At 39.6% G+C, this 144,179-nt stretch overlaps 3 protein-coding genes across 4 annotated transcripts; all 3 read right to left on the reverse strand.

The window, feature by feature from the left end:
• Positions 1-497: 497 nt before the first annotated feature.
• Positions 498-49,337, reverse strand: LOC121307080 (nucleus accumbens-associated protein 2-like). The gene is made up of 6 exons (XM_041239194.1): positions 49,192-49,337; positions 7,474-8,395; positions 5,785-5,961; positions 4,933-5,038; positions 1,792-1,889; positions 498-1,674 (listed from the first exon to the last, which is right to left on the reverse strand). The coding sequence occupies exons 2-6, from the start codon at positions 8,330-8,332 to the stop codon at positions 1,157-1,159; spliced, it is 1,758 nt and encodes a 585-aa protein (XP_041095128.1). The 5' UTR covers positions 8,333-8,395; positions 49,192-49,337; the 3' UTR covers positions 498-1,156.
• A 3,320-nt stretch (positions 49,338-52,657) lies between these two features.
• On the reverse strand, positions 52,658-54,954 carry LOC121307050 (transmembrane protein 250-like). The gene is made up of 3 exons (XM_041239135.1): positions 54,731-54,954; positions 54,372-54,451; positions 52,658-53,505 (listed from the first exon to the last, which is right to left on the reverse strand). Exon 3 carries the CDS (start codon positions 53,335-53,337, stop codon positions 52,918-52,920), a length of 420 nt encoding a protein of 139 aa, XP_041095069.1. The 5' UTR covers positions 53,338-53,505; positions 54,372-54,451; positions 54,731-54,954; the 3' UTR covers positions 52,658-52,917.
• A 68,740-nt stretch (positions 54,955-123,694) lies between these two features.
• LOC121307054 (LIM/homeobox protein Lhx3-like) lies at positions 123,695-142,656 on the reverse strand. Of its 2 annotated transcripts, none has more exons than XM_041239147.1 (6): positions 142,420-142,656; positions 132,605-132,774; positions 131,469-131,671; positions 127,821-127,972; positions 125,556-125,727; positions 123,695-125,290 (listed from the first exon to the last, which is right to left on the reverse strand). In XM_041239147.1, exons 1-6 carry the CDS (start codon positions 142,495-142,497, stop codon positions 124,872-124,874), a joined length of 1,194 nt encoding a protein of 397 aa, XP_041095081.1. In that variant the 5' UTR covers positions 142,498-142,656; the 3' UTR covers positions 123,695-124,871. The 2 variants fall into 2 exon arrangements, with proteins under 2 accessions (XP_041095081.1, XP_041095080.1); XM_041239146.1 differs by lacking the exon at positions 142,420-142,656 and adding an exon at positions 137,544-137,847 and having other exon boundaries at positions 132,605-132,776.
• Positions 142,657-144,179: the final 1,523 nt, after the last annotated feature.

A 144,179-nucleotide genomic window follows, 5' to 3' on the forward strand; every position in this document is an offset into this window, starting at 1 on the left:
TGTTTCAAGCTGTCTGTCATAGAATGGCTCTCGTAAACCTAGCAAAACTCAAGGATATCCAGCATATCTGGTGGTCTCTTTAGTTTTCTAAAATACATTATGGCTGCCAGTCACGCAAACAGGTGCCAGGGTCTGAAAAGCTGCTGGTCTCAGATAGGAAAGGGGTTCTGTCTCCTTTGTTACATTACCTGCCCAGTCATGCAGACAGCAGTGTGCAAAACCAGCTGAAGCTATTTTAACAGTCAATGGATCATCAAGGCAGCTTGCAGGCAAACTCCAGCATATTCAGAAGTTGGTTCCCCCTGATGTAAGATTGAATTAGAATTCTCAGTCCATGTTCCTCTCATCCAAGGAACTTCCCTTCTCTAGTGCAAATGTACACAACCAGCAGGCGTTTATATCAAATACAAAAAAGGCTTCTCTCAAAAGGGCAGATGAATGTGGTATTTGGCCAATTCTGCGGGTAATCGCTCAGCAAGCCCCCGCCCCAACCCCCCCCCCTCCCCTCCCTTTCCAGCAGTTTAAAGCCTGGAATCTACAATCCTTCATAAAGCAGTCTGAAATGTTGCAGCACAGCTTCAGACAACCGAAGCAATTTTGCAGGTTAGTGGCTTGATAATTGTATTCTCTATTAGTTATTCATGCAAGAATAGTGTGTGTGCGTGCGTGCGTGCATATGATGTGGGGTACAAGTGCTAGCAGCTGTTTTTGTGTGCAGACATTTGCAGGTGCATGAATTTATGCCTGTATGTAACAAGTTTAGGTACAAGTTTACTTAAGTCTCTCTCTTGGGTAGCTACAGCTATATTTTTATAGGTTCTTCTTTCCAGAACCATACTGATGCAGTTCATATACAAAAATGGCAGGCTTTCCATGTTTCCTTTTTTTTTATTTATTCGTTGTTATGTGTCAATAAAAATCCACCCATCCCTATAGTTTTATATAGAGTAGTTACTGTTGTTTTTAATTGTATGGCCCTCTCAACAAAAATGTGCGGTTGGAAATTCTGTTGACACAGTAAGGAAATGGTGTGTAATATTTGGGGTACTGTGGGGGAGAGAAAAGTAACATCATATGCCTGTGTGTGTGTGTGTGTGTGTGTGTGTAGGTGTAAGTATGCCTGTTGATTTTGTACAGGTTTCCCTTTGTCAGACACTCATTGCCCGTTTATCAGCAGTGGTTCTCCATTTTCCTCATGTTGTCTATCTGGCGTGTGTTGTCGGCCGCCGCTGCCTTCCGCAAGATTGAGGGGGGTCTGTGCCTGTGGACCCCCAGAGGCTTCAGCAAGCTCTACATCGTCCTCCTCCTCCCCCTCTCCCTCGGGCTCCTGCCCCTCTGGTTCGAAGGGTGGGTCGGGGCTTCCCTCCAGCTCTAGGCCGGGGCTGGGATGAGTACTTAATGGTTCTTTGCGCTCTGTGTAGATACGCTGCTCAAAGCTAAAACTAGCAGTGGTCAGCGGTTGGAAATCAGGCTCGAAAAGCAGGCCAGCAGCTCCCTGCCCTGGCACTACAGCACCGGGCACTCCACCCCGGTACACCTCCATCCCGTCCGGCAACATTGACTTGATCTTGGGAAGCCAGCGCTTCCGGACACGGCGTGCATTGGTGCACATGTCAGCCGCAATGACGTTCATCTCACTCTCCTTGAAATTTGGTGCAAAATTCTGACAGTACACTGGAAAGAGAGAACAAAAACAAAGCCAAATAGCTGTGATAGTAACATACACACCTCCTGCCAAGGATATAAACACACCCAGCACTAAGACACATGCATGTGTGTGTGCTCACTCACGTTTGACAGCGTTGAGGATTCGGCTGTCCAGCGGTTTCCGGCTTGGGTCACTGGTTGATGAGCGGATTCCTGTCCCACAGCTGTTAGCTAGAGTGTTCCTGCAAAAACATAATTTTAGACAGTAAAATGACCCAGCAGGAGGCAGCACTAAAGCTACTCAAATCAAACACATTCACAGGAGGTATGACTGAATGATGCTTCAGCTCATATGTAAAAGGGCTGTCTGATCTTTTCAATAGATCAAACAATGTTTACACTACCCTCTAAAGGTACTTGGAGAGATGAATAAAGGCAGAACATCCGGTGGTGAAATTTGTTAAGTGTTTTACATAACAGAAGGTCCCTGGTAGCTGACCGATCCGATAACTTTGTCATACTGGTGTTAAAGATCTCAGTGATTCAGCAACAGCATATCTACATAACCCATTCCATAGCCTCAATGCCCTCCGTGTGAAGAAGCGTCTCCTACCCTCCGTCTGAAGTCTGTCGCTACGAAACATTCAGTTCTTTCAAGCTTAATAGTCAATTCCCGTTTGCTGGACTCCTTGGGGTACTGTGTGATGAAAACGACACCGTACTCCAAATCAACACCCGGTAGTGCATTTTATCTCACTGTCTTGCTTACTAAATACCAAAGCAAAAAAACATTTCTTTACACAGAAACATTGGTTTCTGTTATGTTAGGACTGTCGGGACAGTAATAACATTTACCAAGATCACAGTATGATGAAATGTAGCAGCACAACATGGGGCTGTTCAGTGTGTCTTGAACAGCCAGCAAGGTGGTGACCAGGGCAACATAAACCTAAACAGCTCTGGTCTCGTGCAGCTGATCTACAAAAAGACAAAAAAAAAAAATCGAAATATTTTTATCGGAATAGGTCGTTGTGCCTTCAATGTCGCCATTTCTATTATTTTGTAAAGATTTTGTGTGAAAATGTTCATTTACTGCACCAAGATAGGCCTGTCTGCAGCGCAGCAGCAACATTCCAAAACACTTGCATTCAAGGCTATCTCCTAATATAGCCATCTACTGGAAATACACAAGTAGGTGTGTGTAACAGGAGTTTCCATCGCCTGATCTGATTACTGCATTATTTACCGTGCCCTGCTCATACAGTACCCACTGAAAAAATATTATTTTATTACTTAAGTTACAAAGACATCTTTCATATACGAGGCTACCACTATTGTGCAGCCCCTGTTGACTAATTTTACAATACAAATTGCCGCAAAGCGCTTCATATGAATAATAAAACATTTGACAAATATTAATGAAAAAGCAAGAAAAATCAATAAAAACAAAAGAAACACATAATACAGTAACACAAGGCAAATAATAATTTTAGCATAAAATGGCTACAGTATAAAAGTGTGTTTTTAATAATTGTTTTAAAAGCAGGGGCACGATGCTTCTCTTAAAGAGCAATGCAGACCATTCCAGAGGCTTGGGGCCCTATAACTGAATGCTCTACCAGCTGTGTTTTTTTTAAATGTGTGGGACAGTAAGCAACCTGGCATTCTGGATGTCTAGGAATATATGGTATTATTTTAAAATCCAATGGTGTGAGGCCATTTAATGCCTTAAAAGTTAAAAGCAACACCTTAAAATCAATCCAGAATCGGATCCTGAAGCCAGTGCAGAGATGCTAGTACAGGAGTAGTGTGATCTTGTCTTTTAGTCCTGGTTAAAATTCTAGCTGCACATTTTGTATTGCAGTCAAAATAAGGCTTATTTTCCAGTTCTGGAAAATACAAAAGCATGCATCAATCTCTCAGTATCTGAGTGGGAAAGAATACTTTTTAATTTGGCAATATTTCTTAAAAAAAAAAAAAAAAATACATTTTAGTAATATTCCTGATGTGTGTCTCAAAAGACTTGGGTCTCATTTCGTCTAAGTTCATAATAGAAGCCACCAAGGAGTAAATCACTCATATTACTTTGTTGCTTCCGAGATCCTATAATCACCACTTCTGTTTTTGTCAGAGTTAAGCATTAAAACGTTTTCAAAACTTCCTTTTTTTTATGTCAGCAAGACAGATGCTCAATATTTACAGCCGAGGTGTCACCCTGTTTCAGGGATTAATATACCTGTGTATCATCAGCATAAATGATTACACTATGTAACACAAGTTTTGTTCCTGGGTAGTAAGTGTTATTTCCTAATTGCTTATGCCTCAAAAGTATAGAACATGGCTATTATTCCTCACAAACTTTGCTTTTGTGACCAGGACAGTGATATTTCAAAATATCACTATTTCCAATATACTGTATACAGTATAATTGTAAATCTCACTTCTAAATCTTTTGTAGTCATCTTTGTATTACTTTAGTATAAATACATGTTAATTTGGATTCATATGTTGTTTTTTTCTGACTTTATGTGAACGAAAAGACACACATTTGCCCATTTTCCCATTGGAAATAGTGATATTTTGAAATATCGCTGTCCTGGTCACAAAAGCAAAGTTTGTGGGGAATAATAGCCCTGTTCTATACTTTTGAGGCATAAGCAATTAGGAAATAACACTTACTACCCAGGAAAAAAAAAAACAAAAAAAAAAAAAATGTTTTTGTTACACAGTGAAATTAATCGCATAGCTATGCACCCCACATTCCCCCTGTTGTAGGGCAGGACTGTGCACCCCACACTCCCACAGTGTAGAGCATGACGGTGCACCCCACACTCCCCCTGTCGTAGGGCAGGACTGTGCACCCCACATTCCCCCTGTCGTAGGGCAGGACTGTGCACCCCACACTCCCCCTGTCGTAGGGCAGGACTGTGCACCCCACACTCCCTCAGTGTAGGGCGGGACTGTGCACTCCACACTCCCCCTGTTGAAGGCATGACTGTGCACCCCACACTCCCCCTGTCGCAGGGCAGGTCTGTGCACCCCACACTCCCTCAGTGTAGGGCGGGACTGTGCACTCCACACTCCCCCTGTTGGAGGGCATGACTAAGCACCCCACACTTCCTCAGTGTAAGGCAGGACTGTGCACCCCACGCTCCCTCAGTGTAGGGCAGGACTGAGCACTCCCACTCCTTCAGTGTAAGGCATGACTGCACCCCACACTCTCCCTGTTGTAGGGCAGTGGCCCTGATGGCCTCATTGTGCAGGTAGACAGAACAACCACCTCACCTGTCAAAGAAGGTAGCTAGCAGGCGCCGCAGAAGCACCTTGTGCTTGATGCCGGCACATAGGTGACAGTTCATCAGCTGGCCTCGGGTAACGTACACCCCTGTACCTGAGAGAAGGAAACAGTCAGGCACAGATGCAATGCTTCCTCAGGTTTGAAACAATAACAGGTTACATAAATGATAACATCGGATAACAGAAAATGCAAGATGCAAAATATCTCGATTTTCTAAATATATTTAGGGTACTTTACATGTATAACAAATAAGGAGATTAGTCTGCAATACTGAAAGGCAGGAGCAGGCTGCATGCCCCATCAGGCACAGCTCGGATATATTTTCATTCCAGAAATTCCAGTCTAAACTACTTTTCCAAACTTCAAAATCATGTCATTGTTCTTCATTTTCATTTATGAGAAGCACACAATAATACATTATTGATCTTTTAAAGCAACATATTAATTTCATTTTAATTTAAACATCTGATAAATGTGCAGCAAGCCACAGTTGCTCAGCTGCTTAATGCAGTACACTTTCAATTGGTTTTTAGAACAGCTGAACACAGCCGTTGCTGTGGCTGAGCAGAGGTATCAAAAAGAAGCTGGATGTCAATCATATTCAATATCTTGGTAGGTGAATCAGAAAGACAAATACATGGCATCTAAAACAGAAGCAAATGATATCCAGGTGATTTTTTATGTATAATCAAATAATTATAGAGAAAGAATACAAAATGCTTAAATTGGATAGCTATTCCATCCAACTACCCTTTCTGTCATTAAGAGGGGTGTTTCAGATGCCTAAAAAACTGAAAAGCAGTTGAAAAACTTTAAACCTGATGTGGTGAGCTTGTTACCTGCTACGAGTTCCAGCTTCTCTCCTGGGTCCCCTTCAGAGTACAGTTTTGGGTGGCATCGATACCCAATCTGGCTGATGAGACTGGCAGGGAGTGCCACCAGGTCCCTTCGAAGGAGCAGACAGGAGCGGTTCTCCTGCGAGACAGGCATGGTGGAAACATCGGACTTCTCTTGGACTGAGAGAGAGAGAGAGAGAGAGAACTGTAATATCTGAGACAGACAGGTAGGTGTGTGTCTATATGTATGTATGTATGTAAGATTACAAATAATGTGCTCTTAAATCTAATGTGAACTTATTTTTATTTGACAAAACCATCCATCCATCCATTATCTGTAACTGCTTAATCCTATAGAGGGTTGCAGTGGGCCCGAGCCTAACCCAGCAGTCACAGGACACCCTGGACGGGACGTCAGTCCATTGCATGGCAACTAAGGGACAATTTAGAGAGGCCAATCCACCTAGCCAGCATGTCTTTGGACTGTGGGAGGAAACTGGAGTACCCGGAGGAAACCCATGCGAACACAGGGAGAACATGCAAACTCCACACCGACAGATCCCTGAGGCCACAATCGAACCCAGGCCGCTGGAGCTGTGAGGCAGCAGTGCTAACCACCACACCACCGTGCCGCCCTTATTTGACAAAACCTTTCATGTAATTTAAGAGATAATCACAGAAAGCTTTGTACCAAAGAGAACTGGGTCTATTTTCTTGCAGGCAGATTAACCTGGCTTTTCATAGATCTGCTGTCACTACATTAAAAATCACCACTTGTGGAAAACCCTAGCTGGGATACTGAGTTAATCAGCAATACCAGGCAGGGATTGGTTCATTTTTACTACACAACAGGAGGCTGTGTGGTGCAGTGGTTAAAGAAGAAGGGCTTATAAAACCAGGAGGACCCCGGTTCAAATCCCGGCTCAAATCCCAGCTCACTCTGACTCACTATGTGACCCTGAGCAAGTCACTGAACCTCCTTGTGCTCCGTCTTTCGGGTGGGACGTTGTTGTAAATGACTCTGCAGCTGATGCATAGTTCACACACCCTAGTCTCTGTAAGTCGTCTTGGATAAAGGTGTCTGCTAAATAAACAAATAACAACACTGCTACCACCACCACCACCACCAGCAACTACAGACTACAGTAGAGTATAAAACAAAGATAATTTGTCAAAGTGGCGTCTCAACTCTCTATCATACAGAAATCTAGAAAGCAACTTATAAAAAGATTTACATGACTGGACTTGACAACAATATCTCTAATAGTGTTTAGTCATCTAGAAACAACATCAAAAAACAATGACAGCCCCATTAGGTCACAAGTGATGGTTTTACCAACACACACAATATAAAGCAGATTTACAAAGAACAAAATATTACAGTTGTTATAATTAAAATTCTTAATATAACCATTCTATATGAAATACAATTTTTAAAGATGGTTTGGTACAAGAATGTCCAGTATATATTATTTTCGGGTCTAAAAGTTTGAGGTTCAGTCCTCTAGAAAAAAAAAATAAAAGGAGACCATTTTGAATGACTATTAAACCACTTACACAAGAAGCGTGTAAGAGGTAAAATACAGTGGGACCCATGGAAAATCTCCCCAGTACTCTGGAAATGCTTACAGGAAACAATGTATTAAAAAATAGTATTATTAACAAGGATCAAACTAAACAGTTTTGGCTTACTGGCATACGCGGCTGGTGTTCTCCCACAGCCCTGCCCATAAGGGTCCTCTGTGGTCCCATCATACACCTCGTCTTCAAACTCTTCCTCCTCATTCTGGTAGGACTTGGGGCTGTCGGTGGTGTGCAGGCTGGAGGCACCTGGGCTGGAGCGCTCTCCATTGGGCACAGGGTAGAGCTGGGCACTGGAGAAAACAGCCCCAAGACTAGCGCTACTGCCAGAGTAGTAGAGAGGAGCCCCCCGGGCGAGCCTGGCACCCAGCACAACCTGGTCCTGCTGTCCCCTCTTATGAGCCAGTGCTTGGAGAGCCAGAGGAGACTCCATGCCTTCTTGTTTGATGCGGTTGCGCAGGGAAAGAGGCAGCGTCGGGGACCAGCCTGTAGAAGTCAACATGGAGGCTGCAGCCTGTCCAAGGCTGTTATTGATGGGGCTTTGGGGGTCTGATCCTGGGTCTTCCGCAGCTGCAGTCTGGGAGTCACAGTGAGGGGAGCTGGCTTTAAACATGAGGTCCATGCCGCGCTCCATAATGTGATGGATCTGCAGATACCCGGCTGTGTACATGATGACAAGCTGTTCACTGGCTGCCATGGTCAGCTTGCCTGTATAGCAGAAGGACAGGATCTGCTGGAAGCAGGCTGGAGGCACTGTGGAGGGCAGCTCGAAGTGGCTCTTGGAGCTGCCGCTGAAGAGGTCGCGGAAGTACAGGCTGCTCGCAGCCAGGACCGCCCGGTGAGCTTTGAAGGCCTGGCCCTTGACCACAATGGACACGTCGCAGTACTGTCCAAGCAGCCTCTGTTCATTCAGGCAGCCCAGCACTGTGCTCCCAAAGTTGGGGATCTCCATGCGCAGCAGCTGGGACATGGTGCTGGGTAATGGGGGCAGTCTTCAGGGGTTCACTGGGGCAGCAGCTATCTGGGAACGCATCTGTTAGGGGAAAAAAAAATTGTAATGGTTCTGCAGGTTTTTAAAACCATAAGAGTGACAAACAGACTATTAATCCCTATACTCTGATAATATAAATAACCTGTGTGACAGATTGTCTTTAGCAGAACTTTTGGTTAACTTCTCTAGATATTGGTAAAACTGTAAGCACGACATCTGGACAGTTGGATGCAAGCTGAGATTACGATACAGTACACTAACGTGCTAAATACAGTAAGTACAGATGGAAAGGTGTGGCGCCACCACACTGTATACTGTATCTCACACTCCGATTACAGTCAATATGATGTCCTTACCAAGTTTCATCATAAAGGAAAATCAATCTGGCAGATACAGGTGTATGTGTGTTCAGATAGAAGAACATGCATGGGTAAGAGAAAGCCATTCAAGCTCGCCCAGTTCCTAGTAGCTGATTGATTTCTGTCAGGTGGGTCTTAAAGGATCCAAGTGATTCTGCTTCAACACCATGGCTAGGTCACCCATTCCATACCCTTGCAACTCTGTGTGAAGAAGTGTCTCCTTGCCTCTGTCCCAGGTCGGTTCTCCACTTAATTTGGACCACTTAATCTCCACTCTATCCTCTGGTCCTGGTTTCTGTACTGCACTTACTGGTTTAACTTTGTCAACTCCTTTTCAGATTTTAAAGACTGCAGTCATGTCCCCCCCCCCCCCAATAATTTATCTTTGTTCAAGGCTAAATAGACTCAATTCTTTCAGCCTATCATCGTAACTCATTCCTTTAGCCCTGGTTGGTCTTCTTTGGACTCTTTCCAGGGCCACAATGTCCCTTTGGTGCTGTGGTGACCAGGACTGGAAACAGTATTGCTAGTGCAGTCTCAGCAGTGCATTACACAACCTCAGCATATCCTGGGCCACATTAGTGAAAACATTAATTCCTGGGACAGTGTAGTCTTGTTAAGACTGCTATTAACTTTATATGCCACAAGGGGGCAGTCATGGCAAAGTTAACTCCTACTTCTCCACCATAAGATGGAGACTGCAGACCATACATTTTAAAACCTATAACCATTTTAATTTAGTTACTAGCCCAGAACTAAATGTAACTAGGACAACAAGATGGGAATTTTACCCCAAAAGTTCTCTTACCTGTGGAACTTCCAGAACAGAACTGGCCTATTCCCATGTTCTTATATTTTCCCCCATGTGTATCAAATCCTATGTAGACCCACTTGTGCAAGTTTCCTCATTTTAAGGTTAAGTTTTTCTACTTTGAAAAACATTTTTAATAATTCATCTTAAAAAAAAAAAAGAATAAAAAAAGCCTCAATGTTAAATAACATACTGAAGACTGAAAGCGTTTAAACATTAAGCAGAAAACAAAACAAAAAAATATAGATCCAGAATAAGAAATGCACAAATCGGCCTACATAGGATAATATACCGTACATGTGGTGGGAAAAACAAAGAAGGACACAGCAGCAGACTCAAGTTAATTTCTATAACTATAGCCCCTAATATCTGCAACTTCCATAGCGAATATTTTATTTTTGGCCGTCACCTGTAGGAAAAAAAATCCCATCTATAGACCCTTGCATTTTACTGCTACAATGTTAAGTCAAGTACAATAAAATCATGACATATGGCAGTTGGCATTGGTTTTCACAGTAAATGCATTTAGCATTAGGCAAGCACTGTAAACTGCAGGTTGGACGGTTCCACAGGTGAAGCGAGATTTCATGAAGTAGACTGGTTAGGGTTTGTCAAGAGCAGAACAAAGGGTACCGAATGAGTGTAGAAAAAAGAAAGAGCTCGAGCACAGCTAACTGCAAAATAGCTGGGCTCTGCCAGATCAGTAGGGGTTTATTTTATGGTTCTCCAAGTGTATGTTTCTTCCACTGCTTTGCATATGAATGACTGCCAACATCTCTCCCTCCCTGCACCACCTCCCCCTGGGTGTCAAGGCAGCTCAATACCTCAGTAAAGAATTCAGCTCTGCGGTTATCCCTTTGCATTCCTGAGCTCACAGAGGTTACTGCATGTAAAGTTTGACGATTAATCTATCTTTGCCTAAAATTAATAACAAGTTCATTAATATATGTACATTTAAGGTAATTTCCAGAAATTATGTAAATTGTAGCAAGTCATTTTCAAAAAAACATATTTTAAAGTTTCATGTTGACAGAAATAAGTTAAAATTTGGGTGGAGTCATTGCACTTCACCAATTTAACATAAGAAATTACAAAATGAGAAGGGGTCACTCAGCTCACCTATGCTTATCCGGTTCCTAGTAGCTGATAGATCTCAATTTTGTCAAGCTAGAACTTAAAAGGATCTCAATGATTCAGAATCAGCATGACTCAGTAACCTATTCAATACTCTCCCCCCACATTGCGTTAAGCAATGCCTCCTTCCCTCTGTCCTAAAAGTACCTCCACAAAACATTCACTCCTCCACACTGAACAAACGCCAACACATTCTCACTCCTCCACACTGAACACTCGCTAACACAATCTCACTCCTCCACACTCGCTAACACTCACTCAACCACACTGAGCATTTGCTAACACACTCACTACTCCACACTCGCTAACACACTCACTCCTCCACACTGAACACTCGCTAACACATTCTCACTCCTCCACACTGAACACTCGCTAACACATTCTCGCTCCTCCACACTCGCTAACACTCACTCAACCACACTGAGCACTCGCTAACACTCACTCCTCCATACTGAATACTCGCTAATACACTCACTCCTCCACACTCGGTAACCCACTCACTCCTCCACACTGAACACCCGCTAACACATTCTCGCTCCTCCACACTCGCTAACACTCACTCCTCCACACTGAACACCCGCTAACACATTCTCGCTCCTCCACACTCGCTAACACTCACTCCTCCACACTGAACACCTGCTAACACATTTTCGCTCCTGCAGCTAAATTCCTCTTGGTACTCTCCCCTCCCATCAAATAGTTGCTCCTTGGATATGCAAATGCGTGTCTATATCAGAAGGCACACATTCTGATTTTACTAAGCATGCACACAGTCTAAATGGAAAACAACACAAATGATTGTGTGGCACACCATACTTACCTTCTAATAAATCCATGCGTTTTAAAATACTGACAACGTCACCAAGAGAAACATTGTCTGAATTGGGTTTGCGTGGAGAGACATTAAGGCAGCCATGTTGTTGCAACATAACTTCTCATCTCAGACTATTATAATCTACTAAGACTCGGAGGGAAAAAAAATATATATATATATTCCATTCCGAGAGCGAGAGAGAGAGACTGATTTTGATTGAGATTATTTGAGCACTTCAGCCAATGAAAGATTTGAGCCCTTCAGCTAAATCAAAATCTTAAACAAAATAATCAAAATGGTTTAATAGATCAATTAAAAAAAAAAAAAAAATATATATATATATATATATATATATATATATATATATATATATATATATATATATATATATATATACGTATGTATATAAAAGGCAAAAGGCACTTCACAGAGCGTTTGAAAGGGACCAAGAACAAAAGTACACACAGAGGGTACTTGGGATTGCAAACACAAGTCAAAAAGGAAGTTAGAAAGGCCAAGAGAGAGATAAGCATTGCTAAGGGGGCTAAAAACAATTCCAAAAACGTTTTTCCAATATTATAACAACAGATCATTCCAAGAGGAGGTTAAATGTGTAAGAGAGATACAAATGGCAAAATCATAGACGAAAAGAAAAAAAAAATAGCAAATATATGAAATGACTACTTTTCACAAGCTTTTGAAATCCGGACAACATGCCCCAACATGTCAACCTGTTCCTATCCAGTTTTAAATAACTTTAGAATAACTGAGGCAGAAGTGTTAAAGGGACTAGGAGCTCTTAAAATAAACAAATCCAAAATGGAAAATTACCCATATGGTAACAGTATAGAGACATTCAACATGGTTTTAGGAAACGAAGATTGTGTCTAACTAACGTGCTTGATCTTTTTGAGGATGCAACATTGACAATGGATAAATTTCAAAGCATATGACATGGTTTTCCCACATAAAAGATTAATTCTCAAACTGAACGCAGTAGAGATTCAAGGAAATGAATGCACATGGATTAGGGAGTAGTTAACATGTAGAAAACAGAAAGTACTGATTAGAGGAGAAACCTCAAAATACAACGAGCTAACCAGTGGAGTACCACAGGGATCAGTATTAGGTCCTCAGCAATTCCTAATCTACATTAATGACTTAGATTCTGATACAGTAAGCAAACTTGTCAAATTTGCATACAACACAAAAACAGGAGTGGCGAATACTGTTGCAGCAGCAAAGGTCATTTAAAATGATCTAGACAACATTCAGAACTGGGCAGACACATGGCAAATTACATTTAATAGAGAAAAGTGTAAGGTAATGCACGCAGGCAATAAAAATGTGCATTACAAATACCATATGGAGACATTGAAATTGAAAAAGGAATCCATGAGAGAGATCTAGGAGTTTATGTTGACTCAGAAATATCTTCATCTAATGTGGGGAAGCGATAAAAAAGGCCAACAAGATGCTCAGATATATAATGAAAAGTGTTGAATTTAAATCAAGGGAAGTAATGTTAAAACTGTACAATGCATTAGTAAGACCTCATCTAGAATATTGTGTTCAGTTCTGGTCACCTCGCTACAAAAAGGATACTGCTGCTAGAGAAAGAGAACAAAGAAGAGCGACCAGAATTATTCTGGGTTTAAAAGACATGTCATATACAGACTGGATATATACTAAAAGAATGGAATCTATTCAGTCTTGAACAAAGAAGACTACGCGACAATCTGATTCAAGCATTTAAAATTCTAAATGGTATTGACATTGTTGACCCAAAAGACTTTTTTGACCTAATAAAAGAAATAAGGACCAGGGGTCACAAATGGACAGGGTTGGGGAAGATACTATGGTTTTAATATATTTATAACCTGTACTTCAGAACTGTGGCATTTTGGCTTATACTATGGTTATCATTATGGCATTAACTTACAGGTTCCACTGAAGAACAGCTCCGAGTCCTTAACCCAGATCCTTTTATACACATAGCCATTATGGTGTGTGTGTGTGTGTGTGTGTGTGTGTGTGTGTGTGTGTGTATATATATTATATATATATATATATATATATATATATATAATATATATATATATATGACACAGTGATTATTATTTCTAGAAAATAAAGATCGTCTCATGTAATCCTCAATTTCAAATTTAACTCGATACTGTTCTCGTTGCATCAGATAAAGTAATAAAAAGAATTGTACGCCAAGCCTTCTAAAAAATGTGCACTTTTTCACCAGGGGAGACAGCAGAGACACTGAGCAGTGTTATTGATTAGAATAAATAATTGCATATTTAAACCAGCTCCATCTTTGTACTATGATGTCCTGTTTTTTTGAGGGGGGTTTTTTGGAGAAGAAAAAAAAATTCTGAGTCAAACTAATCTGTTCGATGAATACTTCTTGAAAATTATGTTAACAGTTCATAAATTTAGTGTGTGTGTGTGTGTGTGTGTCTGTGTGCTATACTAACTGCCAGCATTCGCTGCGGGACATTCAGTGAAGAGTTTTCTCTTTTTAATTGAAATGATTGTTCCACTTGTTGTTTAATTGTTGTACGGTTGCTCTTAATTTAATGTACATGTCTCTTGTCTGCCCCACAGCTTCTTTGTGTGATCCTCATGTGTATTTCCTGCCCCCAGGGTGTTACACTTGCCTTTTCTTACCCTTTCCCCCGTTTGCGTCTTTATTCTCTGCTTAGTTCAGCGCTTATAAATGCTATTGTTAGTAATCACCGTTGCAGAGCAAATAAAAAAGCAACATATTGAAATTTCATTTGCTTGTCTCGTCCTTCTTTGCTGAACCTGTGCGCACCAACGCTGCAATATGCTTTTATTAAAGACAGTTATTTTATTTAATTTTTTATCCCTGTGACTTTATTCTCCCTCTGTCATTTTCTCTGATTTTGAACGCATTGACTGTGACTGCTCCAAGATATACAGTACTGTGCAAAAGTTTTAGGCGGGTGTGAAAAAATGCTGTAAAGAAAGAATGCTTTCAAAAATAGACATGTTAATAGATTATATTTATCAATTAACTAAATGCAGTGAGTGAACAGAAGAAAAATCTAAATCAAATCCATATTTGGTGTGACCACCCTTGCCTTCAAAACAGCATCAATTCTTCTAGGTACACTTGCACAAAGTCAGAGATTTTGTAGGCATATAGTCAGGTGTGTGATTAAACAATTATACCAAACAGGTGCTAATGATCATCAATTCAATACGTAGGTTGAAACACAATCATTAACTGAAACAGAAACAGCTGTGTAGGAGGAATAAAACTGGGTGAGGAACAGCCAAACTCAGCTAACAAGGTGAGATTGCTGAAGGCAGTTTACTGTCAAAAGTCATACACCATGGCAAGACTGAGCACAGCAACAAGACACAAGGTAGTTATACTGCATCAGCAAGGTCTCTTCCAGGCAGAAATGTCAAGGCAGACTGGGGTTTCCAGATGTGCTGTACAAGCTCTTTTGAAGAAGCACAAAGAAACGGGCAACGCTGAGGACCGTAGACGCAGTGGTCTGCCAAGGAAACTTACTGCAGCAGATAAAAGACACATAATGCTTACTTCCCTTCACAATTGGAAGATGTTCAGCAATGCCATCAGCTCAGAATTGGCAGAAAACAGTGGGACCCTGGTACACCCATCTACTGTCCAGAGAAGTCCTGTCAGAAGAAGCCTTCATGGAAGACTTGCAGCCAAAAAGCCATTCCTCCGAAGTGGAAACAAGGCCAAGCGACTCAACTATGCACAAAAACATAGGAACTGGGGTGCAGAAAAATGGCAGCAGGTGCTCTGGACTGATGAGTCAAAATTTGAAATATGTGGCTGTAGCAGAAGGCAGTTTGTTCGCCGAAGGGCTGGAGAGCGGTACACGAATGAATGGCTGCAGGCAACAGTGAAGCACGGTGGAGGTTCCTTGCAAGTTTGGGGCTGCATTTCTGCAAATGGAGTTGGGGATTTGGTCAGAATTAATGGTCTCCTCAATGCTGAGAAATACAGGCAGATACTTATCCATCATGCAATACCATCAGGGAGGCATCTGATTGGCCCCAAATTCTTGGGGGCAAATTCTTTATTCTGCAGCATGACAACGACCCCAAACATACAGCAAAAGTCATTAAGAACTATCGTCAGCGTAAAGAAGAACAAGGAGTCCTGGAATTGATGGTATTTGCCCCACAGAGCCCTGATCTCAACATCAAGTCTGTCTGGGATTACATGAAGAGAGAGAAGCAACTGAGGTTGCCTAAATCTACAGAAGAACTGTGGTTAGTTCTCCAAGATGTTTGGGCCAACCTACCTGCCAAGTTTCTTCAAAAACTGTGTGCAAGTATACCTAGAAGAATTGATGCTGTTTTGAAGGCAAAGGGTGGTCACACCAAATATTGATTTGATGTAGATTTTTCTTCTGTTCACTCACTTTGCATTTTGTTAATTGATAAATATAATCTATTAACATGTCTATTTTTGAAAGCATTCTTACTTTACAGCATTTTTTCACACCTACCTAAAACTTTTGCACAGTACTGTATGTCCAAATTTTCTGTGACAAACTCCTAGCCCTATTGATAGCCCAGCCTACCAAAGTATACAGAGAACACACAAACAATGTAGTGTAATAGTTGTCCACTGTACTCAGTAATTAACACATTCGGGGGTAACAGAGTTATCGGAACAGTTTATTTATGTATCTGCTATGAAAAAGAAGAAGAAAAAGTAGCGGCTGAAGTAGCGGCAACTACATTTTGCAGGAAAAAAATAGCTCTCTACTATAAAATAAAAGTAACTCCCTACAGCAAAGCTAGACAAAAAAGTAGTTTGCTACTATTAGCTCGCTACTCCACAACACTGCAAATGGAGATTAGATAAAGAGGCATTCAGAACAGAAAATAGGAGGCACTTTTTTTTTTTTTTTACACGCAGAATTGTGGGAGTCTGGAACCAACTCCCCAGTAATGTTGTTGAAGCTGAAACCCTGGGATCTTCAAGCTGCCTGATGAGATTCTGGGATCAAAACTGGGATCCTTCAAGAAGCTGCTTGACGAGATTCTGGGATCAATAAGCTACTAGCAACCAAACGAGCAAGATGGGCCGAAGGGCCTCCTTTCGTTTATAACCTTCCTTATGTTTTTGTTCTTAAGAGAAATCTAGAGGAAAGGAAAATTGATTTGGTGATTTGGGCCTTGCTGAAGGGATATCATTGTTTATATATTTGTTTTGTCTGCTTCACCCACAATTATTTTTGGTTTATTCCACAAGCTGTATAATAAGCATCTGCAATTATTTTCATCTTATCTTTGCCTGGACCTCTATCAGCATATAAGTCGCAACAAAATATATATAATATTACAGGCTATTTAAAAATCACAACATTTTCAGGAAGTGGTTGTTTAAGTGAGGTATTTCAAAATGACGTGCCTGCATTTCTGTACCATGAGATTCCGGCCCACTCTAAAAGCAGCAATGCATTTGTCCCAGATGGCTTTCCATAAAGATCACGATGCATGAATGCATTATCTGGTATGTTTACTTTTCACCAAGGTATTTTTGTCATTTGTAGCGAATACGAACCCAGCACTGCTATCCTCACTATGATGCAGTGTGACATCTATGCTGTGCTTAAAGTATTGCTTAACTTTGCCAAGTCCTTTTAAGATTTTAAACTTCAATCAAGTCCCCTTTACCTCTTCGTTATTCTAGGTTAAACAGATTCTGTTCTTTCAGCCTCTCTTCACAGCTCATTCCTGTAAGCCCTGGGTTTAGTCTGGTTTCTCTTTGTTGGACTCTCTCCAGGGCCACAATGTCTCTTTGGATACCGTATTGCTAGTGCAGTCTCAGCAGTGCAGTACTCAACCTCCGCATAACCTCCCTGGATTTGAACACCTTTTGGCTCTATACCCAAGTTTGCCTTTTTGATTGCTTCCCTGCACTGTCTGGCCCTCTTGGTAAGCCTGTTCCAGCTTCAACACATTTGGTATTTGGATCCTACATTTTTGTGACCAGTATGTAACTTTTTTTTTTACTGTGTGCCGTCTAAAATCTAGCCTTGTTTCGCAAGATTTGCTGCACATGCATTTTTTCCCCAATACTTGACATTTCAGCACCAGGATATCAATCGCCTGTTGAACTGCAGACCTTTCAAAATCTACCTAAATGGGCTCCCTCAACTTCCTGCCAAATTAATACTGTACACTTCCTTGGTTTTCATGTTAGTTATCAACAATTTAAAATGATTTTCTTCTTTTATATATATATATATATACACACACACACACACACACACACACACACACACACACACAGTACCAGTCAAAAGTTTGAGTACACCTGCTTAAAACCAGGTTTTTCATGATTATATATGCTTTTAACTGTACAAACTTGTCTATCAACACTTAATATTTCATTATATGATATGTGTACTTATATAAGCTGATAATCATAAGTGAATTGCATTAAAAAATGTAATTTTTAAATGAAAATGTAAATCTTGTCAATTTCAATTAAATGGTCACCCAAAACAAGGGGATTTCAGTCTGAAGCCCAAGTCAGTTGTCTGAAATGTATATAACAGGGTGTTAGAACACTGGCCTAAGTATAAAAGTGTCTTTGTTAGATATTCTCTGAGTTAACTAGAATGTTACCTAATTAACCTTTTGTCGCCAATTATTGTTAACAGGGGAGGGTCCACGATTACTATAAATATAGGCAGCATAGGCACAAGTTTGTCGTTCCTGAATGTAAGGGAGCAGAAAATGGCAAAATACGCTCAGTTAAGCAGAGAAAAAAAAAGAATGTAATTACTTTAAGAAATGAAGGTCAATCTTTAAGACAAATCACAAGAACTTTGCAAGTGTAACTGCTATGGCCAAGACCATCAAAAAATTTGAAGAAACTGGCACTCATGAGGACCGAACAAGGTCAGACAGGCCAAGGGTGACCTCAGAATCAGAGAACAAGCTAATTCGAGTCACAAGTCTGCGAAACCGGCGATTAACTGCCCCTAAAGTACAAGCTCATCTAAATGCTACTAGAAGTACAGATGTTTCAACATCAACTGTTCAGAGGAGATTGCGTGAAGCTGGCCTAACTGGAAGAATTTCTGTAAAGAAAACCATTGTTAAGAGTGCAGAATAAGAGGAAGAGACTTGCCTGGGCCTAAAAACATAGAAACTGGACATTTGAGGAGTGGAAGTCAGTCTTATGGATGACGAGTCAAAATGTGAAATATTTGGGTCCAACCGCCGAGTATTTGTAAGACGCAGAGAGGCTGAGCGCATGAGTTCTGCATGTGTGGTTCCCACTGACAAGCATGGAGGAGGCAGTGTCATGGTCTGGGGTTGCTGTGCTGGTGACAGAGTTGGTGATCTTCACCAAGTCCATGGCAAGCTCAACCAGCATGGCTATCATAGCATACTTCAGGGGCATGTCATTCCAACAGGATCACAGCTAGTTGGGCAGTCCTTCATTCTTCAGCAAGATAATGACCCGAAACACACCTGAAAGTTATGCAAGAACTATCTGGCAAAGAAGTAAAGTGAAGGACAACTCAATCTAATGACCTGGCCTGCCCAGTCTCCAAACCTCAATCCCATAGAACTTGTATGGGACGAACTGGACAGAAGAGTCAAAGCAAAGCTACCCACTAGTGCCCTACATATATATATGATGATACAGTTGTTCTTTAAATACTTGTATATGGCCTACCTCCATGACAGGACTGCATACTATAAAAATATATTTTTTTTATATAAATCTAATGCAGTTGTATTGCCAAAGCAGTGTTTGCAGACAGTTATTGGTAAGTTATCTGCAGATTTGCAGAATATCAGATTAAAGGAAATAGACAGTTGGTGTGAGCTGTATCATGCACTTTGCAAATCAGTGATGTGGTTTTAATACTCGCCACCACTGAAACACCTCTGTGCTAAACTTATTTCACATCTTACAGTGAGAGTGCATTATGTTTCTTGTGGTAGTAAAATGTGAAGTACTGTTTAGTCACCAACTGTGAGATGTTTTTTTTATTATTTAAAAGTACCGGCTATATTTTAAAAAAAACTTCCTACCTGATGACACAGGTAAACAGACTAAGAAAGCCAAATCATTCTCAAATCACCAGTAGTTTATGCAAGAGGCCTTGAATTTTAATAGTACCACACAGGTAGCTACTCAGTTCAGACTCCCCCAAATCCTGACTAGCATCGAGGGGAGTAGGGTTTAAGATCTTTCTAAATTAGCAAAGTATATCCGTCCAAAAACATTTCACATGTAGCCTACAAAAAACAGAAATAGCTGTGAAAATAAGCTGAAATCTGAATCTATTTAGCCTAGAACAAAAAAGAATTAAGGAGGACATGATTGAAGTCTTTAAAATATAAAGTGGACACAGCAAACATAAAACCTCCCTTTTGTCATACTATTTTGGTACTACCTTTAGGGTGATTTGGGTTTACAGGTAGTTTACTTTAGTCTCCTTCCAAACGCAATTAAAATATGGGAGGGTAAATTTAAATGCTTCTATTTGCGTTCCCATTTGGCTTGCGTGACTACTGCTATCGTGCAGCTCTCCTAAACCGAGTTTCCACAGAGCTTTTAGGTTGTGCTGAAAATCCACAAGTGCAGCCTGCCTCATTTGGCCACCAAAAGAATAAAATTAAAAAAACAGATGGAAACAAAAACCTAGGCATTTCACTACACAAACACACACAAAAACACATTCCATAAGAGAGCGATTTGCACTATCCGTTCATTATTTGCTGAAATGTTTTTTGACTACATATATACATACAGATTATATTTATATATATATATATATATATATATATATACACACACACACACACATCACACATACACACACACACACACTGTGAAGGACTGGTTAGGAAATGAACAATATGTGAAAGGAGAACATAAACTAACTGGGTGGTAAACAAAGAAATTAAATAATGTACTGTGTTTGAAATGAAAACTAAAGTTGGGTTAGTGAATACATAATAAATAAATAATTCCGGTTTAGCAGAGACCATACAGGGGGGTATTAGGACCCAGTAGAGGTTACTGGAGTCAGGACAAACTCCAGGTTAAATCAATTGACTAATTATGGGATTAATTCGTTATGTTTAAAAGGGTGTGAGTGTGTGTGTTTCAGTGTGGGTGATGGTAGGAGTTTGGTTGGAGAGTTGGAGAGAAAGGTGTTTGGATTGTGAATTGGTTTTGGTGACGAGGGCACAGGCTTAGCCTGCCTTGTTATCAGTTAGGAACGACAGCTGTGTAGCAAGGGCCCGATATCGGGCTAGGTTTTGTTTTGTTTATTTTCTTTTGTTGTAAATAATAAACGCACGCTACGGCATTTCAGGGCACTGTATGTCTAAAGTGTTTTTCTGGAGAAGAAAAACGTGTGACCAGAGTGCAAGCTGTCACAACATATTATACACATATAATAGAAACAAGGCTTCCTACAGAACTGCAGCTTCACCAATTCTGATCTTTATGGTAGACAAATCATTTAGTAGAGTACATTTTTAAAATAAAGAAAAATCTACCCTACTTGACCACAGTTCCCAATACATAATGTTCTTCTTCTTCTTCTTCTTCTTATTAATAATAATAATAATACATTTTGTTGTTGGGGATCCAGTATACTTTATTCTGTAAATCTTGCAGCAATCTGATGTTAAGCCCCATATTTGTCTTTTTGAATAATGGGTATTTTTCTGAAAACGGTCACTCAAGCCTGGTGCTAAGGTCTGTAGCCCACAGCAATAACGTAGCAATTTAACACATTTCAGGGAGCAAACGTGATTTATTTATTATCCTTCATAGGCACCCATGATAGACACTACTTAATGCTAGTGTACAATGAATTGCATCTTTTTGCTAAGGGACAAAAAAGTCTACGCTTAAAGCAAATAGCTATCTGATGACCAAAACACTAAGGCGTAAAGAATAATAATAAAAAAAAAAAACTGGTTTGCAAAGGGCGTTGTTATTTACTTATTTCAAAGGGCAACTTTGCAGTAGCTTCAGTATCTTTTTATAACCTTCTTTATAAAACAAGTAAACTATGAAGGGACTATAATTGCAAATGGCAGTCACTTTAAACGCTGAATAAATGGGGTCACGTAAAGAATACTGAATGAAGAGGTCTATAAACTCCTCATACTACATGCCTACGTTTTCTGTTTGGTCAAAGAAGCTCTCCAGCAGATCTCAGTAGTCAATAAAGAATTGCTGGCACTGCCTTTAGTTATAATAGAGAGGTTACATCACAAACAGATTGTCACAGTTAAAGTCTGGTGAACATAAGTTGTGCAACAGTTTCAAAAATGGCAAATAAAGAGCTCTGTGTGATATGCAAGATTAATATATTTAAAAAATTAAAAAAAAAAAAAAACACAGGATCAGCACAGCAAACTTGAGCCTCTATTTAAAATTTTTAGACAGCAAAAAGTAAACACACCAGATTATGTGTGTGCACACATAGTGATCTATACGGAAGGCCACCTGCGTTCAAAACGCATTGTTCTGCTTTAGAGAGAGTCAGAATCTCATGGGACAGAAAAAAGGCAACCACATCATTCTGAAATGCTTAACCAGTGCCCAACTTGCTGGAAATGTGTAAGATTTAATATATTTTTTGTTGCAACTTTGTTACGTGGAATGTAATAAACAAAAACCAAAACAGTGAATTTTTCCCCTTCATTTTACAATGCCATTTCCATGTTTGTTTTATATGAAGTGTTTTAAAAGTCAAATTTCACTTTTCGTTTGCTTGTTCAGCTACAAAGGCACAGGTAAACCTCATGTTACTACTTTATGAAAACGTGTCGATGGCCGCTGTTTACTGTGAAGAAACGGCAATGGCAAGGAATGAAAAAAAAGTGGCGTCAGCTTTATGTACCGTTTATTTCGGGAATAAACAAAACAACTTTTAACTTGATCAGCTATTTGCATCCTTTGTTTTGTAGTTAATTCACTGGGTAAAGTAAGCCCTACTCAACGTATTATTCTTTACTCCTGGGATATTCTTCTACTTTAACATGTTAAATATTGTAACGTCTTGCTGTAAAATAAAGGCACACAACACAGGGGCCAGGCAACTCTGCCTGTGTTCTGAGCAACATAATGGCTTTTATTACTTTTTGAAAATGAACGAATATCTAAACGAACATTTAAATGATGAGTGTTTGTCACGGCACTAGTTTCAAGTCGTACCAGGTTTTAGCGGCGCGCTTCCTATAGTGTAAGGAACGTACATTACATGTGCTACATCACATTCTCATGACGACGGGTAGACCATTTTGAGTTTCAAACTGCATGGAAACTACACCAGTGTTAACCCTAACATCACTTAAGTGCAGCACAGAAACCAGGACCAGGGGACATGTTGGAAAAGCAACGTTGATACACTTAGAACAGGGAAGGAGACACTACTTCACACAGAGAGTGGGGAGCGTATGGAATGAGCTACCTAGTCACGCTGTTGAGGCTGAATCACACGACAGATCAAAGGGCCAAATGACCTTCTCTTGTTAAAAACAATGTTTGGAGCAGTCCAGAACAAACTACTTGACACTGAAGCAACTGGAATAATTGTGGCAATGCCCTTGAGTTCAGTCCTTTATAGGTAGTCGCTGCAGTTTTCTCCCATTCTTTATTCTAACCAGAGTAACTACTAATACATGCTATTTATTGTGTCTAGCAAAAAGAAACCTTTTCAAGTTCAAATATTCTTGAAGAGCTTCACTACAATATTTTTTGAAAAATATGTATTTGTTATGACATCCATGCACACCTCCTTGGGGGCATGAGGTAAGGCTGTCGGCTGTTCACAGAATATTTTTTCAACCACATTGCTGTGGACTTGGCTTGTAGGCTGTGAAATAAATACAACAAACCCCCCCCCACACACACACACAAACACACACAACCTGCACTGCTGCACAGAACACGAGACAGTGCCCGGATCCTTTACCATTACCCTTGTACTCAATGCCATAAAAAGTCAATTTATAAAGCTGCAATGCTCTTTGCTGTTGCCATTGACTCGCTGCCTTTTATGGACGAGTCGCCAGGCCTGTTCTTGTATGTGAGTCAGCACATTTTCAGGGAGAGCAAGAGATGAATGAAGAAGGAACAAGGGAGAGAAACTGACCAGGAAAGCATAGTGAGCAAGAACGGGAGCGCACACATACAGTACATAATGAGGGCCCTGGCACAGAACCTCCTTCCTATAAAAAAACTTAACCTTTGAAGGGTAACCCTCCTTTGACAAGATCACTGAGACACAGCACAAAACTAGGAGCATATTTTGTTAACTTCGTCCGAGGGTTTCAGGGGTCTGTCTGAGGGGTGGAGGTCTATCATGACCTCACACCGGTAAGAAAGCCCAGCACTGGAACAGCTAAAACACGGATGCAATTTGTAAACATTACCTTAAAATGAGCAAAACTGCAGGCCAACAAAGACTTTGTCACACATGGAAAAATGTTAATTTCAATAAACATACCATACTGGTAGTTTCATTAACCGTGAAACAACTTCCAAAGTAAATTTTACATTTATGGGCCATCACTTTTGGGCAGAATTGCCATCTTAAAAGACCTTTGTCCTTTTCTTATGTTTGAATATCTTTATGTGTAACATAGGATACTGAAATACAAAAAATACCTTGGGATCGGTGTAGACACAAATCAAGCTGTATAAAGTTTGAAATTATTTATAAAATGATGTAAGTTTCTATCCAAAAGATTCCCATCTACAAGGTACAAAGTTACAGCAAGGACGGACACAACGGAGCTCATGACAATGACAGTGACGAGTGGCACGGAAGACCAGCGGAAGAAGGACATGCAATTGATACATACCTGGTTGAAAGCCAGGAAGCAGAAAGCACTGGTAAGGGGAATAACTTCTATTTGGAGCCATGTTCCCAGCGAGGGGCTGCACTGCTCGTTATTTGCTGTTCCCTTTCTATGATGTTTGTAATAACCCCTGCCTGTAACTTGAGAGGTCTTCAATTCTGGTTATTTGAAATTGCTTTAAACAATAACAGTAAAGTTTCAAAACATCTACGCTTATTCATAGCTTCTCGTAAATTGTATTTTTAACTTCCTGATTAAATTGTGGTGAAAGAATGTATTGTAGAGTACAGTTCTCTGTGTCCCTGAATATTTCTGAATAATGCAAATGCTAGGGTTTAAAGCCAAAAGTGTAAAGCACAAATGAAAGGAGATTACGATGAGGTTGTACAATGCACAGATGAGATCTGGTGAGAGTCCAACAAACAGCAACCCGACTAATCACAAGCGTTAACCCTTTCAGGACCAACCAGCATCTTATTTAGCAATGCATACCACATTATTTAGATAGGTTTTTTTTTTTTTTTTTTAAACTGGTTCTACACCAGTCAGTCAACAGGGGAAGCAGCAGAGTCGCATAATGGGCACGGGTTGTGTGTGCATCTCTCCAATTTTCCAATTCATGCTAAATCCAGAATACTAACCTTACAGCGTTACAGAACACCCTGTAAAGTTGACAAGAAACACATTCTGTTATCTTTGCTGTGTCCCATGATGTCTGTATATCAGTGTTATTTTTTTAAATAACTAGGCAATACAAATTTCAACATTTATAGGAGTGCTGGCTTTCTGTTCCCAGAATACACCACTCATTAAATCAGAATGCTGCAGGAGGAAGCATGATCTGGACACACAGGGATGTTTAGAAGAAAAACAGCTCGCTCTGTTGGCAATTGTTTCCAAATAAAAGTTACATTAGGTACCTACATTGTGTGTGTGTGTGTGTGTGTGTGGAGTGGACGGGGGACGGACAGGAATATGCTGCATAGAAATTCCTGCATATGGACAACACAGGATACAGCAAAGGTAAAGTAATATGCTTCTTCTAAACACTGCCAGGGTTCTGTAACCGTTAACAACACTGAGTGGAGAGGGTTAAATCCACGGCTTTGTCATTTCCAGTTAAGTTGGAGAAGCTGCCCTATAACTAGCTGTATCTAGCACCATGTGATCCTGCCAGGCACCCTGCCAAGGACTGACCAAGTCATTTACCAGAAATTTCACCAAGGAAAGTGGAAAAACAATAGCAAGTGGTGCTGCAAGAACACCCTGCCATGAAAGAAGAAGCGAGAGGCTTGCCTGGCCTGATCCAGAGAATTCCTCTTGTAAAATCCAGGGTCTCTAAAAGAAAATACACAGAGATATAGCCCTTTCCATTGAGGCCCACTGGATTTATTACATTATGGTGCTGTACACAGCCACCACCTCCTTGATAATAGATTGAAAGTCAGTGGAGACAATAAATACGCACACGCTAAACAAAATGCAAACCTACTCAGACATGCACTCACCAAACTAGACTTTAACACTAGTATTCAATTACCCGAGAGAGGAGAAGCTCTGGGATTAAATGGAGACAGCAAATCTCCAAGTAAACAAGAAAAAAGTTTGGGAGCATTTGGCCCATCAAGGTTCGTCCCGTCTAAGAACACCCTTTGCCCAGACTAGTGGGATCTCATTTAACACTAGAACCTGGTGTGCATACATACCTAGAACTACCACAGCGGTCTTTTTTACCTTCTATTAAAATGCATCTAAAACTACTGCAGCGTCGCACGCCACAAAACTGTTTCGTGTTAAATGTAGTCAAAACAGTGTGTTTATTTTAACATACCAAACACAGTGCTTACCTTTAATTATGATTTCCTCACTTGTATTTTCCCATAATTTCTTTGTAAATCAGACGTTTTGATGTTAGTTTGTTTTCCTTCAGGATATTGTCTGTGACACAGTTTTTGCAGCCTGCTTGTTACACGTAAGGTTTACCTGTACAACAGGAGCACTGACACAAGACCTGGGGGTGGTGTTGGATGAGGACTTATTATTGCAAATGCTGGGCTATAAACCAGAGTGGTTTTAGTAGCTCGGAGATTACTTTTGACATGCAGCAGCTGACTGGTTCGACTCAGCTAGCTATTTAGTGGTAAGGGCCTGCTGTGCAGTCCTGCAGTGTATTGGTCTATTCTTTTTAACTAGAAAATAAGTATTTAAAAAAAATAATATATATATATATATATATATATATATATATATATATATATATATAGGTAAAGTAATTTTTCTAATGGATTACCTCAACCACATTTTCTTGACTTTTCAGATTGGCCACCTCAAAAAGTTAATTTGTAACCCTGAAAATACTTTGATGAATCCCACTGCAAAAATGGCTTCCTGGAAAGTTGGATTGTAAAAAGTTTAAATGATTAAACTATGAATAATTGTAAAACATGTTTCTTTAACAGCTACAGCAAATTCAGCAATGGATTTCCTTCCGATTAAGATCAATTCTATTTACAGGACAATGTAATGTCTCATTGCACAACCAAGCCAATTGCCTCTTAACACCCAGGAACTCGAGAGCGGAATTCAACGAGCTACCAGCAGGACGAAGGCTCGTTCTGCAGGCATCTGCTTGAGCTCACCGGTGCTCCTGACCAGTGCACTGTAGCGAATTGAGGAGAAACTGTGCATGTCGGTTTTGCATTCCTATTACCGCTGGAGTAGCAATGCCAATGTGATACTCCCTCTGAAATTTCCAGTGAGAACTAGCAACAGCACAGCCAAGACCCAACCTGCTCTCCTCTGACTCACTCAGACTGCACACCATGCAGCCGTGCTTTTTACGACCCCCAGCACACAGGGACCCCTTCACTCATGGACACTGTTAATAAAGTCAACAGCCGATTTTAAAATAGGGAAGTCTGAGCAATCCTCTATTAAAGAAAACCCACTGGGGGATCACTAGATGTGTGCACAAAGTATTTCTTCCTTTAGAACTAGACTGATTGTTTGTGGAGCCGTCCTGTGGCATTATAAATGTATACCTGTGTTAAATCTGCTAATCCAGAAAGCAAAAGCTCACCATTGTTCTCTTTGACTGTCTCCAAACATAAATGGTTATTCACGCTGCAGTGCTTTTCATTCAGTTGTGTTTACATGGGAACCAATTGTTTTAAGGCAATGCAAGGTACATGAATGCAAGTCATACTGCTGTAAAATAAACCTGTCACAAATATGTAATGTTTTGACACCTATGTACCAACTTCTGAAAATACATGCTGGCAATAATTTAAATGGAATTCACGGGGTGTCCACTGGGCTGTGAGGATAGAGCAGAGGAAGCAAAAATAAGCTGTTCGCAAGACGGGCCGTGCGAATGATGCCAAGGATAGAGGCTCGATCCCGTAACTCGGCTCAGATGGACCAGATAGGGCTCCGCTTAAATTAGGATAGAAAGAGGTCCTGACCGATGAGCTCTCCTTTTGCTGAGGATGGAGCTTCGTTGAAGGTAGCATTCCAGAGGATCTGAAAACATATAAAAGTTGCTCTGCTCGGCAGAGGCGCCTCTCTGGGCGATAGGAATAGCCCAATCTTAGGGCTGAAAGGGGAATAGAAAAAGGATTCCTTGACTGATCTGGTGCTGCCTTCGCATGAGGTGAAGCTCGGTCCTCCAAAGCTGGGAATAAGCTACCGCAAGGGATATGCAACAGAAAAACTGGTTAGTTTGGGATTGAACACTGACAGCGTAAAGTGGGCCACATCCTTAGTAAGTAGTAAAATAGTGTGGTCGGGGGTTCCCTCTGATTCACTCTGCGAGAACCCCCTAGAGCGTGGACGAGGAATCATAGTGACCTGAGGTCAGGGGGAGTGAATCCGCATTTACCCTCCCAAAAGGATGAACCCCTGGCTCCCCGCAGAGACCCACACCGTGAAACAGACAATATAACTGCGCCAATGCACAACATAAATGAGTAGCTGAGAAGTGTCACGAAAAGAAAGGACACACAAGACAAACTAGAAGGGTTAGTTAGTGTTAGTCGTTATGCGATTACCTGCTGCTCAGTGGAGAGGAAAAAAAACCTTCTACTAGGGGAAAACCTCTGATGGTCCTGGCGGACAGGTAGCCCCCACTCCAGGCATGCTAGCCAGTCTTTGGTGAGCTGCTGTTATGTCTCTATCTGATGAACGGATCTAAGAGTTGACTGAGCAAGATGCATTGATAAATAGCAGGTCTGATGGAAGGAAGGGTTGTTTACGGGAAAAGGTACCTTGCCATGGAGGTGTAGGGGCATATTGGAGAGTCGACCTTTGACAGCTGGATGGAACGGCCTTGATGGAGGTGATCGGTTTTGGAGGTCCGGAGCCAAATGAGGACGTGCGAGTCCGGAAACCGAAGAAGGTCGCGAGAACTAATGTTAGATGTGGGAAAGCTGGAAATTGATGGGACTGTAAATTCTGTGCATCTTACGAAGCCGAAGAAAGCAGATAGGCACAGTACTCCCATAACGAGGTCCTCGAAGGGGGGAAAACAGCCTTTCCGAAGAGTCGTAAATATATGTCTGCTGAGATAGGTAGTCAAGGGGACATGACGTGCAGGGGGATTTGAGAATACCTTGAAGTGTTAAGGCAGACTGAGGGTATTGACAAGAGAGTTGGGGAGGGGACTGAATTTAAGCAATTTAAATATTGAATACTGGCGATAAATTATTTCACTGTAGAGGGAGTTACATGGAGAGTCTCTTGCGTGAACGATGGCAAGGCTACGATGTCGTCTTAATTGAAGAGGATAGGTTGGATGTGATTTTGTGCGCAGAACATTGAGAATGTTGTCCAAGCGGTGGTGTGTGATGATCTGGTAGATGGGGCTAGAGCAGCTGTGATGCAACGTCGGGCGGTTTGCTGGAGATTGGAAATATTTGAGGTCAGTCGAACAGGAGCAGATGGTGAGATGGAGTTTCCAGAGGGGATGGGGATGCTTTCAGTCGGTGAAAGCAAGGTATCTGTAGAGATACTATAGAATATGACTAAAAACTACTATAAATACACAATAAACCCTAAATAAAAGTTAATAATCATAAGATTTAAAAGAGCCTTTATAAATATAAAACCAATTCCTAATTTTCAATATCACAGAGCACACCACCCACTTCCTAAAATCAACATGAATTTATCCAAGTCTTTAGTCATTTTATAAAAACAAAAATCAAGTTTAATCGTGGACATTACTAGAGTCCTGAACACTGGACAGCACTCTGTGCGTTTCCATGCTCAACATGGCTCTTCCTACTTTTCAGGAGTCAGCTTGGCCTGCCCCAACAGAATATCTGCCAGTTGGCAACAATACTTATGTTGCTGTCTGTACTGCACCCGAAAGATGAAAACAATGGGAGAGAACTCCAAGGAGAAATCAATGAAGATTCTCTTCAGTGCAGCAAACAACGTCTGTAATCTACGGTAATAAAAGAAAATAATAAAACACTGCCTCTCTCAGTGCAGAAGGGGCAGTGATCTCGCACTTGAGGGTCCAGGATATTCAAAAAGGCATTGGTAGTAATGGTGGCATGGAGGATCCTCTACTGGAGATCCCCTGACCTCTTGGGGAGCGGCAGTTTATACAGGCATCGCCAGGCAGGTCTTATGCTCTCCTCCCCAGTGAGACGCTCTCTCCAAGGGGTGTCAGGGAGAGATTGCTGCTCTGGATAGTGTTAGACTTTTACACAGACTTCATACAACTGTTTTTTATCCACTGTGGAGAGAGAGACTAGACAGGCTGTTAAGGTTCAGTAGGTGGCCTGGTTTATCAGGGTCCTGAGTAACAGAAGGGGATACTAAAAGAGAAGGGAAATTAGTGTCATTGTCTGGCCAACAATGCTCAAGAAACAATTGATTTATTCTCTCTATTGCTGCAAGAGGGAGGGACTCTCTCAAATCTGAAAGAAAACTTGTTAAGACGCTTACAGATCTGAAATTTAGACAAGTAGATAGGATGTCTGCACTTATCCAGCTAAAATTAGTAAAATCAATAAAATCTCTCATCTTTCTTAAGCCTGCTCTAATTAGTAAATAAATAAAACTTTTAGAATTTAAAAGCTCTATTCTAAAACTGGGATTAAACACCAAGGGGTCTTCTAAAAACCAAAACCAATTAAAATCATTAAAATCCCTAGAAATCTTTAAGAACTGCCAAGCACTGAAAACACTCCTATAAAACCGAGGGAGCAGTTAGATCCAAACTTCGTATATGCAAAACAAACAAGTATCTGTCGTACCCAAGTCTCCCCACGCACTGCAGGATTGCTGCTGCAACCAGCATCCTGGGCAGTGGGGGGGTACAGGAACCGCTGGGAGACCTGCAGATGAAACGTTGCAATGTCAATGAGACCCTGCCCCCCTTCCTGTAAGTGCAGGTACAGAATCCCCTTCCTTACCCAGTGCATCCCATGCCAGAAGAACTCCAGCAGCAATTTCCGTATTTCATTAATAAGCATGGGCAGAGAATCGAGACAAGCTAATTTATTGCACAGCACGGAGGCTTCCAGGTTATTAATTACTAGAACTTTTCCTCTGAATGACAACTGTGGCAGGAGCCAGTGCAGGCTTGTAACCTAGCCCTCACCTCTATCATTCCCTCCCAATTTCTTTGGATATCTCCTCGCCCAGGAAGACCCCTAGGATCTTAGGACCCGTGTGGCTCCACTGTAGCCCTACCAGGAGGTCAGGGGGATGAGCATCACCCCAAGAGCCCACTAAATGGGCACTATTTTGATTCCAGTTAATCTTAGCAGAGGAGACTTTCTCAAACAGACGTTGACAGTCACACAGAATCTCCACATCCTGCCTACTGGACACAAACACTGTCAGGTCGTCTGCACAGCAGAGACCTTGACAGCCTGGGAAGGGTTGGCGGGGATCGGGATGCCAGACAACAACTGCCTAATCCTATATAGGAGGGATTCAACTGAAAGGAAGTAGAGCATACCAGACAGGGGACAGCCCTGCCTGATACCTCTCTGTACTGGAATGGGTTCACTCAGGCCACCATTAATCTTCAGTACACTGAAAATGTGACAGTACAACAACTGAACAAACTCTAAGAGCTCTAACACCTTAAACAAATACTGGTGATCGACCTTGTCAAAAGCTTTCTCCTGATCCACATAAATCAGACAAGATCTAAAGTCGAAAAGCTTGGAGGCTGCCAAAAGGTCTCAAATTAAGTAAATATTGTCAAAAATTGTCCTACCAGGAACACAATAAATTTGATCTGACTGGACCGCCGACTCCATGATTTTCTTCAAACAGTTCGCCAGGGCTTTCGACAGAATCTTATAATCGAGACAGAGGATGGACACTGGTCTCCAGTTCTTCAAGTAGCTCAGTTCTCCTCAGTTCTCCATCACCGCCTGCCGACAGCTCAGAGACAGCAACCCCTCCTTGATGCTCTCCAGCAGCACCATGTAGAGCTCCCACCCCAGCAGAGACCAGAACTCTTTGTAAAACTCCACGGTGATCCCATCTATACCCAGCGCTCTACCATTTTTGATTTACTGCATTACATCAGTGAGCTCTTTATATGTAACAGGGGTTCCAGGTCTTTTGCCTCCTCCTGTGGAATCTGTGGGAGATCACGCAGGAACAGCTGGATGTCTTGTGTGTTTCTCTCAGCTTCTGCTGCGAATAAGCTTTTATAAAAACTTGTAGCAAACCTACAGATCTCCACTGGGTCCTCCAGCACCTGACCAGCGGGAGTTTTCAAACAGTGAATCACCCTGCTCTTCGCCGCTTTCTTCTCCAACCCAAAGAAGAACTTTGTTGGCTTATCCACCTCTGTCAAACCCTGGAACCGGGCGCGGACCAGTGCTCCTTGTACCTTCACGACCAGTAGGTCAACCAATGACTGTTTTTTTAAATTTCAGGGCTTCTAACAGCCTGCTATTTGGTTGAGACCCAAGATCTTTATAATGCCCCAGAATCTCCACTTCCAGCTTCTCCATAGCGTTATTCAAGCTGCCTGTAGCATTCTCAGTGTACTGCTGACAAAAGATCTTTATTTGGATCTTGCCTATGTCCCACCACTGCCTCAGGGATTTAAAACATGATTTTATTTTTCTCCACTCAATCCAGAAATATTTAAAACAATCTTTAAAATACCCATCCAGTAATAATTTATTATTAAAAGTGCCAATTTTTACTATGCATTTTTACAGAAGGAAGGAATAAGGACAATGTAATGAGGCAATGGTCGGACAGGTCACTGGGGGAGATAAAACAGCCTTTAATCAAATTTAAATGATGTCTGGAAGTATAAAATCTATCCAGCCTCAATACAGAGAGACATGGGAGGTGGAGTTGAAACGCCAGCACAGGCGTGCAGGATTTATTAACACAAAGTAAATAAACAGGTCATGCAACGCCACCAACGATGGTGGCGCACAGAGGACACATACAGCAGGTGGTACAAAAACTACAACTACAAGGTGCCACACAGGGCAAGCACCAGCCTTATATATGAGGCGTCCCGCTCCAGGAATCGGCTACACTGCGTAACCCTCGCTATACACTACTTGGGATCACTATCCCCTAAACTGACCAACTTATGAGCCGGTATTCTTACGATGACGATTCTTACGGCCTTGGCTGGGCATTGCCTTCACAAGCACCGCTTGCAGTTTCAGGGATGCTTAGCTGTCGTTCCTACAGAGCGGACGCCCTGCTCCTGAGTGTATGCAGCTCCCCTCTGTACCATGGCGCTGCAGTCGCCCTGAGCCATCTCCACCGGATGTTTTTAAACTGACAGACATTCGGTCAAGACACGTTGCTGATAGAGGACCGGCACAGCCAATCATCCACTGGCCATCCTCACAACCAAACCTAGCAGGCAGCAATGTCTCAAACGACTGCCCTTCTGTAAACAACCAATTAGTCAAACAAATAAACTCCAAAATATAACACACAATAAACCCACTTCCCCATATAAATTACACCAACACTAATTTCGACATGTGCACAGCAATCGCCCTGCTACAGTCACCAACATGTTTTTGTCATAGATATCAGGCTTTGAAGGCGACGGCAATGTTGAATAATTCATGCCACAAAAGGGTTCATTTATACCAAGGAGTAGTGGTGTGATTTTGTCATGGTGGTCATGGAACCCGTGAATTTTGACAAAAACAATTTGAGAGAGATTTGCACTTCAGGTTAGACTGCTGGCAGTTTACCACTCCGGTTCACTAGCGCTCGCCGGGCTCACAGCGAACGAGGTTACAGAAACGTGGTTATCTGAGAGTGATGGGGACGAATATAATATTTGTGGGTATACACTGTATAGGAAAGACAGGCAGGACAGAAGAGGAGGAGGGGTAGCGCTATACATAAGAAACAGTCTTGAAGCCCAGGTGTTAAACCTGGGCAAAGAAAATAAAACCGAATCAATATGGGTCAGAATAACAGACAAAAATTCAAAAGGCATAATAATAGGAGCATGCTATAGACCGCCAGATTCAGACGGTGAGCACAATAATCTGTTATACAATGACATTAGAAATGTGTGTAGCAAAGGAGAAGCCATACTAATGGGGGATTTCAACTTCCCCCAAATAAAATGGGAAAACCCGGTGGGTAGCGCGAAGGATGAAATAGAAATGGTGGAAATGACAAATGACTGCTTCCTAACACAATTTGTGAAGGCACCCACTAGAGGGGAGGCATGCCTTGATTTAGTCTTTTCAAATAACGAAGATAGAATAACTAAAACAGAGGTCAGAGAACCACTGGCAAACTCAGACCACAACATGGTCTCATTTGAAGTGTCTTTTAAATCCACAAAAGTAAAGACTATAGCTAAGGTTTACAATTTTAGAAAAGCAAACTATGAAGGTATGAAACAGAGACTAACAGAAGTAGATTGGAGTAAAATAGAGAAAACACCCACAGAAGAAGGATGGTTGTTCTTCAAAAATGTAGTACTAGAGGCGCAAAACAATTATATCCCTAAAGTAGACAAATCTAAATGTAAAACTAAATTGCCAAAATGGTTTAATAGATCAATTAAAAAAAATATTCAGCGAAAAAAGGCACTTTACAGAGCATTAAAAAAGGACCAAAAAGAAAGTATGCAGAAAGAGTACACGGAACTGCAAACGCAAGTCAAAAAGGAAGTTAGAAAGGCCAAGAGAGAAATAGAAATGAACATTGCTAAGGGAGCTAAAACCAATTCCAAAATGTTTTTCCAATATTACAACAGCAAGAGAACATTCAAAGAGGAGATTAAATGTTTAAGAGATACAAATGGCAAAATCGTAGAGGAAGAAAAAAAAAATAGCAAATATGTTAAATGATTACTTTTCACAAGTTTTTACAAAGGAAGATACTGACAACATGCCCCACATGTCATCCAGTTCCTATCCAGTTTTAAATAACTTTAGCATAACTGAGGCAGAAGTGTTAAAGGGACTAGGAGCTCTTAAAATAAACAAATCCCCTGGGCCGGATGAGATCCTCCCAGTAGTACTCAAAGAAATGAAAGAAGTAATTTACAAACCGCTAACCAAGATCATGCAGCAGTCTCTTGACACAGGGGTGGTACCGACAGACTGGAAAATTGCAAACGTAATACCGATCCACAAAAAGGGAAACAAAACTGAACCAGGTAACTACAGACCAGTAAGCCTGACTTCTATTATATGCAAACTTATGGAAACTATAATAAGATCCAAAATGGAAAATTACCTATATGGTAACAGGGTCCTGGGAGACAGTCAACATGGTTTTAGGAAAGGGAGATCGTGCCTAACTAACTTGCTTGATTTTTTTGAGGATGCAACATCGATAATGGATAATTGCAAAGCATATGACATGGTTTATTTAGATTTCCAGAAAGCTTTTGACAAAGTCCCGCACAAAAGATTAATTCTCAAACTGAACGCAGTTGGGATTCAAGGAAACACATGTACATGGATTAGGGAGTGGTTAACATGTAGAAAACAGAAAGTACTGATTAGAGGAAAAACCTCAGAATGGAGTGTGGTAACCAGCGGTGTACCACAGGGATCAGTATTAGGTCCTCTGCTATTCCTAATCTACATTAATGATTTAGATTCTGGTATAGTAAGCAAACTTGTTAAATTTGCAGACGACACAAAAATAGGAGGAGTGGCAAACACTGTTGCAGCAGCAAAGGTCATTCAAAATGATCTAGACAAGATTCAGAACTGGGCAGACACATGGCAAATGACATTTAATAGAGAAAAGTGTAAGGTACTGCACGCAGGAAATAAAAATGTACATTATAAATATCATATGGGAGATACTGAAATTGGAGAAGGAATCTATGAAAAAGACCTAGGAGTTTTTGTTGACTCAGAAATGTCTTCATCTAGACAATGTGGGGAAGCTATAAAAAAGGCTAACAAGATGCTCGGATACATTGTGAAAAGTGTTGAATTTAAATCAAGGGAAGTAATGTTAAAACTGTACAATGCACTAGTAAGACCTCATCTTGAATATTGTGTGCAGTTCTGGTCACCTCGCTATAAAAAAGATATTGCTGCTCTAGAAAGAGTGCAAAGAAGAGCGACCAGAATTATTCCGGGCTTAAAAGGCATGTCATATGCAGACAGGCTAAAAGAATTGAATCTGTTCAGTCTTGAACAAAGAAGACTACGTGGCGACCTAATTCAAGCATTCCAAATTCTAAAAGGTATTGACAGTGTCGACCCAAGGGACTTTTTCAGCCTGAAAAAAGAAACAAGGACCAGGGGTCACAAATGGAGTTTAGAAAAAGGGGCATTCAGAACAGAAAATAGGAGACACTTTTTTACACAGAGAATTGTGAGGGTCTGGAATCAACTCCCCAGTAATGTTGTTGAAGCTGACACCCTGGGATCCTTCAAGAAGCTGCTTGATGAGATTTTGGGATCAATAAGCTACTAACAACCAAACGAGCAAGATGGGCCGAATGGCCTCCTCTCGTTTGTAAACTTTCTTATGTTCTTATGTTCTTATGTTCTTACCACCCCGGTTCACTAGCGCTCGCCGGGCTCGCAGCGAACGAGGTTACCACCCCGGTTCACTAGCGCTCGCCGGGCTCACAGCGAACGAGGTTACCACCCTGGTTCACTAGCGCTCGCAGAGAACGAGGTTACCACTCCGATTCACTAGCGCTCGCCGGGCTCACAGCGAACAAGGTTACCACCCCGGTTCACTAGCGCTCGCCGGGCTCACAGCTAACGAGGTTACCACCCCGGTTCACTAGCACTCGCTGAACTCAGCTCTGCTTTGGTTCTGGCTGTTCGCAGTCCTTCCCGCAGTGTTTTGTTGCCACCGTGGTCTCTGCTTGCAGTGCCACTGTGAAGACTTTCAGGGCTATGATAGTAGCCTTTCCTAAGCCTTAGGGCTGTGCTGGTTTGACTGAAGCTATATAGAGGGGCACCCCTATATATTGCTTCTGCAGTAACTGTGGGTCGCACAACAAACAGCAAACAAGTACCATACTGGGGTGCCACTGAACCGTACCGTACCATGGGTACCACCACTAAGTGTACCTCCGAACCATACCATAGTTACTGTACCGGGTGTACCACAAAACATTGTGCCACTGAACTGCAACAAGGGTATGGTACAGTACCAGACTAGTGCTCAGGCACTGTGCGGCTGCTGAACTGATCAGTTTATCTCTGTTTATATTACCATCTGCTCAGTTCACCACCATTCAGACTCGGATTCAAAATTGGTACTGTGGTACAAACAGCGATATCATCCCAGGTCCAGGACCAGCGGACCCGGTTCGAGTCTCATGCTGTTTTTATTTATTTACAGTACTTTTGCCTGCAGCATTGCTGTGTGTGGTGTCTGAGACAGCGACTTTGAGGGGGGCGCAGGGGACGTGTAACCCCCATTGAGCACTAATGTACCTACCTGGTGCTACAGGCACCGAATTGGTACCAAACAGTAACTGTACATTCTTACTGTACATTGCTGCTATTTGCATAATGCCTTTATCAAACCGCTTTTCTGCGAGTTTTGTGCGCGTTTCTCCAGCGTATGCATGAGTGCTTTACAGAGCGCTCTGCGTGCCTAGGAGCTGGCGTTCCTATCCAAGGACGTGGAGTCAGGTAGCACATCCCCTGTAACAGCAGAGCTTATGCCGTTGATCAAGAGGGCCACTGCGGTCTTGCAAGTGCCCTGGTCTACAGAGTGTCTGCTCGGTTCCATTACTGTACAGTGGTGTTGCTGCTTGAGTAGACAAAACGACCCTGTACTGTTCTGGTACAGTCCCAATTCTGACCTGCTACCAACCGGGGTGAGCAGCGGCCTTAGGGGCTAGCCTTATGGCATTCCAGTTGGTCTGCTATACTGCCTTGTGACAGCTTTGGTATTTGTACCCATGAGGTAATGTAACATTAGGTTATTATCATAACTCTGGTTCCCTGAAATAGAAACGTAGCCATTAACCTTCAAGGTCGCTGCGTCCTTGAGCTCTGTCTATTCAGGTTACAGGGTCTTTAGGAGATAAATACCTATGAGGTAATGGTTACATTTCTATTTCAGGGAACCAGGGTTATGATAATAACCCAACGTTAGCAAACGTCAAATAAAGGGGAATACTTTAATAAACGGTGAAAAAGTGGCAAAATTAAGTTCTAAGCAACTGGCAGAGCAATATCCCCCCAAGGAAAAAAAAAAATCAAAGCTGAGGGAGCAGTACAATGAAAAACAAACTTCAAATTAACCGAAGCCTTTTGTGCATAAACAGACCTCTGCATACCCATAATGCAAAGCCTAAATGCAGACTGATCTTTCTAATCTTTTAATGTACATCTTGTAATGCCAAAACCACAGCTGTGTTTAAATAGACATGAATGAAAAGGATATTGTAAAACTCTCAATCTACAACAAGAACATTTATTTAAAAAAAAAATTAAAATTTCAGTGTTTGCATTACATTAACACACCCCCCCCCCCCCCCCCACACACACACACACATCGAACAAGGTATGCATGTTAATTGAAAAGTAAGCATATTCCTGTTACAATTGTTTTTTAAAAAGGTACTGTTAAAATTAAAGAATCTATGTTTATTTTTTAACTAGAAGCGTGTGTTAAAAGAAAACACATTAGATACATGTCAAATACATTAAATATATGACTTTGCACAAATACTAAATTACATGAATAAATAAACTTAAGTTCAAATCTTTGTTGCCGTGTCTATTTTTAGCTGCAAAATCACATCCCTACCAACAATCAAATCTGACCAGGAGAATCATAGAATACAGCTGTGCACCTGCTATGAAGCCAATATCTCAAAATGTCATCATCCAGAACACAAAGACGCCACAAAAAAAAAAAAAAAAAAAAAACAACCTTTAAATAACTCTCAAGATTTATTAATAGGTTCAATTACAGCCTATCCCTCATGACGAGTTATTTGGCAACAAGATAAGAATGATGTTCATATAATGGCACACCTGGCATGTTTGAAGCCTGAGGCTGGAGGCTATGGCTCCCCAGCTGTGGCATTATGTGCCACTCCCTGAAAGCCCAGGACAGACAGGCATGGCGCGGCACTGCTGGGCATTTTCACAGCGTGGTACTGCTAGTCTGCACCCCGACACATAGGAGAAGTGTCAGCACCACACCGTAGGCTATGTACTCAAATATAATTTACATATATGAGCAAAAGTTTTGCATCACCCAGTAGAATATTAGGATGCAGACAAAAAAAACCCACTATAAAACATAATTTCATGCAATCTAAGAAACTACAAAATGGTATCTGAGCTTAGCAAAGAAACATACAATACATTGCTGACAGCAAGTAGCCTACTACTAGTGTTAAAAAATATATCCTTTTACAGTCAGTTATTTAGTAAAAATAGCAGTGAACTACATAAAAAAGGCAGGTAGGATGTCCTTGTATGAAATATGGGATTGATCAAGCACTTCATGGTGCCTGGACACCTCCTGGCACGTGTTGTCAACAGAAAAAAAAACTGCTCTGGATTCGGGTTGAGTGGCACCGTGGCACTAACGGTACTGTCCCGCGCTGACCTGTCCGACACCATATGAAAGCAACTGCAGCGACACAGGCAGCAAATAGCCTTGCATGCCGTGCCTTTATGCACACAATCAAGTTCTTTATGTGATTAAAAAACGCCCTTCCTGCAAGTAGAAATTAAACAGCTGTCTATTTCTCCATTATGAATTTCACGGAACTAGAAACAGTTGGTAACCAATGAGGTATGAAGAGATAGACAACTGTGCGTTTTAGGCTCTGAAGGGCACAGCTACTGACAATCAAGCATTCAGTTTTTATAATAAATCACAGTCGCAAAAACAGAAACTCTGTTTTTGTGTTACTGCACTGTGTTTTCACAGTGTTTGGGAACATTAACATGAGAAGCACAGTCAGCCTTTTCTAACACTACTGTAACCCCCCTCCCTCCTCTTGGCTCGGCTCTGCACGCTGACATGAAAGCAGTGCCATTCATCAACTCCTTTCTTAAAATGAAGCCCTTGTTTGAGCAGAAAAGGCTTCCTGGCAGTGAGTCCAAAACCAAGTACCTTGCACTTGCACAGGAAATGAAGAAATCACAAGGCATAGCTCAGGAATGAAGGCATTGTACTTAGTCACATACCAGACTTCATGAACAGCAGACAGGAACATATTAGTCAACTCACAGGTCATGTGGAATAGAGCAGAGTACAGACCAGTCACAGGTCGCTCTAATAATGCACACCTCAGCTATTCTTCTAAATATAGTTCCCATGGTATTGTACCAAATGGCTAGCCATTTACACACATACTGCACTCAGACTGAAGTGAGGGTCGTATTGTACTAACTGACTCGCCACTGACACACACACACACTGCACTGAGGGGGAAGCGAGGGACACACACAATAACAAACTGGAAACCAACTGGACAACAGGTCAAACTTTGAAATCTTCAAAGAAACGCTGGTTGGTATTGTTTAGCCCTAGACATAAAAGCTAAGACCTCACCACCCAACGTGTGAGTTCCCTTTAAAGTTTTAGTATGACCCTCAGAAGACTAACGTCAGATGAATATTGTCTGTCTCGCAGATCATTTTGTTATGCAAAGCATGCCTGCCTAGCACTAGGCAAATTGACAACCAGCTCTCCTGTTTGTGTTAGGGATCTGGCTTGGTGACACAATTTAAACGGTGGAGTTTATAGAAAGCGGTAGTGTGGCTTAGTGGTTAGATAGGAGGATTGAGAAAGCGTTTATAGCAGAGTGCTGGAAATGAAGTATAGCTTTGGAATCTTCTATCACTGTTGAGATTGTGATTTCACAATTATGCCTTAGAAACGACTGCAGTTGGTAATCAGTTATGATTATAATCAGTAATCTTATGAGAAAGGCAACTTTGCAGTTAGAAACGATGACACACACAATAGGGTGTTCAAATACGGGCCAGTATCTGCATGCCTAGGGATGCTTTCATTAATTTACATGTTTTGCATAAATGTGGCAAAGAGCTGAACATTCAGACTTTACCGAACACCCTGCCAAGAAACACATTAAATTACCTTTGCTGTGTCTCATGTTGGCCATATCGCAGCGATATATTTTTAAAACACATTGCAGACTCTTTTTACATTTTAATCACACAAATTGGTCATAAATCAACCGAGCAATGCAGCTCTCAATATTTACTCAGGAACGTTTGCCAGGAGAGAAAGAACATGTCTAGAAATCAGTGTATCCAGATCAGCTCCCCTGCAGCAATGCTGGCTTTCTGTTCCCTCAATACATCACTCACTTCAATGAGAGCGTCCGTTATAGAAAACATGGAATAGAGCAAAGGTAATGGAACCTGTTTCTTGTTGGCATTGCAGGGGGTTCTGTAACTCTTAAACAAGCCCTGCCTTTGTTTAAGAAATCCAATTGTATTTCAGAACAGATCTATGGTTCATTTGTTATCCCTGTACCCCACTGGGATAAGCCATACAATCTTTCTGAGCATTTAACTGTACTGGTGAGGTTCCCTGAATTGTATCAACCCCCTGTTTGCAGGTAATCTCTGGATAACCAAGGACAGGTGATGCAAACCTGGGTGATTCCACCGAGCTGTAAAATGATCAAATCATCTCCATTTCTGCTTTATAATGGGTGAGCGAGAGATTAACAGCATGCTTACTACTTGCTGGGCTTTGATACTACACTTCAGTTATTATACTACTTTAGAAAAAATTATGTGCTACTCTTTCAGTGTACTACATTCTATTTTAAAAACAATACAAAACACCATTGGAAACACACACAAATGAACACTGCATGGCAAACATACCAAGGTGTGCCTGCAATTGATTGACTAAAATAACAGCTATTGTACAAAATGTGTTAATTAGTCAACAGACATTTTAAAAATATTTTTGTGAAACAGATGTAGCATAAGCACAGACACAGTCAACAAATCAAAATACCAACTTAATCCTTGTGGTGGTCATTAAAACAAAACAAAATGATTATTTAAATGCACTCGTATTGTATATGCAAACTGGCCCCTTTCTCTGAAGAAATAACATGGTAACCCATTCCAGGTATTCACTCCTCCCAAGTCTGTGTCCACTGAATCTCTAGTACTGGTCTCTGTGCTAATCCAGGATTTAACACTCTGTTTAGTTTTCTAATATAAAAGACTCTGTAAAGATGTTACTAGCCCAATGCATTTTGAGTATTTCAAAATTATTTTGGATGCTGTCACCACAAGTCATCCGGCAGAAACTGGCGTCAAAGAAAATGTCAAACTGAATGCAATTGAGTGAGCCCTAGACAAATTCTGATGCAGAATAACGTGTTTAATGAAAGCATGGGAAATTAATTATTAAAGCTGGAATTGGAAAAATCTATTTTTCAACAAAGTCACATGTTTATTTTTCTTTTTCACATATCAGAAACAGAAAAGGGGCCCATTGTAACAGAGAGGGAATCCTTTTCTAAACTCGTTATGCTTTGGATCTAAACTGAATCAATATCCAGTTTACCAAAGGCCGACCCCTAGCTCTGTTTACAGCCAGTGTCAGCTTTCTTTATTTTCTTATTGTCATTTTAATTAACACTTTTGGGTAATTTTGTAGCCCATGCACCCCTTGCTGCTGACGAAAGATAAAAAAAAAAAAAAAAAAAATAAAAGGACTTTTTGGGTTGTATTGTTAGCATTATTTATATGTAATAATGCTTAGACAGTAATAAACCTGCTTATTAAACATTCAACAAAAATGTTACTTTTCCAACTAATGGATTTGCTTCTAAAATTGTGATGAGCTGAAAGAAATGATTAGCATGCTCAGAGATTTTCTGTTTACAGTTGAGAGGGGGGCAGAAGTTGCATACTTCTCTTGGTCAAAAGTATTTACGTTGCCATTATATTATATATAAAAAGAAATCATGGAATAGTTTTGTTTAACAAAATTTAAGCTAAATTTTTTACTCAAAGTAGCCACCTTTTTCAGATACAACAGCCGAACACACTCGTGGCATTCTTTCTACAATGGAAATCAAATATTGTTCGGAAAGTTCTTCCCTACATTGTTGCAGAAGTTCCCACAAATGTGTTGCACTTGTAGGTTGCTTTGCTTTCATCCTTCTGTCCAGTTCATCCCAAACCAGCTCGATGGGGTTTAAGTCTGGAGATTCCATGATTTGAAGCCTACCCTCTTGTTCTTTTTTTTCTAAGGTAGTTCTGACATAGCCTGGAGGTATGTTTTGGGTCATTATCTTGCTGTAGGATGAAACCCTGACCAACTAGGCGTATATCAGAGTATATCATGCTGTCGTAGCTGTTTTGGTTCAGGGTGCCACTCACTCTGTGCAAGTCGCCGACTCTGGATCCAGCAAAAGAGCCCCAGACCATCATGCTTCCTCCTCCATGTTTGAAGTTGGTGTCACACACCGAGGAACCATTCTTTCACCTACTTGATGGCGTACCAAAACCCTGCGTGATGAACCGAAGATTTCAAATTTTGATTCATCGGTCCATAAGACCTTCTTCCAGTCTTCAGTAGTCCACTGGCGGTGCTCATGGCCCAGGCAAGCCTCTTTCTCTTATTTTGCCATCTTAGCAATGGCCTTCTTACTGCCACTCGACCTGTCAAACCTGCAGCTCGAAGTCTTCTCTTCACAGTTGAAACCGAGACTTGCTTACTTCGACCAGAGTTAAGCTGTGTTTGAAGCTGTTGTCCTGTGAGCCGCCTATCACGCAAGCTGTTGACTCTCAGAAACTTGTCTTCTGATTCTGTTGTGGCTTTGGGTCTGCCAGACCTCTTCCTGTCAGAGTTTCCTCCAGTTTCCAAGTGCCTTTTGATGGTGTAGGAAACTGTACTCACTGACACCTTGGCTTTCTTTGCAATTTCTCTAAAGGAAAGACCTACATTTTTAAGGGTTATAATGGCCTGTCTGTCTTCCTTTCTTAATTGCCTTTTTCTCGCCATTATGATAGCAATACACTACTTCTTGCAGTACAATACTGTCCAAATAATGCTTAAGAGGGTTTAGTAACACAGTCTGTTCCAACATTGCTTTTATACAGACAGAGGGTTTGTAAGTAATCAACACAAGTTGGGACACCTGTAGGAATTGTTAGCATCAACTTTCAAGGCTTAATTTACTTCCATTGCTGCAGAACAGCTGTAAGTTGTTAACCCATTACTTGTTCCCTGAAAAAGGCCTTTTTGTATAACTCTGAAATGTTAACTATTTTTCAGCTTTTGGTAACCTAAACTTTTTTTTTTAACCTCTGACAGTTTACCGCTTACCTTTGTACCATTTCAGGTTATTCACTGGACTTGAACTGCTTAAATTTCAATGAAAACTGGAAAAATGGGGGTGTTCTAAAACTTTTGACTGGTAGTGTGTGTGTGTATGTATATAATATATATATATATATATATATATATAATATAGATATATAGTATATATAGCTTATATATATATATATATATATATATATGTCAATGGGAAACAGCCATGATCCCCAGTTATTAAGCAATTGTGTATTCAGAAGGCACCAAAAGGTCTAATGTCAGTAGTAAAAACTATCTTGACACAAGTTACTTGAACATTGCCTATGTCAAAAGGTTACAACCAGCTCTTCCAAATCCTTACTACAAATTTGACAGTCTCTAAATGTTTTTTTCATGGCTGCACTTACCAAAATGAAATGCTTGAATGAGAGGAGTGAATTCATCCCATCAGTGATTCCAAGTAGCTGACTGATCTCAAAACCTTGTCAGTTGGGTCTCAAAAGAACCCAGTTCTTCAGCATCATCATCATCCCCTCAACCCTCGGTTTTAATAATCTAAATATTTTAGCCTGCTGGAAGATTCAATAGTCTCACACACACACACACACACACACACACACACACACACACATATACACAGTGCCTTGCAAAAGTATTCAGACCCCTGACCAATTCTCTCATTACATTCAATTACAAATGGCACATTGAAATTTCGTTCTGTTCGATATTTTATCTTAAAACACTTAAACTCAAAATCAATTAAAGGTGACATTGGTTTTATGTTGGGAAATATTTAAGAAAAATAAAAAACTGAAATATCTTGCTTGCATAAGTATTCAACCCCCACACATTAATATTTGGTACAGCCACCTTTCGCTGCAATAACAGCTTTAAGTCTTTTGGGGTAAGTATGTACCAGCTTTGCACACAGTGTCGGAGTGATTTTGGCCCATTCTTCTTGGCAGATTTGCTCCAGGCTGTTCAGGTTGGTTGGACGACGCTTGTGGACCGCAATTTTCAAATAGTGCCACAGATTCTCAACAGGATTGAGATCAGGACTTTGTCTGGGCCACTGTAGGACATTCACCTTTTTGTTCTTGAGCCACTCCAATGTTGCTTTGGCCTTATGCTTGGGATCACTGTCCTGCTGAAAGGTGAATTTCCTCCAAAGCTTCAGTTTTTTAGCAGACTGAAGCAGATTCTCTTGCAGTATTTTCCTGTATTTTGCTCCATCCATTCTTCCTTCAATTGTAACAAGATGTCCAGTCCCTGCTGATGAGACGCATCCCCACAGCATGATGCTGCCACCACCATACTTCACTGTAGGGATGGTGTGTCTTGAGGCATGGGCTGTGTTAGATTTGCGCCACACAGCGCTTTGAGTTTTGGCCAAAAAGCTCTATCTTGGTCTCATCTGACCACAAAACCTTTTCCCACATTGCAGCTGGGTCACTCTCATGCTTTCTGGCAAACTCCAGATGCGCTTTCAGATGGTACTTTTTGAGCAATGGCTTCTTTCTTGCCACCCTCCCATACAGGCCAGTGTTATGCAGAGCTCTTCACATGGTTGACTGGTGCACCATTACTCCACTCCCAGCCACTGAACTCTGTAGCTCCTTCAAAGTGATTGTTGGCCTCTCCGTGGCTTCTCTCACAAGTCTCCTTCTTGTTTAAGCACTGAGTTTTGAGGGACGGCCTTTTCTTGGCAGTGCCTGGGTATGTGATGCAGCTTCCACTTCCTGATTATTGATCCAACTGTGCTCACTGGGATATCCAAACACTTGGATATTATTTTGTACCCTTTCCCTAATCTATGCATTTGTATTACTTTATCTCCAACTTCTGTAGAATGCTCTTTGGTCTTCATTTTCCTTCAGATTCACAGCCTTACCAATGATCCTTCAGCAGTGGGGTTTATATCCAGAAAATGTGACAGCAACTTTAATGGTTCACAGGTGGAGGCCAATGGTAAGGTAATTGTGTCATCGTTTGGGCAATTTCTTTCATCTGTGCAAACTGGGAGCTTCCACAGCACAGGGATTGAATACTTATGCAAAAGCGTTCCACAGGGATGCTGGCCCATGTTGACTCCAATGCTTCCCATAGTTGTGTCAAGTTGGCTGGTAGTGGATCTCTACTCCAAATAGCTCGTTCCATCTCATCCCACAGATGCTCAATTGGATTGAGATCTGGTGACTGGGCAGGCCACTGCAGTAAGCTGAATTCACTGTCATGTTCGTGGAACCATTCCTGGACAATTATAGCCTTGTGGCATGGGGCATGATCCTGCTGAAAAAATCCATTAGCAGATGGATACACTGCTGCCATGAAGGGATGCACCTGATTGGCAATGATGTTCAGATAACCTGTGGCATTCAAACATTGCTCCACTTTTATCAAGGGGCCCAATGTGTGCCATGAAAACACACCCCACACCATCACACCACCACCACCAGCCTGCAATGTTGACACGCGGCATCATTTACGCATGTGGTTTTCTCCATACACTAGTCCTCCCATCAGTGTGAAACAGCAGGAACTGGGATTCATCAGACCAGACAATGTTTTTCCAATCTTCCAGTGTCCAGTGTTTTCGTTGCTTAGCCCACTGCAACCGCAGTTTCTGGTGTTTTGCTGAAAGAAGTGGAACTCTGTTAGGTCGTCGGCTGCTATTACCCCGTTCGTGACAAGGTATGACAAGTTGTGCATTCTTTTATGGATCTTTCGGCACCAATGTTGTACTGGACTGTCAGTTGACTAACTGTAGCCCATCTGTTGCTCTGCACAATTTGTGTCAGTCTCCTTTGGCCTCTTTCATCAATGAGCCATTTTTGACCACTGGCCTGCCGTTGGCTGGATGTCTTTTGGGTGGTGGACCATCCTTGATACACACGGGAAACTGTTGAGCGTGAAAAACCCAACAGTGTTGCAGTTCTTGACACACTCAAACCAGCGCACCTGGCACCTACTACCATACCCCGTTCAAAGGCACTTAAATCTTTTGTCTTGCCCATTTACCCTCTGACTCAATTGTGTCAAGGCTTAAAAATCCTTCTTTAACCTGTCTCCCCTTCATCTACACTGACTGAAGTGGATTTAACAGGTTACCTCAATAAAGGATCATAGCTTTCACCTGGATTCACCTTGTCAGTCTATTTCATGGAAAGAGCAGGTGTTCCTAATGTTTTGTACACTCGGTATGTGTGTGTGTGCGTGTGTGTATATATATATATAATAAAATCATGATACTTACGTATGATGCATTGTAAGATCAAAAAAGTTATTTAATAATGAACCAATTTGTTAAATGACAAAAATGAAATAGAATAGGAAAAGTATGGATACATACCCACTATAAAACACGACTCATTCAAGAATCATTTGGTGAACAACTATGAGCTATATTGGGCTTTGGGTCTTGTATCAAGATACATATGATGCTTAGCTTTATTACGATATGACATATCATGCAAAGAAAGTGATGATGTATCGTCGATACACAATGAATTGTTGACACCTCTATACTTTTCTATAGGAAAACAGAAAAATGGTGTCATCATCCATGTGGAAGATCTTGCCCTTACCCCCCCCCCGCTGTCATCCAATGTGCAGCGTTCCACAGTGACAGTTCTCCAACACTGTGACTCATAGACCTCTAGTGGACCAATCTGCCGGAACTTTCTCTAACAAATTCCTGACTGCCATTACTTATCAGAAACACTTGAACCTGTGAATTCTGTGGCTTGTGTAAAGCTCAGTTCTGACCAGACTCAAAATGCTGCACAGAATAGTACCATGCCCTTGTGCCGTGCTCGTCCCACCCCCCGTGGAATTGTGCTGTATTATTAATAATAATAATAATAATAATAATAATAATACGAATAATAAGAATATTATTATAACAGAAAGCATTGGTCAGGAATACAATATTGGTCTAATAACGTTGATACTGTTTTGGTAGGAGGGAGTGTTTCATATCATAGGGAAGGGTGTTTGGTAGTCTTTAATGAACACCAGGAATGGACTTGACAGAAAGAATCATATTGTTTACTGACAGTAGACAATGGGTCTAAACAGTGCAGAACTTAATACTACAGCACAAATTCATAACCTGACTTTATGATGACCTTAACCCACTATAATTTTTAATATAAGCATTAATACAGAGTTAACAAGCATGGTATTAAAATTCATCACTACTCATAGCATACAGTTGTGTAACGCGTATGAAGCTAATATCTTAGAATTAGGTCTATTATCGGACAGCCCATGCACTATTACCTGTCGTAAAGGCTACCCGGTCTCCTGCTTGAATGGAAGTTTTCTTATTTTAAATGTCATGATACAAGCAGGGGCCCGACATTTAATAAACCCCATAGGACGGCGATTACAGAGGCAGAGAGCTGTGCTGAATGGGTTATTGTATTATCCACACCAATCAATTCAAATGCAGCCCTTAGCTTACATTCATGCTACAGATAAGGGTAACTGCATTACTTCAAAAAGGATGGATACCAAACATGTGGATTTTATATTTTATTTATTAGTTTTAATGATTTACTTATTCCAGAGTGTTTTTTTAATAGGATGTGCAGGCCAGCATCAGCAATGTTTCAATGTCTGGTCAGACCCAATCAGAGACCAGTCCCTGCTGGTAATATTAATAATCTTCTCTCCTCCACTCAAGACCACGCAGGACGGTAAGTGGTAGAAAATTTTGACATGGACATAGCACACTCTTACACTCTCTGAAGAAGGTCTGACATTGAAAAAAATCTGTTTCACCCTTTAATCATAGTCTGTATGTTTTTAATCTACCCAACAACAACTTCAAATGTTTACAACCAACAAAAGATAGCACTTTGATTAACTTACAATTTTAATAATCCTCAATAACACATAGTTTAGCATAATTTCAACATAATTCACAACTATTATTATTATTATTATTATTATTATTATTATTATTAATTATTATAGAGATGTATGTAAAAGAAACAAAAAGCATAGTTCTGCACGTCATCGACATTAGAAACTAAATCAAACAAAAAATGCGTCTTACCCGCAGGGTTCCTTCTGTATAAAGCAAACGATTTGGGATAGGTCAGCGGTGCAGTATTTTCTTGAAACGCAAAGTTTGCAGGGTCTACACTCCAGTACCCAGGCCCCTCTGTCTTGCGTCGCTCTCTCTCTCTCTCTCCGCCTGTCTCTCCCTTTGCAGGAAGTGAGAGCAACTCACATGGACTGCATTTGAACTGCACTCCTCCTGACATCATGGTCCTGGCATTTAAAGGAACAGACTTTCACCGTTGCGCCAGTGCTGACTGACAGTGAGACCGATCATTTGATATATGAATCGCTGTTGACATATAATATGATTAGGACTTGAAGTTGTGGGGTTTTATTTTTGATCACACGACGTCCTTTTTTGAGCCGATTCTGTTTCCTAATTAAACTCAGAAAAAGTTGTTAATTACAAAACAATGCCAGTTGCTTTTACATTCATATCGTGAGCCTGATTCAGTTTTTATTACATTAATTGCTTATCGCTATCCTAATTGCATTCCATTCAAGCAGTCGCCTAGTTTGTCGTTTGTTCATTTAACAGAGTTAATTGTCCTGATATATTTTCTTTACCCAGTACAGAGTGTACACTGATAAAATCCATCCTTGATTTGTAGCAAAGAAAAAAATACATCTTAAACCCAGTTTTTACTTTATTAGAATGCAGAGACATCTTATCAAACACCCTAAATATGAGCTGTGCTGCAGTCTGACATTGTGAAGTATGGTAACCAAAGGGGAAAACCCCTAGATTGCATCAAGCATTTATAATCCCCTGAGCTGGGGGGAGATTTCCTGTGAAGGCAGATGGGTGTTCATCATACTTTACATACTTCCCTCTCCATATATCTGGAAAATTCATCAAATTGTCATGAAACTTGGTATTAACATAATTTCTTCTAAGAGAGTATCAGATTATTGGAATTGTGAGATTTACATTTTACCATCTATCTGGCTAATTGCTTCTCAAATTGTTATTCTATGCTATGCTGTACATAGCATCGGTATTCAACTTGTTTTTGAATTTGCAGCTGTGGCGAGGATACAAGTTACTGACACGACTGTTTTTAAATGTAATTGATATGTGCTTGAAAAACATCTATATCATTGATATGTTCAAAGAATACAGAAGTGTCCCAACTTTAAAGACACTATTAAAGTGAGTCTCTTATTAAAAAGGTCAGAGGGTGTGGCAGTGAAAGGGTTATTTGATACAGCTATGTACCAAACATTAAGACAATAACACAAATCTAAAAAAAAAACACATGGCCTCAATATAACATTGCATGGTCACCCACATATTTAACTTGCCGGGTTAATGTACAAATATGAAGTCACTATCTCAAATGGTTTCTGAGATATAAGGCCTTGATACTGGCGACTACAGCTTTAAAAAACAACTGGCACAAAAGGGTTCATTTTTATTTCATGAGATCCATGATCAAACTTGAGGACTCACAGAATATAGCTGTGCTCCGAGCACGAAGCCACTACCTGAATGAGTTAGGTCTTCATCATCCGGAATCCCAAAGGTCACATGGCCCTACACAGTGAAGGGTGCTGTTAGATTTTAGCAGATTTACAAATTCATACAAGCACCCCCTCAGGGATGTTTATTTAACTGAATAAAACATATGTAACTTACTAAAATGGTATCTCAGTCCCAATGAAAAAAGGGAGGAACAGGCAATGTTACAGCAAAAAGTCATAATTAAACATTGTGATGGCACATCACCAGTTTACACTTTCCCAACCACTGGTTTTCACTGCTGAGCATCCTTTTTAATAAAACAATTCCAAGCACTGGAAAGCTTGTCTCATTTTGAATTTCCCACATTAGATGCCATAGAATCTTTCATCGTGAGACACAGAGAATCGTGAGGGTCTGCAATCAACTCGCCAGTAATGTTGTTGAAGCTGACACCCTGGGATCCTTCAAGAAGCTGCTTGATGAGATTCTGGGATCAATAAGCTACTAACAACCAAACAAGCAAGATGGGCCGAATGGCCTCCTCTCGTTCGTAAACTTTCTTATGTTCTTATGAAAACAAACCAAAAAAAACCAAAGAAAACTGTGTACGATATAAACTTTGTGAAAATGACCCCTGCCAAATAAACAAATAGTAATAAAAGTCATACCTACAACAGGTAGGAGAGACTTGGTATTCATTTAACCAACTTTATATACTTACTGTTTAAAAAGTCATAGAATCCATACATTTAATACAAGTAAAATAAAATGAGGGTGACGTGAATTACTTTAGATTATAATTACATCTCAAGTTTCTGGTGAATTCTTCATAATCCATATGATATCAACAGAAAGATGCAATTATAACCATGTAATTCTCTGCAGCCTATCTATTATTATATATCCATAATACACTATCCTTTCGATAAATGATTGTGCCTTCTGTAGTTGAATTTCCATGTTAGCATAAAAAGTAGAAATATAAAGTATACTGCATTAATCAGTGTTGTTATATCAATAATAGACTGCTCACTGTTTACTGTGGTTGTAATCAGTCACCCTGAAATATTTAGTTGCAATATCAGAAATGTATAAACTAGCTAAACCATGTTTCCCCCCATGGAAGTATTAATGTGGCAATCCACCAAAACAGATGCTGCAAAAAATAAACACTGACAGAACACAGTGGCCTAACTAAGTCCTTGTTTCAGAGCCTGTAGAATCGTAGTTGCAGGGGTTCTTCAGAGCCTGTAGAATCCTAGTGCTGGGGTTCTTCAGAGCCTGTAGAATCCTAGTGCTGGGGTTCTTCAGAGCCTGTAGAATCCTAGTGCTTCAGAGCCTGTAGAATCCTAGTGCTGGGGTTCTTCAGAGCCTGTAGAATCCTAGTGCTGGGGTTCTTCAGAGCCTGTAGAATCCTAGTGCTGGGGTTTTTCAGAGCCTGTAGAATCCTAGTGCTGGGGTTCTTCAGAGCCTGTAGAATCCTAGTGCTGGGGTTCTTCAGAGCCTGTAGAATCCTAGTTGATGGGGTTCTTCAGTCATGGTACAACCATTGAGAATGATTATAAAAATCATTACTGCCAGAAGGAATACATTTTACTAGACGACAACAGTAAGTGAACTTGACCTAAAGAATCATTTAAAGACAAGGCCTTACTCACAATCCGTTAAAGACTGTTTTAGGATTGCTTTTATAAACATTTAGGTTAAAAGTAATTTTGAAAACTGAGAATAAACACAAAAAACTCTCTTAAAACACTTGAAAAAGCTTTTACAAACTGCAAACCTGGAGGTAGATAATCATAGCCAAGTGCAATAGTGTCCACAGTGTACCTAGCACTGAATGGGAGGCTAATTTCAGTCCCTGTTTCGATTCACCTGGAGACTAATTTCAGCACAGAACTGATTTGAACTTCATTCAGCAAATCAGAATTGGGCACGGACTCCATACGGAGCTCAGAGCAGGACTGAAAGAAGGACAGTGAATACCCGTTATAAATTTAAAACATACGTGGCTATATATTTTTAGCATGAACAAAAGTAGACAATAGACAAAAGATAAATGTTTTTTTAATCTGAACTTCACACATGCAACGTTTGTAAGAAATTCTACCACAAATAAATAAATCAAGGTAAGTAATGCTCCCCTACACACACACACACACACACACATATATATATAATGTGTTAAAGAGAAAGAGAGTGAGAGCATCTGTGATGTGCAGTATAAAGCAAATCTGTCAATGTGATGCTCAGCTACATGTCCACAAAGACCATGAAGCACCAGCCCAGACCTCCAACCAGAAGCATGGTGACGTGGATACCATAGATGAAGAGTTCATTGAGAAGGCTGAAGTCCAGTCGGCGACGGCCCAGGAGCAGTAGGACAATGGAGAGCTTGTACTGGCAGCGCAGGAAGACCCTGATGCCTACATATTGCAGGCAGAACAGGGCAGAAAGCGCCACCCACAGGATGGAGGTGAAGAGACTGCAACTGAAGTAGAGGAGGAAACGAATGAAGCCATACATCCAGCGTGACTTCAGGTACAGGTCAAAGTTGTTGTACTTGGTGCGCACAAGCTGAGTGGTGCGCACTGGCCCGCAGGCAGAGTGCAGGCAAGTGGTGTGGGGCCCATGGAACGAGCGCACCCGCCGAGGGATGGGGATCACAGGCATGGGCAAGGACAGTGAGCCCCAGGCTTCATGGAGTCCCTGTAACAATGCCCTTCCTATGGAGCACAGTCCCACATCATCCACCGACACACACCAGGGACCTGCGATCAACTACGATACCAATATCTCCAGCTAGGCCAGCCAGCATTCCGCTAGATCCTGATACGGAGCCTGCAACAGGGAAGATTAAGAATTCCAGTTGATTATTAATAGTATTTGTGCATCCACCACACATCAAAACATCAAAAATAATGACCTGCTGTAACAACACCCTTTTATCAAGGGTGCCTCAAAGAGTTTCTTACTGCACTTTAATATTGATAGTTTAAGTTGGATTTTCTTCCAGGGTTCAGTAGCTTTCTAACAGCTGTTGCTTGGGTACCTCAATGACAAAAAGGCACACGTCAGCAGATTTACATTCAGTACTTCTGATCAGTAAGTGGGTTGCAATGACAAGGCGACACGCTATGCATTTCAAATCAGAACATGTATTTTAAAAATGACAATTATATATTAAAACTAATTTGTACTGTATATAACATACAAATGATATGCATTACTATACAAAATCTGAATTGAACTTCAAGTTTGTAAACCTTTAAGGTGAATGCGATTCTGAATGCTACCTTAAAATTGGATTTATGTTTTGAAACAATAAGGCTACACAAGGTACAGTTACCAATTACAGAGTATCCGAATGCTAAACTGAACCAACTCAAATTAATTAACTGACCCATATCAAATAAATACCACGAAACAAGTACAGATGTGCAGCTGCGACGGTATTTAAATATTAACACTTATTAAAATCAGTATTTGAATACCTTTGTAGATACCTGATCAAACCTGCATTGTACCATTTAGAAATATTGGAATTAGGAGATCGTTTGTGCGACTGCACCGAATGAAGGCAGGTAACAGTCGGCAAGCAAGGTAGTTATTTATATCAAACAGGCCCATGTATTGGGAATATTTTAATACACACGTACCCCTCCCAAGTACACAATGAAGCAGCTTCGATTAAATTAAATACATACCGTTCGGTTTCAGTTAAACACTGATGACATCTGGCCTTGCTGTGGTGGCTTGCAATGCAGCGACTCATTTCAGGCGGTACCTTAGAAATAACAACATACACCACTGATGCCAGGGATGTCAGAATACCACTCTGGATGTTATAGCATAAACCAGAGGCGTACACATGGTATATCCGGTGCTCCAAGTTCAACCCAGGGTTGTGCGGACAGGGCGATAAACACAGGTACAGTCAAAATGAGTAACAAAACAATGATTTAGCAAATCTAAAATACCTTCATGCATACAATTAAACACTCAGTGGGATGCACGTCAAAGATATTTACGTGAAGACATTTTTCTTAAGTAAAATATTACTAACCTGTTTAGTCTTTCACATTATTTCCCTTTCCCTTTTTTTCGGGGGGTTAAAATTTTGAAACCATCACAGATACTGCGTAATCCAATCAATTTAAGGAAGTCAAGTGGGGCATGGTTTTATACCAGCGTGTGTGTAAATCCTGTTCAGTGCTTTTATTATTTACAGTTCAACATTCCCAATGACGAAGCACTTCACGGCTTGTCGCACTTAAACAGCCTCACTCCACCCTACACGGCGTTACTGTGCCAACTACTTCAAAACAAACGAGAGCGAAGGAATGGTGGGAGAGGGGATGAACAAAACCAGTGAAGCCCCGCCCACAAAAGTAAAAGCAGTCGTCTTCAAACATGTCCAACTGTGAGCTAGGCTCTTTTTGAAAGCCTTCTTTCGTTTTTTTTTTTCTACTGCCCATATGTTTTATTGATGTCCTCAGTGTTAAAAACCTGTATACAGTATTTACGTCATTGTCTATAGTCTATCTATACCTGTTAGTGTTTTTATCAAAGTGCTTTTTCTTCCTCCACTTTGGTTCCCCTATACTGCCCCTTAACCCTTCATTTTTTCCCCTTCTCCCGAATCTTATCCCAGGCTGTGCCACAGTTGAGCAGGATTGTTTTGAGGAGCATGACAGAGTCTCAGGCATCTTCCATGGCCACCACACCCCCCAGGACTCAATCCTATTGAGCAAGCTTTGGGACGAACATGAACAACACATTTGTCATCACCATCCTATGCCTAATTCTTTATACCAATTTTGTAAATCATTCATGACTGAAAACACCTTCCCTTAGTGTCTATACCATGTTGTCTCAAGACTTTGATCAGTGTAAATATTGTGAATTTGACAAAAATGAATTGACTGTACCAAGAGTTAAGGGCAGAGCCTTCTCTTTTTATATAGCACCCTCCTCATTAGAATTTGCTGGCATGCTTTACATCACTATGGGCTGTATACTGTGTGTGGTGTACACATGTTTTGTTTAAGTGACTGAATGCATGTCGTAACTTTATGTATGACAAGGTCACTTAAAACATTTTGCATGGTAATTAATATGCTTTACAATACTCTGGGATGTACATTGCTTACCTTTGTTTTACCATTATTTAACTAAGCTCTATGACACTTTCCTATGCTTTACTATGGGAAACTTACACGGGATCATTTTGGTGGTGTTGGTCTCATATAGTGTGTCCTTTTGTATTTCGAGTACACTTTATTTAATGTATACGCATGTTTCCTATATTGTATAAGCCTTTTTGTTATGCAAACACAGAATACTATATCAAAATAAGAAAGCTACCTTGTGGTGAGAAATGAACTGCTTTAAAGGTGTTGGTCCTTTAGAAACATATACACGTTCTGCTGCGTGGTGTTTTGCAGTAAAATGCTTTAGCTGCTTGCCAAATGAACTTCCTATTGGGCTAAACAAAGTGCTTACACAGTTGTAATAATATTCTGTTTCCTTTTAAGCATTTGTGTGTTTCTCTATGTGACCAGGAAAGCCATGCAGACATTCCCTTAAAAAAATTTCCCCACAGTAAAAGCATAGCAAAGTGTAATAAACACAGTGAAAGCATGGTAAAGCATAGGTAAGCATTACAAACCCCAGAGAGGTACAGTAAAATATAAAACATGGTGCCTACATAGTACAGTATAACCATGGGAAAAGTGGCAAAACTAATGTTCAAATTTACCCTGGCAAACTTTTATAAGTGTTACTACCACCAGCAAGTCTTTACATTGAATAACATATATCTGTTCAAATACACATACTGTACTATATATAAAAGATACTCTCCCAGTGATGATTGTAAAGAGCGCATGGTTTCCATTCTTATAAAACATGATCACAATATGAATAACTACAGGGTCAGTAACCTAACTGAACAGGCGCCTGTCAAGCCCAGGAAGGTAACTCCTTGAATAAGCCCTTGCATCTAGGATTCAGCAGCTTTATCATAGTAAAGCGTAATAAAGCATGGTCAAATCTTGTAACATTGGTAAGCACTGTAAAGCATTAAAAAAACAAATAAAACATGTCAAACCATGGTAAACTATGGTAAATGCATATTATAACCATGGGCACAGCTTGGGAAAACTGCAGAATTACCATGGTAGACTTTTATAAGGGATCTGTTGTCTTTTTTACGAGTTAAAAGAGACATATGCGTGGACAGATGGAAAGGATGTCCCTCTGAATAATAACATGCAGATTGCTAGTCTCGTGTCTCAAATCAGTAAACTTTAAAAGGAAGTTTTAAGTAACTTTTAAAAAGTCTTAATCAAAGGAATCACAATCATTGAATCAATCTTTATTTCTTATATAGCACTGTGGCGTAGCGTCCCGGTCAACGCTGATCTGCCCCCTTGAAATATTAAACCCAGACACGGAAACTGAAGTCAAGCACTTTCACACACTTTTATTTAACAAAACAATTAAACAAAACACAGGAACAAAAACACAGGTTTGAATAAAACACTATTACATAAAATAAAACTCTTCCAAATAAACAAAACAGCACCAAAGCTTTGGCTAAGATGGTGCCCAAACAGAGTAGAACTGGCTGCTCTCGCTTTCTCTGTTTTTTTCTGTCTACACTCCTCTGTACACTCTCACAAACAGACACTCTATCTTCTCTTTTATACCATTTGACCAGTGGTTCGTTGACAATCATTCAATCAATCACCACCTGCCCACATTCTACACTCTTCTCATCTCACAATCAAACACTCAAACATTAAAACAATTCTCTTCTGGCTGGGGATCTGAAGCACAATAGAAAGAAAGCAACATTTATGTACGGGTAAGTAAGCTGGGTAAGTAAGATATACCCTTCTTAGCTTAATCCAGATGGTAGTAATGCTGATGCGTTGGGGAGACCGCACTGTGGTTGATCCCCGGAGCCAGTATTGCAGCCGTTGTGTGTGCTGATGCGCTGGGGAGGCTAAATAAGCTGATCCCTGGAGCCAGCATTACACTTCAGCCATCAACACCAGACAGAAGGACGTCTACATCATCAGATGGAAAGAAACGCAAATGGATGGAGATGCAGATGGATCACATTAGTTTAGTGTAAAGCTACGTCTTAGTTGGTGCCTATCTTGGCGAGTACTGGCGAGTTCTTTGCTTATCTTGGCGAGATCAAATCAGCATGAAGTTTTAACATTGACTCTCATGTAACGGAAATCATCTCATATTCCACACTCTTCTCATCTCACAATCAAACACTTAAACATCAAAACAATTAAATACTCCTCATCTCACAATCAAACACTCAAACAATCAATCCAATCAAAACCATGAGGCTGTGTAAAAGGTGGTCATCTTGGTTCCAGGATGCCCTTTAACCAAGATGGCCACCAGCCACCAAACTCTCACTCACTCACACACGCTCACACACCCGGGCATTGCCCACATTCCGTTGCCTCCACCCTGAGGTCGAGACCCAGCAACAGGGGAACAGGGCACAGTGGATGGGCCGTCGGGAGCACAGACTGTTGATTGGTGGGTGCAATAGCTGGCAGAGTTGAGAGCCCCAGCAACAAAATTATGTCTGGTTTACCAGGGGGAGTGGAACAGGAGACCAGGTGAATGGCTGCCGGTGGTGCAGCGACCTGCGCTATTGGGCCCATTGACCAGAGGTCCAGACATAAAGGCCAGGTGGTCAAGGGATCTGTTGTATGGGGGGTGGTGGGCGGGGCTGTGATAGAGGTGGTCTCCTCAACTCCTCCTCTTTCATTCCTGTATACAGAGGTGGCAACTCTTCCCCCTCTGACTGGAGACAGAAGTGGCTCCTCCCCTTCCAATTCTAGAGACGACAGCAGATCCTCCCCCTCTGATGCTGGAGATGAGTGACTCCTCCCCCTTTGGCTGGAGACAGCAAAGTCTGCACCACTGAGCCCCTTCAGCTTCCCACTGCCGTTGCTTGTCATGCCAGTCTTTATTATTATTATTATTATTATTATTATTATTATTATTATTATTATTATTATTATTAACTGCAGTCCTGCTCTGTCTCCAGGGACATCAGAAATAGAACTCTGAGTCAGGAAAGTTGTAGTGAAATCGTTGTTTGAGCATGTTTATTCACAAAAAGAACCAAAACTGTTGATACCCTTTGCTACACTTGTGCTTTATTTTAAGCTCTGAATTATTTTGCATGGAGCAGGAAGACATGTCTGCAGAGAAATGATTCTTAGCCTGCTCCCGTTTGTGACTCAATCTCTTGCACAGGTTCAACTCTTTCAATGTGAACTTGCAAGGTGAAGAATATCATGCACATGGAATACCTAAAATGGGATAGCGCAGCCTATAAACATTTTCCTTCTAAAGGCACCTCTGTGTCATTAGCAGAAGAAGAGAAATAAAAACCTGCTTTCACCTCACAAACTTTGCATGAATTGCATTGCTTACAGATTTATAGGTGGACGAGAAATGACATCCAGCCTATTTGTCAGGCTCCCGGGCAGCAGTGAAAGATATTGCTCTGGCAGATAAATCAGAAACAGAGGCGTTTTTAAAAAGAGTTTATTACAGTTGTTAATGGGCGCCGGCTTCCTCCGCTGAGGATTTAAAGGTAAATTATGCAAAATCAGAAAACAAACCTTATAATAGTTAATCAAACACCCGTAAAACTGTCGTAGGCGTAAATAAATTCTCCCAATTAACTGGTCTGGAATTGTGATTGCTTTTACTAATTTAATCAACAGCATAATCATTTGGAGGCTGCACTGTGATGAATTGGGTACAGCCCAGGTGAAGAAGACCGAAAGACGCACGGCTGTTCTTTTTAATGTGTATTTGTACCAGAAAGTTCTATAAAAGGTGTTGCTGTATAATTCAAATGCACATCAGTAGTACTACACAAGAAATAGATTCAACATAGTTAACAAAATACGCAACAGGGGCCAGTAATCAGGCCCTGTGATTGACTACAGGTAGGTCTAAACCAGAATAGACTTATAAAATATACACTGCAAAAGAATAGAAACACACCAAATAATTACTGGTGCCAAATACAAAGCTGGTAAGGTAATGTTCTGCCATCCATTAATAAAGGGTGATGCTTGTTGTGGTTAGATTATAGTAACTATGCATTAGACACGTCTCAAGTGCAACCCTTTCTTGCCTATGGGGGTGCATTATGGATAGCCCCAGCACAATTATTAATAATAATTCCAGTCAATCTTACCTAGTAAACCACACATGTTTTTTTTTTTTTTTTCTGGAGAGATAAACAGTTTAAAAACTTGTGCTCAGAGAGTTCTTGTTAAAAAAAAACTAAATGTGTCAGATGTGCTCCTTCTGCAGGAAATGCAGTATGGAACTGATTGCAAACACACTGTTAGGATGCTAGGGAAAATACCATTACTAATCAAATACATTTTAACATCCTTGATAGAGGAAAATATATGAAATATATTTACATATATTTATGAATATATTAATATAGGCAGAACTGTGTCAACCATAACATCCTGTAAATATATTAAATAATATTATAGTTGACAAATTTCTGAGATTAATTAGCTACTAAGCACAGGACACACTTATATCTTCTACTCATACATTTTCTTATGTTCCTAAAATATGGATTTCACTTAGCAGGGAAAAGGCTTATCCCCTGTCAATTCAGAATCTCCCTCTTTCTAATTTTGTTGCAACCAGAACCAGACGTGTGAAAATGTAGCAGGAGTATCTGGTCAACGGCTCTCAATTGTTCAGAAAGATTTGCTTAAGTTATGCGAGAATGTGGCTGGGACAAATAATTCAGTGACTGGTTAATTGTGTTGGCAGTTATTAGGCTGCCTCTGTTGGTAACTGTATTAAAGGAATGCAGACTCGGTCGCACTGCCCACAAGCACTACACAACAGAATAAATAGTGGAGTGGATTCAGGGGGTTGTGCTGCCCAGTGACAGGAAGTGTGAGGAAGCCTGTGTTTTGGCATGTGCCACGGAGTTACACAGCAAGCCCTTAGAGGCTGGCGAATACAAACAGAAGTAATTCAAAGTATTGTGATGCTGTGATGGATCCTATTCAGATACATTTTGGTCTGCTGTGCTGTAAAATGGCTCCTTAAAGATCTGTGCAATGGACCCTGCTTACTGAACGGTTTATTATAGAATCACATCACAGCAACATAGTTAACTTGACCGTTTGGATATTTTTATTCATGAAACATTGGCCACCCCTGAGAAGTACCTATTTTTTAATTGTAACCATAGCTAGGTACATTTTAAAGTAATACGTTACTAGAATGAGAATAATCAGAGTTGCATGAGACCTTATTTAATGTAACAGGTTTAAACATACTGTCAGTGGCATTACATTGACTTGGAATATTTTCCTTTGTCGCATTTTTCAAAGGATACAGATCTAAACATCCTTCCTTTGTATCACTCTGTTTACTGCTTTGTGTAAAGTCCAGTTACAATTTAAATAGAATTTGCAATATTGTAATACATTTCAATTCCCAAATAGGGAATATCTTGAATTGATTTAATTCTCCTATCTATTTGAATAGTTTAAAATAGGGTCTCTAATCTACAGCCCCCCTTCAGCTCAAGACGGTATTATTGATAAATCTATGTCATCTGAGAATTATATTAATTTACTATTATCGATCACTAAATATACAGTTATTGTATGGTTCCATTATGTAGTTTGACCAGCAGATGGTGATGTGTCTCCATCCATACCACTGCTATGCTGACCAGGATTATGCTATGTACCTGGATGCCATCCACATAGACATAAGAGTATTCAAAAACAGAGCTTTATCATAGTCCACCTTTTTTTTTTATCTGCAAATTACATACAGATTCCCTGAGATCTGTTCCTTCAGTTAATGACATGTTAAAGAGTATGTAGTGGGGTTCTGAAAAATACAGCGTTACACATCCCCACGTGTTCTACAACTGTTTAAATACAGCGTTACACATCCCCACGTGTTCTACAACTGTTTAAATACAGTGTTACACATCCCCACGTGTTCTACAACTGTTTAAATACAGCGTTACACATCCCCACGTGTTCTACAACTGTTTAAATACAGCGTTACACATCCCCACGTGTTCTACAACTGTTTAAATACAGCGTTACACATCCCCACGTGTTCTACAACTGTTTAAATACAGCGTTACACATCCCCACGTATTCTACAACTGTTTAAATACAGCGTTACACATACCCACCTGTTCTACAACTGTTTAAATGTAAAAGTGTAAAAAGTTTAAGTCTAAAATAGCAGTTATTTTAACTAATGTATTCTTTCTTCATATATAATCATTTTTATATCAGTTTCTTGGTGACCTTTTTAAAGTTTAATGCACACCTATGGCCTCAAAAGAGCTGGTACACCAGAGTGTAACCATTAACCTGTCCCCCCCCCTGCAACACTGCTCCTAGTGGATGTATGACATACCACTAGAGCAGATATGTTATTACTTGTGTGCACTGGGCACAGAGTGTTGTTCGAGAGCTCCATTCAGCCCACAGGGAGGTTTTAAACTTGTATGATGTGATGACTGAAACAGAGAATTAAATTCAAAGTGATTATAAACAAGAACAACACATTTGTAATGAAATGGAGATATTTCAGGGCCATACCAATACCATACCATTCCATTACTGAGGTCATGACTGAAGTCTTTAACATGAATTAGTGAAGAGATGACTGAAGTCTTCAAAGTCTTAGATGACATAGTCAAATCTTACTAATACTTTGAGTGGAAACCAGAATTAGAGAACACAGCTGGAAATTAAGAGGAGATAGACTTAGGATAGAGGGAAGGAGACACATCTTCACACAGAGAGTGGTGAGGGGGTGGCAACAAAGTTTGGATGGGCATAGCTAGGCCGAATAGCCTTGTCTTGTTCTGAATTTTCTTAATTTCTTACATTCAAATTCACAAATTACCAAATTGGAAAATAACAAGTGAACAATAAATGACATCAATTCTTAACTTTAATGGCTCTTAACTGAGGCCCAAAATCTAAGAACATTTCCACAGAAAGCTTGTTAAACTGGGAATGTAAATCAGGAAACTCACACAGAATCAAAGGACAACAGGAGCCAAGTCCTAGAAGGTAAATAAAATCAATTACTAAGACTAATAAGACCCTCAAGGACTTTAATTAAATGCAGTTTAATTAAAGCAGTGTTAGGTTGTGGTATTATGATGCTCTCCAGACTGCCCCTGGGACCCATGATACTCAGTGCAATTTACATGCGGTCCGTTAATCAGCATGCAGGCTCCCGTGGTGTTATAATGCTATGCTATAATAGCCAAGGCGAGTCCCATTGCAGGACTATCTGAATAACAAGCAGTTGTACTTCAATAAAAGTTCAGTTGTGTGGTTGGACTGTGTGAATTACACACTGACTGCCCAGTACTTTTATACTGTAGTGTTTTTATGCTAAAATGATGTTCCTTTTATTCTCTGCCTTGTTTTACTGTTCTGTGTTTCTTTTGTTTTTATTGTTCTTCTTCATTCTTTTATTAATACTTGTCAATTTTTATTCATGTGAAGCAGGTTGTGGCAATTTTTATTGTGAAAAGCGCTATATTAAAAATAAAGATTATTATAATTATTTATTATTATTACTATTACTGTCACTCTGTACCTTAATAACGTGCATTAAAATACTCCTCATAGGACTACTTTTCTTCAATTAAATTGTGCCTGGTGGATAGTGAGACGACAGAAAGGTTCATAAAAGATATATAGATACATTGCCAATAAAGCCCAGCTTCATACAGCTTCCTTTGAAAATTGAACTTTTCTTTTCAGGAAAATCTTGGAATATTGAAAAATAATTTAGAAATCCTCATCTTGTTGTTCATTTGTTCCAAGGATGCCACCACATTGATCTGTACAGTGGTTGAAAACCCAATTTATGAATAGGACTTTAGTGAAGGAACTGTCTCTATTGAGATTACATTGGCCCAATAACAGTAAAACAAATGTAACCTTTTAGTTACACGTTTACATGTACTGTTGTTCATATAAACGCTGAAATGTAGGAATTATGACGGCCCAACATCTGATGGACCCCCAACCATAGACCTGTGCCATTTTGCTCATTAGGATTATGTTGGACCAATAAACTTGAAAACAACCATATGAGATCCTGAGTCGCATACATACATGATTATTATACAGCCTCACGATAACATTGATCCAACATTGTCAACCAACCAACCAAAGTGCTATTATTGTCATTCATGAACCAAAACGTGTGAAAGACATCACTGTACAATTTACAATCAACATGCCTCTCAGTCTATCCACGGTATTATCTAATTCAGTGGTTTTCAAAACCACAAGTACCCTTAATGGTCCAGGTTTTTGTTTCAACCAGGACTATGTAAAAAATGTTTGTTTAATCATGCATTGTTCTACAGAGAACATAAAACAGCATGGTAAGACAGTGTAGTTAGTAACCATCAATTACCATCAATTTGAGTTTAAGGATTAGTCTTTAGTGCAGGACAAAATGTTCTATATAAATAATCCTCTAATTACCCCATATGATTAATTCCATGATTTTTACACAGGTCTTTCATTTCACATTCTCTTCAATATGGTACCACATTTGCAATCTGTCAGTCGCCTGGGAAATCTTCCTTCTGCATTGATCAATTATACAACAAGTGTTACAACCTTTTCATATTCGCTGAGCGAGTATTGTTCTTAACTGATCTAATTTTAGAATCTATCTTACGGTCTCTAAAATCAAATGAACATTGATGGTGTATTCTCTATTTCTAGATTCGGTAGCCGGACTATGCCAGCTTAGTGAAGAGCACTAACATTTAAAGCGTTCCATTTGTATCTACTTGTACACTAGAACCAAGAGCTGTGCAAAGCATCAATAATAGACAGTGTAACAATTTATAAGCAATCAAATTAGTTATTTGTTAAACAAGGGAAAAACCACTTCACAATACACTTTAAACTCGTCAACATGTGATTTCAGGTATCAGAAGGGGTCCACAGAGCCCCATGGTTCAGTACAGCGCTAGTTGCCTAAGTGAGCACCACCTGTCTCCCTGTCTCCCCATGATTTCCATTACATGAGAGTAGATGTTAAAACTTAATGCTGATTAGAACTCGGCTCTTGCCAATAAAAGCACCAATTAAGACAAAGCTTTACAGTAAACTAATGTGAGCCATCTGCATCTCCATCCATTTGCGTTTCTTTCCATCTGATGATGTAGATATCCTTCTGCCGGGTGTTGACGGCTGAAGCGTAATGCTGGCTCCAGGGATCAGCTTATGTTGCCTCCCCAGCACATCAGCACACACAAAGGCTGCGATGCTGGCTCGGGGGACCAACCACAGTGCGGTCTCCCCAGCGCATAAGCATGACAACCGCTTGGATTGAGCTAAGTAGGGTGCATCTTGTTTTATCGTCTAGCTCACGACACCTCAAGAGGGCTTAACAGTGATTCTGACATCCCAACATCACCACCCAACATATGAGAACATCACATATGAGGAAACTGATCTTGCTGTGTTCCATTGTCCATAGGTCTTGCCAGCCGATCTTGCGTTGTTCATCACTCTCCCATCTCATCCATTCTCCCTGCTTGGCCTGGGAAACGGCCTTTACACACCTCATCCTCTCCTCCTGCTTGCACCTCGTTGACTACCAGCTTCCTCTGTTCAGCTGGGGTTGCCTTGTGCCATGTAGTATTTGCTGAAATGAAACCATGACCCCCTCTTCCATGCTGAACTTGCCTTATATTATCACCGATTTGATGGGCAGCCTTTGAATCTTCCACGGCTTTCTTTGTCGCCCAGTTTTCAACACAGGTGCTGCCTCCCTTATACATTAGTCGCGTAAATCTACTTATGTCATTTCCAGTCGGATCTTGGCAACTTAAACTCCTCGGTTAGAGCAGATACTGGTAGCTGCAGTTTTCCTTTACCATAAAGTCCCACTCTGCTAAGGCAGCGTGGAACTCCCAAGCTAAAACAAGCAGACGCCTAATCAGCTATGCTTTTACCCTGAAGATACTTCTGCCAAAGTAAGGTTGCTCTACCAGTTTACAGGAGGCAAGACATTGTTCCCCCTCTACAGGGGCGGGCTCTGGATCACACCTGACAATATCTGGAAAGGTTCAAAAGATTAATCCCATTGCAATCTAAACACAAATAGTCCCCCATAACAGCTGTTCCATACAATAGAAATTAAAATAATTTAAGTGTATTTAACAAATGAGTTAAAATGATAGGCAGCTGTACAATATACAGTTTAAAAGAAAATAAAAAGCTACACAATACACATTTGAAACAAATAAAAAGCTGCATGTGACAAAAATATAATTAATCTTGGTTGTAAATCTCCCTCCCTCCCTCCTGACCTGTGAGGGTGCAAAATAGTGAAAATAGAATTATTTGGACGGGCTGGCAGTTCTTTCCAAGGGCCTGGAAGTTGGTCAGTCTGGAAGGAGGAGAGACTCCTTTGCAAGAACGTATTGACCTGGAAGGGAAATGATGTAGCAGCTGCAGATTGTAGAGACAGCTGCACTCGTTTACCAAGGGATCATGAGTGACAGCATAAAATGGGACGGAGAATCTCAATCTGTTCCTTCGCTTGGTTTTTGATTAGAGACTAGAAGGACTGTGAGACATCCCAGTGAAAACTACAATTGTATTCGTGAATGTTTTGTTTGTTTGTGCTTGTTAGTAATTGTCTTGTTTGTAAACCACCAGGCAGTTAACATGTATCCAGAGCTGTCACCTTGGGCCAGCACAAAACCACAACAGCACTATACCACAGTCACAAAAATGACCTGTTTTCACCCACCTCGAGTACTACTGCCAGCACCCAGGACTGGTGACCGTGTTCAGTATTACTGTGGGGCAGATAAAATGTGTTATTATTATTACCTCTGCACATCACACATTGGTGTGTATTGCCGGGGTTTATTGTTTGGTCACCTGGATTTAAAATAAATAAAAGCCCTTTTCCAAACCGGATTACAGTTTCTGTCTGTGTTATTCCTGTACTGCATCACCTCTGCACATGTACCAACTCAGCAACCTTGTCACACTGTACTATACAGAAACAAATAAAAAAGCTGATAATCAGTTGTCTTAAAATAATCAGTCAATCAATTAATCAATCTTTCTTTTATATAACACCTTTCACAGCGGCAACCATCACAAAGTGTTTTACAAAACACGGTAACAAAAACATTCATAACACTTTATATACAGAGAAATGCATAATACATGATATACAGTAAAAAAAAATGCATAATACATTAAATACAGTGAAAAATGCATAATACATGAGATACAGTGAAAAATTTAACAGTGAAAGTTTAACAGTGCATCCTTTCGATACGCTTGATTGGTGTCGCAGCAGTGTGGGTGAAAGTAGACTGATTGGCCTTGCCCTGCTATGTCCACAGAGACAAGGAGGTGTCCCAGGAGGAAGTGTTACAGAGTTTCAATAGATCAGGTCAGAGGAGGATTGGCAAACTCTATATTTAAAGGAAAGCCTTTTAAATTGTGGCATCATACAGTCTCAGCTGTCCAATCAGTCTAAGCACTAGTATCAGCAATCTTACCAGTCCCAGCAGTGTCAGCACCAGTCTTACCAGTCCCAGCACCAGTCCCAGTCTTACTAGCTGCAGCTATAGCAGCAGTATCATCAGTCTCAGCTTTAACTTCAGTAGCAGTGAACCAAACGCATGTCTCTCAATGACGGTATAAACTCATCTACTTATTCATATTGCTTTGCAGTTTGCATTAATATCTCCAGGCTTCATAATATGATAACTATCACCTTCATAACATAAACAGGATATGCAGGGATTTTTTTAGCAAAAATTTGATTTTTGCCTTAGTAAGTATCTGTTCCGAGCTATGCTCCTGAAATCAAACACATTCTCTTTGCTGTACCGCAAATCACGCAAGTCTCTGTACGGGCAACTCCGTTTAAAAGTCCTTCAGAGATTGTAGTGGTGTGCAAGACCTTGCACAAAGTGAGGACTATTCTGCAGCCTCTTCATACAGTGACAGCACAGCAACATTCACTTCACCAGGGCAAGCAACCTTGCAGACCGGCAAACACTGCATCAGCGTCAGAGTTTGCAGTTCCTACAACAGTACACATTAAACAGCTTTAAAGAAGAGAGAAAGTTCCTGCAGCAAAGCCCATTATAAATTCGCCCACCTTAAGAGCCGACAGACAAAAAATGCTTCAGTTCAGAGTATGCAGTTCTCCGAAAGAAGGACACCAACACTATTTAGCAGGAATGATTTGATTTGTGGAGCGAGATCTGTTTCCCTCTTACCAATCAGGCTCCCCTCTTAATCCCCACGTGGAATTGTAGCAAATTGCTTAATAGCCACACCTCAAAATAACATGCTAGAAATATTCATACAAATAATTCAAACAAACTCAAAATCAAATCGATCAAACAAGTGAAAGCAAAGTCAAATAAATAATACAATCAATGAAAGTGCATAAACAAAAAACACCCATGTTACAATAACATGCCTTGTTTCTTTAAGGTGTAAATGCTGACTTGACGGTTCTAAAAATGGAATCAACTGACTTAGGATAAAAGGATCTGATCTAATAAAAGGCATATAAAATGGTAAGATCATTTAGAAAAAAAACCCAATATAGGATGGTGCTAAGTAAGGTTGGTAGCACGCCTTCAAAGGGGCCGATTTGACAGAACCGGAAGTGGGTCATTTTTGGGAAAGGGTGTAGACTGGAATACTGCTGAACAACTCCATTGTGATCAGGTGAGTTGTGTGCGGTGGTTGGGTAGAGAATGGTGCCGCACTGAACACAAGGAGGAGTTTAGCAGTACAAAGGGGACGCAGCTACATGATTACGGGCCCTTACACTGACAAGCCAGAGTGCTGTTTGTTTTTTTCAGACGGAGGCCACGGGAGCTGCAATTACTGAGCCAGCACAGTCACCCGGAGCACCTGCACTGCCACTTCAACACCACTGGATGCAGAACCACGGAGCCCGACCACTGACACCCTGGACACTGGATTTATTGTTTGTTATTTATTGTTTGGGACCTCAAGCACGGATTACAGTCCCCCAATACCACTGATGGTAGAGGGGAAAAGTTTGGAACAAAAAACAGTTAATTGGAAATATACTGGTTGTTTGGACCTTCTATTCTTCCCCACACCACTCATATCATGATACGTGGTGTCTTCGTGGGATCCTCCAGTCCAGAAGACCCCTCCCCGAAGGACAACCATCATTAGCAATAAATTAATCATTTGGAGATGGTCACATTCTGCATGGAAGTTTAGCATGGATGGAGAATTTGAACCCCATCCATGCTGTTAAATAATTAACAACAACACAATGTGTTTTTATGCACTAAACAATACATTTTAAATAATAATAATAATAATGCAAAATAACACAAATACACACAGGGGCATGGTGTACCTCGTCACAGCATGCTTTACCTATTTTCCTGTCAGTTTCTTCTCCATGACGCCCTTCCTTGGTAGCTACATTGAGGATGAGATACAAAGCCTGACAGGATACCCGCACTCAGCCGCTTGGGTGAGCCATGGAAACGCTGTTTTGTTGCTGTGGGCAGCCATAACCGGGAGCAGTTTGTTTTCTTAATCAGACATACCAACATGGAATGCATATAGAATTAAGCTGGACAGTTAATTCCACTGCTGTATAATAACCAATAGAAATAAAATCTGTGTTTAACCGTCATTGACACTTTGGTGCTTGATAAAAGAGTACAACCGCTGAAAGCAGTGGGCAACCACAGCACTCAGTCTTCTGAAAAGCTGATGGTTGTTAATGTTAATTTAGGAATGTAGGGTCCCAAGGTTTACTTGTGAGTGGTCTATTGTGATCGCTCACCATTCTACAATCCATGGATACAATTATATCAATCAATGATTTCACTGCAGCCCCCCTCAGTCTGTCAATAAAAGTGATCGGGGTGGCTGTTAAGTTTTACTGCCCTGTAAAGTGAGCGAGAGAGGTCAGTCCTAATGAGCATGTGGCCACCAATATTCCCAGTTATAAAGAGGGCACTTCATCAGGAAGCCGGTGGCAGCAGGTTAGAGCCCTGTGCTTTGGTTCTTCAGCTTTGGACAGGCCATTAGCCTGATTGCCAGCAACAGGTCACAGGGTTCAGGCTCACACTGTCAATTCCCATTTCTGTGAGGGTGACGTGCTCCTCAGAACACTGCCCGTTGCTCACATTGCTTGCACTTGAATTATGTACATGAGTGAAAAAGTACATTAACAGAAATCAATCCACCCAAAAAGTCCTTTTAAAAAGAATGATTTATATACTTTCAGTATTCATCTACAGGCTGGGGGCATATAAGGGCCATCACAGGTTATATGCTGTAAAGACCATGTGATGCTGTTAAGATACTAAACCAAAAGGTGTTGAAACCAAGACAACGAAAACTTGTCTGAGATAGACTTTAAAATACACTTGTGCCTGAAAATGTGATATTTCTCCAAGCTATTACTCAAGCGATAGTGCTCGTCGATGAAAGCTCTAAAGTGTGATAGGTGACCGCGACTGAAGTTATGTTCCCCGAGGCATAGGCGAGGGCGCTAATGAAAGTCAAGGTCAACAAACACACGATAGAGCTTTCTTTAAGAGGGTCCTCTCGCTTTTAGAATTTTTTTCTCTCATGATTTTATTTTGAACAACACTTTAAAACCTAGATTTACCTTGAACTTGTGATGATTAGTCAGGTATCCTTCTGCTGAAAATTTTTTTAGGAAAATTGTCTCAAAAATGTTCATAAAAGATCACATATATAATGAGAGAAAAAACAACTTTATTAAACAAATAATTGTTGTTGAAAGATGCTGATCTCCCGTTGAGCCCACAGGCTGTGATTGGCTGATTCGGCAGTTGTGGGTACGGGACTTGTTGCTTTGGCTGGTGCAAAGTACTCATTGGATGGTTTTGGTGGATAATAAAATACATTTGGACCAATTGTGTCTTTGTTTAGTATTTGCTGTCCAATAAATGTGAACTGAGCTTTAATTATGGCAAATCAAAATTCAAACGTTGATGTTGTGACATTCCAGCAGCCTTGTACTCTCTGATAGAAGTCCACTAGAGCTGGAAGCGGATTGTCTGAATCATTTTCTAATAATGATAAATGACCCAGGACATGTGGGCAAACAACATATCAGAGCAATTGCACCCAGCTATTTGAAAGAAGCCCTTTGCTTTGAATAGAATATCCAGACGATGGGCCTTGCTTGGGCGTTATTACGTTGCTTAGTAACACTGGCTCAAGTTCCCCATTTATCTTAATCTGACTTGATCTCAGTTTGGTATTTGATACAGTATACCAGAAAATCCATCTTGTTAAGGTTGTTTATATCACCAGGGGTTTTATTTCAGCCTGGCCACAAACTGTCAACTGGGTCCCAGTCCTGGAATCCCTAGACTTTAAGAGCCTACTTTTGTTCATATACAAGGCCTTATGACCAACCATCAGGCTGAGCTGCTTTGTCCATCTCTCCTGCCAATACTCAGGGTAAGTGCCTGATTGATCATCCATGCAGCAATGATTCTCTGGCCGCTGACGGGAGATTACAGCCTGCAATTTGTGTTTCTGTGATTCCCAAAATTCACTTAACAACCGGCCCTTATTAAAAGGTCAGCTCATTGATTTTTCTGTATTAAGACTTTTTTTTTTCTTCTCTGGGATTTCCCACCAAGTCTAGTTGTATGTTAAATTTGAATTATGATTTCTTTAGCCAAACAAAACAACAACAAACTCTTCTAGAATATTAATTATTTTTATTTAGCCAGGATGACCCTATATTAATGTCCTGCCATCATAACCACTGACTTGAATCTATCTCATTTGTATAATTGTTGATCTTGTTTGTTTGTCCACAGTCCCACACAACTACTGTTTTCAATTCATAATGCAATTACATACAGCACAAATAAAACATCTATCAGCTAAGACATAAACAAACTATTTACATAAACTACTTAGTTAAAGGCATAGCTGTGTTTGGGCAAACATACATCCTGTATCTAGTGTTTGATTTTGCTATGGCAGAGGTGAAGGATATCAATGCACAGGCTAGATGACAGAATCAATGCGGGCGAGGGTTTGAATGTGCTGTAAACTATACCAAATAAAAATGAAATGTTTGAAAAGTGCAGAGTGCTTTAGCATTGTGGTGGTGGTTCCTACAGGTATATACCAGTATCTACAGAACAAAGACATACCAGGACCCTGCAGACTGCAATAAAGTCTCTATAAACATCTGGTTTAAGTTGCTTTGTTTCTGGTTTAATGATGTGCAAATCAAATTCATTTATTTATTTATTGCATTTATATAGTGCTTTTCATACAGGCCAAGTTTTGCAAAGCACTGTACAGTACATTATAAAAAAGCATTTAACACAACACAATACATTTGTATAAATGTCCACAGGCATGTCACATACACAACTGCTACATATTAAATAGCATATTTAAATAACAGTATATAATAAATGTTTAAAATCAGCAATTTAAAAATGCCATTAAAACCCATTAAGATAAGAAAGCCATTTTATTAATGTATGTTTTCAGTCTTGACTGAAGGAGCTCTGCATGAAAAGAGCCTTCCTCCCATGTTGCTCTTATTGACGCTAGGAATAACCAGCAGCCCTGCATGCTGTGATCTAAGAATGCGATTTGGATGATACAGGGTCAGTAACTCCTGCAAATAATTAGGTGCTAATCCATTTAGGGCTTCATAGGTTAACAGCAAAATCATAACATCAATTCTATACTGCACAGGGAGCCAGTGCAGGGAGGCTAAAACAGGGATAATATGTTAACTTTTCCTGGTTTTAGTCAGAATTCTAGCAGTGGTATTCTGAACGAGCTGTAAGTGAGACACCACACCTTTTGGGATACCAGAGAGAAGTGCATTATAGTAATCACTTCTAGATTAAACAAAGGCATGCATTAGTCTCTCTGCATCAGATGCAGAAACAACTGGTCTAAGTTTGCTATATTTCTCAAATGGTAACAAAATACATGTGTAACTTCCTTGGGTTTTTTTTAAGAAAGATGGTCTGCATCCAAATAGGACGGGTTCATTTAGATAAGACTAGGTATGTCTTCAGGAGAATTGACTCACACATCTCAGTCATGTGGTCAGACTCCATAATTGAAGCATTTAATCTATACAATTGAAGTACTGCCAGTTCTCTGGTATCAACCAACAGCTTCCTTTCGGGGCTCTTGTACTGAAAATGACTTCATCACACACTGTCAGCTTACCGTGCCCTGCACCAACCATGCTTTATCTTGGCTTATTTAATACAATCTCTGGCAAACAAGTCTGTTTTAATTAACAATTCTATTCTTGAAACAAATTTAGACATTTTTACTTCAGTTGAGATGTGGTTGAAGCAAGACGAAAATCCATCCCTGGTAGAGGCCTGTCCTTCAGGTCTTTCATTCTATTAGAAAGCGCGTCATAGGGGACAAGGTGGTGGTGTTGCAATTCTTTTTGGCAATGAGTTTAATTTTTGCCATGAAAACACAGGTTTATACATCAATTGAAATCCTATCTTTTTTTTTTCATGGACAGACTCCTAGAGTCCTAGAGTCAGCTCTTCTTTTCTATTTGAAGTCAGTGAGTTTTTATAGGATCTTTCTTTTAGGTGATTTTAATGTACATGTTAATGTCGATAGAGATCCTCTTGGTAGAGATTTTCTGGCATTGTTTGGGTTTTATTCAACATATTACTGGTCCTACTCATACTCATGGCCATACATTAGACTTGATTAACTCTCGTGGTCAAATTATTCAAAATAACTCTGCGGTTGTCTTGAAATTGTATTACTCGACTCTATGAAACAGCCGCCACGCTGTATTAAAACTAGATCTCTAAATTTATCAGCTTCTAAAAAGTTCCTGGAAGCTTTGTCTGTTCTAGATTTTACTCAGTCTGGAGCGGTGGGAGAGTTGGTAGATAACTATAATGCCAATCTGACAAACTTTTGTTTATTTAAATTTTTTCTTCATGTAAAGCGCTTTGTGGCGGCCCTCGTTAAAGGCGCTAATCAAAAATAAAGATTGATTGATTGATTAATATGTCTCAAATGATAGAATCAAAGAAGACACCCAACTTTTTTATTTCTAGTTTAAGATTTAATTACTAGGGTTGAGCTCATGTAATCTCACATTTTTCAATTGGTTCAGACAGCCCACAGCATAACCTCTGTTTTATCTGAATTTAGCATTAAATAATTCTGAGATATCCAACAATTGGTGTCTGCAAAACAAGCAGCAAGTCTCCCCAGCAAGTATTTCCTAGCTTTCGGGATAGATATACTGTAGCTTTGTATCATTTGCATGGAGTTTAGTACTCTAATACAGTAGTCGGAGTGTAAACAAGTAATTTTTAACTGCACTGTGAATTCTGGAATAGCTCTCTATTTGTGAATTGCCTATAGCAATGCTAAACCTCAAGTTACTGACTTTAAAACAGCCTTACATATACCCATCAGGTTTAGTATAAAACATATTTTATAGTGTGGATTACTGGTTGGAGCTGTGGCACCTCATGGCTGTGTAGTTAAAGCAAAGGGACTGAGATGCCGAGCTTGTAAGGTTAAAACTATGGGACTGTAAGAGACAGTGTGACGTAATGTGCTGAGGATAAAAGCACGATGATTTAGTATTTGAAATCCAGAAGGCAGCGTGGACTTGCGAGGAACATGGAAGCACTGGGGCTGTCATTACAGCCAAACTTCTCCTTTGCCCTTCCCTTCCCTTTTCCTCTCACTCTCTCACTAATCATCCTGACAGCTCAATCAACATGCTGAAAAAGCAATATTTCTCTCCTGCACCCCTAAAGGACGACACGGTTGGTCCATCCCAGCACCATCCCCCCTTCTGCAGGAAACACAGGCATCTCCATTCACCTTGTTGCTACCGTCAGCTGATAGTTTTTTTTTATTCTCTGTTTCTTTGTATTTACTGTAGTCTTTCTGTCTGACTCTGGCTCCATGGTTCTCTCTTAACAATCCACATGTTGTATTCCTCCTACTGCTTTCCTTCAGTTTTGCAGCCTGTCTTTCTGTCCTGCTTTCCAAGATCACTGTTCAATTCATCCCTCTTCCCTCTTTTTTCTTCTATTTCTTTTCCTCTTCTTTGCCTTACTGTACATACCTCTTTCCTCTCAATTGTTTCTCCCTCCCCCTCTCTCATTTATTTGTCTCTCTCTCTCTCCTGTCTAAGTCTCTCTCTTTTTCTCTGCCCCCCCTGCCCTGATGAATGCCTGGCTCTCTATTGATTGGAGCAAGTGATGGATGGTGCAGCAGGGATGACTGATGGGGTCCCAAGTAACATGCCAATAAGGGTTCTGGAGGGGCGGTGTCCGGCACGAGAGCCTAATGGAAAGAGACCCGTCCTGGCTACCCTCGGCCCGCCCTGTCCCACATACAGGGTCCCGCAAGTGCTCGTAACAAATGGGAGTGGTAAGGGAGCTGGACTGGGGGCGCAGCACGCAAGCTGATATGATGGATTATGAGCTGCAAAAAGAAGACTGTTCTTTGCTCCAAATTGATACCAAGGAAAATGTTTTTGTCTGCTGTGAAAAATGGTGCCGTGTTCTCATGCACTGCAGCCAGGCAATTCATTCTCAGATCATTTCCTCCATCACACGGCCGTTTGGATTTTTTCTTTTCTCAGACAGAGAGAGCTTGAGATGAAGCAGTGGATAGCCAAGCAGAAGTGACACACACATTTAGAGGAAAACGTAAACACTGGGGCAGGAATTTAAGGCTGCAGTTCCACAACCATGTTCAAATTTAAACAAAACTGCAATGTATTCTGGGCTCTGCAACTCCACCTCTAACTGTGCCTTTGTGAAAAACGGTGGGCATTGCTGAATTCTATTCAACAAATATTCTTGAAAATCAATAAGTCCATAATGAATTGTATAGCAGTAAAGTGCTTGTATGTGACACACTTAGCCTGTGTAAGTTTGTGAGATCAGAAGGTCAGGTAGAAAGCACGACTAGTACACAGCTCCTTGGCTGTCTGCAGTCATATTATTATTTGGTGTCTGCATGCTCTATTCTTCCATTGTTAAGCTTTCTTCTTCCAAAAACCATACTTGTTGACAGTCCACTTTGTTTACATGTCCCAAAGAAACTATTTAGCTATTTACTAGACTACCAGGCCAGCAGCTACTACTACTGCAGCAGTGTGAGGTTACAAGCAACGCCAGATTGCTTATGTAACAGCAATGTTGTGTGATGCTCTGCTATTTGGATTCTGACTCTTGCAGACAAAGCTCTTTTGCATAGTGTTTAAGAAGCTTGCTTGCCTAGTGCAGTTTCATTTCAGTTTCAGATTTGGGGTTGGTTCAAAGGTCAAATTCAGCTTCTATTTAGTTAATATTTCAATCAATGACATAATTTCAGTTTTAGTTAATATTTAGTTTCAAAAGATTTTGATTTAGTTTTGATTTACTTTTCAACAATAGTCATTTATTTTTACTTCCAGTTAACTAGTTTAAGAACTTAAGTTTCACACTCTGGTAGAGAACTGAGGTCATGTCTCAAAATAAAACAAAAAAAAAACAAAAAAACATAATTTCAACCATTCATCCACATTTCTGCATGTATTTTGGAAAGTCAGTCAGTCAGTCAGTCAGACTTCAGAACCTTTTGATTCAGTTTTAAATACCTGGGTATTCTAGAGTACACCCAGCACTGTTTTTCTTTCTTGCTGTAAGGTCCTGTGGTAAAGTGCCCTGCCTGTGACAGAGATTGAATGACGCTTGCTGTTAGATCTCCTTCCCGACCTGTGAGGGCACTAGAAAAAAGGAACAGAGCACCCTTAAGCAAATGGCAAGACAATTTATTCCGTAGGGTAGGTGGAAGTAGGGAATTTAGGAAAGGGGCGGAACTACGGCACCAAAAACTCACTGACCCGGATGGCAGATGGCGTTGCATCTGAGGATTGGAGGAGCAGATGCCCTCGTTGACCTAGGGTTCATGGAAGAGGGTATAAATAGGGGGCGTAGGTTCTGTGATCTGTTCCTTTGCAAACAGTTAAGCTAAATAATCAAGAAGGAGCGTGTATTGTGTATCGAAAACCGTGAGTGTTCTGCGTTGTCTGTGTAATAACACTGTTTGTCTTGTGTGTCGTGTTCTCATTAAGAATACTGAGCACAATCTGGAGCTGCAGCCGCAGGCCAGCGAAAAACCCAGATATCACAACTCACCTTCCTACTACAGGAACTGTTGTTTGCACCACTAGCACTAAAATCACGCACTGTCAATATTGTGTCTGTGTTTTGTGTTTTGTGTGGGTGAAGGAATCAGACTTTGGGTTACGAGCCAAACCCGTGTGATTATAAATCAGAAGTGATACACGCCGCTGTACCACTTCCAACATTATTATTATTTACAGGTTTGCTATAAGGCACTGGACATTACAATCAGTTAATAAAACACCCTTGCACCTGTAAATCATCATCTTTGTCATTTATCCATCCTGCACTGCACTCACCTGCACGTATTTACCACTTTGTCACATCGCCCTTGTGTGTATTTTGTGTTGTATGTTGTGTGTTAATGTTGGTGTATATTCATTGGTACACGGAATATAAAGTGGTCTGTGTAACACGAGTGTTTAAAATGTATATTTGTATTTAAGCACGAGGATTGCACAGCACTTCACATGCAAGTAAAAAGTAATAATATGTCAGCATGGGGAATTGCACTAGTAAATTAACGTGCAGTTGTTCCGAGACTCCAATTGAATGATTGATTAGCAATCGAGTCTAGGTACAGCTGCATAAAAGCAGCATGTTTTCACTCACTCGGGGTTGTGTGTTAGTGAAGTGGAGAACGGGTGAGAGAGAGAGAGAGAGAGAGAGAGAGAGAGAGAGAGAGAGAGAGAGAGAGAGAGGTGTTAATTTAAAAATATAAGCAATTGCAACAGGTACTTGTTTGTTGGGTTCGTCCACATCTGTTTTGTGTTTTGTCTGTGTTTGTTTGGCCAACGCGCCTTTTATTTTCAGTTGTGAGTTTTGTTTACATTTTTTGTTTGTTTATTATTTAACCAAACACCGGACGCCGTAGCGTCTCAGTTCACCGGCATTACCTGTTTTGGTTTCTTTGTTCTTTCGTGTCTGACGTCACCACTATCGTCATCCTGGTCACACTACTGTATATTCTTGAGCTCGGAATCTTCTTTAAAGGCTTGGAAACCGTTACGTTGTTTGCAGATGTAGTTATTATTATTAGCGTTGAAAATAATCACGACTCACCAGGTACTTTGAATGTTGGGTCAAGTGTTCCACAAAAGTCTTTAAATGCACCTTCGTTGACAAGTTTTGCAGGTATACTGTTATTTACGAGCGTATCTGAGAGTGCTGTTGCTCGTCTTTTGTGTTCGTTTGAGTCTAAAGACCAGGTTACCCCGGTATGTAATGATGATGGATTCGAAGTGCTTGGTGTATCTTGAGCATGATGCCTGGTTTCTCTCAGTTGTTTGTCTTTCTGACGGTCTCTTTTAAAAGTCTAAAAACTCTTCCTTGTTAAGTTGGTGGAATTTTTCCGAGACAGATCACGACCACACATTGTTCCGTCTGGCATGATCACCTTGCTAACACATTTGTTGCCTTCAATCAAATATTCAAAAGAATTCCAAACTGAACATTCTTTCCGTCGACCTGTCATTTTAGCTGACATGATGTCTGTGCCTTACAGAATGGAGGGAGGAACCAGTAGTGTCTTGTGCTACCTATATAATGTAGAGTGCATTGATTGGCAGCTGTCTGTTCACTGACAGCAATGTAAGTCAACTGAAGTTTCATTTCAGTTGTAGTTTTGGACCATGTTCTTACTTTTAGCTTATATTTAGCTAACATTTTTTTAAATTTTTTTTCATTTGTTTCAGTTAACTCAAAGGCATGAATTTCAGTTTTTATTCAGTTATCTGATTCTAAAAATACTTATTTATTTATTTATTTATTTTTTTAACATTCTAGATTTTGTTTTAGTCAACTGAAAAACACTGGCCTAGTGTGTGTAGTTTCCAGTTCATGTCCTGCCCCTGTTACACTGGCATATAAGTGGGATAGCCAGGGATGGGCAATGTGCTTGGGAAAAGCTTGTTGTGTGGGGTGGGTCAGCAGTTCATTCTCCAGGTACGGGCTGTGGATGGCTAGGACAAGGACTTATTTCAAACAGTTAATGATATTTGACATCTCACTATTGATCCCTCTGCAGTTTATCTTCCATGAGATTGTAATTGATTTTCAGCCAGACCATAAGTGTGTAAAAACAGGACTATAACCTACAGCTGGGTGTACAGCACATGCACAGCATTTACAAAGGTATGTTGTAAAAAAAAAAAAAAAAAAACATGCATGTTACAGGTGCTTTGAATTTCAAATCTGGCATGTCTTAATTTGTGTTTGTTGCATTAGCCCATCTCTCCAAAATCACCCGAAATTAGCCCTTGTCCATTTTATGAGGTGACAATGTTCTAAAGATATTACAGCAGAAATGAATTGTCCATCAACACATTTCCCTCTACTGTGGCTCATAAAATAGGGTTATGGGCATATAGAAGAATACTGTAAAAACCCTTAGTAGGGTATCCAGCATAGCCACTGTTAATATGAGGACCCAAGGAAGGCAGGGGTCTGGATATGGGCTGCTAGCTCTTGCTTCAAAGATCAGGAAATTGGAGATCAGCTAAATTCTTCTCAAGTGCTTAAGAAGCAAACCATCTGTATAAGAATGTCCAGATTACAGTTAACCTCATTCCTCTGTGCAGGATTAAACAGGCAGAGTAGGCCTCTATGATTGGGGCATCTCACAGCTGCCAGATACTCCCTGTCCTGCAAGGGACTAGAACCCCATGCTTCATTTATCTGTATAAAGCATTCTAACATCATATAATGATAAACCGTGCCACAATTTAAATGTAGTTTGGATAGTGACACTTAATAGTAGCTGGGACCCTGTAAATGTGTGACTCAGAATATGACCAACAACAGCACCCTTTTATCACAAGACAAGGTGATGAAAAAAAAAAAAATAGCAAATATATTAAATGATTACTTTTCACAAGTTTTTACAAAGGAAGATACTGACAACATGCTCCACATGTCATCCAGTTCCTATCCAGTTTTAAATAACTTTAGCATAACTGAGGCAGAAGTGTTAAAGGGACTAGGAGCTCTTAAAATAAACAAATCCCCTGGGCCGGATGAGATCCTCCCAGCAGTACTCAAAGAAATGAAAGAAGTAATTTACAAACCGCTAACCAAGATCATGCAGCAGTCTCTTGACACAGGGGTGGTACCGACAGACTGGAAAATTGCAAACGTAATACCGATCCACAAAAAGGGAAACAAAACTGAACCAGGTAACTACAGACCAGTAAGCCTGACTTCTATTATATGCAAACTTATGAAAACTATAATAAGATCCAAAATGGAAAATTACCTATATGGTAACAGGGTACTGGGAGACAGTCAACATGGTTTTAGGAAAGGGAGATCGTGCCTAACTAACTTGCTTGATTTTTTTGAGGATGCAACATCGATAATGGATAATTGCAAAGCATATGACATGGTTTATTTAGATTTCCAGAAAGCTTTTGACAAAGTCCCGCACAAAAGATTAATTCTCAAACTGAACGCAGTTGGGATTCAAGGAAACGCATGTACATGGATTAGGGAGTGGTTAACATGTAGAAAACAGAAAGTACTGATTAGAGGAAAAACCTCAGAATGGAGTGTGGTAACCAGCGGTGTACCACAGGGATCAGTATTAGGTCCTCTGCTATTCCTAATCTACATTAATGATTTAGATTCTGGTATAGTAAGCAAACTTGTTAAATTTGCAGACGACACAAAAGTAGGAGGAGTGGCAAACACTGTTGCAGCAGCAAAGGTCATTCAAAATGATCTAGACAAGATTCAGAACTGGGCAGACACATGGCAAATGACATTTAATAAAGAAAAGTGTAAGGTACTGCACGCAGGAAATAAAAATGTACATTATAAATATCATATGGGAGATACTGAAATTGGAGAAGGAATCTATGAAAGACCTAGGAGTTTTTGTTGACTCAGAAATGTCTTCATCTAGACAATGTGGGGAAGCTATAAAAAAGGCTAACAAGATGCTCGGATACATTGTGAAAAGTGTTGAATTTAAATCAAGGGAAGTAATGTTAAAACTGTACAATGCACTAGTAAGACCTCATCTTGAATATTGTGTGCAGTTCTGGTCACCTCGCTATAAAAAATATATTGCTGCTCTAGAAAGAGTGCAAAGAAGAGCGACTAGAATTATTCCGTGCTTAAAAGGCATGTCATATGCAGACAGGCTAAAAGAATTGAATCTGTTCAGTCTTGAACAAAGAAGACTACGTGGCGACCTAATTCAAGCATTCAAAATTCTAAAAGGTATTGACAGTGTCGACCCAAGGGACTTTTTCAGCCTGAAAAAAGAAACAAGGACCAGGGGTCACAAATGGAGTTTAGACAAAGGGGCATTCAGAACAGAAAATAGGAGGCACTTTTTTACACAGAGAAATGTGAGGGTCTGGAATCAACTCCCCAGTAATGTTGTTGAAGCTGACACCCTGGGATCCTTCAAGAAGCTGCTTGATGAGATTTTGGGATCAATAAGCTACTAACAACCAAACGAGCAAGATGGACCGAATGGCCTCCTCTCGTTTGTAAACTTTCTTATGTTCTTATGTTCTTAAGGTATTACTATCAGCATCATAACAGTATTATCATTACAGCACATTATCAACCACGGAACTCACACACTTAAGGACATATTGGCAGGACATCTCTGATAAACCTTGGCTGTGTATTCCAGATGTTTTGGGGCAGTGCAGTCAAAAGCCCCATCATCTTGTAAATCTATCTTTGTCCTTTGTACCTACAACAAACCTAAATCTGCAGGTCAAAAACAACAACAAGCGGAAGCAACTAATATAGACTCCTTTTTATAAACCGTATTTGTTTTTTTAATTAAGCGATAGTGCCCATTGATGAAGGCTCTACTGTGTGGCAGTTGATAGGAGTTATGTGTCCAGAGCTGAAGGCAAGAGCACAAATGAAAGTTAAGGTCAACTATCACACGGTAGAGCCTTCATCGAGAGGGGGGCACAATCACTAGTATTTTCTATTTATTTTCTTTAAAACAGCACTTTAAAACCTAGATTTACCTTGCACTTACAATGGTTTATCAGGTGCCCTCCCGCTGAGAAACGTTTAGGAAAATAGTCCTGAAAATGTTTGTAAAAGATCACATATATAATGTGACGTAGTTGAAAAGTATTGATTGGCTGATTTTGGTAGATAATAAAATATATTTGAACTAACTTTGTCTGAGTAGTATTTAGTATTTGCTGTCCAATAGATTGATTTTAAATTTGATTCACAGTTTGATGTGATGATGTTCCAGGGGACATCTGATAGAAGCTTGCTGGAGCTGGAAGCTGATTCACTGATGATACTGAGTGGTTTCTAATTGTAATTATTGCATTGATAAATGAGATACAGAGTAGGGGTCAGCAAGACTCACAAATATGTACTTAGTGAGGAGAAGTTTGCATTTTGTAAACTAGTTTGAGAAACCCTGAACTGTACAGCTCAAAACCAATGCAATGTTTAGACATAATGCATCACTACAACATAAATTATTTTATATATCATACCCTACCCACATGCAACGTGCTGCCAATACATCATTTAGCAATATGTTTGGAGTGTAAAAATACATACATGCTCAGTCATATAATTCAATAAAACTAAAACCGTTTTTATTATTGCTATAATGCTATTCAAAATATTAGGCTTCCAAAGTAAGATATTTAAAAGCACCTGATGTATATATTTTTTGAACAGTAGGTGTATCTATACAGTCGGTTCACCTAAATAGTAGTATTAGTAGATAAGTTGAAAATACTAGTCAAATATATAGCTTGGTCCTGTTAAGTATATGTTATGCCTAATGCAGGCTGCATTGTAAACAAAAACAGCGAAATAATATGTAATTGTGAAACTCTGACATTGTATTAAACTGGAACTATGCAGGTGATTATGTTGTTTACAATAGTCTCTGGTACTTTTGTCACCTGGAAACTGTCTTCTTGCAGCACAGAGACTATGCTCCCAATTATACTGTATCTTTATGCTGTTTTGTTTGCGTTCAGATTCAGGATTAACAGCTGTTTCATGGTTGGTCTGTTTACCTGTATAACAGCGAACAAACAGAATAAGCTATTAATTTGCAACACCAGCCATCTCAGAGGATACCAGCTAGTTTCCTTCTTCATTTAAGAAAGATGATTATAAACAGGGCTATAATCCAATGTACTCATTCAACACTTTTGAAGAGTATTGTATTCCCATTGATAAAGAAAAATACATTATTTGTTCATAAAGTTGAACGATAAAAAAAATCTAAATACAATATTATAGATTTGCTCTAAAGAACTGACAATCCTAATGCTACAAAATACTGCAGAATGTGTTTGCTTAACACAGCAAATCATGCCAATGTGCTCCTGCAAATGATTATGCCCACAGATCGAATGGTCTCCTCTGTTTGTAAACTGCTTATGTTCTTATCTATTATTGACCAAGTGTTTTTAGAGTCTCATTGTTTTCATTGAAACAGACCATATTCAAGCATCCATACAAGAAAATGAATAAAACGCTGTGTGCTCTGCAAGCCTGCATACAAGAGTAAGGGCAAAACAAGGCAAGGAAGTAGTTCCTCAGGGTTTTGACGATGCATCAGTAAAAGCTGACTACTTCAGATCAATCAGCTCTTGCCGATTCCTTTAATTATTATTTAGTCAATATAGGCAGTTAGACAGTTCTATCCCCCCCCCCCCCCCCCCCACAGTCATGTACAGTAGTGACACATCTAGTAAACATATACTGAGCCGTATTCTAAAGCACAGAGGCTCAGAGAGGTATGCTGTGTTCTACAGACTTAATTCTACAAAAGCTGCCCAGATGGTTTAGATCTCATCCAAAGGGATGTGGGTTAAAAAGGAGACAGATGTACAGTATAGTAGACACTATCAATCAAGGAATAGAAACACAATTCATTAAAGAAAAATACAGCACTGTTTTATAACACTCTGCAAGGCATATTTCAAAACTTCTACCCCAGCACCCCAATAATCATCTTGGCTCTGCGGACTCACGATTGTCTGAACATTTCATTGATGAGGCACTCTGAGCTGTCCATCATTTATTATATTATATTGTTCATTTGTGTTGCTGCTTTTGCTATGTTCATGGAATACTGAGGTTTCTGCTACAACTGAAGAAGAGATGACAACATGAACAAAACTGCCATCTGGTCGGAATGCCCAGTAAAATCAAAGTGTTAATTGAGGTGCTAGCCTGCCTGGTAGAAGGAGCAGACAAGTGGAACCTCGGGGTTTTAATGATGCATCAGCAAAAGCTGACTTTAGATTAATCAGCTGTTGCCTATCTCTTTAGTGATTATTTAGTCAATAGACTGGAGTTCCATCACCCCCTCCTCCAGTCCATGTATTGACACATCTAGTAAAGATATACTGAGCTGAAAGCTTAAAAGCTAAAAGAGGTATGTTGAGTCTTAATGCTGCAAGATAGTGTCGCAGACATCCATGAAGGGTCTGCCTGGCTGACGGGTGGGCAGCCAGTATCAGGGAGCATATCAAAGCTTTCGGTTGATAAAATCTCAGAATTCACCCCTTTGCTATGAGTTGGTTAAGTGGCTTGATGATGGTGGCGAATGAACCCGGTATTAATATGAAGTGACGCCTCGAAAGCTCAACTCACAAACTGGGACTAACCCCATGTGAACAATGGCCATGGCTTCTCTCTTGGTTCTACTTGCCTGGATGGAGTTTCTGAGATTTCAAAGGGCTTCCTGAAGACTGGGGGCATAGACCCGGGGGTCCCATCTGCAGTGCTTGTCCTCCACAGGTAGGCTGGTCTTACATGTCCCACAGGGATAACCCAAGACATTATGCAAACAGCCAGCAATGTACAGTAAGAATGCCTTAGCTGCTAAAAGACAGCACAGGGCTGTTAAAGACCCAACAAGACCTGCATGGTACCAGACAGGGTATGTAAACACCAGTCGGTACCAGTTCGGTATGGTACGGGGTCAGAACCGGGATGGTACCAGGATGATATGGTTGGTTTGGTTTCGGTTTGGTGCCTGTAGCACAGGGTCAGTACAGTACAGAACGGTACTGTGCAGTTTATAACTGATCCCTGTTTATGCTTGATCCCTGCTGTCGCCTCCCGAGGGACCGCTCCTGCCCGGTTCTGCACAGCCTATGGATGCTAAGTCTGTATCACCTGACTGTCCCACACTGCCCGGGGTTGCCTGCAATACTGGACCTATGGTCGTTGGGTCCGACTCCCAGGTCTTTGCATCACCAGGCACAGTTGGTCGACTGGTCTGCTCCACTCCCCCTGGGGGCCAAGACGTCGCTGCTCGGTCACCTGGGCTCGCACCTCTGCCTGGGGCTGCACCGGACAGGTCACCTGCGTTTGCTCCTTACGCCCCGTCCACTACGCCTAGGTCCCCTGTCACTGGGTCTCGAGATAGTAAGAGAGAGACAAAGTTTAAAAGCAATTGTTACATTTGCTGGGTTAAGACCAGCACAATACTTCTTTTGTTTAAACTGTTATTTTTCTCTGTGAGCTTTCTTATTTTGTATTATTTTGTTTAATAAATAAAGAAAAGTGAGCATTGGTGACTCACTACTTGTGTGTGTCAACTTCCTGGTCTGTGACGTCACCCACTCAGCCATCCTGTTACAGACCTGGACAAACATCTATCGAATTTCATCTTCAGTGAAAAAATAAATGGGGACGACTTTGAACCAAGTTCTCTCTGTAGAATTCTTAGCAGCATTACCTGAACAGACAGCACTATGAATTCAGCATTTTCTAGACCATCGTCACAGTTTACACAAACAAAAACAGCTTAAGAATGAATGTAAGAAACATATATAACATAATAATATGGGTCAGACTATATTACCACACAACAATATGTCTCTCATTGATTTTGAGCTAGTAATGCATTACGTGGCTGCATCGCACGCGCATTACAGCTCAAAACCAACTCGAGATTTTTTTGTGGTAATATATTGTGACCCTGTGGCAGGCTGGTGAGTGGATAGAGACCCAGAGACAGTCTGCAGTTCAAAAAAGTAACAATTTTATTATGAATAAACACAAAAATAAAGTGCACAAGGGCAAAATAACAGATACTCAAACACAAATAAAGCAAAAACAACAAAAAAAAATAAAGTTTCCAGGCTGGGCAATGCCTTCACTGGATTTATTAAAATTCAAAAATCACAAAACAACCACAACACCAATCTGCTTCCTCAGCTCCCTCCTCCTAAATGAGAAGCAGAGGCCTCCTTATGTCAGGTGGCTGGGAGTTGATTGATCGTTAATTAACCTAATCAACTAATCAACCCCAGCCACCTGAACATAATAAACCCAGGCAGGTAGGGGAAATTAACCCCATCCCTGCCAATTTAAAAAGGGCAGAGCTTTGCTCTGCCACAGACCCCTATATCATTCTATTTATAATCTTCAAGTAGTCACAAGAGTTTCCTTGACAGATTACAAAGATACGGCAACAGATGATTCATACGTTTCAAATGCACAGTAATTAATACAAACAATTAAACTGGCACTGTACCTACAGATGACGACAGGTCGAAAAGCACAGTCATTACAAGCTCCAATGGGGGGTGCACTCTGGAGGAGTTTCTAACAGAGTGAGTTAATCAAAAGGCTCCCTTCAAGGCCTTTACTAATTCTTTGTGTTTAGATGGTACCCCTTAGTAAAGTTCCTAATGCAGCTCTTGGCAGCTGGCAGTTTTTCTGCGGGGCTATAAATTTTGTAGGCTGCCCTGATCTTGAAGATGTTGATCCTGTTCCTCTCCTGCATGGGTCCCCTGTGACAGGAGGCGATCGATTTTTGCCTGGGAAAGCGTGGCTGGATTAACACATTGATAAATGGCGGAGGATTGATTTGCACTTAATTGACAATTTGGTAGACCTGTTCTAAACTCCCAGGGTTTGCCCTGGGAGTGAGTATTCATGGGTAATTTATAGCCTGATCAATAAGTCTTGGCCTAACATCCATAGCCTGAGATAAGGAGGCTGCAAGCGCTGTCAGGGCTGACTCCAGAGAAGAGTGTGGATGAGAAGAATGGAAGGGAGATAGTGAAAAATCATGAAAATAAGAGAGGTGTGTTGGAGAGATGGAGAGCTGGGAGAGTGTGGGTGGATCAGGGAGAGAGCCTTTCGTTTTGTGAATCCACCTCAGCACTGCTACAGTGAGTTAAAGAGGATGTTGGGAAATGAAAATAGATGTGCTCCAGGACTTGCAAAATGCTTGCACTGCACATGTTGTGACGGGTCATCTAGAAGCTGTGATAAATTCAGGTGGGCAGGACACATTTGAATAAAATGATATTGTTCATTTTCATTGTAGACAGGTTGCAAAAAATGTTTATTGTAATAAAAGGTTATGTCATTTAAAGTTATTAAGTGTAGGAACAGTACATTCAAATAGCTGACTGACTGGTGTCAATACAGATAGAGGGGAGAGAAACATATGGAGAGAAAAGGGCAATACAAATTATTTGTAAGCATAATACTATAGGGTACGTGTAAACTAGAAAATAAGGCAACTTCACTTTCTTCCAATACCTATTCACTGAGCACAGCCATACACAAACAAGAGGTTCAAGGAAAAGGGGCATGCCATGCAGGCTTTGCGTGCCTTACTGTACAGTAATGATTGTACTAAGAGTCTTCCCAATTCCAAGCACACCCCTCCATAGCATTTCTATCGTTCTCCACACACAACAATGTGATTTGAATAATTGCAAACATTAGGCATTTGATGTACAGTCTGCTGCATTTACCAGTTGTGAAGGATGCAGAGCACGCTTTCCAAATCATTTTCTGTACTTCCAGCGCAACCAGACGGCATTAACAGAAGCCAAGCAAGGGGCAGAAGGTCTGTGCCAGGTTTACATCTGTATTAAATCAGCACCTGGAAAAGTGGATATCTTTATGCAGATCCTGTTTTTTGGTAATAAATTAGATTCGGTAATGGGGTATGTAACCTTGACTCTTCCTGCCTGATCCTAGTTTATACACATTACTGAAAGATCTTCCTAAAATAAAGAAAATCCTTCACCTCGAGAATTTAAGAAGTGTTTTCAGTTTTAGGTGAGAGCTCTCATTCAGCCCTCATGATATACCCTGCTGTACCATGTGTTCAGATATTCAGTGTAAAATAATAACTTTGCACATTGTGGAATCTCTGCTCTGTTAAAGTATTGGTGTGCTGTTATTTTACAGTACACATTAAAACCTGGTTCACTGTGTAGTTGCTTGCCTGGGCACACGCAAAATGTTTTTAGCTCAGAAAACAAGGAAACACACATCTAAAATGGATATGATGTACTGAATTTGGCCTTTGAAGTTCAATTTATGTGACTTTAACCGATGAGCAACAAATGGGGTTATCTAAAATAGTAAACATATAGGTTTTTGCGGGTACAGTTTGTCTTGTTGGTAGTGATTTGTGCAGCAGTCAATCACAGCACTTCCGAATCAATGTGCCCTTAATTAGGGCCTTGTATGGCTGGAGATCTAATGTTAAAAGGTGTCAATATAACTTTTTAAATTATTATCATAAGAGATGTGTATTTAAGTGCAATAGACTTTAAAGGTATGGATCTATACCAAGATCACAACGATAAATGAGAAGGAGTTTTACTTGTTTTTGCTGATCGCGTCCAGCCCAATGTTAGCTAGTTAATAAATGCCTTGCCTTCCATTTTTCTTGCCTGTTCTACTCATCGTCCCTGCATGTCTTGGATGGGATCAACAAAGGTATTAGTTTTTATTATTTGTTTATTTTACTTGTTATGCTGAGAAATAACTGCATTTTACAAATGCAATGTGCTCTGAATGTATTGAACTGAACGTTGTTGAAACAAAAGTCAAATCCAAGGGAGAAAATTTTTTTATAAAGATCTGCCGAAAATATGACTATTTTTGTATTTATTTTTCATTTTAAATAATGGTGATTATCTTTTATCTATCTGTGTCATGCTGTTTTTATTCCAAAGAAGAGACTCCCTATTTCTTGCAAACGCATGTAGTAGCGTGTTTCTCCAAGGGGAGTCCACACAGGGCTGTTTGTTTGTTTGTTTTATCATAGGGATGCAGTACAGTATGCTGTATTTTAATATTCTGTTTATTTTTCCTTTTTTGTTACGCATTTCATGCATCAATATTAGTACTATAATCTTGAACAATTACAATAATTCTCACAACTGATACTGTCTTTGGCTTTATGGTGTATATGATGAATGTGTGTAATGGAAATATTGTAGCGGTGTTTTCATTTTGGACTGCAGTGAAGTTCAACAGGTGGTCATAAAGGCTTCATAAAGTTTTAGGCTTCATAAAGTGAAGGATCCTGAAAAAGTCAAGAAGGAGGTTCATTTGATTTGGTTTCAAATTTCAATGACTCGCGTGAGTCATGTTTATGACACCATCTTATGTGAGGAGAGTCAGGAAATATATCCACTAGACTCCCCTGATGAAAAACGAATGCCACTGCATCACACCAAATTACACTCTTATACCATTATAGCAAGGGTCAACTGTACGTATTAACATTGCTTACATTTACATGGTAACATTCCTATATAGAGTGAAGAGGTATACTACTAACACTGTTGTATCTTCAAACTTTATTATCTAGCTATAGCCAACATAACATATCCAATGCTGAGTCTGCTATTCCTAATCTACATTAATGATTTAGATTCTGGTATAGTAAGCAAACTTGTTAAATTTGCAGACTACACAAAAATAGGAGGAGTGGCAAACACTGTTGTAGCAGCAAAGGTCATTCAAAATGATCTAGACAAGATTCAGAACTGGGCAGACACATGGCAAATGACATTTAATAGAGAAAAGTGTAAGGTACTGCACGCAGGAAATAAAAATATACATTATAAATATCATATGGGAGATACTGAAATTGGAGAAGGAATCTTTGAAAAAGACCTAGGAGTTTTTGTTGACTCAGAAATGTCTTCATCTAGACAATGTTGGGAAGCTATAAAAAAGGCTAACAAGATGCTCGGATACATTATGAAAAGTGTTGAATTTAAATCAAGGGAAGTAATGTTAAAACTGTACAATGGACTAATAAGACCTCATCTTGAATATTGTGTTCATTTCTGTTCACCTCGCTATAAAAAATATATTGCTGCTCTAGAAAGAGTGCAAAGAAGAGCGACCTGAATTATTCCGGGCTTAAAAGGCATGTCATATGCAGACAGGCTAAAATAATTGAATCTGTTCAGTCTTTAACAAAGAAGACTACGTGACGACCTAATTCAAGCATTCAAAATTCTAAAAGGTATTGACAGTGTCGACCCAAGGGACTTTTACAACCTGAAAAAAGAAACAAAGACCAGGGGTCACAAATGGAAATTAGACAAAGGGGCATTCAGAACACAAAATAGGAGGCACTTTTTTACACAGAGAATTGTGAGAGTCTGGAATCAACTCCCCAGTAATGTTGTTGAAGCTGACACCCTGGGATCCTTCAAGAAGCTGCTTGATGAGATTCTGGGATCAATAAGCTACTAACAACCAAACGAGCAAGATGGGCCGAATGGCCTCCTCTCGTTTGTAAACTTTCTTATGTTCTTATGTTCTTATGTTCTTGGTATACAGACACACATATGCATATACACCTCATTGAACACAATTATTATTATTATATATTCTATCCATCTTTTTAAATGAGGAAACAGAACTGTGTGTAAAAATTTGAAAATAGGGCTCCCGAGTGGCGCATCCAGTAATAGCACTCGCGTGGAGTGCAGGATGCGTCCTATAGTCTGGACATCGCCAGTTCAAGTCCAGGCTATTCCTTTACCCACTGAGGATGGGAGCTCCCAGGGGGCAGCACACAGTTTGGCTGAGCACCACTCAGGGAGAGGGAGGGTTTAGGCTGGTCAGGGTGTCCTTAGCTCATCGTGCACCAACGACCCCTCCCGAGTCAGCGCATGGGTGGTAGCGGTGAGCTGAGCTAAAAATAAATAAATAATTGAATGAAATGAAAAAAGGAAAATAATTTTGATTCCACAAGTCTAAATCTGCATATTGTTTTAATGCAATGTTACAGTCCATAGCATTTTATGAAGACAACTAATGGCTGTACATATATCAGGCTATACCACTATCAGTGTATACATTGAAAAATGAAAAAAAAAAGAACTGGTACATGAACTGGCACATGCATTAAAAGACTTGACAGCATACCATCTTCTAACTTTACATGGTTACGTTTTAGTATGTGTACCACTTCCTGACATTACATCGTCACACGCCCCAAGCTGACGCTTCTGAGTCTGCATCTTTATTGTGTTGCAATAGGTTATCAATGGAGAGGAACTTAAACTGCCCTGCTCTCAGTATCAAGCAATACCAAAAACCTATTCCCTGATAAATTATACATTTATAATACATCATAGGGCAACTTCATCAATCACATGTACAAAAAAAACATGCTTGTACGTTTTACAAAATAAACAAACAATAGCCTGATTCATAATAATAATAATGGAAGCACCATCAATCTTCCAGTGCATGGTTCTTAATGGATAAATGAAAGTAACAAGTATGTGCACTTTTTATTTTTTTATTGGTACGCTTCATTTCAAGCTTGCTGTTTCATTCCGTTTACCAAAAGAAAAATGCCATCAGCTGGGAAGACTTTCATTGAAATGTTACTTCTTTTTAGGTGTTCTTCATGTAATGAACCCTTCAATTATGCATAAAACAGGTAGAAGAAACAACAGAATAGGCTTTCGAAATGTTGGTTTGATGAATCACTCCCCATTTAAGAAAAGCTGTAAACTCAGACTTTTCGAAAGCAGTACATTGTGTTTTAAAGTGTACTGTTGTGCAGTAGTTGCCACTGATCTGGTGAATTCATGTGCTAAACTGCATTCTTACTTTGTACAATTCACCAGGCAAGGATTTCACACAATATTTTCACTCATAGCTTCCATTTCTCCTGGGCTATTGTATTTCTAAAAGTTATTGTAGCCAGTGGTGTAGTCCTAAATCTGAAGGTACAAGAACGCCACTAAAACATACATATTCTTAAACAAGAATTATTAGACAAATTCTCATGTTATTTGTGTACTGAACTTCTAGTAACACATATCTATGTTGCAAGATATCTGGTACTGCTTTAGGGTAAAGGAATCTCTGTTTCAATTCCTCAGTTTCTCAGATGATCTGTTTACACTTGTACTTTCATCTCATCATTGTCTTCTCGGTCAAAGCATATCAGTCAATAGACGAAGCAGCTTCTTGCCTCTTGACAGGAAAGAAGCCAGCGAAGGGGTGTGTACAATTGCATTTGTTGGAACAGTTGTTTGCTACAATTACTTTAACCCTTTCAGTCCTGGTGGCAGCTCAAGGGCAGGACTGAAAGGGATAAACCCACGTAGGAAAAAGCATAAAGCACATTTTAGATACACTTGTACCACCTATTTATATAAAGAAAACAAGGTACAGTAGCTAACTTCTATGAAAAATAAATTAGCCTATAATACTAAACTATTTTACAAAACAGCATCTCAAAAATAATTTAGGCAGTCCTTACCATGATCCAGCATTATATTTCTCTACACTGCATACTTAACATATTAGGGGAAAAACTGTTTTAGGAGCTTTACTTACTTATTTATTTACTGTACAAGACAGGCTTAGTAAGCTACGGGGAATGCCAGCTAGCTGGTATGTCTAATACCTTTCGTTGCAACACATTTCTACTGAGCTCTGAGCTTCATTTACCATTGAGACACAATCTAAAATATTTGTAAATGAAGCTCATGTCATTGAGATAAAAGGGCCCATGCCACTGATAACACTGCTTGAGCCATAACAGCAATCAATACACTGTAGCTGGTAGTTGTCTCTAATGCACTGTGTAAAGTGATGACAAAGTTCTTTGGTGTGCAGTCACTATAAGACCTTCCCATTTTTTCCATGAATAGAAATTTTGAAATACAAAACACAGAAATATGTTGACACCAAACAGGACAAATATTACAGATGGTCTAAATAAATTGACACTTTCAGATGAGACAAACATGCTTGTGCATGCTTGTATGCTGAAAGAAAGAAAGAAAGAAAGAAAGAAAGAAAGAAAGAAAGAAAGAAAGAAAGAAAGAAAGAGGCAGGCTCGGCTGTGCAGGGTTACAAACCTACCAGTAGATGGCAGTGGAGATTGTTGATAACCCATAAAAATATAAATGATGTATCTCTTAGAAAGACATGCTAACTCAGCTGTCATCTACAATGCTGTCACTGATTTTAATCTAGTGTCCACCATCACTCTCTGCTCCAACACTGTCCCTCGTATAAGACTGTTCTCCACTCTTCCATCCTCACTTCAGGCTGAATGTTCTAACACAGTCACTCATGTAACACAAAGATGCTACCTACTCTGCCATCAATTCTGGGTTCTTTTCATGAACACTGTCTCTGATATATCACGTAATATAATATAGCACTGATGTTTTTTATCTCTGTTTCAATGTCCAGTGAAATTACCAATTACTGTTTACTGTGATTGTTGATTTACATGGGACAGGGTAAGTATCATACAAGATATTCTTAATTTTAAATAAAGGAGCAAATTAAGTAATAACGATAACAATATAAAAGAACCTATAGAATATCTGAATAATAGAAACCAAGCATTGTGCCAGATTTCATGCGATTTTGTTCTCAAAGCCTCACTGGTGTCTCTCTGAATGATTGCATCAACACATTACTACAGGAGCTTTATTGTGCGTTCTTCACTTTCTCTCTCTCCTGTTTTCGCAGTGTTAACTATATCCATATGAAACAATCTCAATTAAACAAAACGAAATGTTTAGCACAGGAGACAAAACAATCAAATATTGATACATGTTTATATACCATTATGAATGCAATGGCTATGGATCACACAAGGATTTTTTATACTGATTACAAGTACAAGGATCAAGCAAAACACAAGAGAAACAAAGGTATCAGCAGCATACATGTACCCAGCTATGGCTATCAGTACACAATTACAGCTATCAGACCTTACGATGCTCTATCGATGTCATTTCCTCCTGTTGGATGAGAACTGCTTCCAACCAGGCTGTTTAGCAATTGTTGAAGACGCTCCTTGAAGACACATCATTGTTGAAGACACTCCTTGAAGACACATCATTGTTGAAGACACTCCTTGAAGACACATCATACAGTCCTTGGTGTCTCAGTTGCAGTCTCAGACATCACTGTACCAACCAGTGACTAACTACTGTATCAGTCCCATATGAGACACAATGAAGTCTTTAACGCTACCCTGCTGTAACTCAAATTGAAGTGTTTAAAATCGTGAAAGGAGCTGGCATAGTTAACCTGAACCAATACTTCAAGCACAGCACATAAACCTGGACTAGAGGACACAGCTGGAAATTGAGTTGAGATTTAGGACAAAGGGAAGGAGACGCTTGCACAGAGTGGTTAAAATATGGAATGGGTTTCCTAGTCATGTTGTTGAGGCAGAATCATTTGTACCCCTTCAGACCCACCTTGAGATCAATTAGCTAGCTACTAGGAACCGGACAAGCTTAGATAGGTTGAATGGCCTTCTCTCGTTCATAAAGTTTTGTTTATTGGTTAAATTAAGGGAGTGGGACAGACTCCTAAAGTGCCAATCACAAGGTTCAGGCCAGGACATAGTCAATAATGGTTTCCATCCACTTTTATTTATATATTGTTTTAATACTGGATTTCAAATTCACATCTCAGCACTTTGCTATATATGGGTAACCCCCCACCCCCCCCCCCCCCCCCCCCCCCCCCCCCCTTGGGTGGTGTCAGTAATCCCACCCCCACCCCGACAGACACACTGTTGTAATAACGATTTTTAATCCAGTATTTAAAATATGAGATTTGCTTGTTCAAATCCGTTAGTGCTCGTTTTATTAGATAAGCCTGCCAGAAACAGCAGCCCCCAACCCCCCCACGTCTTGAGTACAGCCCAGTGGAGACTGCTGCTTGTATGTTAGTGGAGACTGCTGCCTGTATGTTATTGGAGACTGCTGCTTGTATGTTAGTGGAGACTGCTGCTTGTATGTTATTGGAGACTGCTGCTTGTTTGTTAGTGGAGACTGCTGCTTGTAAGTCAGTGGATAGGCCATTATTATGAGTTCAATCTTTAAGTGCATTGTGTAACCCCTGACCCCAACCCTAACATTGCTTTTCAGTCACCTGTAAATAATGTAAGTGAGAAGGGCAGCACAGACAACAAATATGCTCCCTCAACATTTTCCCAATTCACAGATCTTCCTAGAGTACATTGCCTCCAAGTCTCATAACTACATGACCACACTCTGTTCTAATCAGAAGGCCACTCTGCCTCCCAGTCCCCCAACTCCATCATAGTGTATCCCAGTCCCTCTGCTCTAATAGGCGGCCACACCCGCCTCACAGTCACTCAGCTCTAATCAGAAACCCACATTGCCTTCCAGCGCCTCAGCTTCCAATAGTAACTCCCACTGCCTCCTAAGTTAGGTCACACTGCCTCTCTCGCAACATTCTGCTCCAATTAAAATGTCACAATGCCTCCCTGTCCCTCAGCTCTAACCAGAAGCCCACACTGTCTTTCAGTCGCTCAGCTCTAAATGCAATGTCATGCTACCTCCCAGTCCCTCAGCTCTGATCAATGTCCGGAACTATTATGGAGCTGAGATTGAAATGTTTCAGTGCTTGTTATTAGGTGGGGCTGACAGTGCTGTAGAACTGAAAATGGACCCCCATACATACACGCACACGCACACATAAGCTTCAATACATCTCAGCTCTCCCACTCGCCATATATACAATCATACACGCACACACACAAGCTTCAATACATCTCAACTCCCCAACACTCATACCCACATGCACACACACACACACACACACACACACACAGGCTTCAATACATCTCAGCTCTCCCAGTCCCATACATACACGCACATGCTCACACACACACACGCAAGCTTCAAAACAACATAGCTCTCCCAACCCCCATACATACACACACACGCAAACACACACACAGACTTCAGTACATCTCAGCTCTCCCAACCACACACATACACACACGCGCAAACACACACAGACTTCAATACATCTCAACTACACCAACTCCATACATGCATGCACACGTGCACACAGAACACACACAAGCTTCAATACATCTCAAATCTCCCAACCCCCATACATACACACACACTCACACACACACGCAGACACACACACTCACACACACACGCAGACACACACACAAGCTTCAATACATCTCAGCTCTCAACCCCTGTACATACAGGCACACGCACACAAGCTTCAATACATCTTAACTCTCACAACCCCCATACACACACATACACACACACGCACACACACACAAGCTTCAGATCAAGAAGGCCTTAATTTATGGTCTGAAATGGTAGGAAATCTCTTGCACTGTATAATTTATTGCTGCCGGGATCTGAATTGACCGGACTGGCAAGCCAGCATTTTTCCCCCCTTCTTTTTACAGCCCTCTGCTCATTTCTTTAATAACTCTTGAAATGTAAATCCATATGCACACATGCAGGCTGGAGAGTGTCCCAATCTAAATTTTATGTAAAACGCACCCATAACTCTGGGGTTTGTTTGAACATATGACTCCTTGTAATTTCATTACATAAAAGGCACACAGCTTGGGGGGGGGGGGGGGGGGGGCTTTAAGAATCCTGGCTGGAGCTGTTATGGTTCCAAAAGAATCAAATGAATTCAATAATAGTAAAAGGGGAGGGGGGCATCTAAAAAATTGAAATAGATTGAGTGTGTTTGGTGGGGGGCAGGAGGGAGGTTATGGGCCATGCAGAATTTCTCTAGATGGATTTAGACTTAATAACTGATATGTATTAACTAGAGAAATGAAAAGCAATATTAATATTCATAATGTTTTAAGGAATTGGGCTCTGTATTCAAGTTGCAGATCATCTGTGTTTAAGCCACAACAGTAGAAGCTTAATGAAGAGTTGTGTAGCAGCTTTTAGACTTTGGTAACATATTTAGCTAAATAGAGTGTCTATTTCGGCTGAAAATCCAGCAACTGCTTTAGCGTTAGTGACCAACCTCCACGATATTTAAGAATTGGAACAAATATTTAATGGCCTCTTACTGGACACAGGTATATAAAACCGAAGACAAGGTTACAATTTAATATTTTCATTTGGGATTATAGACAAGGCAACAATTGACATTTGAACTTTACATTTAAGGGGATTTTTAAGGACCTGTTGTTTTTTAAAACAGCTTACGAAGTCCTTCAACCAGCATCAAATCTCCTGAAGCAGCACGAACAGCTGAAAACAAGAAAACCACCAGCTCTGACCAGCAGACACCAGCGCTGGTCAGAGCTGGCATTTCCCTCAGGGATGTGTTTAGTGATGTGCCATCTGAAAGTGTTGTGTTTACAACAAATAAGGTGACAGTGCTAGAGAGCTGAGAGTGGAGTGCTGTAATGTTCTCTGGTAGATTGAGATGTACAGAACTGTGGGTCAAAAAACCAAGGCTGTTCCTCACAATCAAGCCCAGATTATGCTGAGGTGACTGTTTGGGGCATGTAAAGCTTTTAGCACATCTAGGGAATGGTGACACTGACGCACTGTCCATTCAAAGTCATTCTGATTAATTAAAACACTATTTGATGTCTGATGACAAGGTCTGACACGTGCCCTTTGACCCTTTTTTGTGTTTCACAGTGGATTAGTCCCTGTCCATCGCAGATCTCTCAGCTTAAAAAAATGAAACCGCACCACGCTTCGTACTTATCACCAAAACTGTTTAACCCCATGTGGGCACAGGGACAGCTGCTCTAATAGCATCATGCCATTCCCTCTATTACAAAACAGTGCAGTGCTTGTCTGTGGCCTACTCTAAAGTTGAGAAGGAGCAGTTGGATTAGAAGTCAAATGTTCTAAGCATATTTATCATATATACTGGTATTTTGTCACATCTGTGTATTTGACAGTGTTGGCACTGTTCCCCTTGGTTCTGTGTATCAGGTTATGCACTGCATTTCAGTGGCATGAACTCTTTCTTTCTTTATAAACTATAGCTTCCTATGAGCTCACACCCTCTATTATAATAATAAGGAAGCTGTCAATCTATAAACCGTGAATCATTCTCCCTCTCTATTGATCAAGTTTTACCGCTTTAACACGGCAGACCTGGAGGCAGCACTGCGTGCGAGAGAGAGACTCAAGTCTATTGGATTGAGATTCATTCCCTATTTAAGGGTCAGGGATCAGAGCCCTCATGAGCGGAGAATTTGCTGAGAGTCCCACGGATCAATACTCCCCAAGATATATATATTTGATCTGAACCGCTGTCACATATTAAGAGGTCATAAATTCATTTATTCAGCTGAAGGCATTTAGGCTGAGTTAACTCCTATCAGCTTGAATGCTGCTTTCCAACAGCCGATCTGATTTTTATCAGCCCATATAATGGAAAATTATATATCCGTTTCTATGGGTAAGCATGTACCAACCTATTAGCATGAGCTGTAAGCAGTTGTATTGAATGATCTGATGTAGCTAAGCAAATGTGCAGTGTACTCTCTGTAACAAGAAAGTCCTAAAATCACAATACAACTGTAACGTACCCCTCTTAGCCTCCCACAAAAATAAATAAATAAAAATAAATAAATTGTCAAAGAATCAGTAAAAAGGGGCAAATTTAATTGGGCATATGGATAAACTAAGAAGACTGACATTTTTTTATTGAACTGATTTGTCAGGGACAAAATACTATTATAACACTAATGCCCTGTACTAATAATGCTAGCTCCCCGCGAGTGGCTCACCTGGTAAAAGGAGTCACACTGTCAGGGGAGTACAGGTTAGCCTAACTGTGCACTCTAACATTATAAAAGATATAAACTCTACGGCTGTCATACAATCGTCATGTATGCATTTCACATGTGATGGTTAGCATGTATGCACTTCACATGTGATGGTTATCATGTATGCACTTCACATGTGATGGTTGTTGATAGTAATAGAGTTTAAGTCTGCTATTGGTAAAATATGTGTGTAATAGAATTGTGAGGAAGCTAGAAACTGTATTGTGTAGAAATAAGTATTTATTTGCGATCTGTCCTGTCTGGGTACTATCAATGTAAATTAGCCATTTGGCACAATATAGTGTACAATGCATTTATGTTCGGTTGACAAATAAATAAATCAAATACATTTCAGTCTTCTAAATCTAGCCATATTAAAAAACAAAAGCTGGTAATGTATACTAAACTGAACTAACCCTGTGATGCCTGAGCAATCCTGACAAGTGCATTGCACAGGGGATGAGCTCCCACTTGTTTCAGTGAATTGCACCTTTAGTGATTTCAGTTGGTACTGCGTCTGGAGGCCCAAGATTAAACAAGGAAAAAAAACCGGAAAGGATCATGAAGAAAAGCAGAAATGTATCGTGAAAATCATTAAAATAAAAACAAAGAACCCTAATTAAGACCTGCTTGTAAGAAAGGGTGATAATCCTTGATAACATTCCATTAAATGCCTTTATGACAAACAGATTGAGGAATCCCAAACGATACTTGTCCGTACTGCTAGATGATGACAGGAGGTTTCCCTGAATTGCACAGTGTCTCAACATGCAAAGCCGGGGGGAATATGGTAAATGGATCAGGTTTTTTGCCTAAAGCTTGTCCTGGTTAACCACCATAAGAAAATGATTATTGCCATTTTTACAATAGTGATGTGTTTACCCAGTCATAATGGATATTTGACGTGTGGTAAAATACACTGCATTCTTCACTTGAGGCACTATAGTTCCTTTAGGGGGTGTGTTACACCTTCTTCCTCATGTAAAGATCATCACTGAGGTAGTTTTTCTAAATACTAATCTAGTAGCCTACCTATATAACTCCCTATGCACAGGTCTTGTCTGTAGTTTTCTCAATGCCCACATCCAGTGTTGTTGTGTCTACTGTACGATCCTTTGCAGAGGCTGACCTCCCCTATCAGTCAACAGGCGCCTCTGCCCACATGAAGATCAATTACTTCTTGTCTTTTGGTATGATCCCTAAAAGACATGTGAGCTAGTTGATATGCAGTCTGGGATACAAATGTTCTAACTAGCCAAATGCCCGCTAGCGTGCGCCTTAACACATAGATAATTATTCGCTCACAACACTAACTAACCAATTAACGAACAGCTAAATTCTCTCAATCTTTTTTCTTCACTGTCAATCAAGTTACATAGGTGATTCTTTGCCTATCATCGTCTCTGATGCTGTGCCTACTGTATACTTTGAGATTAGAATTCCATTGTTTGGTGTTCAGATAAAGACAAGTAACTAAGTGTTTTCAGCATTGTAAATATGCACAACAGTAAACACTTAACAGTAACCAGCCTGCATTCCCTGGTCCATAGCACACCCTGGAGTGTCCTTGAAGCACCCTTGGGTCTGTCTCATTACCATACAAAATGCAAACACCCCCCCCCCCCCCCCCCCCCAACCCCCACACGCAGAGCTGCTACTGCAGCAACTAGCTGGCTGATATAGTGGGACCAGGCTTTCTCTGAACACCAAGGTCAAGGGAGCCCAATTTATTCAATCCACTCACTTACTGGAGATATAAATAATTTGGATCAGGATTGAACCTTGAACTCTGCCCTTTTACCCTGAGTGAAATGTATCTTTTTTTCTCCTCCTGTGCACACAGTAATCTGTCCCCCCTGTCTGGAACACCAATTTCATTAGGGCAATGAGAACAGCAGCTGTACATATGCAATGACCTCAGATACAATTTCTTTCTGGAGATAGGGAGCAACGAATATTACAATTTTAAGCCAGCAAGGGAAGTAAATTAACTTTACATTATTTATTGCAGGCACAAACACTGTTTGAAATCAGATGCAGGGTGTTAAAAGAAAAAGGCTGGGGTCTGAGCTGACCAATGGTTCTACAAATAATAAAACAAAGAAATCTGCATATCCTAAATACCGCTAAAATACTTATATAAGTAGACACCTGCAGATTATGCTAGATTATGTTTAAAATTCTAGATATATATCCTGCTATCTATCGTTCACATATACAAGAAGTCATAATGGCAAAGAATAGGTACCAATAAATGTACAGTATTTAGTCTTCAGATATATGACTATCTAAACATTAATACTGTATTGTATCTATATTATAATGCTATTAAATCATCAAGCTCTAAAATGATTCTCTAGTCTCCCTTGTAAAAATATCAGACTAGATCTGGGTTTATTTGGAAGCTGTCTGTCTGACCATCTTTTTGTGTCACACTTACAATTTTACAACTGCTTGCCAGTTATGATGAAACCTGCCAGTCGAAAGGGGATGGCAGTGGACGCAAGAACAAGTGCAATACTCCTTCTGGAATCTCCAGCAAAGACGATGAGTTCACACAGTCAGGACGAGAACCTACACTCCCTTGACTGTGTGACACCGTTTGGCTGTGCCTTTACCAGGGGAGACACTCAGGGAACCCCAGAGCTCCCCTGACTGTATGAATCACCCTGCAGACCACACCACTGTGCTGTTAACCAGCACTCCCCTGACTGTATGACTCACCCTGCACACCACATGGCTTTGCTGTTAACCAGCGCTCCCCTGACTGTATGACTCACCCTGCACACCACATGGCTGTGCTGTTAACCAGCTCTCCCCGACTGTATGACTCACCCTGCACACCACACCGCTGTGCTGTTAACTAGCGCTCCCCTGACTGTATGAATCACCCTGCACATCACACAACTGTGCTGTTAACCAGCTCTCCCCTGACTGCATGGCTCACCCTTGACACCACATGGCTGTGCTGTTAACTAGCGTTCCTCTGACTGTATGACTCACCCTCCACACCACATGGCTGTGCTGTTAACCAGCTCTCCCCTGACTGTATGACTCACCCTGCACACCACACTGCTGTGCTGTTAACCAGCGCTCCCCTGACTGCATGACTCACCCTGCACACCACACCGCTGTGCTGTTAGCTAGCGTTCCTCTGACTGTATGACTCACCCTGCACACCACATGGCTGTGCTGTTAACCAGCTCTCCCCTGACTGTATGACTCACCCTGCAAACCACACCGCTGTGCTGTTAACTAGCGCTCCTCTGACTGTATAAATCACCCTGCACATCACACAACTGTGCTGTTAACCAGCTCTCCCCTGACTGTATGGCTCACCCTTGACACCACATGGCTGTGCTGTTAAACTGCACCAAAGATGCAAATCACATGTTCAAAGGAACTGGCTACAGTCCATGTCAGTTAATAAGAGAAGCAGCAGTTTGATTAATGACATGAAAGAAGATGTTGAATGGCTGGAGACAATTTCACACGTCAGGGATACTACCCGAAAGTGAGGCATGCAAACAGAGATTACTTTACCAAATGTAGTACTAAAAAGCATATCAATACAGTATGTTTTGCCATAAAATGTTTTTATTTCAAAACTGCACATTTGTGCCTCGATATGTCAAATAAAAGGGCAAGACTCACTGTGGCTGGACTCACCTAGCCCATTATGGCTTATCTGTGTGTAATTATTTCATGCATATATATCTGTAATCTTTGTACATCCACACAGTAATCAAGTCCTATATCACTTTATAAACATAACCAGTGGACAGTTGAAGTTGTACAGTACATAAGAACATAAGAACATAAGAAAGTTTACAAACGAGAGGAGGCCATTCGGCCCATCTTGCTCGTTTGGTTGTTAGTAGCTTATTGATCCCAAAATCTCATCAAGCAGCTTCTTGAAGGATCCCAGGGTGTCAGCTTCAACAACATTTGTCATGTTTTGTAATTGTAAATATTTTATCCTGTGTTAGAGTTTTTCATACACATAAACACCACATTCTATTATTTCAGTTATGTATTCTATGCAAATGGGCAACTTCAGGGTTAAAATAATACAAATAAAAAAATGAGTTAGCCTTTCAATCTGCAAATCAATTTTAACAAACATGAGTGTCGTCTTCCCTTGATCCCCCGGATGGAATTATAAACTCATAGACTGCATGATGAGATTGCAGCTATGTTATTAATCTTCAATAAATACATCTTCACCAGGGATTAACTGCATGCCCCCATCCCTTCAGATAAGGCGATCTCCTGACATGAGTTATCTAAAACAATAGAAGCGAAGAACAAATGTTCCAACCTAGATTCTCTTGTAAAACCCATATCCCCAAGGGTAACAGGATGCTAGATTACAACCACGCTGAGTGTCTTGATCCAGGCTGCCTCTTAGTGCTCTGTGGGGTCCATTCAAATGGCACTGCACCTACAAAACAGCACACTTTATATCCCAGTCGTGCATGGCTCTGAGGACTATAGTTATTGTACTGGTAAAAAACTAGCAAAAACAACTATGCTGCAGAAAGAAGTACAATTATTGTTCTGAGTAGTTTCTAGCTACATGAATGGACTTACAATGATTTTATTTTATCTTACAAAAATCAGATTTTGCACTTCAAAACGTCCCTCTCTGTTGTTAAAATATGTAAACCACCAGGCCCTACTTTAATAGCTGTATTAAAATCTAAATGTAGTTGTCCAGTGAAACATCAGTTTTTCAGGTACTCTTATAAATATGTGACTCTCAGGCTTTCATTGCGAAGAGTTTATTAACAGTTCTTGTGTTTGGTAAAGAACAATAATAACACTGTGTAACTGGGTAGTAAGTGTTATTTCCTAATTGCTTATGCCTCAAAAGTATAGAAAATGGCTATTATTCCCCACAAACTTTGCTTTTGTGACCAGGACAGTGATATTTCAAAATATCACTATTTCCAATGGGAAAATGGGCAAATGTGTGTCTTTTCATTCACATAAAGTCAGAAAAAAAAAACATATGAATCCAAATTAACATGTATTTATACCAAAGTAATACAAAGATGACTACAAAAGATTTAGAAGTGAGTAGTCTTTCGAGATTTACAATTATACTGTAAATACAGTATAATTGTAAATCTCGAAAAACTACTCACTTCTAAATCTTTTGTAGTCATAACACTTACTAGCCAGGAACAAAAATTGTGTTACATAGTGTAATCAAAGCAGTTACAACTAAAATGATGCATGTCACCTCTACAACCACCTCTTCTCAGAACACAGTCAACATTATCCTGGCATTGCCTTGTTCAGGATTTCATTTGGACCATATTGTATGAAAGCATTCCTGTATAATGAGATGTTTTACAGACTAGGCATATTTTGACTATGTTAACATTTCTAATATTTATTCAGGACATTTGCTTGTCTCTTAAACTACACATTACTAAAATGCCTCAAAATAAACAGCTGGAATGAGTGGAAATTAGCATGTTACCTATTCTGAACAAGAATGGTGCAAGAAGAAATGTGAACAGGAATAACAGAAAACTTTTCCTATCAAAGACATTCTTGGAAATTATGAGTGCTAGAAAGCTTTGCACACACCCACACACACACTTTGTCCCCCATTGCAAGACCATTAAAAGGATGGGTGTTGGTCAAAGGCAGTACACCAGCTGAGGCTGTTAGGCTCTTTCCAGAGCACCGATCCTGGCCAATCCAGTGGAGTCGTGTGAAAGCGACAGCCTGTGCCAGCCTTAGCATTTGTCAGCTGGATTAGTCAGGGCAGCCTGATTAAAACCAAATGGTGTTAATCACCCGTCACCCTTCCTCTCTGCGCCCACACTGCTCGTTCTTGGGTATAAGCATGTTTCTCGGACACCATTGGGCTTGCATGGCATTTCAACAACTAATTGAAGCCCCTTTTTTTAATTTGTAGACTTTTTCGAGTTACATCTTTATAGGGGCAGATCTTTTTTGTAGCTTGGCTGTGGTTCTGAGTGACAACCTGCCTTTACACCCCTCCTTCAATTCATGTCATTTTCTTCATACCTGTTTCTTGTCTTTTGTTTTGCACAATCTTCCCCTCCCCACATTCACCAAGCAGGAATCCTATCTCCCTGGAATGACTCTGCCATCCTGTCTTTCAGTTGATCCAGCTGAACTTTGGCTCGTGCCTCAACATTGAGGGAGTAGCCCATGTCTCCCAGGAAGAGAGAATCAGTGTAAAAGTGACTGCACTAGGATTATTTCAAATCTTAAATCTGGTATTCATATTGTGGCTGGGGGCGAAAGCCCTGCAAATGTAAATAGTGTGTGAGGGAATGGAAGGTAATCAAGTGCTAATTGTAGAATGGTCATCTGTATAAAAGGGGAGAAATCCTTTGTTTGTGGAGAGGGGAGTTAGGTAAGTGTAACTGTGTTTTGTTAGTGAACTTTATAGTAAATGCGAATGCACAGTCTATATTGTATTTTTTGTGTAAACCTTTTGTTTTGTCCCTTGAGCCTTTTTCTTTGTGTTTCTGTTTATTAAATGTGTGCCACAATGGTTAAACTGCAGCTTTATATCTCTGAGTCTCTAATTCCTGCCTGTATCATCTCGGTCCTCAGCACTATCCTGCCACACTTGGTGTCAGTAGGGGGATAGCACCCCCTAGAGACTCAGAGCAGGACTCCAGTTTTGAAAAGAAAAATGGAAAACTGGCACGACCAGCAGCGTCAGTTGAGGAAGAAGGGGCTCCGTGGTGCAGAGCTTGTGGGGTTTGGGCACCTCTGAGACATGTACCCCTATGAGGGTCACAATTCATGAAGGCCTTTGCCAGCGCCCATGTGGAGTTTGTCAAGGAATGGCACCACCAGAAGATCCAACCCCAGCCACTCACAATGTGAGGTGGACCCCTCTGCCTTCCACGCCCCATGGGATGGCGGATTAGAGGGTTCCAGGGGAATGGGCATCTGTATAAAAGGGGAGAAATCCTTTGTTTGTGGGGCAGGGAGTTAGGTGAGTGTAACTGTAACTGTTTTATAAGTGAACTAATTTGTGCAATCCTGTGATCACATACCATAACATACTTTATCTGCACGTGAAGTGATTGTGCCATCCCCGTGCTGAAATACAACTATATATTTTAAATCACTCGTGTTACACTAATCCTTTTATTTACTGTGTACCAATACATACACGCCAACATTAAAACTCCAGATGCAACACACAACATATAACTAATCACAGGGGCGGGCACTTGGCCACAGTACCACTGTAAAATAACCAGCCACGCGTTCATTTGCATTTATTTAGAATGCATAGTATTTTAAGTAGTTTGATTGGTCCAAATCAATACGTGTACTAAATATTTGAAACGTGTAGTAAATAATGCATTTTTGACCCGGATGGCCTTCCATGCACAGCATGCATTTCCTCAAGCTAAGCTGTATGATATTCATGGTACAATATGCCTTTGGCCTGGACTTTTTAATTTTTTAATTTCATATATTTTGTCACGCACTTCCATCGTCTCTTACAAGCACAGGCATACAGTTTCTAAATATGTATTTAAAACACCAGTGCTAGGACCAACACAGGATTTTCATTTTCGAATATACGAAATAATTTACGTATTCATTCGGATATTTGTTCGTTTTCAAAAAATAATAAAAGTCATTATATTGCTCAAAATGCAAGCAAAGACAACATAGCAGCAGGGGCAAGGAGGGTCATGTGTGTGCTTTTATTTTACAGCAAGATGTTTCAAATATGTAACATGTTAAAGTAGCTCTTTTTCATTTCCATTTTAGAAACTTTAAGCTAACTTCTGGTGAGACGATGATTAGGTGCAGAGGCGTTTTTGTTATTTGCAGCAGATACAAACATCTGAATGTTGTATCTAAATACATGTCAAAACATATTTGTTCAAATATTCGGATATTTGTCTCAGCACTATAAAATTCTCTCTTGGCTTTAATAAAGTTTTAAAGAATCACTTATTTTCTAACCCAAGGGGGCGTGACTGAAGGTATAAAGGTGGAAGTGGCTAAGCGATCTGTTCCTTTGTTGTGGTTGCGAGTGAACGGCAAAAAGGAGAACTAAAAACGTACCATGAGGGTTTAGTGTTTGTTTGTTTTGTCGTGTCTAAATATACTTGTTTGTTCTTTAGGTGGCTAACACATATACCGGGAGCTGTCATTAAAGGCCAGCTCTAACCCGGACAGCATTTCACCACTGTGCACTAATAAATTGTATTTCACCACTTGCACGTTAGCAATCACTCTAGACTTTGCAATGGTTGCAACGACCTGGATTACAAACAAAAAATAAAGAACTGTTTGGGCCGTGAATTTTGTTGTCTGTCTTCTGTTACGTATCACATCACCTCTACACCTGAGCACTGTAAAACCTCTTCGCCACACCAGCATGTAGCTTTTATTTCCGCCTTTAAAAAGTGCAAAGAATGCACGCTGTGACAAAGACGGCTGTAGTGGGGACGTCAGACCAAAAGAAACACACAGTACTGCGAGATGAACTGCTGAATGAATGCGATGCTGCAGTTTATTATTATTAGAAAATAAAACAGTTGTACAAAAAACAGGACTCGGCACTTGACGCTAAAATAAATAGACAAACAAAACTGACTAACACTTAAACAGTGGACTAATAGACAAACACGGTGAGTCAAAACAATGGTTATTATTTACTTAGTTTAGTTTTCTCATTTTAAATTCTACCCTCTCTACTCACCGAACACACAGCTCTGAGTGAGTAAAACCATGCTGCTTTTATGCAGCTGTACCGAGACTCGATTGCTAATCAATCATTCAATTGGAGTCTCAGTACAACTGCACATGAATTAATGAAGTGCAATTTCCCGTGCTCACATATTGTTATGTTTTACCTGCATGTGAAGTGCTGTGCAATCCTCGTGCCTTAATACAAATATACATTTTAAACACTCGTGTGCATAACCCATCTTATATCCCTGTGTACCAACTACAATACCCCAACATTAACACACTACACGCAACATACAACACAGAAATACACAAAGGAGTGGGGCAATATTGCCATAGTTACCCAGTGATTCTTATGTTTGTTGCTGCTTGTCAATAGAAAGTGCTTTTGATAGACATGCAGTATGTATCCCAATATGCATTTAAACGCATCAAACAAACAACGTGGCTAGTTTAGCTCTTCTAACGTTTCTGTTCCAGCTTTATCCCTGCTCGGAATTACATTGTGTTTATTCCCAAACAGCTTGTAGTTGCAAATAACCAAACCCGTAAATCATCCTGGGACACATAAATAAGACTCTTAAGGAGATGTAACACCTCTGAGCTCCATAAACCCATATTTAAATGAAATCCTAATGATCACACATGGGGTTATAAGCAGTGCTGGCTCTCTCCTCCAGGAGCTCTCTCTCTGTCTCTTTCAATAGCTGCCCTAGGAACAAGGAATACATGTGGTGTCATATTCAGGATGGAGACACAATTAAACAGAAATGATTTATCACGTCCTACTGCTACATTATTTAGAAAGACATTGAACATCTGTGCAAGCCTCATGGTCTGTTATGAAATATAAAGCAAAACACACAGAATCACACCGAAAAAAATGTTCATACACAAGTGCAGTCTTTATTGCACCCACAAAAAAGCATCAGAATTTCCAGCCCAAGATCCCGACTAAAAATCCTTCTATAGCAGACTTTGTGACAGTCCACACGAACTGGGTTGAAATACTATTCAAATAAAAATGTCATGCATTATACATTTTTGCAAATAATGTTTCAGTCCATATGTAATTTATTGGAAAGTGTTACTAGCAATAGAAAGAAGTACTAGAGTGTCTCTTTTTCTCTGTTCTCTGAACACAGTGACACCCTGAAGCCCATGAAGAATAGCCTTCCCTCTCAGATTAAATGAAATGTCCAACAGCTTAGAGAGCCATCTGGGACCAACGATTCTGAGGGGTACGAGGGGGCTGTCTCCGGGTCCCAGAGGGGCTGTTTGCACTTTATAAAGTAAAGAGGTCCGTTGGGACAAGGGGGTGTAGAGACAGAAAGAAAATAGGAATGGGGAGAGACTGACTTTTTAACTCTGGATGATCCTTAAAACGCTGTCATATATTTACATTTTTAAATATTGAGGAAATAAAAAGCGGAGTGGCAAATATTGTAAAAGAGGGATTATATATTTTATGTTGGCATTTGTTTGCTGTATACTAACCATATACTGTTTGCATAAGCTGGAAAATAAACCCACATAAGCAACATATGCAATGTATTTTTTTCATTAGGAAGGGTAATTTAAATCTCATGAAGTCAATGGAACAAATTACAAATTAGATTCAAAAGTATTATTTATTGAATAAAAACATTAGCTTCACTGTTGCTGCCTCCTGTGTACTGGTGGTCCTATTACAATAAATCTTTAAACACAATTTGAATTGCTTTGGTATTTGAAGCCATGCCTAGGGGTTGTACCAAACCCACTTCACTTCCCACCTCTCTTGTGTTTTGTGTAGACTGTCACAGCCCTTGATGAAACACGGAACATGTACTTGAAGGGCATTATATGTACACAGAAGCATTAAGAGTTCAGACAACACAAACGAGAAAGTCTCAGATTGGCCTGGGCAACTGGGTGATTATTATGTTACAAAGAAATTTGCAGTAAAGTACAAAAGGCAGCAACAGAATAAGTGAGAATCTTAAAACATGCCATTGATTATGCATTCAACAAATAGAAACATATACTGCTACACATATATATATACAGTGGCTCTCAAAAGTATTCAACCCCCTTGGACTTTATTTTATTGTGTTACAAAATGAAATTTAATTAGGAGTTTTTGCCACTGATCAACACAAAAAAGTCCATAATATCAAAGTAGAAAATACATTCTACAAATTGTTCTAAATTAATTACAAATATAAAACAGAAAATAATTGATTGCATAAGTATTCACCCCCTTTGCTATAACACACCTAAATAAGCTCTGGTGCAACCAATTGTCTGTAGAAGTCACATAAATAGTTGAATGGAGACCACCTGTGTGCAATTAAGGTGTTTCACATGATTTCAGGTTAAATACACCTGTCTCTGGGAGGTCCCACAGTTGGTTAGTAAATTTCCTAACAAAAACTACATCATAAAGACGAAATAACATTCAAAGCAAATCCAGAATAAGGCTCTTCAAAAACACCAATCAGAGGTAGGATATAAGAACATTTCCAAGACATTGAATATCCCCCGGAGCACAGTAAAGTCCATTTAAGAAATGGAGAGAATATGGCACAACTGTCAATCTCTCTAGGCCGTCCTCAAAAACTGAGTATCCTGGTGAGAAGGGCACTAGTCAAGGAGGCCACCAAGAGGGCTATAGCAACTCTAAAGGAATTACAGTCTTCCACGGCTGAACTGGGAGACACTGCATATGGCAACAATAGCCCGGGTACTTCACAAAACTGGCCTTTATGGGAGAGTGGCAAAAAGAAAGCCATTGTTGAAAAAAACTCACATCAAATCTTGGCAAGAGTTTGCCAGAAGGCATGTGAGAGACTCTGAGACCAAATGGAAGAAGATTCTATGGTCTAATGAGACCAAAATAGAGCTTTCTGGCCTCAACGCTAAGCGCTATGTTTGGTGCATGCCTAACACTGCGCATCATCCTGAGAACACCATCCCTACCGTGAAGCATGGTGGTGGCAGCATCATGCTATGGGGATGCTTCTCTGCATCAGGGCCTGGAAAGCTTGTGAAGATAGAGGGCAAAATAGATGCAGCAATGTACAGAGAAATCCTGGAGGAAAACCAGTTGAAGTCTGCAGGAGACCTGGGAACTGGGAGAAGATTCATTTTCCAGCAGGACAATGACCAAAAACATACAGCCAAAGCCACACTGGAGTGATTTAAAAACCAAAAGGTCAATGTCCTGGTGTGGCCCAGTCAAAGCCCTGACCTCAATCCAATTGAGAATATGTGGAAAGAGTTGAAAATTGCTGTTCACCAAAGGTCTCAATCCAACTTGACGGAGCGTGAGCAATTTTGCAAAGAAGAATGGGCAACAATTGTAGTGTCCTCATGTGCAGAGCTGGTAGAGACTTATCCAAATAGACTCATGGCTGTAATTGCTGCCAAATGTGACTCTACCAAATATTGACTCAAGGGGGTGCATACCTATGCGTCAATTATTTTCTGTTTTGTATTTGTAATTAATTTAGAACAATTTGTAGATTTTATTTTTCACTTTGACATTCTGGACTTTTTTTGTGTTGATCAGTGGCAAAAACTCCTAATTAAATCCATTTTGATTCCATGTTGTAACACAATACAATGTGGAAAAGTCCAAGGAGGGTGAATACTTTTGAGAGCAACTGTAATGTACTGTATTTCTTGAACATTCCTACATTCTCAGTGACAACTGTTAACAACTGTATACCAGAATCTTCCTGTGCTAGACTTTGTATTTTTTAAACTGGTAATTCCAAGCTCAGGAGAACAAATCTTCAGCAGGGTATTAAAACCCTGGGCAGCAGCAACACCAAGACAGCAAATGCAGCCAGACCTACTGCTACCCAGTTTATTAGGAGTATTTCTAGATTGCTGACATTTTTTATGCTGGCATTCATTATATTGTAGATAAATTATTTATGTGAATAAAACATTCAACTGTACAAACAGACCATGATAGAATAAAAGGATCACTTATAAAAATATATAGTCTCCATAGAAATGGTTTTAAAGAATCAGGCCTATAGCTGTGATGCACAAATAGCTAAAAATGTATGTTCAAATCTAGCTGTATAGACACAAGCAAATAGACGTCTACAATTTATTTATTTATTTATTTTTTTTTTTTGCAAACTCCAAAAATGCTAATTCAAAAGTATTCATACCCTGACAAGGAAAATTAAATTAGCTAGTTGAGGCACCTTTAGCAATAACAACCTCTTTTAAACAATTTGAATAGTTGTCAATGAGTTTTTGACCATTCTTCAATGCAAAATTGTTCCATTTCTTTCAAATTCTGAGGACTTCTTGTGCACAGCCTTCTTCAACTCACACCAAAGATTCTCAATTGGATTTAGATCAGGACTCTGACTGGGCCATGCCAGAACCTTGATTTTATTCTTATTTAACTATTCTGAAGTAGATTTTGATGTGTGCTTTGGAGCGTTGTCCTGTTGGAACGTCCAGTTGCACTTTAAACCAAGTTTTGTAGCGAAGGGTTTCAGATGATTGGCCATTATCTTTTAATATACTATGGAATCCATTTTACAATGTACTGGAACTAAATTTCCTGTGCCATTAGAAGAAAAACAGCCCCATATAAGGATATTACCATCTCCATACTTGGCAGTAGGTATGGTGTTCTTTTCTTTGCATGCCTTGCCAAACGTAACACTTATCAGCTTACCAAATAGCTTGATTTTTTTTTTTTGTTTCATCACGCCACAAAACCTTTGACCAGAACTCACATTCATCATTCAAATGCCATTTAACAAACTTCAATCAATTGTCCTTGTGATGTTTTCCTAAGAGTGGCTTTTTCCATGGCCTGCGACCATCGAGACCTTCACCCCCAGTCGCACTTGCAGCCAGTTCACTTCAAATATCTTTGGCAGTCAATCTCAGATTGTTATTAATGTTCTTCGCAATTTTTCTAATTGTTCTTGATGAAATAACTTATTTTTTCCAGACCAAGGAAGGGTTATGACAGTACCATGAGTCTTGTACTTCTTAATAATAGAAACTAGTTGAAATTGGGATACTCAAATGCTTGGAAATCTTCTTGTACCCTTCTCCAGCTTTGTGACAATAAATATTTTTCTGCCTAAGGTCTTCAGATAGCTCTTTACTTGTTCCCATATTGACTTACTGGTAATGACAGCAATCATCCTAACCCTTTTATACTCTCTAAGAATGTTCACCTAGACTTTCCTAGAATTAGGTTCTGCATTATCATATTGAAATTTCTAGCACCTTGTAGACAATACTATCATAGCATCAAAGGGTATGAATAATTTTGAATTAGCATTTCTGGAGTTCTGCAAAAAAAGTGCTGAAATTAATAATTACAGACATTTATTTATAGTAAATTTTTTTCCTCATCCATATATAAACAAACAGGACGTTATACTTCAGTACTTATAACCTGTATAAATCTCTTCTTATATTTATGACCCTCACCCGCAGATATTACATTCCATGCAAATGATTTAATGAACAGATAATTACATTAAGACCAGATGATCAAAAGCTCTGACAATGATGGATTGAGTTCAAGCCATCGTTGAAAACATGCTAATGTGCTTGTTGATTAGTTGTAATATAGTAATGACGCGGCAGGCGCGAATCTGGAATAGAAACTGGTGTTTGTGTGTCTGGCTGGCTGCGTGCTACAGTAGCTGGTGTATATTTCTGCTTCTTCATTCCTGCTACTGTATGATTGTTTTAAATACTGTATGCATACTATAGAAGTGAAATCTAGATTTGGAGAAGGTTGCGTTAGTTAGACAAACTGAATCTTGAGAATGTTGAGTTGCTGATTAAAGGGCAAATATGTTAGGGTTACACAACAAAAAGTGGAATATTTAATAAACAATTAATGTGGTGCAGCATAATAAACTATCCATCAAAAAATTAAATACATCTTATAAAAATAATAAATAACTGTACTAAGTTGGATAACTCAGAATCCAGCTCGAGTTTGGGTGTTATTATTCTAAGAGGCTGACCTCACTTGGGCACACAGTACTCTACCTCTAACCACTAGGCCGCACAACTTTACCTCCCAGTTGCTCTGCTCTAATGACTGCATCTGCCTGCTTCCTGCATAACAATGGCCGAAAACTCAAGGAAGTTATTCATGAACACTTTAAAGATCGAGTTGGGTGTTAATCAGGCCCTGTGACTCGTCTTCTTCCCTGGGAGGACCAGCTATCCCGTTGCTATAGGGAGGGGGACTCTTTTCCACTCCATTACCTCCTAAATTGTTGCTCTAAAGTGACGGGCCCTGGGGAGGTGTAGCTGTCGAGTTTGATTTACTCTGGCCAGCTGACACACGCTTGGTAGGCTGCAAAGGGACAGGCAAGCACCCTAGAAAATATTGGATCTTGATAAGCATCAGAAAAATTGCAAAAAGAAAAATACATCTTGCCAAGATCATTATCATAGCTCTAGATAACAGGCTTCACTCACAAAATGTTTGGATTCAGGAAAGCAGGTTTGGAATTCATGAAAGCTTTGTCCTTCATTACTAAAAAGCTTTCCTTTTTCCATGTTGATTAGGACTTGTTCTAGTGAACACATCACCCCTGTTTGAAAACTTTACACTGGCTGCCGGTCAAATATCTTATTGTCTATAAAGTTCTGCTCCTGACTTATAAGGCCAATGAGGGAATTTCTCCCCTTTATACCTCTGACCTCTTGTTTAATTACACTCCTAGTCGCACTCTGCGGTCCTCTGATGCTGGACTTTTGGTTGTTCCTCTGACTAAACTACGAACAGAGGGCAGTAGGGCTTCTTCTTGTTATGTACCTAAGCTGTGGAACAGACTTCAACCTGAGATCAGAGATTCTAAGTCCTTGCCTGTTTTTAAATCTCGTTTTTAAATCTTTATATACTGATTAGAGAATTTATTATTAATTAATAAATAATAATAATAATAATAATAATAATAATAATAATAATAATAATAATAATAATAATAATATAACAGTTAATTAAAATGCTTAAAGACTTAAATGTTTTTAATAAAGAATGAGATCCAATATTTCTTTGTTTAAATTCATAATTTTATTTTAAGAAAGAAGTATGAGGACTTTTACTGTAAGATTTTGCTGTTGCTTATATCATAAATGAAAAAAAGTTTTGAGATCATTTATTGAAGTATTGATGAACCGAATAGCCTCTAGTTCATAAAAGACAAGGATCTATTAGAAGGGAATCTTGATGACCAGAAATGTAATATTTGTTTAACCTTTAATGGTACTACCGTAAGGTATATTTGAAGAAATGAATAAGAACAGGAATTTTTTTTTTTTGCGTGAATTGAATATTATGTAGGCCCAGATTTGGTCCTTTTTGATCATTTTCCTACTTGACAACCCAACAGGAGTGCCATCTTTAAACAATATAATCTTTTAATATAATATCTTGAATTGTTACTCTGTACGGCCCTGTAACACCTGTAAGTCTCCTTGGATAAGGTGTCTGATAAAATAATAATAATAATAATATATAATATAAATAATAATAATAATAATAATAATAATAAATATAATAATAATAATAATAATAATTCTCCCCGAAACAATAGAGTTCACATGAAGGTCTCTACTGCAGCCTGCAGAAACCTCACCTAACAGCCAGGACAGCCTCCATTGTTCACTGAAGGCTAGTTGGAACAATAATACAAGTAAGAAAACAAAGAGGACCCCCTGAGTCGCTGTTGTTAGGCTGGAATCCCAGCGTGCCTTGTTTACATCTCAGGAGATTAACTCACCAGGAAACTGCCATCTTGTCAACCAAAGAGGGATCTGCGGAATTAGAAGCACCTTTGACACATTATTCAATTATTCTTGACTTCTCCCTGCCCACATGTGTTCACATGCATCGGGTTACCCACCTGTTAGCGTGGGAGACAGACTCTCTGTGTTCTGGTTCTCTGGAGTGGAATAGCTGAATTAGGAGGACTAAGTCCCTTTCTGAGACCCAGAAGCTGGGACATGATTGCATGTCAGGAAAACCAGGGAGGGTTGTCCTCGATGGAATAGGAGCCATCGGTCAGGTATCCTGCTCCTGAGTGTTAGTCTCAAAGCCCTTTGCACACATTGTAACAATGTGTCTAATTTAATTGCACAGCCAGTGATCTTTGGACTGTATTCCTTGCCTTGTTTCCAATGACACATATGTGTTTTCTTTAAAAAAACTTGACTGTCAACTGACTGATCACCAGTATGATCATTCCTTAACCGTGCTGCACATTATTGCATCTTATTAGACAGAAAGTCTGTTTTTTGTGATGTTTGAAAAGAGGTTCAAAAATAGTTTCCAAATTGCATTTATTGAACAGGTACACTAGACTGCATGCTCACTAGAAAAGTTCAGACTTTTTAATTCACACCCCAACGCAAGTGTAGTCCTGCTGTGAAAGGTACCTGAGACAGGTAAAACGTACCAGAATGCTTTGCTATGTGAGCTGAAAAGCTTGAATGGTCCCAAACTATCCTAGTGTACATATCATATGGTAACCTTATGTGCGCTGCCATAATCTCGCGCCAGTGGAGAGAGAACATGGAGTTTCTAAACTGCATGTAAACCTAATGAAAGTCACTAGAGCCACCGCAAAGTCTCCAGATTGGGAAAAATGTCTGTGGACCAGGTATTTCAAGAGCACAATGGTAAAATAAAATATAATTCATTATCTCACCAACAAAAAGTTCTCCAAGAGGTCCTGGAGGATGTCATTGTCCAAAGGTGCCTTCTCGGCCTCATATCCAAGCTGAGGATGAGGATCCAGGTGTTGGTGAATATCATCTGTCAGGTAATCAACCTGTACGGTAGGAAGTGTTACACCGCGTCCAAGCCATGTGACCATCTTCAACTCCCTGGAATATTTTGTTGGCATCCCACACCTTGGAATTTCACAAATATCAAAAGTGGCCGACTTTGTGGATCACAGAACAGTAGATAGAGCTGATCTGCCAGGTAATGGCACTCATTCTCACAGGCCACTGCCAACAGTGGCTGGGTTTCCAAGAAGCTTAGAAAGTTGTCAGTCTCTCTTCACATTCATTATTTATATGAAGTGACATGCACATACAGGCACATTCCACACGCTATAGAAAGTGTGCATCTGAAACATTGTACCACTTTAAGGGGTGAGTAAATCGTTTTCTCACGCTAAAAACCTTACAATTGACCAAAAACTGCATGAAGTGACTTCAGCAGTACAAATCCCGTTTGTGACAACCTCACACGACTGTCTACTGTAACTGAAGGCCATGCCAAGCAATCCTTTATTGGCAAGCTTCTTTGACCTAATAGGGGAGAAAAAAGCATACTAGGAGGTGTTTAAAGACCTCTTCAGTATTTATTTATTTTATTTTTTATGTGACACTATTTATTCAACTTTTCTGATTATTGCCATTTGACTCATAAAAACTTCTTTATAGTTAAGATATTTTTATAAGCAAGGTTTTAAAAAAAACCTTTTGCAATAAAATACATAAATAAATAATGAAGCCCTTCTATACACTTACTGGATAGATGATTGCTTTAGTTGAGATTATTCTGTCCCCCTTAGCAATAAAATGCAATTCATTGTACACAGCAGCTTAATTAACATCTACCATGGGTACCTAAAAAGTCAAGTTTGTACCAAAAAATGTGTGGAGTTGTATTATTGCTGCTGCCTACTGACAACACTAGGCTTGAGCAAATTCATTGAGCAAGATTTGTTTTAAAGTTCGACAGCATGAAAAAGAAAAGGAAAATTGGTTCCACGAATTTGTTAAAAAAAACTGTTCTTAAAGGCAGCTTGCTGCACAACAAATGTACTACATAATGATATTCCAGAAGTCCCAGTGGACAGCACTGAGAAATGTGTTGAACTCGTGATCAACTGATATGCTGGTTAATCAATAACAATGAGAACAAAATCGATTATATAATAACCACATTCTACTGACGAGAGCCTTGCACTATCACTGCAGGATTGGGATTCAGGTATTTCTTCTTCTTCTTCTTCTTCTTCTTCTTCTTCTTCTTCTTCTTCTTCTTCTTCTTCTTCTTCCAATAATATGTAGTAAGAAATGCTGAGAGTAGGGTAGCCTGATTTACTACCAATGTCATTTTTGTATTTAACCTAAACTGTTGCTACTTAGCTCTGTTAGTAGACTGTAAGGGTCAGATTTGCTGAAGCTACTGTTCTGTAGGAAAGCTTGCACATGTATATAAAATATATGTGCGTGTGTATATGTCCTTCGGATGATGCGTGTGACTGCTATTGGAGGCAATTTTAGAGTAATGCAGCGTAATTACAAGAGTAACCAATCACCATCGGGATAACATTTTTAATTTCAGACATGAAATAAGCTTCAGAAAAAAATAAGAATAAGGAACTTTGGAAATCACAATGGCGAGATTATCTTCTAGGGGGTACGATTATAGATTTGCTGAGTGCTGCTGACTTCTTGAGACAGACAATGCTGATTGTGACACGGTTCAGTTTTTATTAACAATGTTTATGACACAATTGTTTATTTTTTTTCTAATTATATTTATTTCAGTTTTACACTAAAATATTAAGTTACTATAGCTAATATTAGATGCAATGTCAGATATGTCAACACTTGTTTAAAATTGCATATTAGTTACAGTGGTATTTCCACTGAGTTAAAGCGATCTCTAAGACTCTGAAACCACTTGTTGGTGCTCGTCATGGAGGTTCTGAGTCTATCCATCTTTCACTAGACTTTGCTGCACTTTCAATGAAGCGGAGACCCAGTTTAGTGGAAACCCAGTTTCAGAAAGCTGTACGATGTGGGCAGTCAATCAAGGCCAAATTGGAAATGAGACACAAACATGTAAATATACCCTCCAGTATTTTAATATTAATGAGGTTATTTGCATTTGGAATGAACATTTCTCTGCTTAAAACAAAGCTACTTGGAAATGCACTCAATGCGAAAATACAACCAAAATAGAGTGAGAAAAAGATGAGACTTATTTTTTCTTTTTCCATGGAAATTGCCAGTGTTTCATTTCAAAACAAATCCACAGAAATCCACATGCCCGCAATATCTGGCTCTGCCCCATTGTTAATTGCAGTGAATAACAAAAAACTTAGGGAGTGACTGTGTAAGGGTGGGAGATTGGGAGTACTATACTGTGACACACTCACACACACCACACCAGAACTAGGTGGAGAATAGAAGATTTGAGCTTTGCATACACACCATTGTTTATCTCTGTCTTTTCTGAGGCATCGTCTGTCCTCATTCCAGTAGTTTCTTTTTAGGTCCAGAGCCAACGCTGAAATGCAGTTCTTCAGAGCTGAATCTATTCTATTTGCTGTGAAGGGATCTGCTAAATCGAGTTTTGCACAGATCTGTATAATGATTGTCACTGCACACTACATTGTCTTCAGCAATACAGTGTGCCAGAACTGCTTCTCCAACAATTAAATACCCCAATGAAGATGAGGCAAGTGAATCAATACCCACCTGCGAAAAATGCATTTAAATCATAATACATACATAACACAGGGGCGGAGGGGGAGACACCATTCTAAAAATAAACAAAATGCATTAAACAGCAGGGCTATCCTACCGCCCTGCTACATATACCCCTCCTTGTGCGAAGCACATCTGGCCCTAACGCCCCCCTCATTCTCAATGTCCTGGAAGAGGGGTCTGGAGTAATCCGGGGGGCTGGTCATGGTGGGAGGTCCTTCTCCCCCCACTCCTTTGTGGCTGGCAGCTCCCTCTTCCGGGGCTTCAGCCACTGTTCCTCCTGCCGCGAAAGTGCGGCTGGGGGAGCTGGTATCCTCACCTTCCCCCTCCTTTTTTGTCGCCGGCAGCCCCCTTTTCTGAGGCGCCGGCCCCAGTGCTTCCTGTGGTCCTACAGGACTAGTAGCGACCCCAGACAGCGCAAGCCAGGCATAGACCAAGGTGAAGCGGGGCCCTCGGCGACCCCAGGCGAAGCAGGGCCCTTGGTGACCCTAGGCGAGTTGGAGGTAGAACCAGCAGGCATTCTCCCTCTGCTGGTGGGCTGTGGATGTTCGGGCTCCTCCCACTCAGGAGCAGGACGTTCGGGCTCCTCCCACTCAGGCGCAGGACATTCGGGCTCCTCCCACTCAGGAACAGGACGTTCGGGCTCCTCCCACTCGGGCGCAGGACGTTCGGGCTCCTCCAACTCGGGAGCAGGACATTTGGGCTCCTCCCACTCGAGTGCAGGACGTTCGGGCTCCTCCCACTCAGGCTGTAGTGGGGGGGGCTCAGCAGGCATTCCTCTGGTAGGAGGGGGCAGTTCGCTGGGAAATGCCCCCACTCCCCACAGATGCAGCAGCAATAATGCACTCCCATGCTGTGGAGGAGGGCTTCCCAGCCAACCTCCTCCTCTTCCTGAGGTGGAGAGTGGTAGCTGTCAGGTGATACATGGCCAACCTCGCCAACTTTAAAACACCACTCCTCCTCACCACTCCTTCAGTTTGAGGGCGTTGGCTCTTCTGGGTTCTCCAGGGAGCCTGGTCCAGGCTTACTTGCGCAGCCAACACCTCTTCAGATATTAAGAGGGGCAGATGGCCACCATGCGCCCAAACTCCCCACAACCAGTGCACCACTCATCTATGACATAGACCCCACCGACGTCACTCTGCAGCTGTTGCTTCCTCCAGCTCTTTCCTCTTCTTCCTCCCATCTTTCCTCCCCAAAAAAAAAATTATAATAAGAAAAAATGAAACTGCAGTGTCCTTGTGAAATACCCCTTCTGGCCTGAGTCCAGGAGGCGCTGGTGATCCCACCCTGGACACCACTTGTGGCAGGAAATGGCGTTGCGGTGATTCAGACCAGAAGAAGGAAGCACAACAAAGGTATCTGCAGTTTCAACAAAACACGGTGTGTTATTTAAAAATAAATAAAATATTTAAACAAAAGAAACACTGCTCTCACAGGGCACAGAAATAAAATAGCGAAACAAAAACAAATCACGAACACAAATAATAACTGTTAAGGTCCGGCTGGGCAGTAGCCTTCATGGACCCTTTAAGCGTTTTTAGTTTAATTTTCTATTCTCTCTCTTTCGGCCTCTCGAACACCCCACCCGGAGTGCAGAGAGCGGCAGGCTTAAATACCGTGGCCAAGGGGTTTAACTAGTTTGTAATTATTCTATTACCCCCTCAGCCACAATCTGCACGTGTTTATTAATATGTGGGACTACCAGCTAGTTTACCAATGCACTAGCCGACAGCCACACATTCACACAAGGTTTTTATAACTAAAATACAGAACAAAACAAAAAGCACGGCCACGCCATCATATATACAAATACAAAACAATAAACAAAAACACATGGTTCATCGTCATCTATAAATCCACAAGATAAACACAATAAACAAATACAATAAATCATAATACATAAATAACACAGGGGAGGAGGAGGAGACCCCGTTCTAAAAATAAACAAAATGCATTAAACAGCAGGGCTTTCCTACCGCCCTGCTACAAGGAGATTAGCAATCTACAAGTAAAAAGAAAAGAACATTTCAATTAAAAATACTAAATTTGGCTCCCGAGTGGCGCATCCAGTAAAGCACTCACACAGAGTGCAGGATGTGCCCTATAGTCTGGACGTAGCCGGTTCGAGTCCACTGACTGAGGATGGGAGCTCCCAAGGGGGTGGGGCACAATTGGCCAAGAGCCGCCCCAGGGTCGGTGCTCGGCCAGGGTGCCTCTCGACTCACCGCGCACCAGCGACCCCTGTGGTCTGGCCGGGGACCTGCGGGCTTGCCCTTAAGCTGCCTGGGGCTGCATTGTCCTCCGATGCTGTATCTCTAGGCAGCTGCATGGTGAGTCTGCAGTGTGTAAAAAAGCAGGCGGCTAATGGCACATGTTTCAGAGGACAGCGTGTGTTCATCTTCGCCCCTCCCGAATCGGTGCAGGGGTGGTAGGGATGAGCTGAGTTAAGCAAAAATAAAACAACAAAAAACGAATTAGTGACTATTACAGTTAAAAACAAATAAAATAAATACATACAGAATTGAGGTGCACAATAATGTGGTCATACTTGCCCCATTGATGTTCACCATTAAAGGTCCACGGTTTCTGCCTTGTTTTTTTTTTGTCTCTCCATTTCAGTGAATTCATGATTCCTTGGCCTATTTATAAGAAGGTTTTGCTATTGACTGTACCTTTTACCTATGCTCAGTTGAGTTGAATTTACAGTAATGGATACCACAAAACAAAAGAATGAATTTAATCATTTATTTAAAAATGTACTGATGCCAGTGGCTGTAGACTACAGGAATGCAAAACAAAATAAAATACAATTATTAAAGCTCCAAAGGGTTGTTAGTGTGTCCATTTCTTGTTAAACATTAAATTTCATGTACAAAACTTGTATTTTTAAGTTTATTAGCTTGTGTGAGTTTGGATTTGCAAGCGGTAGTTCAGATTTTAAAAAAACAACTTACAATTTTAGCAAAATATGGCTTTTTTGCCTTTTTTTTTTTTTTTTTTTTTTTTTTAAAGATAGTAATCAGTCAGATCATACATTAAACCAGACAACAAACACTAAACCCCTTTTGTACCGCATTGAAGTTTTAAGCTTACGTAAATAAAAATATATTGATTGACCCACCAAATAGGTATCGATTGGTAAGAAATAATAAAAAAAAGACCAACAATGATTTAAGTCATTTTAGACACAGTTGATTTTATTTTTGCATTTCTTCTGGCAGAATGCAGACTGCATATTTCTCTTCCTGTCTGCTCCATATATCTTGCACACTCAACGACTGCAGGTACTCTTGATTTATCTTCCATGCGGCTGACGCTCTTTCTGTCTTTATGTTGTCACGTGTTCCTCTCACTCATAAAGAGGCAGGGCTTGTACTCATCAGAAGAAGGGCTATGGTTATTGAAAATGAACGTGATCGTGTAATTTATTTTATCATAAAGACTATGAGTCAAGTGGAGACTTTTGGGCCGGGACTCGAGTAGAGTCTTTTGAGCAGAGACTCGACTGTTTTCTTGCAGGGATGCAAGTCGAGTCATTTGATGACAATTATTTGAGTCGAGTAGAGTCACCAAAAATTGCGACTCATTACATTACACTCAGCCATGTGTACGATGCAACGAGATAGGCACTCGTATAAACGGCGTTCTGGTCATGAAGGCGGCAAAATTATGAATCCATACAAAGGTAGATTTCAAAGCAAATACAGGAAATTTTACTAGGAACGTTTTAGTTTTAAACAAAGAAAAGTATTTTTTCAAGAGAGGCTGAATGGCTAAGCAAGCTACATGAATGCATTTTTTTTAAATAAGATAAAACAAGCACTACGTTAGCCCATATTTAGATCTGTGTTTCTACTACAGTTATAATTTCAATGGTAACTTAAATTTAGCGTTTTTCCATTGTTAGTACCGTTTTAAAGACTAGAATAATAATAATATAAGTCTCGCATTGCTGTGCTGTACTCCTGTATTGTTCTCCAGATTAAGGCTGTAGATAGCAGGGGTACACATTTATTAAAAACCTTTGAAAACTGATTTTCAGAGTTACGGGCATTTCAGACTTACGTACAAGCTCAATTCCGACAGTATTTGTAACTCAGGGGTTCTAGTTCACTTGTTTTAAAGGTCTAGTCCCCATACATTATATATAATACACACACACACACACACACACACACACACACACACACATATATATTATATGTATATTTATTATATGTCTTTGCTATCTCTTATAGCCATGTTTACCACATCAGTGTTCAGTAGAACACTGTGTAGGTTTGTAAATGTTTAATTTGTAACCTTGCCACAATAATAGTCCTATTTGACAAAGTTATTTTGGGGCAAAGTATTTTCAAGTGGTAATAACTAACTTTGGGGAATGTAAAGAAACTAAGACTATTGTCTAAGTAATGTTAGAATAAACTAAGAAAACTAAGGAATAAATAAGCTATTTTACTACCAGGGTTAGTAGAACAGAGTTGATGGGGCTAATAAAATGGAATTCTGAAATGTGGAAGTCAAAGACAGTGTATAGGCACTTAGGAGAGAGTAAAGATTGCAAACTTTAGTTGCCAAATTTATTAAAGACTTGTATAATTTGATCATCAGAGAGAATAAATAAAAGACATAAAACATTTCCACAGAAACAAACCTTTACACTGCCCTGGGGCCAGCACACCCAGGTGCAATCAATATAACAAGATGTACAAGATACATTTGAAGACAGCAGGCAAATGCATAGAATAGCCACTTCTAAACAGGGGTCCACTTTTACTGGGGTTGTTTCCCTAAAATGTCCAGTATTTGAGTTTGGTTAGAAATCCTTTAATTTTTTATCTGGTAGGGGTTTACTATAAAAATAAAAACACCAGAAAATATGAGCTGTCACATTTGACATTTGGCAACAATCAGACACTGAAAATCGAAACATGACAAACAAGCTCTGCAGTGTTCGGATCGACAATACAAAAGACAGACAAGGAATGTTACCTATCCAGATCTCACACCTACAATACTTAAAGAAAAGCAAGGGTAAGGATCTCGAGTCTCTCACAAGAGTTTGTGAGGGGGGCAGCGGGCGGGACACACCAAAACACCCATTCTGACTGACAAGAAGTTACAAGAACACCCTACACATCAGTGAAGGTACACGTTATAGTTCCAATAGTAGCCACTGAAACAAAAACAAAGGTTGTATTGGCATTCATAGGACAGCTAGATCTGAATTAATGCATGGGCATCACTAGCTAGAAAGCATCAGGATAGAAAACCCTGCATTGCTTGTTCCAGACTACTGCCCATCTGAGGAAGCACATGATATGTTCTTCAGTCATCAGTTGGAACTACAGTCCAGTATCTATTGTTGATGCTTGTACTTTTTCACCATTTCTCACAGAGAAGGTCCCTTTCTATCAAATAATGAAGTCTCTACCTATTACAGATTTTTCTCTCTTTGATGAATCTTGCACTGGTGTTCCCAACAATGTGTAGACTTCAGTTCAAAAGAGCTTGGTTCCAGCGCAATAAAGAGACCCCTGTCAGGGGGTTGTTCAGCTTCTTGTGTTCAGTCCCTTGAGAGACTCAAACCCCCATTTACAGTGAAGTTCTGACACGTTATTGACTGTCTGTTCCTGTTGAAAATAAAAATAACTTTTTTTATTTGTTTTTTGGTAACCAGTAATGTTTTTTTTAATTTTATTTCCTGTCCTATAGGGCTTGAGAAAAAGATCCTGAAAGGCTTGCTGGGTTCAGCACAGTTTATGAAAGAGGACCAGATCATCAAAATTGGGTGTGGTCCACTTCATCTAGCCATGAGGCAGGGCTGGCGGGGAAATCTGGATACCCCCCGCTGCTCCCGGTGGACAAATCTGAACTGGGTCCATTTCCGCCCAACACTCGCATGGCCTGGGTCATTCCCTGTGCACTCTGGGCCATAATGGCCAGCCCAGAGTTTGGGTAGGCCAGGCTAGAGATGAGTGGCTGGTGTCCAGGAATTGCCTGCAGCGAGCTTGGGGATTGGGGCATGCCATAGGGACTGCTGGAACGGATGTCATGGTACTGGTTCTGGGCTGGGATCACACCATGCTCCATTGGGAAGGCACCATGGCTCCCTGCTTGTCTGGCCAAGGCTGGGGAGGCCTCACTCAGGGTGCTGTATATCCCATTGGAGTGACTTATCTCTGGCAAAGATGGCTCATCTGCAAAATAAATATAACAGTCATTTTACTTTATGCTGTATTCATTTTTAATGTACAGATTAGGGTTGCTGTGTAATAACCAGAGTGTATTATTGTATGTAATATTGAAATATTGAAGAACATTTTACAATAAAGTTAATATGTATGTATGTACATATTATTAATAATAATAATAATATAATAATAATAATAATAATAATAATAATAATAATAATAATAATAATAATAATAACTGTGGCAATTGCCCGGCTCAAGCCAGTGGTACCTGTGAAGGAGACCTCAGCATCACTGTCCAGCCCCTCCTCCTGAATGCTGTCCTTGTCTGACTTGGAGCTCCCCCGGGACCTCTTCATGTTGCGGAAGTACTGGCCCCACCGCTGCCTGCCTGCATCTTTTTTTAACCTCTTCTCTTTGGCTCGTCTGTTCTGGAACCAAACCTATATTGAAGAAACAATCAGAGGCACATCATCACTGTGTCCTGAGCGGGTGTGGATCAGTTTAACTACACTAGCTGGCTGATTCAACAATAGTGTGCTCTGCATTATGAATTAAATTGAAAAGATTATCTGTCCACCTGTCAATTATTTGATACAAAAAACAAAACAAAAAACAAAACATAGATTTAGCCATAATGATAAAGAACCAATGCAATGTGGGTTGAATATCTATAGAGATAGAGAAGGAGAGCTTTTTCATGATTTAATTTATACGTTTCCTTTCGTGAGCTGATAAATTTTGCATATGCAAGATAAACATACGAGTGCTCCTATTTTCTTTGGTAGTTTGGTAATTTTTATTAAATCAATGCATTAACTTATGTGTGCTATTGCTTTTCTAACTAACTAACTGTAAGCCTCACGTTAGGTAGGTGTTTTGTATTCTGTAGGTCTTCTAAACATGTATTAATATTTGCATTGCTTAACACATTGAGTCTGGCTCCAAGATTGATTGATTAAACCATTAATTCGTCCATGAATTCATATACATTGTGCTAGAACAAGGCCTGTTGCTGTAGCTTGCACAGTAAATAATTAATGTGCTCAGAGGGGCTATTTATAATTGATGTCACAATGTTTCAGAATTAGGGGTACGTTTTATGCTTGTGTTACACCTGTACCAAAGTCACACAAACACACCTGTAGTGTTGTTTATGAAAAGCTGGTTCCTGTAGTTCTTTAACCAAAATTATAAACATAATACGTTTGTAATAAATGTTTTTATTACGTGGAAAAAACTAGTCGAATTCATCACATGAAAAAGTAGTTTTTTATTTCGTTTCATGGACTGTTGTAATTCTTGATTTAAGGCCAACACAGCTGAACAATAAAGCAAATGTGTTCAAATCAGCACAGTCGTTTTGTGTTGCAGACACAAGATTTAAGCCAACCTAGTTTTTATATGAGCAAGCCACAATTATGTAATGTTTTCAGAAATTAATTAGTTGCCTTATTGAAATGCCAAATGTGTCGTGTGACGAGATAGTACAACTTTAAATTTAAACAACATAAAGGTAATATATTAGGTGTAAATGTATTATTTTCAATATTTATTTCACATTAGTTTCACACGATTTTCGAAGCTGCAGTCGGTTTCAGAGTTTTATGACTCTACGTCTCCCGCGGGCCAGGCGAGTTGACAGGTGCGGGCGAGAGCACGTCAACGTTAATATTTTATAGGCTTGTTTCAATATACGTCACGATTCTTCAGGAAGGTCTTGTGTTTAAATACGATGACCGTATATAGCAGTACGTTTAGACCGTAATCAATTTGTATTTTCTATTAAATAAAATAAACATGAATAAAAAACGAAGGAAACAAACAATATGAGGGATACGGTTATGACTTGTAGGCATGGTAACTGCAGTTTAACGGTAGAATAACTATAATATGCAGGCAATTTAGAATATGTAATTATTTAAACTACAATTTAACGTCACTAGACCTTTACCAGACTGGTCTGTCGACAGAAGGCGATACCTTTGACGTGGAATTTAGGCTCCCGTCAGGGTCGCTATCCAGACCATTGGTGCTGAATCACAACTCGTCTTTGTATGTTGTGCTGTTTAAAAGCGGTTATTTAAACTAGCACGTATGTATTAATCAAATTACAAATGTATTTGTACAAGTTAGACGACCCCCACCCGAGCACAACTAAAAATAAAACAAAAAACAAACAAACAAAAAACTGTCCGTTTTATGCTCTGAATCTTAAACCCATTTCTATAACATCTATTGCAAGGCAAACAATATTTATACATTTTAAAAGGTACAACACATTAAACGAAGCCTTAGCACACATATAAACTTGTATAAATATGCAAAAAAAGAAGTATGTACCATAATATCTCTATCTGTCTTTATAATATCTCTATCTGTCTCTATCTGTCTTTATAATATCTCTATCTGTCTTTATAGTTACGTTTTCTTAAGTGTGTTGTCCTGTGCGTCTGTCTGTCTCGTTCCAGTCCCACACTTACCCCCAGCTATCTCTCTGCTTTTTACCAATAGAATTTGAGATGAAATAAGATACCTGCACTACTCTCATGTCCAGCCCGGTCTCCGAAGATAGCTGTTCTCTGACATGTCGGGCTGGCTTGGGGGAGTTATTGTAGGCGGTTTTCAGCGTTTCTAGCTGTTTGGCTGTGATGGTGGTCCGGGGTCGTTTCGCAGTGGAGTCTGCCTCTGAAATATAGGGAACTGTAATGCTATCACCGATATCACAGACTGGAAACTCCAAGGAGACTAAGACAAACTGGTCTACATGCGTAGATATTATATAATGTGAAAACAACTTCAATAAAACACCCTGTGTTCAATAAACACATGCACTTTTTACATTTTAGATTAGATTTATCAATGTTTTTATTTCAAATGTAACAGGTTACACCATTTTCAGAATGGTATGTAAGAATGCTTGTTTATAGAACATTACAAGGATTGCAGGTAAATCCCAAAAAGACCATATAGGTTCTACATGGAACTCTTTTCTGGTATGCATTAATGCCATTTGGGTTGACTGAGTCTGCTTTCTAACTAGCAAACTTTCTATTGTGTAATTATCAGGTGTAATCTAATTTGTCATTTTTATTACTCACAATTAGAATACATAACCTATATGACGAATAAACAGCCACAGAGATATGTGTCAAGCTTTGTGCTTAATCTTAAAATGTTGCAGAACGTTAGTTACAAAATACAATCAATCAGAAGGAACTTGAGTAAACGAATGGCTTACTTGTGGTTATATAGCATTAAACAAAAGGTGCCCACTGAATCAGTTCAAACCAGCTTTGGTTTTAAGGGGATATTTGTCTTTCAGTGTTTAATTAAACACATGTTAAATCCCTTCACATGAGCCTTCTTTTCAAGATTGTCATTTGTGGTTAATGCAGTATTTAATTATACTATATTCATTTAGTTTTGCTATTGGTTTAATCCAGCTCCTAATTTTGTATTTAGAATTTTTAGCAATGTAAATAATTTCAGTCTGTTTTTTAAAAAGAGGGAAAACAAGAATAGATTGCAAAATAATATTAAATGCTGTTATAAATCATATGTGTATTTTAAAAATGAGTGACAAAGTGATCAGACTGGATGCACCCCTTTTCAAAGCCATGCTCTTTTGATTAAGACGGAAAAAAACATAATAAACATGTTTTCTGGTCCTGAAGGGCATGCTTGTTCTGATCGGCTGAATAATTTGCTGACTGTCGGCCCAAGAGATGTGGTGCAAAGTGTTCGGAGTGGAATGTCCATTCTTCTTTCTCCAGTGTACTTGAATTTGCAGCACAGATGAAGAGCCCTATTGATTGGAAGGCTGGCTGCAGGGATTATTAGCACAGATGGGTCAAGTGTTTTATGGATGACTTGTTGACCTCACAGATGAAGCGCACAGTTCAAAACGGTTGTTAATGAAAGGTTAGTGGGTGCAAAGTGAAAGCGTTGGCTAACACGTTGACAGGGCTAACCCTTCATTTCTAGACATTTAGATGGGAGCAAAAGCAGAGCACAATTCTGAACAAAAGGTCATTATCAGATTGGCTGTTGCCAGACATGTGAAAGGTACATTTCTGCTTGTGTTTAAATAATTGTCAGCCATGTTGATGCCTATGGGTTCAGGCCAGCACAATTTCAAAGAAAGTTAAATCTGTATATTGATTTTACATGCTTAATTTCTTAATCACACCAGAACTACTACTGCAAAATAATTTGGATATAATTTTGAAATAGAGGCCTATCTCAATTATTTTTGATAACCAGATTTGATACTATACACTGCAGAACATCATTTATATAAATAATTAAAATTAATCTTGTGCAGCACATACTATACTTTCAAACAATTAAAATAGGCACAAAGATGTTTTCAAATCTGTTGAGGGATTGTGTTTAATTCTTAAACATTTGGTTTTAAGTGTATAAAATACTACAAAAAGTTTTTTTCAAATAGATTTCTACAAAATGGAAGAAGACTTTGACTTGGTGTATTACAAGTAGTCCTATACTAATAAACTAAACCCGTTCAATGTTATTAAATTATGTTTTTTTTTTTAAATATGCAGAACTATTTTAACTGCAATAACATTGTTTTTTATGGTTTTTTTCTGCAGTATGATTGAATTATTTGTATTATTGATGCCAGTTTTATGTAGATTGCATTTTGAGATTTAACCGTTTAATTGGCAAACTAGGCCTATTGATTTGAATTAACTAGGCCTATTGGATTTGCAGAATGTCCCCAATAATAAAATAATAATAATAATAATAATAATAATAATAATAATATAATAATAATAATATACACACCGAACTCTGCATAATAAATCTTTAATTCTATGAAGGGTTTGTGGTGACATAGCTCAAGAGAGTTTGAATGGTTTATCAACGTCACCAGAAACCTAACATGGAATTACAGCCTTATATACAGGGGCGCTGGAACTAGCGGTGCTGGGGGTACGGCAGCATCCCTGGATTGAAGTGTTGTACATCTGCTTCCCTCATATTCAGGGGCTACAGTTTTGTTCAATGGCTTTTAGCACCCCCGCTATAAAAATTGTTCCAGCGCCACTGCTTATATGTACAGTTTTTGGGGTATATTCTTTGTTATACATGGTGACATAACAGACAGTAATTGAAAAACTAGCAGTGTTTATTTTCTAATAATTGAAGTGTTGAGAATAACATTGCAAAACATTTTTTTTTTTAAATGGGGGCGGGAAGGGTGAGTAGAAATGTGCTTGGCTTTTTAAAAGTGCACTGGATGATATACTCCTCATTCAAGAGCCTCTGCTTTCTGAGGGCCACCCGTCTACACGGCCTAACATCACACAGAGGACATGCAGCTGTCTGAGGTCATGTCTTACTGAATGTATGTTGCGTATTGTTGTACTTAGGTTACTTTGCTCTTCCACAAATCTCTCCCCGTCTTCTGCAAATAAAACCGATGCTGTTTGTTTTGGTATTAACAGCGTTCTGTTGTGTTCATATGCCTACTAGAGTTTGTTATTAAAAATTCAGGTTCAACCTTACTATTAACTTTTTTTTACACAGGTCTCCCACCACCACGGTGTATAAGACAGTAAAGGACTGGCGAAAGTGATTGTTCACCGAATAATAATATTAAAATAATAATAATAATAATAATAATAATAATAATAACAAACTCTAATATATGCCTAATGTTCATTGTTCCTGAATCTGTGAGCATATTGCCTAATAAGATCTTAGATTGTATTAAAATTATTTTATTTTGTTTACATCTTTTGGTGTGAAAATCTGAAATTAGTAATGCCTTTTCTAAAGTTCTTATATTGCAATAAGAACTACATATTTCGGTAACACGTTTTGTGCATCAAAAATAAATACTTTATACGAACCCTATTAAAAGATTATAAAGGCCTTACTCAAAAAAAGAAAGGTACCGATTGATTAACCGATTGATTTTACCACATTAATTCGATTTTAACTTATTATTTTGGAAACTCTGGTTATCTAAATTATCGTGTAAAACAAGTCAATGAAACATTTGCATGTGTTTACAATCTCTTACACAAGAGGTATGTTTCATTGTTAAACGTGTATTTCTACAGTACCCTGGTATCCTTGGTAGAGGCTGATATACTCCCAGTCATGAGCAGTGTATGAGGAGGGACAGGTTCGGCTGCAGCACCCGACTCACCTCTTTGTTTGGCGGTCTCATAGTCAGCCTTGCACACGAGACGGCTGTCCTCCATTAGGTAATACTCGTCTCCCGTTGCTAGTTGCCGCTTGCACACGACACAGGCGAAGCAGTGAAGATGGTAAACGAAGTCCTGGGCCCTTCTGACCACTTGTGTAGGCGGAATACCTTGCTGACAGGAGGCGCATTTAGTCCCAAACCTCCTTTTGGAAAAACAATTAGCGATTTATATGATTCTCAAGGTGTATGCTCTTACAAGTAAATACACCCCTCACCATCTTAGCGCAAGTAGAGCAATATTACACACCCCACACAGAAAAAACTCATTCTTGCCCTGGGTAAAATCATCAAAATTGAGAGACAGCAAAAATAGGAAATAAAATACCCTTTACAATACAATACAGTAGGTTTACCAATGCAGAATCATCAGCTACGTTATTTTGTATAGAAAAGCTATAGAAATATATTTATTTTATGTTAATAATAATTACTAAATGGAAATAGTTGTTTGCCTCTTCTGTAGCCTATATATAATTATGGATTCTAATATGAACGATTTCAACGTAAGCAATGGCAGTTTCTACAATGCATGTGTTATGAAGATACTACAGGCTAATTGTTTTTTGCTAGATTACTGTAACTGTATATTTTAAAAGATGTCAGATTTCAAAATGTAAAACAGATCTTGCATATAGATCCAGGACTACGATATTTTTATAAGTAGCCTAACGGCGTCCAGGAATTTCATAATAAAATCGCAATAACTCTAGCGTTATACTTGCACTGTAAAAAAAAAAAAAAAAAATATCCCACACAAATATGGTACAGTAAATTAATCAAAACCATTTAATTTCGTTAATTCCTTGTTTCATGTTTAAAATTAAACAAATATTATGCAACAGATTTTAAAAACAAAGCTGTTTATTTTAATTGTTTGACTTCAGACGCACAAAAAAATAAAAACACCAACACTGCAGTTTAAAGTATATGCATACTAAACTGTGTTTAAACGATATTGCATACGATGCAAGTTTACTTGAATATTTGGTTTACAGCGCACGCATGTGGTTCACTGGTATTAAGAAGCTGGCACCGGCTTGTCAGAGTATAGGACAGTACAATGCATGATCACTCACTTGAAGAAGTCCTCCTTGCAATAGACGCTCTCGCCTCTGCTGAAGCACTTGTCTTCCAGTTGGGTATGGCAGTCGCTGCATTTCAAACACTTGCTGTGCCAGTGTCTGTCCAGCACTTTGAGAATGAACCGGTCCACGATGTGCTGGTTACAGCCTGCGCACATAGGGATCTCTGCAAGACACCAACACATCTCTTTATTATTATTATTAGTAGTAGTATTTTTATTATTATTATTGGTAGTATTAAAAGCATGTTGGAATTCAGCTCAAATAGATGTTAAATGTTTGATTTTTTTTTATTCCTCAATCAACCACATCTGTTTGTAAAGTTCATTTTTAGTATTGTTAGGTTTACATACTATTCTTGTTATACAGCTGTATATTGAATGGTTAGCCTACATAATAATAATAATAATAATAATAATAATAATAATAATAATAATAATAATAATAATAATAATAAAGAGATGTGTTGGTAAATTGGAAAGCGTACGTATTAAACATGTTTTCAAAGCGCTCTGTTACGCGTGTGTTTACCGTTGATGTGCTCTTACACTCAGACCTGTGAGACCCAGTCTTGCTTTTGAAAGACGATAGTAGACAATACATATTGCGACACATCTCAAAGAAATCCACACATACATAAACAGTATGCCCTGGTCTGCACAGTTAGGTATATTCAACTGCACCACTTTGTGGAACATTCCAATAATTTATAATGTCTTTTTTATCAATTTTTATCAACTAAAAAACGATATGTTAGCAGCAATTCACAAAAAAAAAAAACTAAGATTAAGTATAATCATGCATATATATATATATATATATATATATATATATATATATATAGATATAATATATAATATATAATATATAAATATATCTCATATAAAACAAACAAACCAAAAAGTCATATTTTTTGTGCGTTTTTTCGTATAATTAAAACATGTGCGCTCGTGTTAGTTTAATGCAGGGGCATTCATTCTCAACATTGAACTACACGCTACTAAAATCATAAGCTCACTGCACGTTATATGTGTATCAATATTTCAAACTTTTAAACAAATATTTCAATATTTTAAAAGCCATTATTTTCATTTTACACAAACCCACAATCTAAATAAAAGAAAATACAAATAAAATCGCTATCACAAAATACAAACTATGCTATTTGTTCAAAAGATTGACTAGGAAATATTAATTAATATTAAATTCATTGCAAATAATTTGCATGCAAATGCTATTCTAGCAGCAAAAAACCCCACAGCATATTAAAATGTAAAAGAAGTATTCCACTTAGGAAATATTGAACATGAAAACATTTTAAACAAATCCCCTGTTCCAAAAGCAGATATAATTTAACAACTACAAAAAAGCAATACAAACATTTCAGCATTGTATGTCGAAAAACAATTCAAATTTGACTTTAACAATTGATGCAGCTCTATTCGATTCACAAAAACACAACATGAAATAGTGTGTAGGTTATTGCTGCGGTTTTGAAGTATAAATCACACAACTTCACAAAGTGTAAAAAACACCCAGAACTTGCCAGCTAATGTAAGAGTCCAAGGTTGACAGCCCATTTCCGTAAACAATAACTTTGGAGGAAAAAACAATACCGGGCACGCGACATCCACCGATCTAATCACCCCAAAGAACTCGAGCTCCTCGTCTTCTCAACAGCACAGGGGACAGCGTAGCCTGGGACACAAATTCATTTTGTTTTTATGTGTACAGCTTACGGGCCGACAAATACGATACCCCCCCCCCCCCCCCCCTTCCCCCCCCCCCCCCCTAATCTGATCCCCCCCCCCCCCCCCCCCCCCAAGAAAAGTATAATCTCTTAAATTGATATGAACCTTGACTCTTGAGAAATCAATGTGACAGATCCCTCTCTCTCCCCCCACTATACCCCAGTCTCAAGGGAGAAGGACCACTTGAATAGACACTTGAGGAGAAAGACCCTTACTCTGCATTCCGAAATCCAAGCTCAAGGTTTGATTTTTCCTTTGCCGGAGAAAGAAAAGTTGCGTCTTCCTTGACTTGTGCATTCAGAGACCACCCTTCAGCTCATTACAAGTGATAGCGTTCCTCCTTTACATGCACTCCTGTGTGTTGTAGACTGTAAGCCTAATGGTCATATAAACAACACCGATCTTGAGCGCCTTCTGTATCTGAACGAGGCAGTGAAAAAAAATAATCCCCTAAGGAACCAAGCAGAGATAATGGCTACAGCTATAGCTCGTCAGCCAACCAGTGCCGGAGTGAAGAAGCCTCGTGGTGTATAGAAAAATCCAAATGTTTAGAATGCGTCTGTTAACCGTTATCTGTACACCACTATATATGAATTGCAGTATTATGTTGCAAAGCTGAATTTTCTTTGGCAGTTAAAAAAAAAAAAAAAAAAATCACTTATCAACCAGACTATACTCCAAAAGTTTCATTTGTAATAGTTCCAGTACACAAAGCTCGCAATTTATTTAAAGTTCATTGCGTTTTGTGAATAGAATTTATTTGCAGTAGAGAAAAATAAAGTTGAAGTCAGAACTGTGGGTCAGTCCACTCACATTTGCAAGTTGCTCATATTTCAAAATGGCGAAAGGTACAGTTTGGGAACACGTTGTTTTAGGTGACAGGTGTGGAACCCGGGAAATGTGTGTAGCAGCGGTTAAATACCGTTATTTAACACAGCTTGCCCCTCATGGTGTATTAATTGTAAAGTTGAGAACACGAAAGTCTTCTCCTTACAGCAGGCCCTCTAGCAGTCGAGTCATTGTGGTGCCTGAACCTGCATTTCCTTTCAGAATGTCCGGGTGACAGGCTGACTTTAACACGCAGGATTTGAATCTTGTTTTGCAAGTATATACTCTAAAACTGTATATGTTATTGTTTTTTTAAAAAATCGACATATACAAATTGACAGGGCTTTGTTAGTCTTTCCTTTTTCAAAATAACTGGACAGTGGAGGCGAAATGAGAGACAGCCTCATTTAAAGAGCACAGCTCGTCTTATAAATATCTGGAAACACATTTTAACGCTAGAATAGTATTAATATTACATACACCTGTATCAAATACATTCGGAATTCCCGCCCTTGAACACATCCTTTCAAACGGAGTTTAATGGTAACTTTATTTTAAACAATGACCAACAGCGCTTTCGCAGAAATTACTTTATAATTATTTACTAACGCGCTGCATGAAATATTATTGTCAGTTCTCTTTTCTTGTTTTACACATTACTTTTGGATGTTGGATAAAAAGAGACACTTTTTATTTATTTATTTATTAACATTCCGGTCTGGCTATAGTCAAAGGATGGGAGCCTAAATTTCAGGTTTTATCTTTTAAATAATTAATTACGGGCGCAAGCTGGTAGCTCCTATCTGACGGAAGCATCACTTTTCTTTTGTTGGTTTTATAAAACATTAATCATGACTACAGCACACCTGCGAGTGGAACAACAGATGCGCGAACACAGGCCCATTGTTAATTTATAACGCTGTGCAAAACTACAGGACAATTGAGATATTATAACTTTAAAAACAAAAAAACAAACAAACAAACAAAAAAAATCAATTTCAATATTACAGTTTTTATAAATTGAAACAACGACCAGCTTATCCAAATAATTTGTCTTGCCACGACTTCTTAACTAACGGCCTCTCGATTTTTTTTTTCAACTTTTTTTTGGTCATAATTCGTTAAAGACAACCTATTCAGCTTCGATAAATATGGTTACTATTCATAAGTATTGCAATCCTCTATGTATTTGTTTCAATCATTAATTAAATGCTTTTATTTGTGAACTAACTGTATGTAACACTATTTTGCCGACTTGTAAAAAATGTACAATGCATTATTTTATTTATTTATTTATTTTTTCAATATTTGTTTTTATAGGTCAACAAGGGGACAAAAAATAAAATATTTAACTTCTGTCAATGAAGAGGATATGATTTTGTTCACGACAAATACAAGTTTATAAATAAACTAGATAATAAACAAAGAGTTAATATACATCAAGGTAATTTATTATTCGAAAAAGTGATTTAAAAAATCTTTGTCAAAACTTTTCAGTGGATAATGGCATTTGTCTTCTCTTTTTAAAAAGATGCTGGGTAACGTTGCTTTGTGGTGTGCAAGAATAAAAAGATGAGACATATGTCATCCCCGCAGATCTGCCTTCTCTGCCCCTAATCCCTGGCCTACCTCTTTTAGCCGTAATCCGGTGCATTACAGAGATAAGAGAGCGAACGGTATTACATATAGTTTTGACGAGAGGTAACATCCTCCGCTCAATATGAAGGCAGCCTAATATAATACAAGAACATTTCTCCTGACGTTGCACATGCGAATGGATTAGCATGTCAATGTCTAGAACTGTGGCAAGTATAACACACACACACACACACACACACACACACACCACACACACATACATATATATATATATATATATATATATATATATATATATATATTATATATATATATATATTATATATTAGTACATTTTTAGTAAAATCCATCTTTGTATATCAGATTGACCTAATATTTCTACGTTGGATGCATAGTTCAGTAAATACTAGGTTTCCTGCATTTTAGAATTGAAACCCCTTGGATGAAACACCGCTCAATAAAACGAATTTCAACCTGAAAATATATTATATAAACCGACAACCGAAGCTAATAGAAACCCCTCAGATGTACTTATACATATCTCCCTTCCAAAAAACAACAACCTTACTATGCGTTCATGACTAACACAACGTTTTAATGTTGTCACTTTTAATATAGTGTTCGTAGTCATTCAGAAAGTTGACTCTGACACACAGAAAGAGAGCAGCATGCTGTTAATAATGTATACGTGTTTTCTTTTCTTTTTTCAAACTCTCACACTTGAGAAGACTTCCAATATCTTTAAGAGCATATACCTTTGCGTAGCTCTTCGTTCTGAGCTAACAGGGCAAGCAGCATATCCGTACTGGGAGCTTCACTGGATGCGTTACACTGGATAAGAGAATCCATCTTGCATTATCCCTCTGTGTACAACAAAACTAGGGGGTCCCTTCACGGTATGACGATTTTCCTCAGTTCAGTATAAATGTATAGGCTTTTTCAAGAGCAGGCAACTTCAGAAATCCCACAGGCGTATTGTTATCGAAGGTTCTCGCGGATTGTACAGTGCGCTGGAGTTGGCTTCGTGAATGCAAGAGAGAACATAGGCTTGAGCGTGCAGCGCGGTTACCCTTAGTGACTGGGGAGTTTAGAGGAGGCACGGGAGATGGAATATCATTACAGACAATAAGCGGAAAGGTGGAGCGCTTTCAAGGACTCAAAGGTCAACAGGGTGCAAAACACATGGGTTCAGTTGTATGCACGAGTATATTAATCTTGTTTAATTATCTCTAGAGTGGCGCTACACATATATAATATTTCATATAATATTTTGTTCTAAATTCAGTCATCTTCGCGTATTCTGCTCCAGTGTTTTATTTTATTTCACGATTTGATTAAACTGTATTTGTTGATAAGTGTGTAGCACACGTATAAAGTCATTTTGACCGTGACATCAAAAACATAATTCAATTAATAGATGTGCCTTGCAAGTAACACATCAGTAAAACACTATGGAGACGATTCATTTCACATTTAAAAGGAATGTATTATACCAGCATACATGGATAACTTAGCAGGTCTATAGGTCTACTTCTGTACTGACACGGCGTGCCTTTGGAATTTAACAACGATTAGTGGACACAATGTGTTCTCTTGAAATATTTTATTAACGTATATGTGTCCATTAAACTCGTTGTTGTTGCATTGTATAATAAAGCCCATTTTAAAAGAATTTCACGAGACTGGGAGTTGAGGAAAACTGTTGATAGGGAGTTTGCTGGGTTACCAGTGAGATGTCGAAGACCAAGCTAAACTTACACTTGAGAGCAGAAGAATCTAAAAATGGAGGGCGGTGATATTATCAAAGCAGATTCTTAAACAAGGCTAGACGTGGGTAGAGCGTTAGTCTGAAGTTGAGTAGGGTCCATATTTCAGGGTCAGTGTAGAGCAACGGAGAGCAGAACAATACATAAATCAAAATGTATATCGCCAAATATAAGATTATCAGAAGGAGTGTATTAGAGAAGCTTATATCAAGGAGTGGTAACTGTCAGCTTAGTGCTGTTCTGACAGATGTTGTACTGTAAGTGTACACCCTTAGTCATCAACGTATCGGTCCAAACAGTCGTACTAAACATCGTTTAAGAACAGTTCCCACTTCCCACTGATTGTAATTCATCAGTTTCCTGTTATTACCAAATTCTACGTCATTTCATTCTAAAGAGCAATTGTATTCTACAAGCATTGACATCAACAATAGTAAAAGGCAAGGCAGCGATCATTGCTTTCAGAAAAGAATAAGGACGCTTCGCACTGTCGATGAAAATACTAACAAGCGCATCGTTCTTAACCGGGTATTGTGTATCTGATTACCTTGTTGTGCGTCTGCTGTATCATGTGTTAATATCGGCAGTGGAGAATAATACAGTGAATAACTACATTCGGGACTATTTACGCTTAACAGGGATGCCTAAACACTGACACTTTGATGAATAGGTACAATAACGTGTATTTGGTATTGACAGACTATATGGTTTCAATGCATGGTACATTTTGAACTCTAAACCTCCAGACTGCCAGGCAATTGCCACCAACGCCTGCAAAAGCAACGGAAGGCGCTTCATGTCGTTGAAATCGTTCGATTTCGTGTCAGTCGGATTTCTGTTAACAGACTGCAGGAAGATTGGCGGAAAAGGTATGTCTTAAAAACAGGACATGTCCACACAATGACTTCTCAAAGACAACTGTTTACTCTGGAAAGGATCGGCAATTCAATAACATGTTAAGAGAGATAACACCCAGATACATTGTATTGACAGTGATCTTTAGTGCATTAAGGTGCCTTGGGAAATCAAGCGTAGTGCCACCGCTGATGTCTCCTCTGATGAATTCAAAATCAATGCCCCGTTTGCCTGCATTTCCAGAGTATATGAAACACATTTTGGTGAAAGGTGCGCGATGCTTCAATGTTCATTCTTACTTTTACGTTTTAATGATATTTTGTATCTTATTGATCGTGCTCTTTTGGAGGGACAGGAGACAGTAATGGAATAAAATGAGCGATGCTTATGATCGGCAAAATAAACTAGGGCCATCGAAGGAAAGCAACTTGATCTTAATGGGGTTTTCACGAAAAAGGACGCATTAGGAGAAAACTGTTCATTTTCCATTGTATTCGATTAGATCGACTCTACCAGATATTTAGCAGTTTATTATTATAACTATACAAGATGCACCAGTCTATTCTAAGTTCAAAATTATTAATTTTTGGTCCGCTGGCTGTAATGTGTGTGCTGTATTTATGTTTGTTTGTATTTTAAGATCTATATTATTGTGGTTGGCTTTTTTGGAACTTGAGATCTGCGCATGACATATGGTATAATATATGTATGTATGTATGTATGTATGTATGTATGTATGTATGTATGTATGTATGTATGTATGTATTATTCTTATTATTATTATTATTATTTATTATTATTATTATTATGTAATGGGATCTCAAGTTTGTTATTCAGAGGATAAATAGAAGACTGAGTGTAAAACCACGGGCACATTTGTACGCCACAAATTCTGGCTTAATAAAATATTATACGCTATGTTTGAAATCATCCATAAGATAAATACTCTCTCTCTCTCTCTCTCTCTCTCTCTCTCTCTCTCTCTCTCTATAGATATATATATATATATTATATATATATATATATTATATATATTTATATCTGATATATATTTTCATTTACATTTTATACATTAATATAAAGTAATTGTAAAACATTAAATTAATCACAGAATGTTTACAAGAAAGCATTACTATTAAGTTAATAGTCATTAGTAATTTCATAACTTATAAATACGATTTGATGTGCGTGGATTGCATGTATGCTTTTTACATTTACTTAGTTAATGTAATTGAAGGTGACGTTGATTTTTTTTCTTGTTGTTTCATGTATTCATTTACCATAGATTTAAAGCGACTTTCACAAAATCCCCGTCATAGTTTTGAGCTTTTATAAGATCAAAACGTATATAAACACGACAGTAATTTAGAAGAGCGCGTGCTTTGTCCAGTTTAGAAAATGCAGTCATCTCAGTAGTTTTATACAACTTAAAAGAGAAGTTAATCCTTCACTTTTAAATGAGCAACATACACAAATAGGTTACTGACGTTCAATATCTACTTTATATTGTACTCATTTTCAAGCTTTCTCTACGGGGATTGTAAAATATGATATATTTGTATATATGTATGTATGCATGTATGTATGTATGTATTTATGCTTGTATGTATTTATTTTTTGTTGAAAGCACACATTGTGAATTGCATATTGATTATAATCTTCACCTTTTTGTGTATTATTGTTTTTTCTCCAGTTTACAAGTGTAAAACGTGTTGCTTCTATATGTTTAGCTGTGGGTGCCTCGTTACAGTCGTGCACCTGTCGTGATGACACACTACCTGTTGAGCGTGCAGGCCCAAGGGGAGGTCAACAGCCAGGCACACAAGCTGCCGCGCGGACGCACAGGCAGGTCGTGGTTGTGTCCTTTCGGGGCTGTAGTGTCTAGGTGGTCTCTGCCTGACAGCAATGAGTAATGGTGGTGTGGAATGACAGCACGCGCTTTACATCTGTTCATATCATTTACTAACAATGGACTTCATTACATATTCATACCGTCTACTGCCAGCGGGGCTAAACGCAACCGAAAAAAAGACAGCTTAAGGTTACTTAAAGGGATAGGCCTACGACGTCAACAAAAATCGCTTGAATACATAAATACATAGTTACCACTTTTAACTAAATTCATATTTACACTGTAAAAATGCATGTCTACAATATAGTGAGGTGTTAAATCTTTTTATTTATACACATTGTCTTTAAAACATAGCATTTTGGTTATTTCAATATTCTGTAAGTACATTTTTTATACTTGCAAATAGCGTTTTGCAAATGGTTGGATAATCATGTTAATATGTATATAATTAGAATGTGGGTTTGTTGGGTACACAAAGTTCGTTACAGATCCGTTTATAGGTAACATTACAAAGATCTGCAATATCACTGCGAATAATACCTCAGTAGGGAATTAACCAATACCACGACATTCGCCACAACCACCTTCTAAGAGGTTTGCCTTTGGTAGTATGTTGACAAAAGCTTTATCAGAGTGTAGGTCCATATTTATTTGTACACATAGAAATAATATATTTCAATGTATATAAATTCAATTGTTTTAAGTCATACCGCATTTGAAACTGGTTTAAATCTAATGTTGTATTCAGATTTGAATCTCTCTGACGAGGCATGAGTAAAATTGAAGATGCAGCAATCAATTTTTAGATCACTTTTACTGATGATTTTATGTTTGGTCATTTTTGTTTTCTACAATGTTGTATTATCTGGCCAAACCAACACAGCTATTTGTCACAACCACTTGTTCCCTGCTATGGAGTTTGGCGTTGGTGTGAATTTCTTAGGAGCTCCGTTTAGGAGGCGCAGTGGGAATCTGACAGGTACAATTTCATGCATATTATGCCCTGCCACTAAACATCAGGGTGTTAACCGGCGAAAACGCAGCAAGCAAAGGATGTGTGCACAGTCTACTACACACGGAGTATCAGTACAGCGAACATGGCATATTCTTTGGAAAGCGTTTCTCTTTCTTCTGAGATACATTTTTAAGAAACACAACATTCTTACCTTGATTGGAGCTGTATCTGGTGAAATTGTTCTGGTTCTGACAGCTGGATCCCGGGTGCTCTAGCAACATCTTGGTTCACCAAAAATACCTTTCTAATTTAAATAAATATGTACAAACAAAAACGTAAAGAAAAAACCGACTTGCTGTATCCAAGCAGACTTGTCAATAGTAAAACTGTCCTCACAAACTACTTAAAACTAACAAACTATTACATAGAATACATAAATACATCAGTAAATAAATACTTGAAATATATAATCCAAATAATATAAATAAAAACTGCTTTAAAGTTAACTTTGAGACGTATAACTAGCTGTGTAAGGGCTTTCTTACTATAAGCAGCGTCAGCTGACCCCGAGTTGCTTCTGGTGCTGCTCTTTAGCATAACAAAGGCATTGAGTTGAGCGGCGACACTGCTGCAGCTCTGCCTTGTCCAAGGTGCTGAAAGGGGAGGCTGAAAGGGGGAGTCGCTAGACGCGATGCCAGAGGCGTGCGCGTGCTGTCTTGTTCCTTGTCTTCTGGCCGAGTCCTCCAATACATTTCACACACACACGTGTCCATCTTTCACTGTACACAATAGCCGCAGAGGGAGCCCCGCGTCCGGACATTGTCATCATGCAAATGTCCCTTTTCATGTTCCTGCCAGTGCTTTGTTCCAGTGCGAGGTACTATAACAGAATTGAGAATTGTTCATTATGCGCTCTGTTGTCTGCACTTTTGTGTTTTGTTGTATTTCTTTGAGAGGCACGCCTTTCCATTCATTAAGCTGGTTGCAGAACACACAATGGAGAAACTATTTAAACTACCTAAAGGGACCACAGCTGTCATTCCAGCAAATCCCTTCATTCCCCGTGTTAATTCACTTGTCTACAGGAACATCTCTAAAGACTATTTTGACGGTTTTGGGCTGTCCTTGCTGGTATGAGAGCTTTGGCTATGTACATATTTAGGAATAGAGGTGTATGCAAGGGAACTCGTTTTAATAAGATTAATAAGAGTGGTCCATTATATCTACCTTTTGAATAACATACGTTTCTTAAAAGGCCTAAAGTATTAGGTTTACCCAGGATTAATAACTCTGTGTAGTTTATATAAAGTGTGGTGACATTTACTTTACTCGAAGCATGTAATGATTCCACGAGGCTTTCAGATACCTATGCGATGACAGTTTACACGGGGCGCTGTTATGAGAGACCGGGCGTTGTTATGGTTACACCAAAGAGCAACAGTTTAAATGACATGAAATAAACATTTCTCAGCTCCTGTGTTTTTATTTTTTTAAAGGTAACATTCTTATACAGGGTATTTTACGTATATTTACAGCAACGGTTAAACAGATGGATTCCAATCATTTTAAAAGTGCGCACTAATCAAAGTTTTACTATAAAGAGAACTAGACCCAACAGTATAGCCTACATATCAATAGAAGCAAATGCTGCAGGTAATTTACAAATATAATTCGCCATTTTGATAATGATTAGCTACATGTGTGACGCTACTGCAAGGGTCGATGCTGGTGGCAGCGGCCAGGACAGAGCTAGCGACTCTGTAAGTCACCGGCCGAGCAGCTGTTGTTAAAGTCTACGCTGGGTCACTCCAGTTCTGAGGAGTTTAACCATTTTCCACATTTTCCATAGGGTTTTTATAATTAGTTTCGAAAGTATGTTAATAAGCAATCTGATCAACCTTAAAATCATATTAGACAGTACCAGTAACATCAAAATGAAAACTACATTTATAGTATGTTACCT

The sequence above is a fragment of the Polyodon spathula genome, chromosome 52, assembly GCF_017654505.1.
Source record: "Polyodon spathula isolate WHYD16114869_AA chromosome 52, ASM1765450v1, whole genome shotgun sequence".
NCBI lineage: Eukaryota > Metazoa > Chordata > Actinopteri > Acipenseriformes > Polyodontidae > Polyodon > Polyodon spathula.

What these genes read in the sequence shown, in the direction of transcription:
- LOC121307080 (XM_041239194.1), bottom strand. Translation starts at nt 8,332, where the DNA reads ATGTCCCAGCTGCTGCGCATGGAGATCCCCAACTTTGGGAGCACAGTG. An exon ending in AACACCAGCCGCGTATGCCA is followed by an intron (nt 5,962 to 7,473) that starts GTAAGCCAAAAC and finishes TCTCTCTCTCAG; the next exon opens with TCCAAGAGAAGTCCGATGTT. An exon ending in GAAGCTGGAACTCGTAGCAG is followed by an intron (nt 5,039 to 5,784) that starts GTAACAAGCTCA and finishes TCCTTCTCTCAG; the next exon opens with GTACAGGGGTGTACGTTACC.
- LOC121307050 (XM_041239135.1), bottom strand. Translation starts at nt 53,337, where the DNA reads ATGCCTGTGATCCCCATCCCTCGGCGGGTGCGCTCGTTCCATGGGCCC.
- LOC121307054 (XM_041239146.1), bottom strand. Translation starts at nt 137,637, where the DNA reads ATGGATTCTCTTATCCAGTGTAACGCATCCAGTGAAGCTCCCAGTACG. An exon ending in TGCAAGGAGGACTTCTTCAA is followed by an intron (nt 131,672 to 132,604) that starts GTGAGTGATCAT and finishes TTTTTCCAAAAG; the next exon opens with GAGGTTTGGGACTAAATGCG. An exon ending in TGAGACCGCCAAACAAAGAG is followed by an intron (nt 127,973 to 131,468) that starts GTGAGTCGGGTG and finishes CCTATATTTCAG; the next exon opens with AGGCAGACTCCACTGCGAAA.